The 144,179-nt window shown below is 44.7% G+C and overlaps 1 long non-coding RNA gene and 2 pseudogenes across 1 annotated transcript; 1 reads left to right on the plus strand and 2 right to left on the minus strand.

Moving 5' to 3' along the window:
• Positions 1-12,477: 12,477 nt before the first annotated feature.
• On the minus strand, positions 12,478-114,425 carry LOC134935099 (uncharacterized). The gene is made up of 4 exons (XR_010179900.1): positions 114,349-114,425; positions 60,232-60,431; positions 12,767-12,931; positions 12,478-12,628 (listed from the first exon to the last, which is right to left on the minus strand). It is a non-coding gene; the product is annotated as an uncharacterized LOC134935099 (long non-coding RNA).
• LOC134937243 (5S ribosomal RNA) lies at positions 22,580-22,698 on the minus strand (annotated as a pseudogene).
• On the plus strand, positions 35,382-35,500 carry LOC134937490 (5S ribosomal RNA; annotated as a pseudogene).
• Positions 114,426-144,179: the final 29,754 nt, after the last annotated feature.

The raw sequence follows: 144,179 nt of genomic DNA on the forward strand, positions 1-144,179 counted from the left end.
GGGCTCCTGGACAGGGCTTGTGCAGTAGGTGCAATATCCAGACAGGAATATAATTTTTTATTTAATCCCTATCCTGTAATACCCACGTATTATCATTTGCCCAAAATTCACAAATCCCTCACTTCACCTCCCGGGCGTCCAATTATCTCTGGTATTGGGTCCCTCACCACTAATTTATCTTCATTTATTGATTCTTTTTTACAGTCACATGTGACCACACTCAGGTCGTACATCAGAGATTCAATGCACTTTTTGAACCTATTATCTGCTGTGAGATGGCGAAATGATTATATTTTTATCACTTGTGATATAGAATCACTATATACAAATATTCCACACCTAGGAGGAGTACAGGCTATTAGAAGCTTTTTACTCCAAGATGACGATCTGAGTGAGGCCAGATTGGAGTTTGTTTTGGATGCTATCACCTTCACTCTTACTCACAATTATTTCACTTTTAATACACAATATTATTTACAGATTCTGGGTACCGCCATGGGCACCAAGTTCGCCCCAAGTTTCGCCAATTTATATATGGGCCGATTTGAGGAAGATCTCATCTGGTCTGGTTTATATGGGGCGAACTTGGTGCTCTATGGCAGGTACATTGATGATATGTTTTTCATTTGGGAGGGGGATTTGAGTTCGGCTTTATCTTTTGTGGAAAGTTTAAACACAAATAATTTTGGACTAAGACTCACTAGCACGATACACGATACAAAGATTTCCTTTCTGGATATTGCCATAGAAATTAAAGATGGCAACATAACAACTTCGACCTTTAAGAAAGAGGTCGATAGTAATAAGTTCTTAAATTATTCTAGTTGTCATCATCAACCATGGCTAAGAAACATACCAAGAATCCAATATATGAGGCATAGACGAAACTGCTCAGATATTGCGGACTATGATCAGCAAGCTTATGACCTCACAACTGCACTCCTTGAACAGGAGTACCCTGTGGACATTTTAGATAAAGCAAGAGAACAGGCTAGAAGTGCCGATAGAAATGTTCTTCTTTCCCCTAAAAAAAGTAGTAACTCTAAAGAGAGTACTGAACTTAGGTTCATTACAAAATTTAATTCAAGCTCAAAAGAAATCAAACAGTTGTTAAGGAAGAATATGTCCTTATTGAAAGTGGACAAAATATTAGCACCAATGTTGGAAGTAGAGCCTCAGATAGTATTCAAAAGGGCACGGAATTTGCAGAGCTTCTTGACACCTAGTCATTATGTGGGTTCCATTCCAGTAGAAAAGTCAGGGCAAATGTGGCTTAATTCGGCCCCCACAAAAAAAAAAGGTTGCTTTAGATGTGGACGGGCGGGTTGTATGACCTGTAAGCATCTAGAGCACAAGAGTACCTGTTTTCACTCGACTACTTATAATACTGATTTCGAGATAAAAAGTCATATTGATTGTAATGCCACATATGTAGTTTATTTGATAACCTGCATATGTGGCATGCAATATGTAGGAAGAACTACTCGAAAGCTCAATATAAGATTTTTAGAACATAGGCGAAATATAGTGAAAGGAGTGAAAACACATAGTCTATCTAGGCACTTTCAACAAAAGCATATGGGCAAAATAGATGGTTTGAAGCTACAGGGCATTGAACATATACCCATTACAGCCAGAGGTGGTGATAGATTTAATCGCCTCTGTAAGAGAGAGGCCTTCTGGATATTTTCATTGGGTTCATTATCCCCTGCAGGGCTTAATGATAATATAGAAATGAATAACATATGAATTCGGTCGGTAGTAACTCGGCTGGTCATATTAATATTACAAATAAAGTTTCCTCTTTCTTATTTCTCATTTATAATAAGAGTTTTTATTCTCTCCCTCTTTTTAGTACGTATTCTCTCCCCCCCCTTTTTTCCTTACATATGTCCTCTAATCTGCTCTGGATATAGCTATACCCAGTCGATGTACGAAACCATTGGTGAATGTTATACGGAGCAGAAGTATCTAATTTATCTAAATGGGTACTAATCTTATGAGGGACATAAGAATTAGATGTAAAATCTTAATGTAAGATAGATAAAGTATAAGTGGACAATTTAGAATAAAATATAAATTTATAAAAATAAAAACTGTGTTAAAGACAGAGTGGGACTTGAACCCAGGTCGACTGGTTGTAGGTCGGAGACTCTCACCACCAGGCTAAGTCCTGGGTGGATAATGAGGAGAGAACTTTAGATCCACTTATCCTTTATATTGATTGAATAAGATTATTTATATAAGATCTCACGTGTTGTCATTATTAAATTAATAATATTCCTTTAAAGAAAGTTTTATGTGATTGATTGTACAAAGTCTATTAATTGTTTGATATGAAGATATAAGATAGAATATTTATTATCTGTTGAATGTAATATACTTAACTAGTCATAAAGAAACGTTTATGCATATACACCTGGAGTACACCTGTTCCTTATAATGAATAGGAACACGCGATTGGAGGAGACTCTGTTTAAATAAGGGTGTCCTATACAGGTGGTTATCTTCTGAGGAAACCGTTAGAATATCACAACGGAGAAACGCGTTAAGAGTGGCTTACTCTTGTGCTTTTTAAAAATCCACATTGGAATCTGATATGGACCACACCGTTGCAGGAATTGTTGATTTGTGAGGTCTGGCAGCCATCCATCTGTTTGCCTGCAGTCCGGAGGTGTGGCAGCCATCCATCTGGTTACCTGCAGTCCGGAGGTGAGAAGTGCTACGGCCCCAGCAGGTTAAAAGTCCAGCGGTACGTTTATCTACCTCCCCCTACCAACTACACTATCACGATCTCCGGCAGAGAGAAGTTGGACGCATACTGAAAAAAGGGGAGTGTGAGTGAGACGTAACCGTGGCTGGGAGCTCTCATCGCGGTCTGCCTCATCTGACTTCAGCGGACGGAACAACACAGGAAGAGTAAAGCTAACAGCGGTGGCTTGCTACGGCTCCGAGTGGCACATAACCAACGGGGAAAGTTTTAACCCGGTCCGCAGTGAGGTGAGAAACATTGCCCGAGACAAACAACAAATTTATTTCTGCAATTCTGATGCAACACTTGGCTAAGTGAATCTATTCACATTAAAAATAAATAGCACATGTGAAATATCCAGATAAGTGGCCCTTCAGAGTAAAATATAATTTATGCTGCAGCATGTATTCATTCTAAAATACCACGGTTCAAACTTACGAGTGATTTTCTCGTGTGCGGGACATAACTACAAAGTATCAATTTAAATAAAAACAAAAGTGACTTTGGAACCCGAGTTTGATACTGAGTGGCAGCTGTCACCAAGTACAAATATATGGACTAAGTGGATTTAATATAGATGGATGACTAATGATTTACATGTATTAGCAGTGTAATTAATACATATTGAGTGGTTTAATTAGCACTTTAGTAATATATGCATGTATTAACATTATAAAGAATTTTTTATGATTTTTTAAATTATAATAAAACTATATAAAACTTTATGCGCTCTCTTCCTTTATATGTATTAGTTATGTTTAATTTTTGGTAATACTTCAGATTACCAAGTGGGAGCTGCTTGTAGTTTTATATTTTTTATGTTTTTTTGACTAGTATAATATATTAGAAAAGCACTTTGCGCCTGAATTAATATATACACACAGTAGTGTTAAAAATCTTTAGACTGTGTTCTACGCCTGTGTGTTTATATATAATTAGTAACTTTCTCTTCACCCAGACAGTTTTTTATCCCCTGAAGAAGTCCACTTAGGACGAAACGCGTAGGATTCATCGATCATTGTACACTATCTTCTTGCTTCAAGTGTCCTCCTAGAGCTCACACCATATAGGTGAGGGGGCCATTCTTGGTTTAACATCTCAGCAATTCGATGTGTGTCCAATTGGTCGGAATGTTTTTATAAAATTAATTGATTACATTGTATGAAACTTTGTATTAAAAAAACATTTTAACAAAAGTTCTGTCATTAATTTGTTGTTTTCTGTTGGGTGAATATTTCTGGTGAGTGGGTTTCTCTATAGGCCCCAACTGGGAAGACTCTGAGAGGAGTAGACCTCAAGAGAACCTACTCTTATGTGGATGAATTGATTATCTCTCAAACATCGCATTCTACTAGTGCACTCTGTTTGTTCTGTGTTTCTATGTTTAAGTTCCATTAGCAGCGGGACTTTCAGTTGTGCTGCTTAACTATAAGCGCAGGAAAGGTATTGAATTTTTTGATATATAGATATATAGATATATATATATATCCTTGCAGCAACAGTCGGCACTCACAAGCTCTCAACCACAACGTGCTCCGTGCCAGTTCCAATAAGTAACATGCAGCTCCCAAAGACGAACGGCACTGGAGTCAAATATTTGCAAAAGAGTTGTATTAAAGTGGCTACAGCTGTTTCTGGGCAACAGCCCCTTCCTCAGGCCAAATACAAATGTACACAAACGAACATGGACAAACTTACCCCTCTAAATACCCTGGAGCGTGTCTGCTACCGTGTCTCCTCCACGCCAGTCCTGCTTCCGGGTTCTGAGCCGCCGCGTCACTTCCGCCTCCTACGTCACCGTTGCCATGACCACCCGGCGGACGCAAGGCAGTCGTTGTCATGACTACCCCGCACACGCCAGTCAGCCCGGCCCGGCCGCTGTAAACGTAAGCTCACAGGCTACTCACCCCATCACCAGGTGCCGGGTTGACACGTAGTCAGAGTCTGCTCCCTAAACATACAAGTGAAAATAGTTATAGTGCAATTCAAAAACATACAACATACAACATAAAATATACAATATAAAAAGAGAAAGACAACAGTATCAAACCTCACATAGAGCGAAGCAGCATGTGACTACTCTATACAGAAGAAACACCCTATACAGAAGAAACATTGTTTCTAAAAAATCATTGTTCCTGAAAAACAGTACCCCCATAGTAAGCACCACTACTACTAGTAGTGCTGAAGAGAATTTTTGGTTTATAATTTAGTTTTAATTTTAATTTTCTAAATGGCTTAATCCTCAACTGTGAGCAACTCCAGGACCAGTTACATATATTCAAAGTGCAGTAACCATTATTAGAATATGGGTGTATCACACCCACAGCTCTAAACGAAAACATTCCAGTTGACCTTTTCATTAAGGCCCCGGGGCCAGAATGTGTCAAGTCTCAAAATCCACCGAGTTTCTTTCTCCAACAAAATTTTAGCCCTGTCTCCACCCCTCAATGTCGGCGGAACATGCTCTATCCCAAAGTATTTTAATGAATTGATAGTGTGATTAGCTAATTGAAAATGTCGGGCCACCGGTTGATCCACCGGTTTGCCCTCCAGAATCAATTTAATAGCGGAACGGTGAGCCGCCATCCTTTCACTAAATTTCCGTGTGGTCTGCCCAATGTAGAACAGGCCACACGGACAGACTATTGCATAGACAACATAGGAAGTGCTGCATGTGATCACCTGTCTGATGGTATATGTCACATTACGGTTCGGGTGTTTGAAATCCTTACAGGCAATCATATGTCTACACGTAGCGCATTTAGGACAACGGTAACACCCAGGAGGTTTTTTGTGGATGATGACATTATCCAACTCCTTCATCCCTGAGATGTCCGTTTTAACAATAAGGTCACGCAGGTTAGCACCTCTCCTAAAGGCTGTGATGGGTTGCAACCCTCTAAAAGATGTCAAATCTGGATCTGATGCTACGATTGGCCAAAGGGCTTGTGAAGCCCTGCGGACAATAGGGCTGGAGGTAGAAAAATCACACGGCCATGGAAGGATATTTTTACTTTCCCTCCGAGGCGGGTGTAACAGATCACTCCTAGACATTTGCAGTACTCTATTTTTTTGTTTCTGTAATATAGACCAGTCATATCCCCTAACAAGAAATTTATGAATCATATTATCTAACAACCCAGGGACTTTGTCTCGGTCACTCGTGATGCGTGCCACCCGCATCATTTGCGACAGGGGAAGTCCCCTCTTAAGGGGTTCTGGGTGATGACTGGATGCCATTAATAATGTGTTCCGGTCTGTGGGTTTTGAGAAGATTTCCGTGGAAATCACACCATCATGTACCATGATTTTAACATCTAGGAACGTCACTTCCTTCTCATCACACATATAGGTAAATTTGATGGGAGAGGACAAAGCATTGATTTCTGACATCAACTCCACGAAAGCATCCCTGCCTCCGCCCCACAGCAGGAACACATCATCAATGTATCTTGTATACATTAAGATGTTATCAGCCACCCCCCGATCCAGGAAGAACATTCTATGCTCTTCTGAGAACATGAATACATTAGCATACGAGGGTGCGACCGATGATCCCATCGCGCACCCCCGTAGCTGTAGATAGAACTCACTATCAAACAGAAAGTAATTCCTGTACAGAGTGAGCTCTAATAAGGTCAAAAACAACTCATGATTGAATGCAGTCGTAGACAAATGTTTCTCAAGAAAATTCCGCATAGCTCTCATCCCATCCTGGTGGGGGATAGATGTGTAGAGGCTGCAAACGTCAAGACAGCACATTAAGGTGCCTGGGGCCACATTCCGTATTTCTTGCAGTTTTAAAATAAAAGAATTAGTGTCCTTTAGGAAAGTGCTCTGTGCCGGCAATAGTGGCTGGAGGATGGAATCTAGAAGCTGTGACACTGGTTGATATAACGAATCTCTTGCCGAGATTATAGGTCTCCCCGGAGGGCTGACTTGATTTTTATGTAACTTGGGTATCGTATATAGCAATGGGCTTCTAGGGTGGGTAACACATAGAACCTTGTGCACCTTGCTGGGTAAATATCCATCGTCACGAGCTTTATCCAAAATTGAAAAAAGCTCCTGCTGATATTGAACAACAGGATTACCCTGTAGCTTACAATACACCCCTTCCTCCCCCAGTTGTGACAGAGCTTCTTGACGATAGTACTCAATATCCAAAATGACTATGGCCCCACCCTTATCGGCGGGCCGGATGACTATGTCATTATAAGATCGCAATTGAATGAGTGCTTCTCTCTCCTCAGCCGATAAATTCCTCTTTATTTTAGCAGGAGCTGCCACATATTTATTAATGGACTCATCCATTAATCTGCCAAACGTCTTGATCGACGGGTTCAATGACACTGGATCAAAGTTCGACCTAGACTTTTTTTGTAAAAAAGGATCAAAAATGGAGACAGTATTATGTTCATGTGATGTATTCTGAAAGAACTCTTTTAATCTGAGTTTTCTAGTAAACTTGTGGAGATCCCTGGACCAGGCAAATGGATCGTGTATGTTGGTGGGCACAAAGCTGAGTCCTTTGCTCAGGACATCAATTTCATGTGATGTTAATACCCTTTTGGACAAATTGAAGACTAATTGTAGGTCTTCCCTTGGGCCGCCCTTCTGACCCCTTTTGTTCTGGCCACCCCGGCGGGTGGCAGTGCATCGGCTTGTGGCTGGCCATGTTGTGAACCCCGTCCTAAAGGGGTACCTCCAGACGTCTCATCTGTGTCAGAGACCATAAAGTCACTATCACTGCTTGACTTTGTGCTTTTGTTGCCCTGTTTCTGCCTCTGCCACGGGCGTCGTCTCTGTTGCTGCCTGGATCTTTCCTGGGTTTCCATGCCAGCCAACCAACGATACACCTTGTTATCCTCATAATCTTGGTCGACCGTGATTTTTTTGTTTCGTTTGAATTTTAATAATTCACGACGATATTGGTCACATTGGGTTTTTATTTTACCCATCCAGTCCTGTGATTCATCCTGTTGAAGGACCTTTAAGTTGTCTTTTTCAAAGGCTATGATCTTCTGTCTAGTAACTTCCAATTCTCTATTAGCTTCCTCAATAACGAGGATCATGAGATCAAAGGCACACCGATTCAGTATACCTATCCACTTTCTTACAAAGTCGGGATTGTGTCGACCAATCGTGGGCACGTTGCGAACGCGGAACCCACGTGGGATCTTATGTTCTTTGTAGTACTCTGTCAGAGATATTCCATGTAATAAAAAGTCTATTTCCCGACGTTTGTATTTCATCAGCTGAAACAAACAATCTTCCGCTCTCATGGCGGTATCTGTGACCGGTATACTTTCTTTAGACAAAATTCTGTCAATTTGCTCCTGTGTGAAGCCAAAAGTCTCACCCGGGGCCATAGTACTCATGATGTGATACCCTGGGATATCAGGTTGTAGAGACATAGTGCTGGCTTTGCACCTATGTGATGTCAAAGGTTGTCTCCCAAATATTGTAAACAGAGTATTTTCAAATTCTGAGGTTCAGTAAAATTGCAGCAGACGGTGCCATACAACAGGTGTTACAAGAACACTACGATATCCTTGCAGCAACAGTCGGCACTCACAAGCTCTCAACCACAACGTGCTCCGTGCCAGTTCCAATAAGTAACATGCAGCTCCCAAAGACGAACGGCACTGGAGTCAAATATTTGCAAAAGAGTTGTATTAAAGTGGCTACAGCTGTTTCTGGGCAACAGCCCCTTCCTCAGGCCAAATACAAATGTACACAAACGAACATGGACAAACTTACCCCTCTAAATACCCTGGAGCGTGTCTGCTACCGTGTCTCCTCCACGCCAGTCCTGCTTCCGGGTTCTGAGCCGCCGCGTCACTTCCGCCTCCTACGTCACCGTTGCCATGACCACCCGGCGGACGCAAGGCAGTCGTTGTCATGACTACCCCGCACACGCCAGTCAGCCCGGCCCGGCCGCTGTAAACGTAAGCTCACAGGCTACTCACCCCATCACCAGGTGCCGGGTTGACACGTAGTCAGAGTCTGCTCCCTAAACATACAAGTGAACATACAAGTGAAAATAGTTATAGTGCAATTCAAAAACATACAACATACAACATAAAATATACAATATAAAAAGAGAAAGACAACAGTATCAAACCTCACATAGAGCGAAGCAGCATGTGACTACTCTATACAGAAGAAACACCCTATACAGAAGAAACATTGTTTCTAAAAAATCATTGTTCCTGAAAAACAGTACCCCCATAGTAAGCACCACTACTACTAGTAGTGCTGAAGAGAATTTTTGGTTTATAATTTAGTTTATATTAGAGATGTGCACCGGAAATTTTTCAGGTTTTGTGTTTTGGCTTTGGAATCGATTCCGCTGCCGTGTTTTGGATTCGGATGCGTTTTGGCAAAACCTCCCTTAAAATTTTTTGTCGGATTCGTGTATGTTTTGGATTCTGGTTTTTTTTTTTCAAAAAACCCTCAAAAACAGCTTAAATCATAGAATTTGGGGGTCATTTTGATCCTATAGTATTATTAACCTCAATAACCATACTTTACACTCATTTTCTGTCTATTCTGAACACCTCACACCTCACAATATTATTTTTAGTCCTAAAATTTGCACCGAGGTCGCTGGATGACTAAGCTAAGCGACCCAAGTGGGCGGCACAAACACCTGGCCCATCTAGGAGTGGCACTGCAGTGTCAGACAGGATGGCACTTAAAAAAATTTGCCCCAAACAGCACATGATGCAAAGAAAAGAGAAAAAGAGGTGCACTGTGGCTGCTGGATGGCTAAGCTAAGCGACACAAACACCTCAATATCACAGGAATTATTCGTTCTAATCAATGGTATTATTGGTCCAAATCACTGGAAGAAAATGACAAAATCACAGGAATTATTCGTTCTAATCAATGGTATTGGTCCAAATCACTGGAATATAATGACAAAATCACAGGAATTATTCGTTCTAATCAATGGTATTATTGGTCCAAATCACTGGAAGAAAATGACAAAATCACAGGAATTATTCGTTCTAATCCATTGTATTATTGGTCCAAATCACTGGAAGAAAATGACAAAATCACTGGAGTTATTTGGCAAGATCACTGTAATTAATAATTCTAAATCACTGATATTAATTGGTAAAATCTCGCTATCACCTGCCTAGTGAAATGTAGTCTGGATGGGATTTTGTACTGGGGACACGATGACTTTATCAATTGTCTAAATTCCAATGCACTAATGGCGGAAAACGGGTGCACGTCTAACAGCGCACTGATTATACTGAGAACTGATTATACTACGGAGAACTGACACTGAGCAGCAAGAACAGCACTGGACTATTGTACTGTAGTATACTGGTCCCCACAATGCAGCAAAGATATTGAGCATTGATCTGGAGAATAGAACTGAATCTGACACGGAGCTACAAGATACAGCAATGGCTTACTGTACTGTACTACTATATACTGGTGGTCACCACAATGCTGCACTGTACTACTATATACTGGTCACAACAATGCAGCACAGATATGGATACTAAAAGTGACACAGAGCAGCAAGAAACAGCAATAGCCTACTGTACTGTACTACTATGTACTGGTGGTCACCACAATGCTGCACTGTACTACTATATATACTGCTCACAACAATGCAGCACAGATATGGGTACTTGCAGTGACACAGAGCTGCAAGATACAGCAATGGCCTACTGTACTGTACAACTATATACTGTTGGTCACCAAAATGCTGCACTGTACTACTATATATACTGCTCACAACAATGCAGCACAGATATGGGTACTTGCAGTGACACGGAGCTGCAAGATACAGCAATGGCCTACTGTACTGTACAACTATATACTGTTGGTCACCAAAATGCTGCACTGTACTACTATATATACTGCTCACAACAATGCAGCACAGATATGGATACTTGAAGTGACACGGAGCTGCAAGATACAGCAATGGCCTACTGTACTGTACAACTATATACTGTTGGTCACCAAAATGCTGCATTGTACTACTAAATATACTGTTCACAACAATGCAGCACAGATATGGACACTTGCAGTGACACAGAGCTGCAAGATACAGCAATGGCCTACTGTACTGTACAACTATATACTGTTGATCACCAAAATGCTGCACTGTACTACTATATATACTGCTCACAACAATGCAGCACAGATATCGATACTTGCAGTGACATGGAGCTGCAAGATACAGCACTGGACTACTGTACTGTACAACTATATACTGTTGGTCACCAAAATGCTGCACTGTACTACTAATATCCTGCTCACAACAATGCAGCACAGATATGGATGCTTGAAGTGACACAGAGCTGCAAGATACAGCAGTGGACTACTGTACTGTACTACTATACTGGTGGTCACCAAAATGCTGCACTGTACTACTATATATAATACATATATAGTATATACTGGTCACACAACAATGCAGCAGATATTGAGCACTGATGATCAGGATACTGTCTAGAACTGAGTCTGACACAGAGCTGCAAGATACAGCAATGGCCTACTGTACAGTACTACTATAATTATATACTGGTGGTTCCCACAATGCAGCACACTGAGCACAGATATTTGCAGCACACTGAGCACAGATATGGAGCTTTTCAGGCAGAGAACGTAGATATTTGCAGCACACTGAGCACAGATATGGAGCTCTTCAGGCAGAGAATGTAGATATTTGCAGCACACTGAGCACAGATATTTGCAGCACACTGAGCACAGATACGGAGCTTTTCAGGGAGAGAACGTAGCCACGTCCTCTCAGTTCAATCTCCAATGCATGAGTGAAAATGGCGGCGAAGCGCGGCTCTTTATATGGAATACGAATCTCGCGAGAATCTGACAGCGGGATGATGACGTTCGGCCTCGTTCGGGTTAACCGAGCAAGGCGGGAAGATCCGAGGCTGCCTCGGACCCGTGTAAAATAGGTGAAGTTCGGGGGGGGGGTTTCGGATCTCAACGAATCGAACCCGCTCATCTCTAATATATATATATATATATATATATATATAAATTCTATAAGGTTTTTTACTGTGAGACCTATTTTGAAAGAACAGCGGAGCGTTTATTTTGAAATGGTTCAGGTATGAAAATAAAGATCTTACTATGTAGATCTGCCAAGTTCCCATGTAAAGTCTGCGTGAGAAGCGTGCGTGAGCAAGTTTATATTTGTTGCTTGATATGAGTTTATTCTTTTAATTTTTTTTTTTTTAAATGGCAATTTCAATGGGTTTCCATTAATATCTATAGAAAAATCATAACAATTAGCAATCACTTTATATCCTTCTCCACTTACACTCCTCACAAACCCACAAAAGTGAAAGCAGCCGGCTGTCTGTTTCTGTGATGTCAGACGAAAGCTGTTTCTGTAAAAGCACCATTAAATGAATGTGAACAGAATAGCTCACAATCCACTCTGGTCTGTTTCTATGATATCAAGTGAATGCTGCTTTTTATAACAGAGTAACACAAGTAAATAAATATTAATAGAATAGCTTCTATTTGTGGTCTGTTTCTGTTATGTTAAGTGAATGCTGCTTCTGTAAAAGCACCATTAAATGAATATTAATAGAATAGCTTCTAATCTGCAGTGGTTTTAATAGAAACCACTGCCAAAGAGAACACGGCACAGCGGATTGTCATTTAGAAACTGCCAGGGATCTCCGGCGGATTTATTTTAGACTGTGTCAGTGTCTGTCATCATCATCATCATCATCATCATCATCATCATCATCGAAGGGCTGTGGGCTGTAGTGTAAGGGCTGTGGGCTACTGTGTTAATGTTGTCGTCATCATCATCATCATCATCATCATCATCATCATCATCATCACATACCTCACAACTTCTGTAGTCTGTAAAGAGGGACAATTTCACCTGAAATTAGGAGGCATGGCTTATTGGTAAGTGCTCTGTGCCCCCATTTTCCATTATGGTGGGGGCTTGCCCAGTGCTTCGGAAGCTGCTGGATAGTCCCCAGCCTCTCTCCATACCTCTCTCCTAGTCGGCACTGTATGTGGAGACAGTTGCATGTGCCCGTCATCCATTCTCTGTTGCTCTGCAGCAGTATCCAAGTGTCTCCCAATTATCCCCCAACTCGCGTGACATTGCGGCCCATGCGTGTGACAGTGGGACAGTCCTAGAAAAACGAGACTGTCCTGTTGAAATCGGGACAGTTGAGAGGTATATCATCATCATCATCATCATCATCATCATCATCATCATCATCATCATCAGTGAAGTATGACTACAGCACTGTCTGTGACTGTGTCAGACTCAGTGTCAACAATGAAGGGATGTGAGCTACAGTGTTAGGGCTGTAGGCTACTGTGTCAGTTTCATCAGTGAAGGGCTGTGACTGTGTCAATGTAAGGAAAATCATCATTAGAAAAATATAAACCGTGTGTTCAGGAGAGGTTCAAGTACTGTACTTAAAAAAGTAACGTTCAGTACAGATGCTACCATTACTTCCTGCGGTGTTAAAAAAACAGTTCTGTGTGTTGTTGTTCAGGCACTATACGGAAAAAATAACGTTCACTACAGGAGCCACTGTTACTGCAGTTTAAAAAAACTAAATGCGTGTGTTGTTCAGTCACTGTACTGAAAAACTAACATTCAGTAGGTGCCACCATCACTAATAGCACTGTGAGTGAATATGGGTCAGTCGATAGAAGAGCATGAGCAGCAACCCAGGTACTATTGCTGTGGTTGCTGCCAATCATGTTAGTACTTAACATCTATTAAAGGTGGTCCAGGGGACAGAAAGTTTAAGGGTTCCTGAAATCTAAATATTTCACAATGAAAGAAAAGAGGTTGAAGTCTTACCTTTAAAACAGATCAGTTCCCCAAAAAAGAGGAACCCTATGGCTGAAGAACAAATTGTGTTTACAAATCTCTGAGGAAAGTCTAGGGGTGTCCACAAACATTATGTGTGAGTCTAACATTTCTGACATTGAGCTCATAGAGAAGTCTATTTCCACCATTTCTGCAAATGTGGGGATGAGTAGTACAAGTAAGGATGGTGACATAACAGAAATTAAGGATGCCAGAGTGGATGTGCAACATGAAGAGGGGATAGTGGCAGCAGGTCTTGCTCGTGATAAAAGGAAAGCCATTGTCATGCCTGGGCATAAGACTGAAAAGCCATCTCTTGAGTGTAAAATTATTTTTACCCAAATCCTGATAACATAACAGGGATGGGTTGTTAACATTGCTCTTCAACCCTTGTCAGGAATCCTTGGCTATTAAAATTGCTCTTCAACCTTAAGCGCTTTGAGTACTGTTGGAGAAAGAGCACTATATAAATAACATTATTATTATCATCATCATCATCATCATCATCATCATCAGGAATGCTTGGCTATTAACATTGTATTTTAAACCGAGTCAGGAATGCTTGGCTATTGTTATGCGTGCAGCAGCTGCAAATCTGTCAGTTTTGCTTTCAGCCTTAATAAGCACCTGGAAGCTGCTGCTACCTTCTGTTGTTCATGCTGTTTCCTAGCAACTGATCATCTGGACCTCATTACCTTTAATCCAGCTTGATTTTTCTGTTATTGGTCAGCCATCCAATAAGGCTTATGTCTGGGTAGTCCACCTTGCCAGTGATAGAGTTTCAGTACCAGAGAGAGTCAGAACCAGTGTGAGCCTGTTCCTGTGAGTTCAGCATGTGGCCATTAGTTCCCAGTCTCCTTTGTCTTGGTAACTGGTTCCAGTGTTCCTGCCAGTCCTGTACCCAATTCATCTTGAACCTGTATCTGCAATCCTTGTGTCCTTCTGCCTTGGAATCCCTGCTTCAAGTCATCAGTACACCATTTCAGCCAGTCTTGCACCTTGCCTCAGTCATCCAGCCCTTGTCCAGTATTGCAAACGGCAGTCTAATCGCACAGACCTTTCTGCAAGTTAATTTCCATTCAGTGCCTGCAACTTTGTATCCAGCCTCCAAACAAACTCTTGTGAATCTTGCCAAATTCCAGCTCTGATATCCAGAATATACAGCCTGCAAGTTTAAGTTTCCCTCTGTAATCTAGCTCAACTCTCATCAAACCTGCCTGCCATTAGCCCTGCTGTGTCAGTCACTCTGCAATTAACTCCTGCCTTACCAGCTGCATTTCTCCAGGTAAATTATTCTGTTAATACCTTGTGGACTCCTGTGCAGATACCAGGTGACCCAGGCAGGGGGCCACGACCTGCACATCGGGGCAGTGAAGCCCAAATCTCCTTATGGGGTTCCCTGGTGAACACCCCCCAGTGTGTTAGACTCCGCACCCCTGTTCTGGGTTGCGCCAACCACCTGGTGTCTTCTTCTAGAATACAGGTGTTTCCTAACAGCTATTGACTTTGCTCTTCAACCCTTGACAGGAATCCTTGGCTATTAACATTGCTCTTCAACCCTTGTCAGAAATCCTTAGCTATTGTATTCCCATTGCACTTCAACCTTTATCAGGAATACTTGGCTATTGTATTAACATTGTATTATTTTCTGGGTAAAAATATATTTAAAATTAGTAATGTATTAGAGCAATAACCAATTAAAATGTTTATCTATTCATAAAAGGCCGTTCCCAATGCCCTCCCAAAATTCAGCTCTTTATGAAAAGAAAAGAGGTGCAAAATGAAAATGTCCTTGGTTCCTCCAACCCAAACATATGTTGTATATTAAAAGGACATTCACAGTTTAAAAAACCAAACACTTCAGCAACAGGGACAGTGTCTTTTGCGTCTGAAGTGGTTGGTTTAGGCCCCCACAAAACAAAGTTTTAGAGGAACTACCTCTGATCATTAACGAGGAAGTTGAGGATGAGGGTGGCAGTTGAGATTGCATGGGCTGCCCACCATGCACAGGGGCCATTTCTAGTGGAGGAGAAAATCAGACAAGGGGAAAATCTTTGAGAGAATTATTTTGTTTTAAATAAGATCTGAGATATATGATAGGGTGTTGTTGCGGACTTTGCAGGTAAGAATGAGTAATACGAATTAGATTCTGGAAGCCATAGTAATCTATTTTAGGAAATGGCCAATAGGTGCAGCATCATTTAAGATGGATGTAAGGGATAGATGAGTAAGGGGAATGCTGTTAAAACTGAAGAGTCTTCCTTTAGTTTAATCTGAGAACTCTGAGGATCTTCTGGCAGTGACTCCTGACCTCCCCCCAGGGTTGAGTCCCATAGAACATGCCAGCAAGTCTTCTAGCCTATAAGAGCCGCTTTCCCATAAGGCTTTATGTGCCTACCGTTACTGAGATGCCCCCCAGGACTTACGCCACTGATGGTAGTATGAGTTCAACCCCAGAGTGTCCTGAATCAATGCCAGAGAGAGGAGTACAAAAGCAACAGAGTAGTTGGGAAGAGTGAGGCAAAGGGAAGGCAAACAATGGAGGCAGGGCTAAAACCCCCGAACTGGAGAGCTGCCTCCGGACTTGGAGGAGCAGTAACTTCTGCTGGACACCAGTGCACAAATGTACAGCAGGATTTAGCCTAGAGCATAATGTAAGAAATGCAGCAATTATTAACAGACTCTGGCACTGAATTGGGACTGGGCACAGGAACACTGTCTGGAGATGAGTGCTGACAGGCAGGAGGCGAAATCCACAGACTGAGACTTGACCCAAGTGTCAAGGGCTTTTGCTTCAACTAGGAACTATAACCAGCAAGGAGTGATAAGCAGGCAGTGAATATAAAAGGTGCCTGAGCCAATAGGAACTGCATTACAGCTAAGCCTTCCTAATTAATGATCCTCTACAGCCGCGCTATTGCACGTCCACAAACTTCTTGAGACTGACAGCAGAACCCGGCATCCTTGCTGCTTGGCAACCCCTTCCGCAACAACAGCTCAGCGTCCCGGTTGCCATGGAGCCGGCGGTTGGGGAGCAGAAGTTTGAAGAGCACTCCAGTCGCCTAGCGATGACTGTATGCTGGGAGCTGCACACCGCGCCTGTAACATATGCCCAATAGGAGGAGTTTGCATTAGTCAAGATGAGAGATGATGAGGGGAAAGCATAAGAGTTTTTAATTGTATACATTATTATGACCACCAGCTAATAGCCAGAGTAACAGCCGCATGCAGCACGGACAGCAGCTAGATGGGCTGGGAGTGATTTAAAAAGGTGCTGGTAGGTTGGCACAGGTAAGTTTTGATGGTGAGCTGCTATGCTGTTGCATGTCAGTCTGCCCTCACGCACCTTCATAGCCGACATTCACCTCTCACATCAATGGCACGTGGTGCTCCGCAGTTTCCACGTCGGTTATTCACAGTGGTGCCATTTGTTCAGTCACGATACACCTTCACCACAGCAGCACGTGGATAGTTCACAAACTGCGCTGCTTTAGAAATACTGCCACCCTTGGCCCGAAAGCTGATAAACATCCCTTTTGCAACTCGGATAACTCACCCCTTTTACTCATTACAGCAACAAGTGATATGTGTGCAGATGGTCTATCTTACACCGTATATACCCACCAAGCCAGTTCATGACACATGATATACTTCATGGACTATGCACTTCCTAAGTCAAATGTAGGAGGTGATCATAATAATTTGACTCGGCTGTATATAAACATTTCTGCATCAGTGGTCATAACACTGAAATTAGCATCAGGGTGGCAGAAACCAAAGGTTGGTTGTAGGAGTATGGAGTAGATCATAGAAGGAAAATCACATGAGGGGAGAAGGGTTCTGCTCATGAGAGCTTACATTCTAAAGGTTGAGGGACAGATAGACAGGGGTGACACAGATGGGGGGTGCATTGAAAAGTGAGCTAGGATGAGAGATGGCTGGGTTTGATGAATAAGTGGGTTTTGAGAGCCCATTTGAAGTTTTGTAGAGAGGTGAAAAGTCTGATAGGGAGAGGTAGAGAAAATTCCAGAGATAGAGAGCAGCACATACAAAATCTTGGAGGTGGGAGTGGGAAGAGGTAATCAGGAGGCAGGAGAGGTCACAAGCATTTGTGGAGTAAAGAGGACGTGCGGGAGTGCAAGGGGAGACAATGTCAGAAATGTAAATGGGAGAGGAATGGGGGAGGGCTTTGTAAGTGAGTGCGAGAAGCTTAAATTGGATCTGAAGGGGAAGGCAGAAGTAATACGTTTGGACTGAGGACAGATTGGCGTAATGAGAAGTGGTAGTCAGTGAGGCCAGTATTTCGTCATGTCATCATTTTCGTTATTAAGAATCTCCTGTTATCGTTATAATTTAGTCATGAAAAAAACCTTTGTCAACTAATAGTTTTAGTCTAAATTTTCGTCTACGTAATTAACACTGCAGGGAGGAAAAAAGTCCCCCCCCATTCTGTTTGCTGTGACCCCTCCCCTTTTCTAACGCCTGATAATTATCTCCAAAGTGATTGAACTGCTACCACTGTTTGTTTGCTTTGGGATGTATTTGTTGCCACTTTAGTAGACAGTGAGTAAACCCACACAGTTATTTAGGTAATAAGCTTCCGAAATATCCATTGGAATGATATCAGGTCAATATAAAAGAGGTCATCTGAGCTATCTCATCTGAGTTGTAGGGAAGGAATCACTTGTTTCTGTCTTACCTTGGCAGAGCCAATCTAATTAAAATGTTTACTTTCCCACACTCGTATTTACTGTAATCTTTGCCTTTATTATTTAAAAAAAAGCAGATATGGCCAAAATGAATTCTTTGTTATATGGAAAGGTAAAAGACATACCACTACTGAAGTTGCAACAGACAAAGTTAAATGGAGGTATCAACTTCCCTCAAATTCAGGCCTATAACAACGCGGCTTTGTGCGATTGGCTTTCTGGTAGCGATATACATGTAAAAATTTCTGCCAGATGGCAATTTAATATCTTTTCTCCATAGATTTGATGCTGAGATTGTTTAGGTGATTAAGGATAATGTACTACTATGGTTATTATGTAAATTATGGCATACTGTAATGAGGCGTGCTAGGAATCTGAAGGCTCATAAGACCTTATTTTTTACTTTCCTGGATAATGGTGAGTACCAGCATGGGGAAGCAGCCTTTCCTTTTGTGTAATTTTGGCAGGAGGGACTTTTTCAGGAGGAGATTTTGGTTGTATAACTGACTTTACCTCCCAAAAAAAACCTTATTATTTCCCGATACTTCAACGGTATTGGCATATTTCCAGATGCAGCACTATGCTGGTTCAGTGATTGCAGTGTTTTCAGAAGTAGATTGGTCCAATGACCTAGATTGTTTGTTGAGATCTCCACCTGCTACGAGGAAAGCAATAGCTATACACTCTAGATCAGGGGTGGGGAACCTCAGGCCCGAGGGCCGTATAAGGCCCGCAGAGCCACTTGATCCGGCCAGGCTCACCTAGCCGAGCGCCCACTGAGATTTTGTTACTAGTGGGCGCCTGGCTTCTTACCCTCTGTAGCAGCTGGAGGCAGGAGCTCACTCCTAAGCTCCGGCTTCTGGCAGTGTGCGTGTGCTGCTGTGCGGTATTATGGGAGAGATGTCATGACTTCTCTCCCATAGTTCTGAGGAGCAAGCGGCCAGTCGGAGAGCAATGGTCCAAAAGCAGGAGCAGGACTGGTGAGTATTGTGGGTTTTTTTTTTCTGTTAATGTGTGTGTGTAAGCGTCGCTACTAGGGGGCATATCTAATGGGGCATAACAAGTGACGGGGCATATCTAATTGGGCATAACAAGTGACTGGGGACATATCTACTGGGGCATAACAACTGCCTGGAGGTATATTTACTGGGGGCATAATTACTGACTGGGGGCATATCTACTGGGGGCAGGCTCATTTTTAAGTTGATAATTTTTGTATGGCCCCCGAAGGAGTTTATAAATATCCAAATGGCCCTTGGTAGAAAAAAGGTTCCCCACCCCTGCTCTACACTCTCCAATGCCGGACTGAAAATGGCGGGGACGCGCGGCTCCTTATATGGAATCCAAACCCCGCGAGAATCCAACAGTCGGAGGGCAACGGTCCGAAAGCAGGAGCAGGACTGGTGAGTATTGTGTTTTTTTTTTCTGTTAATGTGTGTGTGTAAGCGTCGCTACTAGGGGGCTTATCTAATGGGGCATAACAAGTGACGGGGCATATCTAATGGGGCATAACAAATGACTGGGGGCATATCTACTGGGGCATAACAACTGACTGGGGTTATATTTACTGGGGGCATAACTACTGACTGGGGGCATATCTACTGGGGGCAGGCTCATTTTTAAGTTGATAATTTTTGTATGGCCCCCGAAGGATTTTATAAATATCCAAATGGCCCTTGGTAGAAAAAAGGTTCCCCACCCCTGCTCTAGATGGTTGAGGTTGTCCATAGACCACTCAATCGTTCAGTCGTGTATGAGCAGGGCTGTAACTAGGGTGGTGATGATGGTGCTTGTTAGCTCATGTAACTCCTGCTCAGTAACCTCCCTGTCCAGGATATCTTTCTGCTCTTCAGTCAACTTAGGCAAAGCTGCCTCATTCAATACATTAGTATGTAAAGTATCCTATGGAGGGATAGGGCTATAAAGAATAGAATAAAACTTACATCAGCATACGCAGCAGTATGCTCACTGTGCTGTGCTGCTTGTGTGTCAGTGGGTCTGCACTCCCTGCACCTGGATCAGCTGCAGGCCAGAAGGATGGCTGGGAGGATAAAGGGTCAATTAGAATAGCTTTCCAGACTCTAGTCCCACACCGTAATGGTGCGACTGTTGGCTCCGCCCCCACCTCCCATGCTGCATCTCTCAGTCTCTGTCACTCTCTCCTCTTCAGCCACGACTTGTTAAACTGCTTAGGGACCTGAGGCCTGGATATTAAGCAGTGGACTGTCCTGAGTGATTTAAGGTATGAACTTGAAGTGCATTAAAATAAAGAAGACATAAATGATATTACTATCTGCACAGGGGACAAGTAATAAACTCAAGTGATGATTTATTTAAGCTGCGGTTTCCCTTATCTGTTTGGTGCCCTTAAACATTTTCTTTCACTCTCTAAAAAAAAATCTGGTCATCCAGGGATGTTAAATACTGTTACAAAACAAAATAACTGCCGTTCCAGTTCAACACTTAAGGCCCATACACACTTGCCGATAAAATGAGTGACGTAACTAATTTTCCCCCTCCCTGAGCGACGTCGCTCATTTTATCGGCAAGTGTGTATGCCGCCAGCGACGACCGATGCGCGGCACAGCGGGTCGGCAACGATCGTCTCTGTCGGCAGTGCATGCATGCAGGATCAGGACTGTCGTCCACGACCTTCATGAAGGGCTGGCGGAGGCGTGACGTCACTGAGCGATATGAGCAAATTCACCATTAACAGTAGTTACCCCCCTGGACAAAGAACAGTGTCGAACTGGGGCATGAATAGTTTCTCTAGAGATATCTATCTATCTATCTATCTATCTATCTATCTATCTATCTATCTATCTATCTATCTATCTATAAAGACAAGGATTGATACTGCGCCACATGTGATTTAATACAGATATGTTTCTTTTAAAAAATGGCAATATATTGTAACACTCCCCTAAGGAATTGACGGGGCGTCAGCTGGATCCCTCAGTATAAACGGGGGTGGTAATTCCCTGAGACAGGTAAAATGGAAAAGGGGGGGATGAGGGATGTAAAGCGACCAATGGTGTCAATTAGGAAAAATTGCCAATGATAAATACAATAAAATTATTTATTTGATGCAAGAATAAGAATAAATTAAAAAGACATATATATAAAATGGGACAACAATACAATCACAACTGGACTAAAACACTAAAAAAGGGTACTATAAAACTACAATAAAATCAGAATAAGCAGATTCTCCTTATCTGTGGTATGAGGTAGGTATAGGTCTCAGAATGTGTTTCGTCACTTGGACTTCATCACAGGGCTGGGGTAGAGTGGGACAAGCTGGCTATATATAGTGGTATCAATCAGTGAACAGTTATGACATCACTTCCTGTTTAGGAATTGACTGTCATTAACTGTGCTTAATAACCAAGATAAAAAGTGCTGGGGAGTAACTCAGAGTATAAGTGGACCAGTGCTCAAAGTCAGTATATAGAAACGATTGCTCCTTAGAGCAATAAACACCATCTTTTCATTGTTTTTCGGTACTTCCGCCCTTCTTCCTGTGTCCGGACGCGTCCGCGACTTCCGCCCCACTTCCGGTATGATACCGCGCATGCGCCTGCCCCGGGCTACAGGAGCAGACGTGTTTTCTTGTAGTCCTTGAATCGCGGTGGCCATTTTTCTGTGGGTATTTCCATTGATTCATAATGCGGCGGCCATCTTCCGGAGGAGCATTACAGGGGACATTTTATGTTTTTCTTTCCAACGTTCCCATATAAGAAAATAAAGAAAGATGTGTAAGGCACGGCTGACATCAAAATAGACTTTACAGTCGTATAAAAAGGAGGCAAGCTACTAGGGTTCATATATTGACATTCTGGAGGAATAATGAGATATATAACAAATGGATAAAGTGCATGTATTTAGAAATGAATAAAGTGCATGTGCTTATTGATTCTAATCCGCATATTATAACAGATGACACAAAGTGCATATATCTATACAGTGTGCTAGGAGGTGCTATTTGCATGAAGTGCATTATATTAATATAAGTACATCTATAACCAGTGGATATTTAATGAATCCATATATCTATACAGTGCACTTTAAAAGTGCTAGTGCTGATTATTTAAGGTGTGTGTATTTATCAAGTGCACATATAAAAGTGCTAGTGCCGGTTAATCTATTTTAGAGGACTACCCACTATATTAGTACTACAGTGTTTTTAGTCCTCTATTAAACAGGGCTATTATTCCGTAGACCTGGAGTATCTACCTTGCTCAGGCAACTATTTATCATTGTATTATAAAGTACCTGATCTTCCCTGGTGGTCCCCCACACTGGTACTGGTCAGGCCCAGCACTGCTTAGCTTCCAAGATCCGACGTATTTGGGCATTTCCAGCGTGGTATGACTGTATCGACATTGTACCTTCTTGTTGTCCCATTTTATATATATGTCTTTTTAATTTATTCTTGTATCAAATAAATAATTTTATTGTATTTATCATTGGCTATTTTTCCTAATTGACACCATTGGTCGCTATACATCCCTCATCCCCCCCTTTTCCATTTTACCTGTCTCAGGGAATTACCACCCCTGTTTATACTGAGGGATCCAGCTGACGCCCCGTCAATTCCTTAGGGGAGTGTTACAATATATTGCCATTTTTTAAAAGAAACATCTGTATTAAATCACATGTGGCGCAGTATCAATCCTTGTCTTTATACTTACTTCTGGTAATAATTTTTTACTGCGGCCTGGTGAAGGGATATACCCGACAGAATGTTGAGAAACACAGATCGTACCAGTAAAAGAAATGTGTGGTGTCAATTTTTTTTTAATGAGAGCATTAACACAAATGAACCACCCCAACCATGTGACCTTGATAATTTATTCTGGGGAATAGAGAGACTTCTCACCAAAGAGGTCAAAACGTGGTGGGACATAAAGGGCCTAGAGCACTATATTTCAATGAATAGGGTACCAAGAGGCCTTAGACTACTTAAACAACCCACATTTGGTAATCAGGAAGAGGCATTTATAGAAAAATGGGACAAAATACTACACACCTGCTCTATTGACTTAATGAGACTCCTTATTGATGAAAAGAAAAAATCCCTCTCATCCATAGAGACTGAAATTAAAACTAAGGAGCGAGAACTAGAACCTTTCAAAGATAAGGAGGACTACAAGATTAACGAAAAAGTGTTGAATAAAAAAATGGAACACATTGAGGAGGAGGTTATTAAAGGGAAGGAAAATAAATTTTTAAGAGACAAGAATGACTATGATCAAGGGAGAGTGAAAAATTGGAGCAGGTTCAGGTCCAACGGACAATCTAACCAGAGGACCGATGGAGGAAATTGGAGGTCCATACCTGTAAGAAGTAGCACTACGCAGAACAAGGCTATGGGCACTCCAACCACCAGCCTAAGGACATTCAACAGATTCGCGACACTACAGAGACATGGCTCAAACACTGACCAGGATTTTTTATCCCAAAGAACAGGCACAAGACAAAAGCACCCGATAAGAAATACAGTGAAGGAAGACATACGTCACGCATCACCCCTCAAAAGGAGGTACGTAGAAGAAGAGGATCCCGAGGAGGCAGGAGGGAGGGAACACAACACCAACAAAAAAAGAACATTATAACAACCGACCCGAGAAACAAAGGAATATTCAATTTATCCCAACACACCCTGACAGAACCTGAAATATCCCTCTTAGATAAAGGACTTACTTTTGCACCGACAGGAGGTCTTAACAAATTCGAGACCTTTATAGTAGAGATGAGCGGGTTCGGTTTCTCTGAATCCGAACCCGCCAGAACTTCATGTTTTTTTTCACGGGTCCGAGCGACTCGGATCTTCCCGCCTTGCTCGGTTAACCCGAGCGCGCCCGAACGTCATCATGACGCTGTCGGATTCTCGCGAGGCTCGGATTCTATCGCGAGACTCGGATTCTATATAAGGAGCCGCGCGTCGCCGCCATTTTCACACGTGCATTGAGATTGATAGGGAGAGGACGTGGCTGGCGTCCTCTCCGTTTCGAATTAGAATAGATTAGAGAGACACTTGATTTACTAATTTTGGGGAGCATTAGGAGTACTCAGTAGTGTACAGTGCAGAGTTTTGCTGATAGTGACCAGTGACCACCACTTTTATTTATAATCCGTTCTCTGCCTGAAAAAAGCGATACACAGCACACAGTGACTCAGTCACATACCATATCTGTGTGCACTGCTCAGGCTCAGGCCAGTGTGCTGCATCATCTATTATCTATATATAATATTATATATATCTGTCTGACTGCTCAGCTCACACAGCTTATAATTGTGGGGGAGACTGGGGAGCACTACTGCAGTGCCAGTTATAGGTTATAGCAGGAGCCAGGAGTACATAATATAATCCGTTCTCTGCCTGAAAAAAGCGATACACAGCACACAGTGACTCAGTCACATACCATATCTGTGTGCACTGCTCAGGCCAGTGTGCTGCATCATCTATTATCTATATATAATATTATATATATCTGTCTGACTGCTCAGCTCACACAGCTTATAATTGTGGGGGAGACTGGGGAGCACTACTGCAGTGCCAGTTATAGGTTATAGCAGGAGCCAGGAGTACATAATATATTATATAGTGAGTGACCACCAGACACACAGTGCAGTTTATTTAATATATCCGTTCTCTGCCTGAAAAAAGCGATACACACAGTGACTCAGTCAGTCACATACCATATCTGTGTGCACTGCTCAGGCTCAGGCCAGTGTGCTGCATCATCTATATATATTATATATCTGTCTGACTGCTCAGCTCACACAGCTTATAATTGTGGGGGAGACTGGGGAGCACTACTGCAGTGCCAGTTATAGGTTATAGCAGGAGCCAGGAGTACATAATATTATATTAAAATTAAACAGTGCACACTTTTGCTGCAGGAGTGCCACTGCCAGTGTGACTAGTGACCAGTGACCTGACCACCAGTATATAATATTAGTAGTATACTATCTCTTTATCAACCAGTCTATATATTAGCAGCAGACACAGTACAGTGCGGTAGTTCACGGCTGTGGCTACCTCTGTGTCGGCACTCGGCAGCCCGTCCATAATTGTATATACCACCTAACCGTGGTTTTTTTTTCTTTCTTTATACATACATACTAGTTACGAGTATACTATCTCTTTATCAACCAGTCTATATATTAGCAGCAGACACAGTACAGTGTGGTAGTTCACGGCTGTGGCTACCTCTGTGTCGGCACTCGGCAGCCCGTCCATAATTGTATATACCACCTAACCGTGGTTTTTTTTTTCTTTCTTTATACATACATACTAGTTACGAGTATACTATCTCTTTATCAACCAGTCTATATATTAGCAGCAGACACAGTACAGTGCGGTAGTTCACGGCTGTGGCTACCTCTGTGTCGGCACTCGGCAGCCCGTCCATAATTGTATATACCACCTAACCGTGGTTTTTTTTTCATTCTTTATACATACATACTAGTTACGAGTATACTATCTCTTTATCAACCAGTCTATATTAGCAGCAGACACAGTACAGTGCGGTAGTTCACGGCTGTGGCTACCTCTGTGTCGGCACTCGGCAGCCCGTCCATAATTGTATATACCACCTAACCGTGGTTTTTTTTTCTTTCTTTATACATACATACTAGTTACGAGTATACTATCTCTTTATCAACCAGTCTATATATTAGCAGCAGACACAGTACAGTGCGGTAGTTCACGGCTGTGGCTACCTCTGTGTCGGCACTCGGCAGCCCGTCCATAATTGTATATACCACCTAACCGTGGTTTTTTTTTCTTTCTTTATACATACATACTAGTTACGAGTATACTATCTCTTTATCAACCAGTCTATATATTAGCAGCAGACACAGTACAGTGCGGTAGTTCACGGCTGTGGCTACCTCTGTGTCGGCACTCGGCAGCCCGTTCATAATTGTATATACCACCTAACCGTGGTTTTTTTTTCTTTCTTTATACATACATACTAGTTACGAGTATACTATCTCTTTATCAACCAGTCTATATATTAGCAGCAGACACAGTACAGTGCGGTAGTTCACGGCTGTGGCTACCTCTGTATCGGCACTCGGCAGCCCGTCCATAATTGTATATACCACCTAACCGTGGTTTTTTTTTCATTCTTTATACATACATACTAGTTACGAGTATACTATCTCTTTATCAACCAGTCTATATTAGCAGCAGACACAGTACAGTGCGGTAGTTCACGGCTGTGGCTACCTCTGTGTCGGCACTCGGCAGCCCGTCCATAATTGTATATACCACCTAACCGTGGTTTTTTTTTCTTTCTTTATACATACATACTAGTTACGAGTATACTATCTCTTTATCAACCAGTCTATATATTAGCAGCAGACACAGTACAGTGCGGTAGTTCACGGCTGTGGCTACCTCTGTGTCGGCACTCGGCAGCCCGTCCATAATTGTATATACCACCTAACCGTGGTTTTTTTTTCTTTCTTTATACATACATACTAGTTACGAGTATACTATCTCTTTATCAACCAGTCTATATATTAGCAGCAGACACAGTACAGTGCGGTAGTTCACGGCTGTGGCTACCTCTGTGTCGGCACTCGGCAGCCCGTCCATAATTGTATATACCACCTAACCGTGGTTTTTTTTTCTTTCTTTATACATACATACTAGTTACGAGTATACTATCTCTTTATCAACCAGTCTATATATTAGCAGCAGACACAGTACAGTGCGGTAGTTCACGGCTGTGGCTACCTCTGTGTCGGCACTCGGCAGCCCGTACATAATTGTATATACCACCTAACCGTGGTTTTTTTTTCTTTCTTTATACATACATACTAGTTACGAGTATACTATCTCTTTATCAACCAGTCTATATATTAGCAGCAGACACAGTACAGTGCGGTAGTTCACGGCTGTGGCTACCTCTGTGTCGGCACTCGGCAGCCCGTCCATAATTGTATATACCACCTAACCGTGGTTTTTTTTTCATTCTTTATACATACATACTAGTTACGAGTATACTATCTCTTTATCAACCAGTCTATATTAGCAGCAGACACAGTACAGTGCGGTAGTTCACGGCTGTGGCTACCTCTGTGTCGGCACTCGGCAGCCCGTCCATAATTGTATATACCACCTAACCGTGTTTTTTTTTTCTTTCTTTATACATACATACTAGTTACGAGTATACTATCTCTTTATCAACCAGTCTATATATTAGCAGCAGACACAGTACAGTGCGGTAGTTCACGGCTGTGGCTACCTCTGTGTCGGCACTCGGCAGCCCGTCCATAATTGTATATACCACCTAACCGTGGTTTTTTTTTCTTTCTTTATACATACATACTAGTTACGAGTATACTATCTCTTTATCAACCAGTCTATATATTAGCAGCAGACACAGTACAGTGCGGTAGTTCACGGCTGTGGCTACCTCTGTGTCGGCACTCGGCAGCCCGTCCATAATTGTATATACCACCTAACCGTGGTTTTTTTTTTCTTTCTTTATACATACATACTAGTTACGAGTATACTATCTCTTTATCAACCAGTCTATATATTAGCAGCAGACACAGTACAGTGCGGTAGTTCACGGCTGTGGCTACCTCTGTGTCGGCACTCGGCAGCCCGTCCATAATTGTATATACCACCTAACCGTGGTTTTTTTTTCTTTCTTTATACATACATACTAGTTACGAGTATACTATCTCTTTATCAACCAGTCTATATATTAGCAGCAGACACAGTACAGTGCGGTAGTTCATGGCTGTGGCTACCTCTGTGTCGGCACTCGGCAGCCCGTCCATAATTGTATACTAGTATCCAATCCATCCATCTCCATTGTTTACCTCAGGTGCCTTTTAGTTGTGCCTATTAAAATATGGAGAACAAAAATGTTGAGGTTCCAAAATTAGGGAAAGATCAAGATCCACTTCCACCTCGTGCTGAAGCTGCTGCCACTAGTCATGGCCGAGACGATGAAATGCCAGCAACGTCGTCTGCCAAGGCCGATGCCCAATGGCATAGTACAGAGCATGTCAAAACCAAAACACCAAATATCAGTAAAAAAAGGACTCCAAAACCTAAAATAAAATTGTCGGAGGAGAAGCGTAAACTTGCCAATATGCCATTTACCACACGGAGTGGCAAGGAACGGCTGAGGCCCTGGCCTATGTTCATGGCTAGTGGTTCAGCTTCACATGAGGATGGAAGCACTCAGCCTCTCGCTAGAAAACTGAAAAGACTCAAGCTGGCAAAAGCACCGCAAAGAACTGTGCGTTCTTTGAAATCCCAAATCCACAAGGAGAGTCCAATTGTGTCGGTTGCGATGCCTGACCTTCCCAACACTGGACGTGAAGAGCATGCGCCTTCCACCATTTGCACGCCCCCTGCAAGTGCTGGAAGGAGCACCCGCAGTCCAGTTCCTGATAGTCAGATTGAAGATGTCAGTGTTGAAGTACACCAGGATGAGGAGGATATGGGTGTTGCTGGCGCTGGGGAGGAAATTGACCAGGAGGATTCTGATGGTGAGGTGGTTTGTTTAAGTCAGGCACCCGGGGAGACACCTGTTGTCCGTGGGAGGAATATGGCCGTTGACATGCCAGGTGAAAATACCAAAAAAATCAGCTCTTCGGTGTGGAGGTATTTCACCAGAAATGCGGACAACAGGTGTCAAGCCGTGTGTTCCCTTTGTCAAGCTGTAATAAGTAGGGGTAAGGACGTTAACCACCTCGGAACATCCTCCCTTATACGTCACCTGCAGCGCATTCATAATAAGTCAGTGACAAGTTCAAAAACTTTGGGTGACAGCGGAAGCAGTCCACTGACCAGTAAATCCCTTCCTCTTGTAACCAAGCTCACGCAAACCACCCCACCAACTCCCTCAGTGTCAATTTCCTCCTTCCCCAGGAATGCCAATAGTCCTGCAGGCCATGTCACTGGCAATTCTGACGAGTCCTCTCCTGCCTGGGATTCCTCCGATGCATCCTTGCGTGTAACGCCTACTGCTGCTGGCGCTGCTGTTGTTGCCGCTGGGAGTCGATGGTCATCCCAGAGGGGAAGTCGTAAGCCCACTTGTACTACTTCCAGTAAGCAATTGACTGTTCAACAGTCCTTTGCGAGGAAGATGAAATATCACAGCAGTCATCCTACTGCAAAGCGGATAACTGAGTCCTTGACAACTATGTTGGTGTTAGACATGCGTCCGGTATCCGCCGTTAGTTCACAGGGAACTAGACAATTTATTGAGGCAGTGTGCCCCCGTTACCAAATACCATCTAGGTTCCACTTCTCTAGGCAGGCGATACCGAGAATGTACACGGACGTCAGAAAAAGACTCACCAGTGTCCTAAAAAATGCAGTTGTACCCAATGTCCACTTAACCACGGACATGTGGACAAGTGGAGCAGGGCAGGGTCAGGACTATATGACTGTGACAGCCCACTGGGTAGATGTCTGGACTCCCGCCGCAAGAACAGCAGCGGCGGCACCAGTAGCAGCATCTCGCAAACGCCAACTCTTTCCTAGGCAGGCTACGCTTTGTATCACCGCTTTCCAGAATACGCACACAGCTGAAAACCTCTTACGGCAACTGAGGAAGATCATCGCGGAATGGCTTACCCCAATTGGACTCTCCTGTGGATTTGTGGCATCGGACAACGCCAGCAATATTGTGTGTGCATTAAATATGGGCAAATTCCAGCACGTCCCATGTTTTGCACATACCTTGAATTTGGTGGTGCAGAATTTTTTAAAAAACGACAGGGGCGTGCAAGAGATGCTGTCGGTGGCCAGAAAAATTGCGGGACACTTTCGGCGTACAGGCACCACGTACAGAAGACTGGAGCACCACCAAAAACTACTGAACCTGCCCTGCCATCATCTGAAGCAAGAAGTGGTAACGAGGTGGAATTCAACCCTCTATATGCTTCAGAGGTTGGAGGAGCAGCAAAAGGCCATTCAAGCCTATACAATTGAGCACGATATAGTAGGTGGAATGCACCTGTCTCAAGTGCAGTGGAGAATGATTTCAACGTTGTGCAAGGTTCTGATGCCCTTTGAACTTGCCACACGTGAAGTCAGTTCAGACACTGCCAGCCTGAGTCAGGTCATTCCCCTCATCAGGCTTTTGCAGAAGAAGCTGGAGGCATTGAAGAAGGAGCTAAAAGGGAGCGATTCCGCTAGGCATGTGGGACTTGTGGATGCAGCCCTTAATTCGCTTAACAAGGATTCACGGGTGGTCAATCTGTTGAAATCAGAGCACTACATTTTGGCCACCGTGCTCGATCCTAGATTTAAAGCCTACCTTGGATCTCTCTTTCCGGCAGACACAGGTCTGCTGGGGTTGAAAGACCTGCTGGTGACAAAATTGTCAAGTCAAGCGGAACGCGACCTGTCAACATCTCCTCCTTCACATTCTCCCGCAACTGGGGGTGCGAGGAAAAGGCTCAGAATTCCGAGCCCACCCGCTGGCGGTGATGCAGGGCAGTCTGGAGCGACTGCTGATGCTGACATCTGGTCCGGACTGAAGGACCTGACAACGATTACGGACATGTCGTCTACTGTCACTGCATATGATTCTCTCAACATTGATAGAATGGTGGAGGATTATATGAGTGACCGCATCCAAGTAGGCACGTCACACAGTCCGTACTTATACTGGCAGGAAAAAGAGGCAATTTGGAGGCCCTTGCACAAACTGGCTTTATTCTACCTAAGTTGCCCTCCCACAAGTGTGTACTCCGAAAGAGTGTTTAGTGCCGCCGCTCACCTTGTCAGCAATCGGCGTACGAGGTTACATCCAGAAAATGTGGAGAAGATGATGTTCATTAAAATGAATTATAATCAATTCCTCCGCGGAGACATTGACCAGCAGCAATTGCCTCCACAAAGTACACAGGGAGCTGAGATGGTGGATTCCAGTGGGGACGAATTGATAATCTGTGAGGAGGGGGATGTACACGGTGATATATCGGAGGGTGAAGATGAGGTGGACATCTTGCCTCTGTAGAGCCAGTTTGTGCAAGGAGAGATTAATTGCTTCTTTTTTGGGGGGGGTCCAAACCAACCCGTCATATCAGTCACAGTCGTGTGGCAGACCCTGTCACTGAAATGATGGGTTGGTTAAAGTGTGCATGTCCTGTTTTGTTTATACAACATAAGGGTGGGTGGGAGGGCCCAAGGATAATTCCATCTTGCACCTCTTTTTTCTTTTCTTTTTCTTTGCATCATGTGCTGATTGGGGAGGGTTTTTTGGAAGGGACATCCTGCGTGACACTGCAGTGCCACTCCTAGATGGGCCCGGTGTTTGTGTCGGCCACTAGGGTCGCTAATCTTACTCACACAGTCAGCTACCTCATTGCGCCTCTTTTTTTCTTTGCGTCATGTGCTGTTTGGGGAGGGTTTTTTGGAAGGGACATCCTGCGTGACACTGCAGTGCCACTCCTAGATGGGCCCGGTGTTTGTGTCGGCCACTAGGGTCGCTAATCTTACTCACACAGTCAGCTACCTCATTGCGCCTCTTTTTTTCTTTGCGTCATGTGCTGTTTGGGGAGGGTTTTTTGGAAGGGACATCCTGCGTGACACTGCAGTGCCACTCCTAGATGGGCCCGGTGTTTGTGTCGGCCACTAGGGTCGCTAATCTTACTCACACAGCTACCTCATTGCGCCTCTTTTTTTCTTTGCGTCATGTGCTGTTTGGGGAGGGTTTTTTGGAAGGGACATCCTGCGTGACACTGCAGTGACACTCCTAGATGGGCCCGGTGTTTGTGTCGGCCACTAGGGTCGCTAATCTTACTCACACAGTCAGCTACCTCATTGCGCCTCTTTTTTTCTTTGCGTCATGTGCTGTTTGGGGAGGGTTTTTTGGAAGGGCCATCCTGCGTGACACTGCAGTGCCACTCCTAGATGGGCCCGGTGTTTGTGTCGGCCACTAGGGTCGCTAATCTTACTCACACAGCTACCTCATTGCGCCTCTTTTTTTCTTTGCGTCATGTGCTGTTTGGGGAGGGTTTTTTGGAAGGGCCATCCTGCGTGACACTGCAGTGCCACTCCTAGATGGGCCCGGTGTTTGTGTCGGCCACTAGGGTCGCTAATCTTACTCACACAGCTACCTCATTGCGCCTCTTTTTTTCTTTGCGTCATGTGCTGTTTGGGGAGGGTTTTTTGGAAGGGACATCCTGCGTGACACTGCAGTGCCACTCCTAGATGGGCCCGGTGTTTGTGTCGGCCACTAGGGTCGCTTATCTTACTCACACAGCGACCTCGGTGCAAATTTTAGGACTAAAAATAATATTGTGAGGTGTGAGGTATTCAGAATAGACTGAAAATGAGTGTAAATTATGGTTTTTGAGGTTAATAATACTTTGGGATCAAAATGACCCCCAAATTCTATGATTTAAGCTGTTTTTTAGTGTTTTTGGAAAAAAACACCCGAATCCAAAACACACCCGAATCCGACAAAAAAAATTCGGTGAGGTTTTGCCAAAACGCGTTCGAACCCAAAACACGGCCGCGGAACCGAACCCAAAACCAAAACACAAAACCCGAAAAATTTCAGGCGCTCATCTCTACTTTATAGACCTTAATAAGTTCGTCAGGAAATTGACGTTAAAAAGACATTTCCTAAAGAAAGAAGATGCAGTCATAGCCAATTACGAAAGCTGCTCCAAATCAGGTCTAAAACCTACCTCCAAATACTACCCTTTAGAGTCCAAAGGGAGTAACATTAGTATGTTTTATGAACTGGTGAGGAAGGACCTGTGTGACATGGACCAGGAAAAAATTAAAGAGAAGAATATCAATAACAGAGAAAGTGAAGCCCTCAAAAACTTACAAAAGAACAAAGGAATTATTATAAAACAAGCTGACAAGGGGGGGGGAGCTGGTCATCATGGATCGTGCCAAGTACATCACAGAGGCTGAAAGACTCCTATCAGACAGAGAGTCATACAAGAAACTGGCAGGAGATCCAAAGGATGCCCACATTGAGGAATTAAGGATATTACTTTTACAAGGTCTTAGAACTGGAATTATCACCAAAGAAGAATACCAATTCCTCATGAGATCAGACCCCACTACCCCCATTTTTTATTTCCTACCAAAAATTCATAAGAACTTGGAAAACCCGCCCGGGAGACCAATCGTGGTGGGTATAGATTCACTTACCTCGAACTTATCTGAATATGCTGATGTCTTTTTAAAACCATTTGTAAAGGACCTCCCATCATACCTTAAAGATACCACGTCAGTATTGAGCCTCTTAGAGACATTGAGTGGAAGGACTCATATATGTGGGTCACAGTAGATGTCCAATCGCTGTACACATGCATCGAGCATGAGAAAGGAGTGATGGCCTGCAAAGAATTTTTGGACAAAGATACCACGCTGACATCCAATAACAAAGATTTTATCTGCGACATCATGTATTTTATTCTTCATCATAATTATTTTAAATTCTTGGACCAGTTTTACTTACAACAGTGCGGCACCGCGATGGGTACTATTTTCGCACCCAGCTTCGCAAATCTTTTTATGGGTTGTTGGGAAAAGGTTTTTATCTATGATCATCATGATTTTAACCGCAACATCATCTTTTATCGTAGATACATAGATGACATTTTAATAATTTGGGATGGAGATATGGAATGTTTCAATCAATTTTTTAAACATATCAGCACCAATGAAATTAATCTGGTGTTTACATCCAACACAAGCAGGGAGTCTATTGAATTCTTGGATTTGATTCTAACAGGAGAGGATGGAAGAATTACCACAAAAAACTTTGTAAAACATGTGGATACAAACAGCTATCTCCACTACAAAAGCAATCACCCCAAAAATTGGAAGAATAACATCCCATTCTCCCAATTCAGTAGAATCAAAAGAAACTGCAGCAAACCGGAGGATTGCCAATTACAACTAGAGATGTATAAGAACAGATTTAAGCAAAAGGAGTATCCAGATAATATTTTAGAAGAAGCCATCACCAGAACTAATGAAATTGAAAGATCAAAGCTGCTAGAATATAAAACAAGAGAGAAAACAAAGGACTCCACAGCCCTCATAACGACCTTTAATCGACATGAGAAATTCATCCGCGAAACATTTAGGAACCACTGGAAAATACTGCTTATGGACCCCATCCTCAAAGAAATCCTCCCTCCCCGTCCGGAAATAATATTCAAGAATTCTCGGAATCTTAAGGATATACTAGCACCCAGCATGTTGACCTCCGATCAGGAGAAAGACCACACATGGCCCAAGTGTGTGGGTTCCTTTAAATGTGGGCGATGCAACGTATGTAGATTTTTACACCCAAATAGGAAAACCTTCACAGATGTGGGAAAGAACAAGGAGTACAAAATTAAAGACTACATGAACTGCAACACCCAGTCAGTCATTTACCTCTTGGAATGTGACTGTGGTAAGCAATACGTCGGGAAGACAAAAAGACCTCTTAAGCTACGCATACAAGAGCATGTGAGGAACATCAAAAACAAAGTGGAAAGCCATGCTGTCTCCAAACACTTCACGATGATACACAACTCCAACCCAGAGGCACTAACGTTTAAATCCATCGAACTGGTGAAATTGGGAGACAGAGGAGGTGACCTTGCTAACAAGCTGTCGCGCCGAGAGATGTATTGGATTTTCCAGCTACAGACATTACAGCCAAATGGATTTAACGACAACTACGAGATCGCCCCCTTCCTATGAAGAATGGAAGTACCCTCTTTAGCTACATGACTGCATACCTATCACCCAACTCCCATCCCGCATTCCCTTCCGCAACCCCTCCGCCCCACCGCCAAACCCCCCCCCTCCCTCCTCCATGTTCCTCTTCCTTCCACCCCCTCCCTCCCCCCTCCCCCCCTATTCCCCTCCTGTCTCCCTTCCACAATCCCCCCCCCTTCCCCCATTGCCCTCCCATCTCCCTTCCACAACCCCCCCTCCTCTATCCTGCCCATATCTTGTTCACTAATATATACCACTTCCATGCACTCTAGTAGATTCACGTAGTATACAGTGGTTATTGGAGTTTCAACCAAGAAGGTACAATGTCGATACAGTCATACCACGCTGGAAATGCCCAAATATGTCTGATCTTGGAAGCTAAGCAGTGCTGGGCCTCATCAGTACCAGTGTGGGGGACCACCAGGGAAGATCAGGTACTGTATAATACAATGATAAATAGTTGCCTGAGCAAGGTAGATACTCCAGGTCTACGGAATAATAGCCCTGTTTAATAGAGGACTAAAAACACTGTAGTACTAATATAGTGGGTAGTCCTCTAAAATAGATTAACCGGCACTAGCACTTTTATATGTGCACTTGATAAATACACACACCTTAAATAATCAGCACTAGCACTTTTAAAGTGCACTGTATAGATATATGGATTCATTAAATATCCACTGGTTATAGATGTACTTATATTAATATAATGCACTTCATGCAAATAGCACCTCCTAGCACACTGTATAGATATATGCACTTTGTGTCATCTGTTATAATATGCGGATTAGAATCAATAAGCACATGCACTTTGGCCCTCATTCCGAGTTGATCGCTCGCAAGGCGAATTTAGCAGAGTTGCTCAGGCTAAGCCTACGCCTACTGGGAGTGTATCTTAGCTTCTTAAAATTGCGACCGATGTATTCGCAATATTGCGATTACAAACTACTCAGCAGTTTCAGAGTAGCTTCAGACTTACTCGGCATCTGCGATCAGTTCAGTGCTTGTCGTTCCTGGTTTGACGTCATAAACACACCCAGCGTTCACCCAGACACTCCCCCGTTTCTCCGGCCACTCCTGCGTTTTTTCCGGAAACGGTAGCGTTTTTATCCACACGCCCCGAAAACGCCGTGTTTCCGCCCAGTAACACCCATTTCCTGTCACACTACGATCGCCGGAGCGAAGAAAAAGCCGTGAGTAAAAATATTATCTTCATTGTAAAATTACTTGGCGCAGTCGCAGTGCGATTATTGCGCATGCGTACTAAGCGGAATTTCACTGCGATGCGATGAAAATTACCGAGCGAACGACTCGGAATGAGGGCCATTATTCATTTCTAAATACATGCACTTTATCCATTTGTTATATATCTCATTATTCCTCCAGAATGTCAATATATGAACCATAGTAGCTTGCCTCCTTTTTATACGACTATAAAGTCTATTTTGATGTCAGCCGTGCCTTACACATCTTTCTTTATTTTCTTATATGGGAACGTTGGAAAGAAAAACATAAAATGTCCCCTGTAATGCTCCTCCGGAAGATGGCCGCCGCATTATGAATCAATGGAAATACCAACAGAAAGATGGCCACCGCGATTCAAGGACTACAAGAAAACACGTCTGCTCCTGTAGCCCGGGGCGGGCGCATGCGCGGTATCATACCGGAAGTGGGGCGGAAGTTGCGGACGCGCCCGGACACAGGAAGAAGGGTGGAAGTACCGCAAAACAATGAAAAGATGGTGTTTATTGCTCTAAGAAGCAATCGTTTTTATATACTGACTTTGGGCACTGGTCCACTTATACTCTGAGTTACTCCCCAGCACTTTTTATCTTGGTTATTAAGCACAGTTAATGACAGTCCATTTCTAAACAGGAAGTGATGTCATAACTGTTCACTGATTGATACCACTATATATAGCCAGCTTGTCCCACTCTACCCCAGCCCTGTGATGAAGTCCAAGTGACGAAACGCGTTGGAAGACCTATGCCTACCTCATACCACAGATAAGGAAAATCTGCTTATTCTGATTTTATTGTAGTTTTATAATACCTTTTTTAAGTGTTTTAGTCCAGTTGTGATTGTATTGTTGTCCCATTTATATATATGTCTTTTTAATTTATTCTTATTCTTGCATCAAATAAATAATGTTATTGTATTTATCATTGGCAATTTTTCCTAATTGACACTGTTGGTCGCTATACATCCCTCATCCCCCCCTTTTCCATATATATCTATCTATATATCTATATATATATATATATATATACTGTATATATATATATATATATATATATACAGAAACAATGTCTTTAACCTTGCGCTCAAGTTACCAGCAGCAATTTGGAGAAAGCTCCTGTTAGTGGACTCCCAGGAGATAACAGATACAAAACAAAAACCAAATGCGCTTAGTATAGCCTTCTGAAACACTCAGATTTTAATATTTCCAATGGATATTCTTCCACAGTGTGGGTTCTTCCAACCGGTGTCACCTGCAAGTATACCCTCACACCAAATATCACCCGAGACAAAATGGCATAATACCAATTCACTTTTATTTAAAATGCATAATAAAATTCCATAAATTCATATAAACATTTTTAAAAAAATACATCCAGATATAGTCTTTGAATTTTCTGTCAGTTTTAGCCTTTGAAGAATCACCCTCACCTTTACAGATATGTGCTCTATAGGGTGTAATGGCAAACTTGGCAAGAGACCGTAACTGATTAGACCCAACGCGTTTCATCAAAACGACTTAATCAGGGGTTCAATATATGGTATCACTATAAAATAAGGTAGGTGATTAGATAGTCTCTTAAGACTTCTTGGAGGTTTTCATAGAGGAGGAAAAAGAATACATACCAAGGAAAAAGGAATATAACCTTCATATGTATAGACATTCATAATTCATATATAAAGCAAACTTTCTGTTGGAATAGTTGAAATTAATGATTCACCCAAAATGACCGTAGGGTAATTGGACCTATAAATATCATTAATTAATTAGAAGTCCATAATAATATTAATATTAGGACACATTTTACTGGAAGCTATCAAATACAGTATCTCATTGAATAATGAAATACATACCAAACACAGAAAAAGGCGTCTCTATGGACATTCAGCTTTATACTGAACCTGATTGTGAGTTCTGTATTCCGATTTTAGACAGGGTCTGTATAATGAGCCCTAAAGGGTATTTAACAATATTTCAGCTACATATAATCAGAAAATTATGTTGCAAAACATTATTTTTATACACTCAATGAAAAAGATAACAGTGTTCGATATCTCAAATTAACATATAGCATCATATATGACTAAATCTCATGACGTCTATTCTCATCACCATAGTCAATGGTTTAATACAGAAAAAAAGTGCTCATTTAATTCACAGTGCCAGTAGTTGCAAGCGTGGCATATTTGGATGGATTACAAGTGTTACAAATATTACATATTAAACAAGTTACAAATGTTACATATTAAACAGATACAATTTTGCACCATACATTCAAAATACTTAATGCTGCCACCAGGAGAGAGACACATGCAGCAGGAGGGGCGGATCCAGAATAAAATGACAGGGGGGGCACCACAATACGGGAAGGTGCATGGGGGTCTTTGGCGCGTGCGCTTCTGGTGCAATGGGCTCATAACGTGGGGCATGGCCCTCACAGAAAATGCCATACCCACGAGCCATGCCCATGGTTTTAATCATGCTGGGGTCCCTGGCAGGGAAAAAACAAAACAAAAAAAACAACAACAACACACATTCGTGACCACGGAACAAATTAAAGTACACACATTGGCCTACAAAAAAACAACAAAAAAACACATATTGTCCCCCACAGTTAAAAAAAACAAACCACATTGTTCCTCACAGGAAAAAAATGAAACATTAAATGGGTGAGAGAGCCTGCTGGGGGCATATGTGATGGGTAACAGGATGGTAGAGTCTGCAGGGACAGGTGTGGTGGGTGAGAGAGTCTGCAGGGACAGGTGCAGTGGGTGACAGGGTGAGAGTCTGCAGGGACCGTTGCGGTTGGTGACAGGATGAGTCTACAGGGCCAGGTGTGGTGGGTGACAGGATGAGAGAGTCTGCAGAGACAGGTGCGGTGGGAGACAGGGTGAGCGTATGCAGGGCGTATGTGGTGGATGACAGGGTGAGCGTACGCAGGGCATATGTGGTGGGTGACAGGATGAGCGTATGTAGGGCATATGTGGTGGCTGACAGGATGAGTCTACAGAACCAGGTGCAGTGGGTGACAGGGTGAGAGAGTCTGCAGGGACAGATGTGGTGAGTGACAGGGTGAGAGATTCTGCAGGGAAAGACGGTTTGGGTGACAGGGTGAGAGAGTCTGCAGGGACAGATGTGGTGGGTGACAGGGTGAGAGAGTCTGCAGGGACAGATGTGGTGGGTGACAGGGTGAGGGAGTCTGCAGGGCATATGTGGTGGGTGACAGGGCGAGTGTCTGTGGGGCAGATGTGGTGGGTAACAGGGTGAGCGTATGTGGGGAAGATGTGGTCGGTGACAGGGTGAGCATATGTGGGGAAGATGTGGTGGGTGACAGGGTGAGCGTATGCGGGGAAGATGTGGTGGGTAACAGGGTGAGTGTATGCAGGGCATATGTGGTGGGTGACATGGCGAGCGTCTGTGGGGCAGATGTGGTGGGTGGCAGGGAGAGCGTATGTGGGGCAGATGTGGTGGGTGACAGGGTGAGTGTATGCAGGGCAGATGCGGTGGGTGACAGGGTGAGCGTATGTGGGGCAGATGTGGTGGGTGACAGGGTGAGCGTATGTGGGGCAGATGTGGTGGGTGACAGGGTGACTCTCCCCCCAGCCCCCCTTCAATAAAAACATCAAAGCACACATCACACCCTCCCCCACTCCCCCCCAGCACGAGAAATACCTACTCTCTTAATGCACGTATTCCCTGGCATTCGGCAGCCTTCCCTGAATCTGTCACGATTCAGCATGTGCAGGCGCGGAGCTAGCACTGAGTGGCCTGGCATCCAGGGAGCTTACTTTCTGCCTGCCGCCTCCTGCAGCTGAGCCAGACACGTACGTAGCCATGCCTCTGCTGGGGCGGCTCGGGGTCTTCAAAATTGTAATAGCCCGGGGAGCAGATGACAGGGCAGCCTGCTCCCTGCCTGCCCGCAGCCCGACACTGCATGCAGATTGCGCAAAGCTGGAGGCGGAGCTTGGCTGACATGACTCAGATGCATGGGGAATGGCCACGAGCGGCAGCCTCGTCCTGGTGGCGGTCCGTGCAGCTAAAATAAAAGTAAAAAAATAAAAAGACTCTAAACGACAGAGGAGGTACGTGCCTGGGTGACCTCCCCCTAAATCCGCCACTGGGCATGAGGGATGAGTCTTGAATCCGGGAGTGCATCATATGTGCTCCACCGTCCTTCAGGGTGGAGCGCATTCCGGAACGCAGGACTCACATACAGACATGAAACGTCCAGCATTCCTGGCGCCAGAAGTACATCATATGTGTTCCACCGTCCTTCGCGGTGGAACGCATACCAAAAAAGCACTTCCCACCTTGACTGCACGACACAAATATAAAAGTGGGACACAAATACTAAAAAAAGGGGTGTTCATTTCCGAAAGCCCATTATTGTGTTGCTACGTGTCCTATTGGATGAGGCGCATTCAAATCTTCCCGGGGCGTGTCCTCTACACCGAAAGTATTACAGATGCATTCCACCGCTATCCGGGGTGGAACGCAAATGACAATAATACAGTGGGAGCGATCCAACACTAATTAAGGTTGGAATGCAAAGTGGTATCAAGGGGGCATCTTTTATTTTACTATTAATCATGATAGCATTACTATTCACAAATAGCACCTTTGTGCTCTACTAATGTCTACCACAAGCTGTTCTATACAAAAAAAAGGACAAGCACAGTAAATAGTATTTGAATGCTGAGTCCAGAACTGGTTACATAGTATCAATATTGCTTCTACAATGTATTTTTACATTTCTATAATACAATCTTATTCCTTCTATAATACATTTTGTGGTAATTGTATGAACAGTTTCAAAATCATAATTACTATCACATAATTGTATAATTTTACGTTGACTGATTTCAGGACAACCCCAATGTAAGGGAAGAAGGGAAGGGGAAGAGGGGGGTGCTGCTGGAAAAGTTGAATAGAGGGGGGAAATAAGGATCTCATAAGAAAGAGACTATATCAATATTTGCATTAAGTCCCCCTGGTGTCAAAGTATTCAAATTCTAAATCCAATATGTTTCCCTTTTTGATTACAAAAGGTCCCTATCACCTCCTCTATCTCCCAACCTCACACATTCAAGGATTGTAAATGAAAAACCTTTTAGATCTGAATTGTGACATTCCAAAAAAATGTTTCGGCAAATTGTGACTTACTACTTTGTTCTTAATACTATGGATTAAGGAATGCAGGAAATGTTATAGACACTTACATTACTTACACTACACTATATCTTTTTCTTTTGAATTAAAATATTATTTAAATTAAATGATCACTCAATTTCTCTTTGAGCACAGGATTAAGTTCTCACTAATAGTAATGTTTGTGGGAAAATGTTTAATTAAGGTCACTAATTACAGGAAATGAGACCAGCACTGAGATGAATAAATAGCAGTCTCAGGTTTTTTTCAGTTTACTCTGAACCTGGCTGCTGCATGTGTCTCTCTCCTGGTGGCAGCATTAAGTATTTTGAATGCATGGTACAAAATTGTATCTGTTTAATATGTAACACTTGTAACTTGTTTAATATGTAATATTTGTAACACTTGTAATCCATCCAAATATGCCACGCTTGCAACTACTGGCACTGTGAATTAAATGAGCACTTTTTTTCTGTATTAAATCATTGACTATGGTGATGAGAAGAGACGTCATGAGATTTAGTCATATATGATGCTATATGTTAATTTGAGATATTGAACACTGTTATCTTTTTCATTGAGTGTATAAAAATAATGTTTTGCAACATAATTTTCTGATTTTATGTAGCTGAAATACTGTTAAATACCCTTTAGGGCTCATTATACAGACCCTGTCTAAAATCGGAATACAGAACTCACAATCAGGTTCAGTATACAGCTGAATGTCCATAGAGACACCTTTTTCTGTGTTTGGTATGTATTTCATTATTCAATGAGATACTGTATTTGATGGCTTCCAGTAAAATGTGTCCTAATATTAATATTATTATGGACTTCTAATTAATTAATGATATTTATAGTTCCAATTACCCTACGGTCATTTTGGGTGAAACATCCATTTCAACTATTCCAACAGAAAGTTTGCTTTATATATGGATTATGAATGTCTATACCTATGAAGGTTATATTCCTTTTCCCTTGGTATGTATTCTTCTTCCTCCTCTATGAAAACCTCCAAGAAGTCTTAAGAGACTATCTAATCACCCACCTTATTTTATAGTGATACCATATATTGAACCACTGATTAAGTCGTTTTGACGAAACGCGTTGGGTCTAATCAGTTACGGTCTCTTGTCAAGTTTGCCATTACACCCTATAGAGCACACACCTGTAAAGGTGAGGGTGATTCTTCAAAGGCTAAAACTGACAGAAAATTCAATGACTGTATCTGGATGAATTTTTTTAAAATGTTTATATGAATTTATGGAATTTTATTATGCATTTTAAATAAAAGTGAATTGGTATTATGCCATTTTGTCTCGGGTGATATTTGGTGTGAGGGTATACTTGCAGGTGACACCGGTTGTAAGAACCCACACCGTGGAAGAATTTCCATTGGAAATATTAAAATCTGAGTGTTTCAGTAGGTTATACTAAGCGCATTTGTTTTTTGTTTTATATACATATATATATATATATATATATATATAATGTCCAGTTGTCCGGCACTCCCTTCTGGATAATACAATACTTGCTGCGGTGCCTTCTTAAGCTCCGTAGAGCTACGATATTGTAGGCAAATAAGCGGCACTCACCAGACTTCTTATAAGTAAGTAAAACGGTCCTTTATTTGATCCTACATTTCGGGGATACCCCCGTCGTCAGGGACAGCATAAACACAAATGCACAATGTGATACAACAAACATATATACCCTCCCCCAAATGCAATCCAGCAGTCTTACCTGTGACACCTGGAGGACGCCAGCCTTCAGCATCGCGGGTCTTCCCGCCGCCCACGTATCCACACTCTGTCAGACGGGACCCGTGACATCATCCGGCGGCGCCCCCCGGCGCACACAGCTCACACCGCTTGGTTGCTATGCAACACATAAACAATTCATATCAAGTTAAAAACAAACGTACTACAGCACTTGTCCTTAAGCATCTATACAGTGTATTGATTTAATTATCATCTATTCAAACGTAGTAAACTGCTGACCATCAAGTTAGCTCCCACTATCAGCGGATCTTAGGTGTTAAAGTCATATAAATTACAAGAAACTTTGTAACCCAAGGCTCTCATTTAACCCACGAGGTGCTATTGTATCCAAGGCATAGATCCACCTACATTCTGTTTGCAATAATATTTTGGCACGATTGCCCCCCCGAATTTTCAAGGGGACATGGTCAATAATAATTGATCGCATGCTGGCTATGCTATGTCTTGCTTCGAAACAATGTCTAGCGACAGGCTGGTCACTACTGCCAGACTCCAATGCATGCCTAATTGCTGTCCTATGCTGCGCCATGCGCTCTTTGAATTGGCGCTGTGTTTTGCCGATATATGCCAACCCGCACGGGCAGGTCAGCATATACACGACAAAAGTAGTACTACATGTCACTGGATGTCTTATCTCAAAGCGCTTCCCTGTGTGGGGATGACAAAATGTGTTACCAACTGTTAGAGCTCTACAGGTCACACATCCCAAACATCTATAACAACCATTCCTCCTGCTTAAGAAGTGCGCTGTATGTTTCTTATCCATACCCGTGATATCCAGTTTAACCAATCGGTCCTTCAAGTTCCTACCTCTGGTATGGCTAGGTAATAATCTAGCTTGCTGTAATAAGGGTAAGTCGCCATCAGTATTTACCATAGGCCACCATTTTTTTGCCTTTTTGGTGAGGTTGGGACTCTTGTCCGTATACAGACTCACCCATGGAACTACTTCTGGACCACTGTTAGACCCTATCTGCGGCTGATATTTGAGGGTGTCAGCTCGTGGAATTTTTAACACTCTGTTCTTAGTATTAACCAATAGCTGTCTGTCATATCCTCTTTCTAGGAATTTATCTATCATTTGGTTCAAGGCTGGTTCAACCATGGTGGGGTCTGATGTAATACGTCTAACCCTCAACATCTGTGAATAGGGCAGACTATTGCGCAGAGGCAGGGGATGGAAACTATCGTTCCTTAAGATGGTATTTCTATCAGTACTCTTAACAAATAGTGTAGTGCTCAAGTTGTATTCATCTACTGAGATTTTAACATCCAAATAGTGTACTGACTTCGTACTGATATCATATGACAGTTTAACCACACTATCAGACAGATTATGCTCATCTAATATCTTACGTAGATCTGCAGTTGTACCAGACCAAACAATAAGCAAGTCATCTATGTATCTAACATACAATTGAATATTAGCCAATAATGTGCCCTGTCTCCAAAAAAGTAATTGTTCTACAGCATACATTAATGCATTTGCGTACGATGGGGCCACCGAGGACCCCATCGCACAGCCCGCCCTCTGTAGATAAAATCTACCATCATGTAAGAAAAAATTACGAGTCAACACCATGAAGAGCAACTTAAGAAAAAAATCCACCGGTGGTCCCACGTAGTGGGGATTGTCCACTATGAGTGACCTGACTACCTCCATACCCGCATCGTGAGGTATGCAGGTATAGAGGCTAGCCACATCTACGCTACACAGTACCACCGAATTAGGTGTAACCACCACTTCACTCAATTTATTCAACAGTGCGGTGGTATCCTGTAAATAGGAAGGAATTAGTTTAATACATGGATTTAAGATTGAATCTTGGATATAGAGGGTCAGGAGATGATCAGATCAGCTGGTCGGGCTAACAACCTTAGTAAGGAAGAGATGGCAGCCATTAAATCTCTATCAGAACGGAAAGACATCATTATCCGCCCCGCCGATAAAGGGGGTGCGGTGGTGGTACAGAACTTAGAGGATTACAGATTGGAATGCAATAGACAATTATTGGATGCCACTACCTATGAATTATTACCTAAAGATCCCAGTGGAGTGTTTAAGAAGGAAATAGACACTATACTACTACAGGCAGTCAGAGATGATATTATTAATGACCAACTACGATTGGCATTAACGGTTGACTGTCCGGTTGTGCCTCTATTTTATGTGGTCCCTAAAGTTCACAAAGACCCCAAAAAACCTCCGGGGCGTCCGATCGTATCAGGGAGAGGCTCATTGTATCAACCTATTTCTGTATTCTTGGATTCAATCTTAAATCCATGTATTAAACTAATTCCTTCCTATTTACAGGATACCACCGCACTGTTGAATAAATTGAGTGAAGTGGTGGTTACACCTAATTCGGTGGTACTGTGTAGCGTAGATGTGGCTAGCCTCTATACCTGCATACCTCACGATGCAGGTATGGAGGCAGTCAGGTCACTCATAGTGGACAATCCCCACTACGTGGGACCACCGGTGGATTTTTTTCTTAAATTGCTCTTCATGGTGTTGACTCGTAATTTTTTCTTACATGATGGTAGATTTTATCTACAGAGGGCGGGCTGTGCGATGGGGTCCTCGGTGGCCCCATCGTACGCAAATGCATTCATGTATGCTGTAGAACAATTACTTTTTTGGAGACAGGGCACATTATTGGCTAATATTCAATTGTATGTTAGATACATAGATGACTTGCTTATTATTTGGTCTGGTACAACTGCATTTCTACGTAAGATATTAGATGAGCATAATCTGTCTGATAGTGTGGTTAAACTGTCATATGATATCAGTACGAAGTCAGTACACTATTTGGATGTTAAAATCTCAGTAGATGAATACAACTTGAGCACTACACTATTTGTTAAGAGTACTGATAGAAATACCATCTTAAGGAACGATAGTTTCCATCCCCTGCCTCTGCGCAATAGTCTGCCCTATTCACAGATGTTGAGGGTTAGACGTATTACATCAGACCCCACCATGGTTGAACCAGCCTTGAACCAAATGATAGATAAATTCCTAGAAAGAGGATATGACAGACAGCTATTGGTTAATACTAAGAACAGAGTGTTAAAAATTCCACGAGCTGACACCCTCAAATATCAGCCGCAGATAGGGTCTAACAGTGGTCCAGAAGTAGTTCCATGGGTGAGTCTGTATACGGACAAGAGTCCCAACCTCACCAAAAAGGCAAAAAAATGGTGGCCTATGGTAAATACTGATGGCGACTTACCCTTATTACAGCAAGCTAGATTATTACCTAGCCATACCAGAGGTAGGAACTTGAAGGACCGATTGGTCAAACTGGATATCACGGGTATGGATAAGAAACATACAGCGCACTTCTTAAGCAGGAGGAATGGTTGTTATAGATGTTTAGGATGTGTGACCTGTAGAGCTCTAACAGTTGGTAACACATTTTGTCATCCCCACACAGTGAAGCATTTTGAGATAAGACATCCAGTGACATGTAGTACTACTTTTGTCGTGTATATGCTGACCTGCCCGTGCGGGTTGGCATATATCGGCAAAACACAGCGCCAATTCAAAGAGCGCATGGCGCAGCATAGGACAGCAATTAGGCATGCATTGGAGTCAGGCAGTAGTGACCAGTCTGTCGCTAGACATTGTTTCGAAGCAAGACATAGCATAGCCAGCATGCGATCAATTATTATTGACCATGTCCCCTTGAAAATTCGGGGGGGCAATCGTGCCAAAATATTATTGCAAACAGAATGTAGGTGGATCTATGCCTTGGATACAATAGCACCTCGTGGGTTAAATGAGAGCCTTGGGTTACAATGTTTCTTGTAATTTATATGACTTTAACACCTAAGATCCGCTGATAGTGGGAGCTAACTTGATGGTCAGCAGTTTACTACGTTTGAATAGATGATAATTAAATCAATACACTGTATAGATGCTTAAGGACAAGTGCTGTAGTACGTTTGTTTTTAACTTGATATGAATTGTTTATGTGTTGCATAGCAACCGAGCGGTGTGAGCTGTGTGCGCCGGGGGGCGCCGCCGGATGATGTCACGGGTCCCGTCTGACAGAGTGTGGATACGTGGGCGGCGGGAAGACCCGCGATGCTGAAGGCTGGCGTCCTCCAGGTGTCACAGGTAAGACTGCTGGATTGCATTTGGGGGAGGGTATATATGTTTGTTGTATCACATTGTGCATTTGTGTTTATGCTGTCCCTGACGACGGGGGTATCCCCGAAACATAGGATCAAATAAAGGACCGTTTTACTTACTTACAAGAAGTCTGGTGAGTGTCGCTTATTTGCCTACAATATATATATATATATATATATATATATATATATATATATATAGAAAAGCAGTCAAGCGGCACTACTTCCCAAATTAAACATGCAGTGACAGCCGGTGCCTTCCATAAAGAAACTTGCACAGTTCCCCACACATGTAAAGGAATGATTCGGCGGCACTCACGGCAAAAAAACACAAGACAGCTCCAATAGGCCGACGTTTCAATGTTATTTCATCAACATTTTCATCAGGGCATAATACAATACACATAAATCACATACCTTTATACCTCTACTGATCCGTCCGTGTCTCCCGCTGTCCGCGCGCCACGCTCAATAAAGTGACGTCATCACGGTGCGCCCAGACACCAGCAGTACGGAGGGACCAGAGCACCACAATTATACAAAGTGCAAAGTGCTATATGTCAAAACGAAAAGAGACAAACATTAAAATTACACATATCCAAAAGGTTACAATGTAACGTCCTGTCTGCAACAGTGTAATACTATAGTAGCAATATGAAAGCACACTACCAGAGAGCTTTCAAAAACAGTTACACATTTAAGGTTATATCTAGGACGATGTCCAACAGATACTAATACAGCCAAAGTACATCTCCCTTAACTCTATAGGTGTGACCCTATTGCCCTATAAAAAGCATGATAATCCTAACTGCTCGTTTAAACCACGGGGGGACAATGTATTCAGTAGAAAAATCCACTTGGATTCAGCTTGCAATAAATGAAGACCACGATCACCCCCCCCCCCCTGTTTTAGCGGGGGGATGTGATCGAATATACGATGGCATAAGGTCGCTAGAGAGTGGTGGGCTTCAACAAAGTGTCTGGGGACCGGTAAATCACTTTTCCCTGACAATAAGACGGCCCTTATCGATGAACGGTGATTAGCCATACGTTCTTTAAACGTACTTTCAGTTTTGCCCATGTAGTGGAGACCACATGGGCACCTGAGAAGATAAATGACAAATTTAGTGCTACAAGTGACTCTATGTCAAATATTAAAATTTTTTCCGGTGTAAGGGTGATGGAATGTATCGCCTGCAATCATATGGCTGCACGTAGTGCAGCCAAGGCATTTGAAGCAGCCCTTACGCTGCTGATTCAAAAATGACTTACTTTGTATATCCACTGGAGGTGGAAATTGTATATCCGATTTAACCACATAAGCGCGGATATTTTTACGTCTCTTGTAGGCAGGCATTATTCGTTGATCACATAAACTAGAGAGAGCGGGGTCAGATTGAATGACCGGCCAGAATGCTTTGGTAACCCTGTTGATTCTAGTACTTGCAGTATTGAATTTGTTAACCCAGACAAATTTAGAATGACTTTTCCTAGTTGAAGGAATCAGAGATTCAGATCTGGGAATTTTAAGTACCCGATTCTTGGTACGTGCCAACTCTCTGGGACAGTATCCCCTATTCTTAAACTTATTAAACATGTCATCAAGAGCTTTGTCTAGCTGTGTCTCATCACTGATAATTCTACGAACTCGAAGCATCTGAGAAAATGGAAGGCCTCTCTTCAGAGGTTCTGGATGATGACTGGTAGCTAACAAAATGTTGTTCCTGTCTGTAGGTTTACAAAATAACTGAGTTTGGATCTGATTATCAATGAGACTAATTTTGACATCTAAAAAATTAACACTAGATGTGCTGATGGTATAAGTGAATTTCACTGGCGAATCAGTTTCATTATGTGCATTAATCAAAGACTCCAATTGCTCCTTTGAGCCCGTCCAAAAGAGCAACAAGTCGTCAATGTATCTAAGATACAGTAATATATTCGACTTAACCGCATCTTTTGAAAAAAATAAATCTTCCTCTACGCCAAACATAAAACAATTGGCGAGAGATGGAGACACATTGCTCCCCATGGCGCAGCCCTGGCGCTGTACATAATAAGCACTGTTAAACGTAAAGTAATTGCGTTCCAACGTGAGACGCAGTAACCGAATGAACAATTCAATGCTAGGCCCTTTGTATAGGGGATGGTTGTCAATCACCGATTGTACAGCAGTCAGGCCATCGCCATGAGGAATGCAAGTATAAAGGCTCTTAACATCAATGGTTGCTAGCAAACAACCTGGGGGAACTGTCGTAATTTCGGCCAATCTAGTCAAGAGAGAAGTAGTATCCTTTAAATAAAGATACAAGATACACATTTCTTCTTACAACCATGTGTCCAGACTCATGATCATTATTTAAAGGATACTACTTCTCTCTTGCCTCATCCTTTGCGGTGTCGAGTGGTTACTGAGCTTGGATGGTCCGAAAATCCCGTAATATCTGTACGTACCACCCAATTTTTGATGTTCCTCCCTCGTCGGTAACTTGCCATTGGTTTTTTAGATTTAAACCCACCTAATTCGGTATCGGTGCTGACTATCGGCCACAAGGCTTTAGTGGCCCTTTGTACAATTTTACTACTAGTGGTGTAATTTGTCGCCCAGATAATACGATCATCATGCTTGCTCCTACTGTTAGTGTCTTTAAACAATTGATCACGTGGAATGCATAAAACTTTTTTCTTATGCTGTAAAAGCAAATCCTCAGGATATCCTCTCTGAAGAAATGTGTTCACCATCTCATCTAGTTGTTTTTCTAATAGTGCTCGATTACTATTAATACGTGCCACCGTCAACATCTGAGAATATGGAAGTCCAGATTTAAGGGCCATAGGGTGATGACTGGTGTACCCAAGTAACGTGTTGCGGTCCGTATTTTTACTATAAACAGATGTGACCAATTTCCCATTGATGTTAGCCAAGTGCACATCTAGGTAATCAATCTCACTCAAACTTAATTTGTATGTAAACTGAATGGGTCCTTTCATGTTGTTAATGGACTCCACTAATGTTACAAACACATCTACCGGTCCGGACCAAAAAATAATCAAGTCATCTATATAACGTAAAAATAACTTTGAATGTTCAACAAAAACCGGATTACTGAAAAATAATTGTCGTTCTTGAATATAAATGTAAATATTTGCATATGTCGGAGACATATTAGAACCCATGGAACATCCTGATACCTGCAAATAATACCGTCCATCAAATAAAAAATAATTTCTATGCAATACCAAACGAAGAAGTTGTATAACAAATGCCACATCTGGACCTGTATAGTAGAGAATGTTCCTAATGAATCCTTCAACGGCCCTTAGTCCTTCCTCATGGGGGATAACTGTATATAGACTGTGTACATCTAGTGTACACATCAATAGGTGGAATGGTGCCGACGTAAAGTCCTTTATGCGTGTCAGAAAACTTGTTGTGTCTTTCACATAAGAATTCTCGTGTACAATACAAGGCTGTAATAGAGCATTCAGAAATTGAGTGATAGGTTGGTATAATGACTCCATAGCCGACACTATGGGGCGTCCCGGGGGGGATTTGCCGCATCCTTGCGGACCTTGGGGACAGTATACAGGATAGGGGTAACGGGATGTGCTTGAGTCAGTGCTTGTAATACCCTCTCCAAGATGGTCCCCTTCTGGTATGCCATTTTAAGGATATTATCCAGCTCCTTTTTATACCCGTTCACTGGATCATTGGGTAATTGGGTATACACCGAGACATCGCTGAGCTGTTTGTAAATCTCCTTAAGGTAGTCTGAGATGTCCTGGACTACAATAGCCCCGCCCTTGTCGGCCGGGCGAATCGTGATGTCTGTATAACTCCCTAGGTTCTTAAGTGCCTCACGTTCTCCTTTAGTGAGGTTATATTTTATAAACTTGTTCTCCGTATTATACTTATGCACAGAATCATTGAGTAGTCTTGTGAAGCATTTGAGGGATGGATTAGGGACTGGCGGATCAAAGGAAGATCTAATGTTCTTTCTACAGAACTTTTCAATAGCATCCGGTTGATTTGTAATGACTGCCTAAAGTCATTCGTAGTAACACTCTCTATCAACAGAAAGGGCGAAGGCCCATTGGAGTTTACATATCAACTGTACCTTTTAATTTGTTTAATGTTGTGTTATATGTAGTGTGTCTATATTTCGCCTTTTTAGATTAAGTGAGTGTTTACTTTATAACATTTTAAATATTCTATAATAAAAGTTAAGTTTAAATAGAGTCTTTTCTTCTATTTCTATCTCTCTTCTAATTTTTCTTTCCCTAATATTGATCCAAGGGTACTGTATATATTCAAGACACCAACTGAGTGCCCCAACATAGGAGAGTTCTTGTTTACCCTTTCCGGTAAAATTTTGCTGTAAAAACTGATTCTAACTCTCAGGGAGCACCCCCCATTGCCCTTAATTAATACACAAGCACAGAAGTGCGAGATACTTGGAAACTGGGGTAAGAGTGTCACTCTTTTAGAGACTGTCCTCTGTCCTGGATACCTTTATTTTATTGTTCTCCAGTCTGTGTGGTTAACAACTCCCCTTTTTTCTAGCATATTATCAGCTTTACCTGAAAAAAATTCTTCTTCCAAACTTATGTAAATCCATACCCCAATTATATTCAGCATGATGATTGGTAAGGACAAAAGCTAGCCCCTTGCTCAAGACTGACTTCTCATCTGCGCTAAGTATTCGGTGAGACAAATTGAAGATTAGTTCTGGACCTTTTTCCACGGTGGGCGGCCTACCTCTCTGCGCTTGGCCACCTCTCCTCGTGAAGGACCTCCTGCATTTCGGACCCCAGTGCGGGTGCGTGCCCCTAAAGGGGCCACCTGGGGGTTAGTGATGTCCTCTCCTTCTGAGACCATAAAATCGCTGTCACTCTGCGATGCCGGTGTTTCATTAGATGTTCTATATCCACGATATTCCCTGGCCTGATTGTAAGGTCTTCTATAGTTTTTCTTCGACTCGCCTCCCGTTATCCACCGATAGACGTTGTTCTCCTCATAGGCCCTCATTCCGAGTTGTTCGCTCGCTAGCTGCTTTTAGCAGCATTGCACACGCTAAGCCGCCGCCCTCTGGGAGTGTATCTTAGCTTAGCAGAATTGCGAACGAAAGATTAGCAGAATTACGAATAGAAATTTCTTAGCAGTTTCTGAGTAGCTCGAGACTTATTACTACAGTGCGATCAGTTCAGTCAGTTTCGTTCCTGGTTTGACGTCACAAACACACCCAGTGTTATGATTCCAGTACTTCTGACCAGAGGAGATCTTATGACAAAGGCCAGAGTACTGGAAGGGAATGCTGGTTACGGGAGCAGGAAAGCCTAGTAACCCCTGGCGCCCTAACTCCGTTGTCTCGCCCGTGTTATCAGAAATCCCCTGCGAGACTATGGTTGCTTGAGCCCATGGCAGCCGCGTTTGAAGGGCGGATTATGTCTGCCCAACTCCGATGCCCCCTCAGGTCTTAATGGGAGACAAAGGGAAATCCGAGACAGGGTGATAACAAGGGGCCCTCTGACTAAACAACCAGGCCAGGGGCTACAAGCTAACTAAACTTAAACCAGAAGTATGTGCGGACAAACCGCCAGGGAAAAGGACAACCAAAATCCACTAATCCGTTACTCCTACCCAGCACCGCTGGATACCAGAGTGGATTTGTGGGAGTGGAATCCTCCGCAAAAGCTCCGAGACTCAATATAACAAATAATAAATAGTAAGCGGTCAAGCCGCAACACACGGCTACGCCGCGACTCATGAACACCACAGGATGTTAAAGGTGCTCGGTCAGGACTCCAGGAACAGATGACAACTTCCGAGTACTGGACCACTGAGGACAGGAACGACCGGAAAGAGCAGGACTGGAAACACTCTCTGCAACAGATACAGCAAACAGGAAGCTATTACCGGCGTCTGTGAGAAGTCCTGAGAGTGCCTTTAAATGGAACCCCTCCAATCAGGTGCCAGACAGGGCTAATTACAAACATGCCGTGCAGCTGCCATACTGCACGGCCAGGAAACAAGTGTGGTAATTAACTTTGGACCCAGCAACGGGGAACGCTGGCCGACAGTGGCGTCCCCGTTGCTAGGGTCTGTGCGGCTCCGTGCGCCCGGCGTCTAGCGTTGCCAGGGAGCCGGCGGCTGTCCGCGTACGGCGTCCCTGGTTGCTAGGCGCCGGGCCGCACTGACGAGCGGACCCTCGGCGCCTAACAGTACCCCCCCCCTTGAGGAGGGGTCAAGGAACCCCTAAAGCCAGGTTTCCGAGGAAATTCTCGAAAAAATGCCCTCTTGAGCCTCGGGGCATGGAGATCCTTATCCAGGACCCAAGACCTTTCTTCTGGACCATAACCTCTCCAGTGTACCAGAAAATAAAGCCAACCCCGGGACAACTTGGAATCAAGAACCTTCTCCACCAAGAACTCCTGATGACCCTGTACCTCTACTGGTGATTTCCCCTGAGAGATCTTTCGAGGAAATCTACTGGAAGAAACGTATGGTTTCAACAAGGAGCAATGGAACGTATTTCCGATCCGGAGAGCTCTTGGTAAACGTAACCGGAAAGCAACTGGATTGATTTTTTTAATAATATGAAATGGTCCAATAAATTTGGGACCCAATCTGGCTGAGGTTTGTCGAATTTTAATGTTGCGAGTCGACAACCATACCCTATCTCCTACCTTAAAAGTGCAAGGCCGCCGGAGCCTGTCAGAAAATTTTTTCTCCCGAAATGCCGCTTTTCTGAGAGCAAGGTGCACTTTTCTCCAAATGAGTCTGAGATGAGAGGTTAAGGTTATCGAGGAGACAGAGGAATGTTGAAAAAAGGAATTAGCTCTGGGGTGAAAACCAAAAACTGTAAAGAATGGAGACACATTGGTGGAGGAATGACAGGAATTGTTGTAAGCAAACTCCGCCAAAGGAAGAAACTCAGACCAATCATTTTGGAGTTTGGCTGAGTACAAACGCAAATACTGTTTTAATGATTGATTAACTCGCTCAGTCTGCCCGTTGGATTGGGGATGGTAGCCAGACGTCAAAGACAATTTCATCTTTAATGAGGCACAAAAAGACTTCCAAAATTGTGCAATGAATTGTGAACCCCGATCAGAAACAATATCAGTAGGTAACCCATGGAGTCTGAAAACATGACGGAGGAACAAAACTGCCAATCCCTGGGCAGATGGCAGTCGGGGAAGAGCAATGAAATGGGCCATCTTGCTAAAATGGTCCACTACTACCCATATGACTCGGCATCCGGCTGACAGAGGGAGGTCTACCACAAAATCCATGGAAATATGAGACCATGGCCTGAGAGGAACATTCAAGGGCATAAGTTGCCCGATAGGCAAGGAACGGGGAACTTTATGCTGTGCACAGACCTGACAAGAAAAAACAAACTCCTTAATGTCTTTAGAAAGACCAGGCCACCATACTGAGCGGGAGACTAATTCCAAAGTCTTAGAGATCCCCGGATGCCCGGCAACTTTGCTATCATGAAACTCAGTCAAAACAGTTGCTCTCAAAAACTCAGGGACATAAAGACGACCAGCAGGAGTATTTCCAGGAGCTTGATGTTGAAGCTGCTTTAACTGGGTAAATAAATCTTGTGTGAGGCCTGCCCGAATGACTGAAGACGGAAGTATGGGAGTAACAGGACTGTTATCATGAACTGGAAGAAAACTGCGTGATAGGGCATCCGCCTTGGTATTCTTGGAACCTGGCCTGAAGGTGATAATGAACTTGAAACGAGTAAAAAATAAAGCCCAACGAGCCTGCCGGGCATTCAGCCGTTTAGCTGATTCGATGTACTGAAGATTTTTGTGATCAGTCAAAACTGAAATGGTATGTGTTGCTCCCTCAAGCCAATGCCTCCACTCCTCGAAAGCCCATTTAATAGCCAGTAATTCCCGGTTACCAACATCGTAGTTGGATTCAGCAGATGAGAATTTCCTGGACATAAAGGCACAAGGATGTAATTCTAGAGAGTCCGGATCCTTCTGAGACAGGATAGCCCCTACTCCAACCTCTGAGGCATCAACCTCAACAATGAAAGGCAATTCTGGGTTGGGATGTCTGAGGACTGGGGCTGAGACGAAGGCTTGTTTCAAGGCCTGAAAAGATAACTTCACGAGACCAACTGGTTGGATCCGCTCCCTTCTTAGTAAGTGCCACAATGGGAGCAACCAGGTCGGAAAAAGAATGAATAAATCTTCTATAATAATTCGCAAACCCTAAAAAGCGCTGAATTGCTTTTAAGTTGGTGGGTTGCGCCCAACTAAGGATGGCTTGGAGCTTCTTTGGTTCCATACAGAATCCCCGAGGGGAAATAATGTACCCCAAAAAGGATACCTCCGTGACATGAAATTCACACTTCTCCAGCTTGGCATATAGGTGATTTTCACGTAATTTTTGAAGAACCTGACGCACCTGGGTAACATGTTGTTCAATAGAGTCAGAATAGATCAAGATATCGTCTAAGTAAACGACCACGAATCTTCCAAGAAAATCACGGAGCACGTCGTTAATGAGATCCTGGAAAACTGCAGGAGCGTTAGACAGGCCGAATGGCATAACCAGATACTCGTAGTGACCCGACTGAGTACTGAATGCCGTTTTCCACTCATCTCCTGACTTGATTCGGATGAGGTTATATGCTCCTCTCAGGTCAATCTTAGAAAAAATCACAGCCGAACGTAGCTGATCAAAGAGGACAGAAATCAGCGGCAAAGGGTAAGTATTTTTTACTAAGATCTTATTCAAGGCTCTAAAGTCAATGCAAGGTCTGAGTGATCCATCTTTCTTCTCCACAAAGAAGAAGCCTGCACTTAACGGGGATTTAGATGGCCTGATAAATCCTTTCCCTAGGCTCTCTTTAACATACTCATTCATGGCCACAGTTTCTGGTCCGGACAATGCATATAACCTTCCCTTTGGCAATGTGGCACCAGGAATTAGCTCAATAGCACAATCATAAGGCCGATGGGGAGGCAGAATGTCTGCATTGCCCTTGGAAAATACATCAACAAAATCCTGGTATTCCACAGGAATGGGTTCGGGAATGGCAGCAGCTATTCTGATGGGAAACGTAATACATTCCTTATTACAGATGGTACCCCATTGTGAGATCTCCCCCGACTGCCAATCAATGATGGGATTATGAAAGGCCAGCCAAGGGTGACCCAGAACCACTGGAACTGCAGGGCAATGGGTAAGGAAAAATTCAATCTTTTCGGAATGAAGAGCTCCTACCGAAAGTAGAACAGGGGGTGTACAGAGGGAAATAACCCCATTGGACAAGGGACTCCCATCTAAACCATGCATGGTGATACGCCTACCCAAGGTTAACTGAGGAATACCTAAGGCCTTGGCCCACGTTAAGTCCATAAAGTTCCCTGCAGCTCCACTGTCAACAAAAGCCGACACCGAAGAACAGAGGCTGCCAAAGGAAACTTTAGCTGGGACTAACAGGGAATTATTCGAGGAGATAAGCTGCAGACCAAAGTGAACCCCCTCACAATTCACTTGGTCGAGGCATTTCCCAACTTGTTCGGACAATTACGGGCAAAATGTCCCTTACCCCCACAGTACAAACAAAGACCAGAATTTTGCCTTCTGGTTCTTTCTTCAGTAGACAGCTTGGAGAGACCCATCTGCATGGGCTCCTCTAAGTCCACAGGAATGGAAAAAACACAAGGAGAAGACCCAACAGGTGCTCCTTTTTCAGCCCTCCGCTCTCAGAGACGACGATCAATCTTAATAGAAAGCTCCATGAGTTTATCGAGAGTCTCAGGAGCGGGATACTGAAGGAGACTGTCTTTTATAGACTCAGATAAGCCGAGGCGAAACTGACTGCGCAGGGCGGGGTCATTCCAGCCACAGTCGTTCGACCAACGGCGAAACTCCGTACAATAAATCTCTGCGGGATTCCTACCCTGTCTGAGAGCACGCAACTGACTCTCGGCGGATGCCTCTCTATCAGGGTCATCATACAAAAGCCCTAAAGACCCCAGAAAGGCATCTACAGACAATAATGCCGGATCCTCTGTTCTTAAACCAAAAGCCCAGGTCTGGGGATCCCCCTGAAGTAAAGAAATAATAATTCCGACCCGCTGAGATTCTGTACCTGAGGAGATTGGTCTTAAGCGAAAATAAAGTTTACAAGACTCTTTAAAATTAAAAAACTGCTTCCTATCACCAGAAAAACGGTCAGGCAAATGCATTTTCGGTTCAGGGACGACCCTCGGGGAAGTCCGTAAAAGATCTTCCTGCGACTTCACCCGAAGGGAAAGATCCTGAACCATCTGAGTAAGTTCTTGAATCTGGCTAACTAGAAGCTGGCCAGGATTTGGCCCTAAACCAGTGGGATTCATGAGGCCGACAAATCTTCCAAACTGAAATAAGGGAAAAAATCAAACCTTGTTTAATTTTAAGTTTTGGTGTGGCCGGTAATAATGTTATGATTCCAGTACTTCTGACCAGAGGAGATCTTATGACAAAGGCCAGAGTACTGGAAGGGAATGCTGGTTACGGGAGCAGGAAAGCCTAGTAACCCCTGGCGCCCTAACTCCGTTGTCTCGCCCGTGTTATCAGAAATCCCCTGCGAGACTATGGTTGCTTGAGCCCATGGCAGCCGCGTTTGAAGGGCGGATTATGTCTGCCCAACTCCGATGCCCCCTCAGGTCTTAATGGGAGACAAAGGGAAATCCGAGACAGGGTGATAACAAGGGGCCCTCTGACTAAACAACCAGGCCAGGGGCTACAAGCTAACTAAACTTAAACCAGAAGTATGTGCGGACAAACCGCCAGGGAAAAGGACAACCAAAATCCACTAATCCGTTACTCCTACCCAGCACCGCTGGATACCAGAGTGGATTTGTGGGAGCGGAATCCTCCGCAAAAGCTCCGAGACTCAATATAACAAATAATAAATAGTAAGCGGTCAAGCCGCAACACACGGCTACGCCGCGACTCACGAACACCACAGGATGTTAAAGGTGCTCGGTCAGGACTCCAGGAACAGATGACAACTTCCGAGTACTGGACCACTGAGGACAGGAACGACCGGAAAGAGCAGGACTGGAAACACTCTCTGCAACAGATATAGCAAACAGGAAGCTATTACCGGCGTCTGTGAGAAGTCCTGAGAGTGCCTTTAAATGGAAGCCCTCCAATCAGGTGCCAGACAGGGCTAATTACAAACATGCCGTGCAGCTGCCATACTGCACGGCCAGGAAACAAGTGTGGTAATTAACTTTGGACCCAGCAACGGGGAATGCGGTCTGACAGTGGCGTCCCCGTTGCTAGGGTCTGTGCGGCTCCGTGCGCCCGGCGTCTAGCGTTGCCAGGGAGCCCGCGGCTGTCCGCGTACGGCGTCCCTGGTTGCTAGGCGCCGGGCCGCACTGACGAGCGGACCCTCGGCGCCTAACACCCAGCGTTCGCTCAGACACTCCCCTGTTTCTCCAGCCACTCCCGCGTATTTCCCTGAAACGCCTGCGTTTTTCCGCACACTCCCATAAAACGGCCAGTTTCCGCCCAGAAACACCCACTTCCTGTCAATCACACTACGATCACCAGAACGATGAAAAATCTTCGTTAGGCCGTGAGTAAAATACCAAACTATTGTGCTAATTTACTTGGCGCAGGCGCACTGCGAACATTGTGCATGCGCAGTTTGCGACAAATCGTTCCGTTGCGGAAAAAACTAACGAGCGAACAACTCGGAATGAGGGCCATAGTCTTGTATTACTTTAGCTCGTTTGAGCTTCTTAAATTGAATGAGGTCTGTCCGGTACTTATCACACTGACTCTGCAACTTCATGAGCCAGTCAGTGCTAGAATCCTCCTGTAAAGTGCTGGTGTGCATGGTTTCAAATGTGGCAATCTTAGCTTTCACGCTTTCCAATTCTTTGGCTGCCTCCTCTACTACTAAAATCATTAAATCAAATGAACATTTATTTATAATGGCTATCCACTTACGGCAAAACTCTTGACTATACCGGTCAATGAACTAAACAATTCGATAATGAAATATTATAAGTATATTGTTTATTTGAATGACTCCAGCATAGTGCTTAGTGTCAGGTGTATATAAGTGCATCTTTCTCAGCAGCGTTTACCCTTATGTGTTTTTAAATGTTTTGTTTTGTTTACTTTAGAGCAGTGAAGGAGCGGATCACAGCAGCAAGATCAGCGTGGCAGTAGGGGCCTGAGAGACGCGATGGCGTCCCAGGTTACCATCACACACGCTGCGGTTGCCCTGACGACGGGAGTACGTCATGCGGAGGCACCCCGTTGCTCACAGCGTTGCCGGGACAGCGGAATGACGCCATCGGCAAGCGCCCCCGCACGCCAGGAAGCTGTTGACCCACCCGGAGCTCAGGTGTTTTGGATAAGGGTAAATTCACAGGTATATAGGAGGGTGAGTTTTGGGGATCTGATTTATATGTGTCTCTGTCTGTGTATGCTACATCATATCCTGACGACGGTGCATGCTGGCAACGAAACGTTGATGTTCTGAAAGTGATGTACCACTGAATTTTAATACAAATTATCTGCATTTACAAAAGCCTCTGAGTGCCGTTCCATACCGACTTCTATATATATATATATATATATATATATGTATATATATATACACTGTCCTAAAGCCCGGCACTACCTCCGCTGATTACGTGCCCCGGTGCCCTCAGAATAAATGCTGAATAGAGGATACAAAGGCTGCGGCACTCAGGATCTTAGATTCAAAAAGCTTGTATTGATGCTCAGTTACATAGCGCACCCGCACCCCACCAACGTTTCGGGGAATTCAACCCCTTTGTCAAGGTGTAGGTGAAAGAAGAAGAGAAAGAAATTACTCACCCATTTGAAGACAGTAGCCCGCCAAACACCATGCAGAACAGCTCCCGCGCCTCCGTCCCCGGCGCCGGGCGGTGCAGGAAGATGACGTATGGTGACGCCCTCGGCGCGTCACTGCAGATCCGTTGCTAGGCAACCCGCGACGCTGCCGGCCCGTAGCCTAGCAACTCACTCACCACGTCGTCAGGGCAGTGGCTCAGGAGCTGCGGAAAAAAGGCAGAACACACTATCACCACCACGAAAAATGTGCAGCTACAAAATCCTTGAACATGATACACATGGAATGTAACTCTAATTAACCTTGATGCTAATAGACCCATGCCAATAGAGAAGAACCGACACCATACTAGGAGGGACCTAATATACCACATTGGTCAGGGAAAGATAGATCACCAGAAGATATTAACATTTCTATTGAGCCACCTTCTGACTCCAAGCATGGGTGCAGATAGGGTATACGCCCTGTACTTTTGACTCCCCTTGGGATCATCAAAGCTCTTTCTTCTGGTGATCTATCTTTCCCTGACCAACACAGGACACAGGAGGTGATTCAGACCTGATCGCTGGGCTGCAAACTTTGCTGTCCTGCGTTCAGATAGTCGCCTCCTCCAGGGGGAGTGTGAATTCGCCGTACAAGTGTGTGATTCCATGTGTACCTAAAGCTGCAAAAATCCACTTTATGCAGTCTCTGCGTAGCCCAGGACTCACTCTTCCAGTGCGATGAGAACAGGCTGATCGGGGCCGGAGCTGACGTCAGACACCCTCCCTGAAAACAGTTGTGAACGCCTGCGTTTTTCCGGACACTCCCAGTAAAAGGTCAGTTACCACCCACGAACGGCTTCCTCCTGTCAATCACCTTGCGAACGCCCGTGCAATCAGATTTTTCGCACCATCCCGTCGCTGACCCGCAATGCCCTTTGTTGCTGTCCGATGTGCGTGTGCATTGCGGTGCATACACATGCGCAGTGACTACCTGATCGCCCACTGTGCGAAAACGCACAGCAGTAATCAGGTATGAATCACCCCCACAGTTACAGTCAGCTGGTTGTATGTGTATATTTGCAAGAGATTAGCTAGTGAGTTCTGCAGTGTAGAGCTTGGAGAGATCTTCAAAGGCAAAAGAACCTTTACATATCAAATTGTAAATGTGTTTTTTTAACATTTATTTATATATTGCAGTGCACACATATTACACAGAAAATATATTCACATCAGTTCCTGACCCAGTTGAGCTCGCGATATACTGTATATTTCCTACCAAATGCATACTCTGGACTTAAATAAATAAGAATAAAACAAAACTCAAACACTCTACCCACCACACACATTGATATATAGCTCAATTCTGCAGCAGCAAACGTACTATACATTGGCAGTGGCGACTTCAGAGGAGAGGCTGCAGCACAGTCCAAAATTCAAATAGGGGAGACATACCAACTGCCAAACCAAACCCTCTGGAACTCACTGGCAGTTGGTGTGGCTCATCTAATTGTATTTTGGACTGTGTTGCAGTGCCTAAAGATAAAGTGCCGCCAATCAGTTCCTAACTGCCATGTTACAGGCTGTGTTTGAAAAATGATAGTTAGGAGCTGATACTTTATCTCTCTTTGTCTCTCTTCACTTTATCTATTTTTAATGCTTAGTACACAGGCTTAGTACATAGACCCCATATAGAGAGATAGAGGAGGAAGGAGAAATATGAGAAAGAGATAGCACCAAACCAGAGTATTAGAAAAATGCAATTTTTTTTTTACCTACCAGTGTGTTTTTGGAGTGTAGAAAGAAAAGGTGGAACCTAGAGAAAATCAACACAAGCATCGGCAAGAGTATACAAAGCCCACACAGGTAGGGCCTTGTTTGCAAATTGAACTCTTGATATCAATGCTGTGATGTAGGTATTCTATGCCACCATTCTTCCCACAATTATACAAAATACAAGTTAATATTGAATTATCATCTATATATCTATACACAGCATTAATGAAGAAAGAACTGATAGCGCTTTTACATACAGTATGTAAACAAAAGTGATTGGACACTGGCAGCAAATAGATCAACAAGATTTTATTAGCCTAAGTACTTTGTATGTCCACCACGTACATTGATTACTGCAGACACCATTCTTGAAAAACTTTCCACAAGTTCCTAGACAACAGCAGGTGGTATGTTTTGCCATTCCGCCGTACACTGAAGAAGGTCAAGTCAGCCTAGAATGCACCCGTCTCTCCAATTCGTCCTAGAGGTTCTCAGTGGGGATAAGAACTGGCCAGTCCATCCGGGTTACTGAATCTTCTGTACACCAGTCCAGCATCGCCCTGGAAACATGACATTGTGCAACCTACGATGATCCCCTTTGCAAATTCAATTAGCTCCTAATGGCAAGCAATTCCGTTAGCAAATGATCTAATCAGTGTCCCTCTACCCATTTTATAACTTCCCGAACACGTGTCTGTTGCAGGAGCACACTGTTTCATTTGCATGCCTGTGTGCGTGTGTTGGGGGGGGGGGGGGGGAGGGGGGTTGGTGTCCAATTACTAGAGATGTGGGCGGACCTTTGTTTTAGTCCAGATATGGAACTGATTCTGGATTTCTTGAAAATTGATAATTATAGGTAAAATGATATAATGTGGACCTATAATTGTTCCTACTGTATTACTACCATCAATAATATTCATTTCCAGTCCATTTTGACAGCTCACAATATTGGCTAAATGAAGCGACAGGTCAGCGGCTTAAACACAAAGCAGTTACTTTAAAAGATTATAGCACACCTACTGTATGAAACATTGTGGCACAGCAGTGACAAACAGGATGACAGTTTAATAAACTATACGACCCCATAGAATGTTTTCATTAATCAAGAACTAGATCAGAGGCCTGAGGGCACTACAGTATGTAGTGATAGGCAGGTAAAGCATTGATTGTTTAAAAAAAACAACCAACCATCTAAATGTGAGATTTGATTGCTTAATTCTTATTGATTGATTGATTTATTGATTGATTGATTAATTCTGACTGATTACAATTTAATTTTGATTGATTATTCATTACAATTCAAAAAAGAAAAATAGAATTTAGGAATAAACAATTAGAAAACTAAAAAAAAACAAGTACCTTATTATAAGGTTTGAGATCTATTGAATTGATTGATGATTTTAATTGATTAGTAATTAAAATTTTAAAAAAAGAGAATTTAGGAAAAAATTATTAGAAAAGTGTAAAAAACAACAACCCACAAGCATCCTAATACGAGGTTTGATACTGTATCTATTGAATTGATTGATGATTTTTGATTCCTTATTGATCCAAATAAAAAAATAAATAAAGAGAATTTAGGAAGAATTGATTAGAAAAGTAAAAAAATAAATACCCCCCCAACAAAACAAGCATCCTAATAATAATTCCAGTCTCCAGTCTCCATAGTGTTATAAGGAATTATAATATAATTATATATTGTAATGCAATTGCAAACTGATCCATATAACATATCACAGGCATCAGGAGTCAGGACAATACAAGATCCTGAAATGGCGTTGTGAGAGACAATACTTTTAAAATACAGCCCATAATGAAATGGGAAGTGGCGCTGTCATTGGGCCCTTCCACACATCCTTATGTTGTATGTTATAAATGACATGCACAGTTTAACAAACCAAGGACTTCAGTGACAGAAACTGACACTTTTGTGCCTGATGTGCTTGGTTTGTCGGGGACCCCACCAAATCTTTGTGGTTTGGGTAAACTAATTCCCCTTTCACATCGCAAAAATAACCCGGTATATTGCCGAGTTTTAGCCGTGTCAATCTGGTTTGAGCTGCAGTGTGAAAGCGCCATTATGAACGTACCGGGTCAAACAACCCGGTATTTCAACCCGTGTAAAAAGAAGGATCATACACGGTTCAGAACCGGTTCATTTGGCAGTGTGAAAGCCTCAGACTCTGTATATTACGACACGGCTTCCATTTACACTACAACCCTACCCGGATCATTCCCGTGTCCTACCCAGTTGTTACCCGTGTAGGATTCACAGGTCACTTGATCCGGGTTTTTGCGGGGGGACCCTTTTCCACTAGCAAAAAACATGGGTAAATGTGCGCCCCCGTGCATTTACCCCGTGTTTTTTGATCTAGTGGAAAAGGGGTATAAATAAGCAGATTGTATATATTATACATAAAAATATAACCCTGAGACCACAATGGTGCCCTGATGGTGTGCTAATCAATGCTAATGCCATTTTTTTTTCATAAATAAAAACTGCTCCAGAATCCAGTCCAATCCTGCACCCACTCTCCAGCGTGAAATGTCACCTGGTCACGAGGGATCCGTCTCTGAGGGAAATCCAAAACACAAGAGATCCAACTAAAGAAAAATGACCAGTGCCAGGACTCAGACATACTCGGATCCCCTAAGTTCTGGGGCGTTTGGATTGATTCATGTTTATAAATAAAGCAAAAAAAGCAAGCAACTGGGCAAAACCGTTTTGCACTGCATGTGGGGCAGATGTATGTGCAGAGAGATTTAGATTTGGGTGGTGTGCATTTAATCTGAAATCAAAATTGCAGTGTAAAAATAAAGCTGTCTAACATTTATGGGCTGCATGCAGAAGCAGCCAGTATTTACTCTACACAGAAAAAATATAAATGTATTTGCTCCCCTTGCACATGGGGCCTAATTCAGATCTTATCGTAGATGCGCTGATTAGCACATCTAGGATCAGTTTCTTAGACATGCAGGGGGACGCACAGCACAGGGCTTGTCAACCCCGCATTTCTGGCTCTGCTCCCCCCCCCCGCCGCACTAGTGCAAAAGCATCACACGGTGGCGATACTTTTGCACCCGGAGAGTAGCTCCCTACCTGCGCAGCTCCTGCGTTCTGGCAGGGAGCTACCCACCGCATCCCGGGTCGCAGTGGCTGCATTTGACGTCACGTAGCCGCCACCAACCACCCGCCCGCCGGTCCAGACAACGGGTGGTTGGTCCCTCTCCCGCCCTGCAAACGCCTCTGCCTGTCAATCAGGCAGAAGCAATCGCAGCCCAGAGATGCTTTTAGCATCAAACTGGACTCCCGGGATGCGCCCACTGCGTGAGCGCACTCCACAAAAAATTCAGATTGTGATCACTGGCGCTGCATCACTAATTTGTGAGTGCCCTCCTGCCTCCGCAGCCAAGCTGTAAAGGTAGTCACAGGGTGACCATTTTCCGGGTAGCAACAGCTGCTTGTGATGTCAGACATCCACCCTCATTTCTATCGCCACACCCACCAAATGCTGCATCACCATCACCGCAATGCAGCGATACCACCCACCCAATGCCTGTGGCTGTCAATCATACTGCAGTCGCATCCTTCCGGGATGCGACCACAATATGACAGCCCACACATACGCTTAGCCACTGACGGGTTGGGAGCATGCGAAAGCAACGTATCTCCGACCCGTGCTGAATAAGGCCCTCCTTCTGCGGCAGCTCCGATTACACCTGCAAGGGTCCTGCGGCCGGTTGCGGAGATGGGACAAGACTGTCTCATTCTCTGAAAAAACCCCATTTGGTCTGTAATAGGGCCTAATTCAGACCTGGTCGCTGCAGCGGCAGTGATCGCAGGCTGAAGCCCTGTGCCGTGCGCACGCGCAGCAGTCTCACTGCACATGTGCACATGTGAGATGCGAAGGCATCTCACTGGTGTAATCGCCTTTGACTGATTGACAGACAGAGGCGGTCGCGGGGCGTGTCAGTGGCGTTGTGGTGGCTTTTTCCAGGCATGGTCCGGACAATGCAGGTGTGTCCGGAACATTTGCGGGCGCGGACCACGTTGGCTGCATGACGTCATGGCTTCTGACAAAAACATGAGGGTAGCCGTCTACCTTCGCAGCTGGCTGCGTAGGCAGGGAGCTACTTGGCAAGTGTGAAAGCATCGCCGCTGTGCATCCTCCCGCATGTCAGAGGTTTTGATCGTAGATGTGCGTTTTTTTGCACATCTACGATCAGTTCTGAATTAGGCCCATAGGGGGTAATTCAGACTTGATAGTAGATGTGCACAGGGCTAGTCCGCCCCACATGTCTGGCTCTGCCCCCCCGCACAGGTACAAAAGCATCGCACGGTGGCTTGCGCATGCGCAGTTCAGACCTGATCGCCCGCTGTGCGATAACGCACAGCAGCGATCAAGTCTGAATTAGCCCCATAGTCCGGTTTTGGCTACTCCAAATCTTTCCCTGCATGCACACTGACTATTAACATTATTAAGCCACATATCTACAATATCTGCATACTTCTTCTTTGATTCCTCATAAGACATATACACAGGGCTGGTGCTAGGGTGTTCGGCGCCCCCCTGGAAACTATAAATTTGCGCCCTCCCATATTAAAGGGACAGCATGCTGCAAAAAAAGGGTGTGGTCTCACAAGGAAGGGGCGTGGCAACTAGAGATGAGCGGGTTCGGTTCCTCGGAATCCGAACCCCCCCGAACTTCAGCCTTTTTACACGGGTCCGAGGCAGACTCGGATCTTCCCGCCTTGCTCGGTTAACCCGAGCGCGCCCGAACGTCATCATCCCGCTGTCGGATTCTCGCGAGGCTCGTATTCTATCGCGAGACTCGGATTCTATATAAGGAGCCGCGCGTCGCCGCCATTTTCACACGTGCATTGAGATTGATAGGGAGAGGACGTGGCTGGCGTCCTCTCCGTTAGAATAGATAGAGACACTTGAGTTGATTACTTAGTAATTTTGGGGAGCATTAGGAGTACTCAGAGTGCAGAGTTTTGCTGATAGTTACTAGTGACCACCACCAGTTTTATTTATTATTTAATATAATCCGTTCTCTGCCTGAAAAAAAACGATACACAGTCTGTGCTCAGCCTCAGTGTGCTGCATGATAATATCATCTATATGTATATCTGACTGTGCTGAGTGCTCACTGCTCACACAGCTGAATTGTGGGGGAGACTGGGGTGCAGTTATAGCAGGAGTACAGTGCACACTTTTGCTGCCAGTGTGACTGACCAGTGACCACCAGTATATTGTCTGCCTGAAAAAGTTAAACACTCCTGTGGTGTTTTTTTTTTTATTCTATAAACGCATTCTGCTGACAGTGTCCAGCAGGTCCGTCATTCATTATATTATATAAATATTTACCTGCAGTAGTGTTATATTTTTTTTGTTCATCTCTATCATCTTTATCATCTCTATATTAGCAGACGCAGTACGGTAGTCCACGGCTGTAGCTACCTCTGTGTCGTCAGTGCTCGTCCATAATTGTATACCTACCTGTGGTGGGTTTTTTTTTTCTATCTTCTTCATACTAGTAGTTTAGGAGTCTGCTGACAGTGTCCAGCAGGTCCGTCATTATATTATATATACCTGCAGTAGTGATATATATATATTTTTTATATCATTATCATCTCTATACTAGCAGACGCAGTACGGTAGTCCAAGGCTGTAGCTACCTCTGTGTCGTCAGTGCTCGTCCATAATTGTATACCTACCTGTGGTGGGTTTTTTTTTTCTATCTTCTTCATACTAGTAGTTTAGGAGTCTGCTGACAGTGTCCAGCAGGTCCGTCATTATATTATATATACCTGCAGTAGTGATATATATATATTTTTTATATCATTATCATCTCTATACTAGCAGACGCAGTACGGTAGTCCACGGCTGTAGCTACCTCTGTGTCGTCAGTGCTCATCCATAATTGTATACCTACCTGTGGTGGGGTTTTTTTTTCTATCTTCTTCATACTAGTAGTTTAGGAGTCTGCTGACAGTGTCCAGCAGGTCCGTCATTATATTATATATACCTGCAGTAGTGATATATATATATTTTTTATATCATTATCATCTCTATACTAGCAGACGCAGTACGGTAGTCCACGGCTGTAGCTACCTCTGTGTCGTCAGTCACTCGTCATCCATAAGTATACTAGTATCCATCCATCTCCATTGTTTACCTGAGGTGCCTTTTAGTTGTGCCTATTAAAATATGGAGAACAAAAATGTTGAGGTTCCAAAAATAGGGAAAGATCAAGATCCACTTCCACCTCGTGCTGAAGCTGCTGCCACTAGTCATGGCCGAGACGATGAAATTCCATCAACGTCGTCTGCCAAGGCCGATGCCCAATGTCATAGTACAGAGCATGTAAAATCCAAAACACAAAAGATCAGTAAAAAAAGGACTCAAAAATCTAAAATAAAATCGTCGGAGGAGAAGCGTAAACTTGCCAATATGCCATTTACCACACGGAGTGGCAAGGAACGGCTGAGGCCCTGGCCTATGTTCATGGCTAGTGGTTCAGCTTCACATGAGGATGGAAGCACTCAGCCTCTCGCTAGAAAAATGAAAAGACTTAAGCTGGCAAAAGCACAGCAAAGAACTGTGCGTTCTTCGAAATCACAAATCCACAAGGAGAGTCCAATTGTGTCGGTTGCGATGCCTGACCTTCCCAACACTGGACGTGAAGAGCATGCGCCTTCCACCATTTGCACGCCCCCTGCAAGTGCTGGAAGGAGCACCCGCAGTCCAGTTCCTGATAGTCAGATTGAAGATGTCAGTGTTGAAGTACACCAGGATGAGGAGGATATGGGTGTTGCTGGCGCTGGGGAGGAAATTGACAAGGAGGATTCTGATGGTGAGGTGGTTTGTTTAAGTCAGGCACCCGGGGAGACACCTGTTGTCCGTGGGAGGAATATGGCCATTGACATGCCTGGTGAAAATACCAAAAAAATCAGCTCTTCGGTGTGGAAGTATTTCAACAGAAATGCAGACAACAGGTGTCAAGCCGTGTGTTGCCTTTGTCAAGCTGTAATAAGTAGGGGTAAGGACGTTAACCACCTCGGAACATCCTCCCTTATACGTCACCTGCAGCGTATTCATCATAAATCAGTGACAAGTTCAAAAACTTTGGGCGACAGCGGAAGCAGTCCACTGACCAGTAAATCCCTTCCTCTTGTAACCAAGCTCACGCAAACCACCCCACCAACTCCCTCAGTGTCAATTTCCTCCTTCCCCAGGAATGCCAATAGTCCTGCAGGCCATGTCACTGGCAATTCTGACGAGTCCTCTCCTGCCTGGGATTCCTCCGATGCATCCTTGCGTGTAACGCCTACTGCTGCTGGCGCTGCTGTTGTTGCTGCTGGGAGTCGATGGTCATCCCAGAGGGGAAGTCGTAAGACCACTTTTACTACTTCCACCAAGCAATTGACTGTCCAACAGTCCTTTGCGAGGAAGATGAAATATCACAGCAGTCATCCTGCTGCAAAGCGGATAACTGAGGCCTTGGCATCCTGGGCGGTGAGAAACGTGATTCCGGTATCCATCATTACTGCAGAGCCAACTATAGACTTGTTTGAGGTACTGTGTCCCCAGTACCAAATACCATCTAGGTTCCATTTCTCTAGGCAGGCGATACCGAAAATGTACACAGACCTCAGAAAAAGACTCACCAGTGTCCTAAAAAATGCAGTTGTACCCAATGTCCACTTAACCACGGACATGTGGACAAGTGGAGCAGGGCAGACTCAGGACTATATGACTGTGACAGCCCACTGGGTAGATGTATTGACTCCCGCCGCAAGAACAGCAGCGGCGGCACCAGTAGCAGCATCTCGCAAATGCCAACTCTTTCCTAGGCAGGCTACGCTTTGTATCACCGCTTTCCAGAATACGCACACAGCTGAAAACCTCTTACGGCAACTGAGGAAGATCATCGCAGAATGGCTTACCCCAATTGGACTCTCCTGTGGATTTGTGGCATCGGACAATGCCAGCAATATTGTGTGTGCATTAAATATGGGCAAATTCCAGCACGTCCCATGTTTTGCACATACCTTGAATTTGGTGGTGCAGAATTATTTAAAAAACGAGAGGGGCGTGCAAGAGATGCTGTCGGTGGCCAGAAGAATTGCGGGACACTTTCGGCGTACAGGCACCACGTACAGAAGACTGGAGCACCACCAAAAACGCCTGAACCTGCCCTGCCATCATCTGAAGCAAGAAGTGGTAACGAGGTGGAATTCAACCCTCTATATGCTTCAGAGGTTGGAGGAGCAGCAAAAGGCCATTCAAGCCTATACAACTGAGCACGATATAGGAGGTGGAATGCACCGGTCTCAAGCGCAGTGGAGAATGATTTCAACGTTGTGCAAGGTTCTGCAACCTTTTGAACTTGCCACACGTGAAGTCAGTTCAGACACTGCCAGCCTGAGTCAGGTCATTCCCCTCATCAGGCTTTTGCAGAAGAAGCTGGAGACATTGAAGGAGGAGCTAACACTGAGCGATTCCGCTAGGCATGTGGGACTTGTGGATGGAGCCCTTAATTCGCTTAACAAGGATTCACGGGTGGTCAATCTGTTGAAATCAGAGCACTACATTTTGGCCACCGTGCTCGATCCTAGATTTAAAACCTACGTTGTATCTCTCTTTCCGGCAGACACAAGTCTGCAGGGGTTCAAAGAACTGCTGGTGAGAAAATTGTCAAGTCAAGCGGAACGCGACCTGTCAACATCTCCTCCTTCACATTCTCCCGCAACTGGGGGTGCGAGGAAAAGGCTCAGAATTCCGAGCCCACACGCTGGCGGTGATGCAGGGCAGTATGGAGCGACTGCTGATGCTGACATCTGGTCCGGACTGAAGGACCTGACAACGATTACGGACATGTCGTCTACTGTCACTGCATATGATTCTCTCACCATTGAAAGAATGGTGGAGGATTATATGAGTGACCGCATCCAAGTAGGCACGTCAGACAGTTCGTACGTATACTGGCAGGAAAAAGAGGCAATTTGGAGGCCCTTGCACAAACTGGCTTTATTCTACCTAAGTTGCCCTCCCTCCAGTGTGTACTCCGAAAGAGTGTTTAGTGCCGCCGCTCACCTTGTCAGCAATCGGCGTACGAGGTTACTTCCAGAAAATGTGGAGAAGATGATGTTCATTAAAATGAATTATAATCAATTCCTCCATGGAGACATTCACCAGCAGCAATTGCCTCCACAAAGTACACAGGGAGCTGTGATGGTGGATTCCAGTGGGGACGAATTGATAATCTGTGAGGAGGGGGATGTACACGGTTATGAATTGGAGGATGATGATGAGGTGGACATCTTGCCTCTGTAGAGCCAGTTTGTGCAAGGAGAGATTAATTGCTTCTTTTTTGGTGGGGGTCCAAACCAACCCGTCATTTCAGTCACAGTCGTGTGGCAGACCCTGTCACTGAAATGATGGGTTGGTTAAAGTGTGCATGTCCTGTTTATACAACATAAGGGTGGGTGGGAGGGCCCAAGGACAATTCCATCTTGCACCTCTTTTTTCTTTCATTTTTCTTTGCGTCATGTGCTGTTTGGGGAGTGTTTTTTGGAAGGGCCATCCTGCGTGACACTGCAGTGGCAATCCTAGATGGGCCGGGTGTTTGTGTCGGCCACTAGGGTCGCTTATCTTAGTCACACAGCTACCTCATTGCGCCTCTTTTTTTTCTTCTTTGCGTCATGTGCTGTTTGGGGAGTGTTTTTTGGAAGGGCCATCCTGCGTGACACTGCAGTGCCACTCCTAGATGGGCCAGGTGTTTGTGTCGGCCACTTGGGTCGCTGAGCTTAGTCATCCAGCGACCTCGGTGCAAATTTTAGGACTAAAAATAATATTGTGAGGTGTGAGGTGTTCAGAATAGACTGAAAATGAGTGGAAATTATGGTTATTGAGGTTAATAATACTTTGGGATCAAAATGTCCCCCAAATTCTATGATTTAAGCTGTTTTTCAGGGTTTTTTGAAAAAAACACCCGAATCCAAAACACACCCGAATCCGACAAAAAAAATTCGGTGAGGTTTTGCCAAAACGCGTTCGAACCCAAAACACGGCCACGGAACCGAACCCAAAACCAAAACACAAAACCCGAAAAATTTCCGGTGCACATCTCTAGTGGCAACACAATAGTACCCCCATTTCAATTTACGCCACACAGTAGCACAATCTTGTTCACATTACCTTGAGCATAGTAGTGCTGTTCATACACATAATGTCCCCAGTAGTGGCGCCAGTTATACACATAATAGCCCCTGTAGTGGCGCCAGTGATACACATAATAGCCCCTGTAGTGGCGCCAGTTATACACATAATAGCCCCTGTAGTGGCGCCAGTGATACACATAATAGCCCCTGTAGTGGTGCCAGTTATACACATAATAGCCCCTGTAGTGGCGCCAGTGATACACATAATAGCCCCTGTAGTGGCGCCAGTTATACACATAATAGCCCCTGTAGTAGCGCCGGTTATACGCATAATAGCCCCTGTGGTAGTGCCGGTAATACGCATAATAGCCCCTGTAGTAGCACTAGTTATACGCATAATAGCCCCTGTAGTAGCACTGGTTATACTCATAATAGCCTCTGTAGTAGCACCAATTATATAGAATGCCCTCAGAAGTGCAATTTTATTTTTACAAATTATGCACCCCCTCTCCCACACACACATACACAATAGATACACACACACACACACACACACACACACACACACACACACAGACACACACACACTGTAGATACACATACACATAGATACACACACATACTGTAGATACACACACACACTAACATACACATAGAAAATTAGTGTGACCATATTATCCCTTTTACCTGGGACGCTCATGGATTACACAGGTTCTGTGTCTGGCTGACTTCAAGGCTACGTTTCAGCTAGGATTAATCAGCTACAGAACCTGTGTAATCCATGGGCGTCCCAGGTAAAAGGGATAATATGGTCACTCTAACATAGATACACATACTTACTCACTCTCCTTCAACATTCCATCTGGCTGGCTGGATCTGCAGCAGTATCTGTCCTCCTACTGCAGCCTGGTCCTGTGTAGCTCTGTCCCTCGGCGCCGTGTAGCCCCGCCCCCTTTCTGGCCAGGACACGGACGGACACTGCATGATGGTAGGGGGAAGCTTCAAGCTACCAGCGCCGCTGCCTGTCAAACGGTGTGACAGGCACAGCAGCCGGCAGCAGCAGCAGGGGGCCCAGGTGCAGCACAGGGATGAATAACAGGGAGAGCGCCTCTCCAGCCTGGCACCTACCTGCTTTGCATCCCTTTGCTGAGCGGGTAGCGCCGGGCCTGCATATACATATTTGTATTTCAGACTTGCATCTGGAGTAAATACTGTTGTTTTGGAGTTGGATGCATCTTGAGGAGCGTATGATTCATTAAACATATGCATGTATACACACCTGTCTTACATGTGTCTTTTCCACCATTTCCGAGTGCATATGTCTTCACTTTAAATAAGCCACCTTTTCCAGCAAATCTGTACTATACCATTATAAATCCTGCTTCAGGCACTAGCTGTTAAACCATTACACTTAGCCTTAAGCATAAACTGTGGTGAGTCTTGTCAGGTGGGGGTTAATGAGAGCACTTGGTCTGAATCATCAAAGGGTTTTGGCAGAGCTGACCATCAGCACAGAACTTTACATGCTGTAACAGGAGAGAGAACCGTGATCCGTCACTTGTAATAGGATGTAATGACTTGATGTCCTTGAGTGGAGAGGCTGAGATTTTCTGAATGTTAGGATTCTGACAGCTTCTTTCATATTGTCACTGATCAAAAAAGAATGGAGCAATATTCAGGTGCATGAATACTCAGAAAGAAGTTTTTGCGATTCTCACATGTATTCCCCATGTAATTCAAATTCCTGATGCACCCACATTACCAAGAAACTTGGCCCCGGAAGCTATCGCTACATATACCTATATGGCATTACTTTGTTGTAGCCTATGGGCTACAATCACAATCTGTCTGCTCGCACAAGTGCCAACTGACGTCGGCGCATGCGCACTGGTGCAGCAGCTGGCCAAAATAGAAAGTGAAGTAGAAACAGCAGGAATTAACACTGACATATACATATATGTGCATGGTGCATGAGCAGTCCAATAAAAGTAAATTGGAGTTTAAAATAGAGTATACTGTATGTATGTGTCCTCCGGCAATATGTGCAGCAACATACATGCTGTGTGAATTGGGGTGGTCACCGTTCCCATGAACATCACAAATGTCCCCCTTTCAATAAATGATATAATGGTTGTGGCAAACAAAATCATTGTGCATCCAAGCCTAAGGCTGATGACAGACATCCTTCCACTGCACGTTCCAGCAGCCCACTGCACCAAGGGGGTCATTCCGAGTTGATCGCACATAGCAACTTTTTGCTGCTCATGCGATCAACTAGATGCCGCCTATGGGGGAGTGTATTTTAGCATAGCAGGGCTGTGATCGCCTGTGCATCTCTGCTATGCTAAAAACGTTTTGTGCAGAACAAGACCAGCCCTGCAGTTACTTACCCTGTGCGATGGATCCAGCGATGAAGGTCCTGGAATTAATGTCAGACAACCGCCCTTCAAACGCCTGGACACGCCTGCGTTCGGATCTCCACGCCTGGAAAACGGTGAACGCCTCCCCGCTGTCAATCTTCTTGCGATCACGCTAGCGATCACTTTCTCTTTCTTCTAGTTGTTGCTCTGCGACGACTGTCGCTTGGCAATGACGCGCGTGCGCATTGTGGGCACCGCGCGTGCGCATTGCGGGCACCGCGCATGCGCATTTCTGGTGCGAACGGGTCAGAATGATCCCCATAGTTCACACTGTGCGCGCTGTTCCAGAAAACACCCCAGTCAACTGTCTCAACTGCAAGAATATTGACCTCAAGGCCCAAAAAAGGAGAAATATTTACCACCATAATGGAGATAAAGACAAATAATGGCATCAAAATAAAAATTGTCTATAGATGGGGGAATAGGGCGGGGAGCCTCTTAGCCTCCACGGCAAGACCAAAAAAAAATAATAGGAACCATATAACAGCAATAAAAGATCCAGAAGATGGGTGGCTTATAACAAAAAATACAGAAATTATCAAAGTATTTCATAAATACTATGCCAACTTGTATTTAGCTGAGCCCCAGGAGTAATCCCTGATGGACAGTGGGGGTGATGCAGAGTTGATCGCAGCAGCAAATTTGTTAGCAGTTGGGCAAAACCATGTGCAGTGCAGGGGGGGGGGGGGGGCGCAGATATAACATTTGCAGAGAGATTTAGATTTGGGTGGGTTATTTTGTTTCTGTGCATGGTTAATACTGGCTGCTTTATTTTTACACTGCAATTTATATTTCAGTGTGAACATACCCCACCCAAATCTAACTCTCTCTGCACATATTACATCTGCACCCCCTACAGTGCACATGCATTTGCCCAACTGCAAACAAATTTGCTGCTGCGATCAACTCTGGTTAAGGCTTTGCTCAAACGCGTTTTCGGTCACACTGACCTTCATCAGTGATGAAGGTCATTGTGACCGAAAACGCGTTTGAGCAAAGGGACTTTAACTGCTGGATTCAGTATACGGGGACACGTGGACCATCAGCCGCTGGGGGGATCTAACCTACAGTACCTAGGACTGAGGCACTCCAGGCAACAGCAGGCTACTGGGACTCTGGGCTATCTAACTGGCAGTACCAAACATTTGGTGATACAGTATATGCTTTTATCAATTGTTTTTAATGTGAGTGCAATTGTCTATTAAAAGTCTGTTTTATATAAAGTATTGCACTATATATTTGTTCTTCTGAGCTTCCAGTTCTCCATTAAAGTATTGTTGAAGTGTGGAACAACAATCTATAAGGATGATATGCGCATTATATATGCATCTATGTGAGTGGAACCAATAAAAGGATCTGTAAAGGCCATTTATCATCTGGTGTTGCACTATTTTTATCTGTTTCAATTTTTAGAAAAATATGGGAGATAAATCCATTGTTCAGAAGGGTCTTATTGTATGACCATCGGTGTCTATGTGTGAGCATTCTTTTGCTCATGTAAGAGATCATTTTATGGTAGCGCCAAGTGTTTTCACTTTGTTTTGTCTACTGTTATATGTTACAAACCCGAGATCTTCCCTTTCTCCCCTAATGCAAAAACTTACAGAATTTGGGAAAACCTCTGATTTTACAGTAAATTTAGAGAAATCAGTGGCAATGTATCTCAAACTGGGATGTAGGAAACTGGCCTGGGCAGGAGATTTATATTTTAAATGGGCCACCAAATATATAACCTTTTTGGGGGTAAAACTTCCAAAAGATATGAACATACTATATGATATGAATATAAAATCAGCTATAAAAGAATGTGAGATACAATTAGCGGGTTGGAGGGATCTTCCCACTTCCTTACTCGGTCGTTCAAATCTGTTAAAAATGGTATCGTTTCCAAAACTTCTCTATCCGCAACAGTCCCTACCAGTGGTTGTAACACGCAGTGATGCACGTGAGATTAACTCCTTATTTAGTCGATTAATTTGGGAGGGCAAAAGTGCCAGAATTGGAATTAGAAAGCTACAACAATAGAATTATATAATTATGTAGCGCAACTTCGTTATATTTGTGACTGGTTGTCAGAGATTGATAATTATGCATATACCTCTATGGAGGGTTCTCTCCTCCTTAAAATGGGATTGGGTGCGTTCCTACAGTACATGCTTCAGATCGAGAAATAGACTCTGAAACCTCACAAAATCCACTCCTGATGTCCACAAGGAAAGTATGACTAAAACTGCACCATTAAATTACATCCCTATGTATCAGTCCACCTTCCTTTTCTGAACAATCTAAATTTCCAAAATGGGACAGCAGACTCCTCCTTCTATGAATGGAAGGCGGTAGGACTGAGTAGAGTGAGACAACTCCTGGATGTCCAGAACAGGAAGCCTAAAACTTATACACAAATTTGTACAGAATTTGGCTCAATTATTCCTTTCAATTTGACATTTATCCAGGCACAGCACTATGTGAGCAATGTTAGTAAAGCGCTTGGGGAAAATGACTGGGGGAACAGATTTGATACTGTGTTATCTCAGAGAAATACAAATAGAAAAGCTATATCAACACATTACTCACTGTTAAGAAGTTTGGTGGACTATAACAAACAGTATACAGTGTTGGGGAAACGGAGGGAGAGATTTCCCAGCTTCTCAGTGGAACTATTGTTAAGCGCATTAAAAATCTCAGTAAGAAATCTTCCTGCTCTGATGTACGGGGAAATGTTTCTCAAAATATTCCATAGAGCAGAGGTTCCCAAACTGTGTGCCGTGGCTCCCTGGGGTGCCTCGGGACACTTGCAGGGGTGCCCTGGGTTGGTGGTCCAGGACCAATTCAAATTATTCATGGTCAATATAATAGGCAAAACCAGTGCTGGTGGCTGCCAGTCATAAAATATGTGGCCAAACAGAAGCAAATCTTGTCCCTCACCACACAACTGACCCTAAGGATGACATATAAACGTGATCTACTTAATGTAATATTTCTTTCTAAATTTCTTAATAAGAAATTTTTGGCATAGGGGTGCCGTGAATTTTTTTTTTATATTCTAGGGCGCCGTGATTCAGGGGCATACGAAAGAGCTAATAGGCTCAATCTCTAGTGGACCCTAGCAGTCATGTAGTCAATATGTGGAATATTGTATATGAAACACATTTAAAGTTTGCTGTTTAAAAAGCCATTTTTCTTGTATTACGTATTCTATGTCTGTACAATTGAGCGTGTTTTTATTGATGTTTTGTGCAAATAAAGAAATGTTAAAAAAACAAAAATTGACACCTGCGCCAAGTGTAACGTCATGTCACGTGAATGCCTCCAGTGCTCAAATTCCAAATCACCTATTGACTGCTCTCTCACTGTGAATCTAATTGCTTACATTCGCCAGGTAATCAAGAGTCAAGACCATGAACATGCCATATTGCAATTCACAAATTCCGCACTGTAGTTTCACATAGTGGATAGTAATGTGAAACCACCCCTAGAATTGATGGACAGCATAAAACTTGGGTTGATAACTATAAGTACTGATGTGCATTTCATTCAACAGGATGTTCCAGAGTCAAAAAGCTGTACTGATATGTTCAATTGTAATATCGTTGGGAAACTCCTAGTCATCACATGCACTTAGATGTTTCTCCCAAAGTATGTACTCTCAGACCTGTTCCTCTGGCCATAATGGATAAAGTGATAGAGAGGTTTAATCATGTGACACATTGGGTGTAACTGTTTCACGGGTAAAATTAACTTTTAGGGTTTTGGCTATGTTTGCTGCAGTAAAATAAAACAGATGGTTCGGTAAGCATACGCATTGACCTTGTGTGTCTGAACAAAGTTCCGATGAGACCACATCACCCTCCTCAGAACTGGGGAGCACATAATAGCTGATACGCTAAATGCAAAGATATTTTCCACTCTGGATGCCAAATGTGGATTGTGGCAGGTCACATTGGAGAAGCAATTATCCCTGCTCATCACGTTCATGACACCTGTGGGCAGGTATGCCTTCCTCTAAATGCCCTGAAGTATTCCATTATTTTTAGAGGGATTCCACAGTGAGAACATTGTGGATGACATCCTCGTTTAGGGTTGGACCATGGGAGAACATGACATGTGCCTCCACAAGGTCCTCCAAAGAATCCATGAAATCAACATGTAGTTAAACCCAGACAAGTGTTGTTTCAGAGTAACGGAAGTCCTGTATCTTGGCCATCTCCTAGCTTCAGAGCTTGTTAATTCAATCTTACCAAGACACAGTCTATTCAACACAGGCCTACCCCCACAGGTAAGATGAGTCTGCAGCACTTTTTGAGTATGACCAGCTACAGTATGTTTCAAAATTTCTGCCACACTACAATGAGGTCACAGCCCCGCTCCACCAGCATTTGCACAATAACATTAAATGGTATTGGTTGGACTGAAATGCTGCTGCAATTTCTCGCCTTAAGGCTATACCCACTTCCAGCCCAGTACTCCAATTTTTTAATGTGCATGTTCCTATTGTGATCTCTGCTAATGCTGCTTGCCTGCAGTGTAACAAACCCATCAGACTTGCGTATGCTCATATTAAAAAAACCTGTTGGCTGTAGTCTTGATTGTAAGTTTTTAAATACTTGAAGGTACTGTATGGACACACTGTTCTGCAAGTTTTCATGCTACATACATCATGATATGTTCACTAAAATTGATTATTATATCTATCTATTTTTTTATGTTACATATTCATATGTAATCCAATATATAATAAAAGGCTAAGACTGCTCCTCACATCTGTTATGTGCCCCGGCAGCCACTAGAGGGTGCCCAACGGACTAAATAACTCCTTTGTGTGGTGTAAGATGCCACAGGTGAAAGTGAAACTGCAGGGATATGTTACAGCCTCCTAACCTGCTACTGCTAATATTAATAAGAATGATTTGACTGTTCACACTTGCTGCATACGGAGAGAGGCGGCTAGAGAGAGAGTGTGGGGTATGCGCAGCTAGGGGCTGGGGGAGAAAGAGAGAGGGTTGGAGGGTTGGGGCAGATAGGGACTGGGGAGAGAGAGGAGGTGGGGCAGATAGGGACTGGGGGGAGAGAGAGGGGTTGTGGTAGATAGGAGATAGGGACTGGGGAGAGAGTGGAGTGGTAGGGGTGAATAGGGACAGTGGAGAGATTTTTTCAATCAAGTATTACATATCTATCTATCTATCTATCTATCTATCTATCTATCTAAGGCTAATGCTGCTCCTCAACTCTGTTGTGCCGCTGGCGGCCACTGGAGGGTACTCAACGAAGATCCGTCTGGGACATGGACACACACCCTATGTACACTGCAACCCCACCACATACTGCTTCTATATACACTGCACCCCCACCCTTTCCATATTCTGCACCCCCATCATATACTGCCCTTATATACACACTGCACCGCATACCCCTACATATAGCATGCCCTATATACACAGCACCCCCTCCTCCATATACTACTCCCACCATATTCTGCATACTCTGCACCCCCTCCTCCATATACTATGCTGCAACCCCAGGTTATTTGCCATCCCGGGACTCGGCAACAAGTAGCAGCAGTAACCAGGAAATAGATGCAGAAACCACCAGTGCCGCAGCGCTCAGAGTGGAGGCACAGGGGACATGTGTGGCCACTTACCAGCATGGGGAGAAGGTGAAACAGTCCGGCAGGAAGGGGTGAGACTCTGTGCAGGAGGAGAGGTTGGTTGTTGTGCTACAGATAATGCGGGTGAGGAGGAGGCAGATAACCTGCTCAGCTGCTTTATATATACTGCGCACCAGCAGAAAGGCGAGGTCCTGTGCTCGCCCCTCCCACATCACACACAGGCCATGCCCAGACACCTCCGCCCAGCTGTTCGTGGCTATTGGTGTCCTCTACCCCCACACTGGCCGCAAGCTTTGCGGGGAATGGTGAACTTACAAGTACCAGTACTGGTGTACATAATGCAGCATCATTATAGCCTGCCCATTACAGATAGATAGATAGATATATATATATATATCTAACACTACGCACTCTTTCTCTCTCTCGCACACACACACGCAGTAAGACAAAGGCCTGACTCCCAGCACCAGGAGGTCCAGAAATCTGGCAGCTCCCGTGTGAGTAGCGACCACCCCACCTATGACCCGTTCCTGGTGTCCTTCATTTTTATGGGCTTCTAAATAGTAAATACTGTAATAATTGATAAAGTCCACACAGCTTGAGAATTGGATATTAATATTTGCACTTCATATAGGAAATCATTACTATACAAGTTAATCAATATTGAAAAATAGTGTAATTTCCATGGGTAAAACCTGGTGCTCATTATCTATGTAATGTCTACTGTTGCACCTTATGTATTTTCTCTGACGTCCTAAGTGGATGCTGGGGACTCCGTCAGGACCATGGGGAATAGCGGCTCCGCAGGAGACAGGGCACAAAATTTAAAAGTTTGACCACTAGGTGGTGTGCACTGGCTCCTCCCCCTGTGACCCTCCTCCAAGCCTCAGTTAGGTTTTTGTGCCCGTCCGAGCAGGGTGCAATCTAGGTGGCTCTCCTAAAGAGCTGCTTAGAAAAAGTTTTGTTAGGTTTTTTATTTTCAGTGAGTCCTGCTGGCAACAGGCTCACTGCAACGAGGGACTTAGGGGAGAAGAAGTGAACTCACCTGCGTGCAGGATGGATTGGCTTCTTAGGCTACTGGACACTAGCTCCAGAGGGACGATCACAGGTACAGCCTGGATGGGTCACCGGAGCCGCGCCGCCGACCCCCTTGCAGATGCCGAAAAGAGAAGAGGTCCAGAAACCGGCGGCTGAAGACTTCTCAGTCTTCATGAGGTAGCGCACAGCACTGCAGCTGTGCGCCATTGCTCTCGGCACACTTCACACCAACGGTCACTGAGGGTGCAGGGCGCTGGGGGGGCGCCCTGGGCAGCAATGAAAAGTACCTATTCTGGCTAAAATACATCACATATAACCCCTGGGGCTATATGGATGTATTTAACCCCTGCCAGGTTTTCAGAAAAACCGGGAGAAGAAGCCTGCCGAAAAGGGGGCGGGGCCTATTCTCCTCAGCACACAGCGCCATTTTCCTACACACTTATTTGGCGATATTAATAATATTTAAGCTGCTATAAGGGGAACACACTTATTTAAGGTTGTCCCTATATATTTATAGCGCTTGGGTGTGTGCTGGCAAACTCTCCCTCTGTCTCCCCAAAGGGCTAGTGGGGTCCTGTCTTCTATCAGAGCATTCCCTGTGTGTCTGCTGTGTGTCGGTACGCGTGTGTCGACATGTATGAGGACGATGTTGGCGTGGAGGCGGAGCAATTGCCTGTAATGGTGATGTCACCCCCTAGGGAGTCGACACCGGAATGGATGGCTTTGTTTATGGAATTACGTGATAGTGTCAGCACGATGCAAAAGTCGGTTGACGACATGAGACGGCCGGCAAACCAGTTAGTACCTGTCCAGGCGTCTCAAACACCGTCAGGGGCTGTAAAACGCCCTTTACCTCAGTCGGTCGACACAGACACGGACACCGAATCCAGTGTCGATGGTGAAGAAACAAACGTATTTTCCAGTAGGGCCACACGTTATATGATCACGGCAATGAAGGAGGCTTTGCATATCTCTGATACTGCAAGTACCACAAAAAGGGGTATTATGTGGGGTGTGAAAAAACTACCTGTAGTTTTTCCTGAATCAGAGGAGTTGAATGAAGTGTGTGATGAAGCGTGGGTTACCCCCGATAGAAAACTGCTAATTTCAAAGAAGTTATTGGCATTATACCCTTTCCCGCCAGAGGTTAGGGCGCGCTGGGAAACACCCCCTAGGGTAGATAAGGCGCTCCCACGCTTATCAAAACAAGTGGCGTTACCGTCTCCAGAGACGGCCGCCCTCAAGGATCCAGCTGATAGGAGGCTGGAGAATACACTAAAAAGTATATACACACATACGGGTGTTATACTGCGACCAGCAATCGCCTCAGCCTGGATGTGCAGTGCTGGGGTGGCTTGGTCGGAGTCACTGACTGAAAATATTGATACCCTGGATAGGGACAGTATTTTATTGACTATAGAGCATTTAAAGGATGCATTTCTTTATATGCGAGATGCACAGAGAGATATTTGCACTCTGGCATCAAGAGTAAGTGCGATGTCCATATCTGCCAGAAGAAGTTTATGGACGCGACAGTGGTCAGGTGATGCGGATTCCAAAAGGCATATGGAAGTATTGCCGTATAAGGGGGAGGAATTATTTGGGGTCGGTCTATCGGATTTGGTGGCCACGGCAACAGCCGGGAAATCCACCTTTTTACCTCAGGTCACCTCCCAGCAGAAAAAGACAGTCTTTTCAGCCGCAGTCCTTTCGTTCCTATAAGAACAAGCGGGCAAAAGGACATTCATATTTGCCCCGAGGCAAAGGAAAGGGTAAGAGACTGCAGCAAGCAGCTCCTTCCCAGGAGCAGAAGCCCTCCCCGGCTTCTGCAAAGGCCTCAGCATGACGCTGGGACCTTACAAGCGGACTCAGGGGCGGTGGGGGGTCGCCTCAAGAATTTCAGCGCACTCGAAGGTGGACCCCTGGATCCTGCAGGTAGTATCTCAGGGTTACAGGTTGGAATTCGAGAAGTCTCCCCCTCGCCGGTTCCTAAAGTCTGCTTTGCCAACGTCTCCCTCCGACAGGGCGACGGTATTGGAAGCCATTCACAAGCTGTATTCTCAGCAGGTGATAGTCAAGGTACCCCTTTTACAACAGGGAAAGGGGTATTACTCCACGCTATTTGTGGTACCGAAGCCGGACGGCTCGGTAAGACCTATTCTAAATCTGAAATCTCTGAACCTGTACATACAAAAATTCAAGTTCAAGATGGAGTCACTCAGAGCAGTGATAGCGAATCTGGAAGAAGGGGATTTTATGGTGTCCTTGGACATCAAGGATGCTTACCTTCATGTCCCAATTTGCCCTTCACACCAAGGGTACCTCAGGTTCGTGGTACAAAACTGTCATCAGTTTCAGACGCTGCCGTTTGGATTGTCCACGGCACCCCGGGTCTTTACCAAGGTAATGGCCGAAATGATGATCCTTCTTCGAAGAAAAGGCGTATTAATTATCCCTTACTTGGACGATCTCCTGATAAGGGCAAGGTCCAGAGAACAGCTGGAGGTCGGAGTAGCACTAACCCAAGTAGTGCTCCAACAGCACGGGTGGATTCTGAATTTTCCAAAATCCCAACTGATCCCGACGACACGTCTGCTGTTCCTAGGGATGATTCTGGACACTGTTCAGAAAAAGGTATTTCTTCCGGAGGAGAAAGCCAGGGAGTTATCCGAACTCGTCAGGAACCTCCTAAAACCAGGGAAAGTGTCTGTGCATCAATGCACAAGAGTCCTGGGAAAAATGGTGGCTTCTTACGAAGCGATTCCATTCGGCAGATTCCATGCACGAATTTTTCAGTGGGATCTACTGGACAAATGGTCCGGATCGCATCTGCAGATGCATTAGCGGATAAATTTGTCGACAAGGACAAGGGTGTCTCTGCTATGGTGGTTGCAGAGTGCTCATCTGTTAGAGGGCCGCAGATTCAGCATACAGAACTGGGTCCTAGTGACCACGGATGCCAGCCTGAGAGGCTGGGGAGCGGTCACACAGGGAAGAAACTTCCAGGGCTTGTGGTCAAGCCTGGAAACGTCTCTTCACATAAATATACTGGAACTAAGAGCAATTTACAATGCTCTAAGCCTGGCAAAACTTCTGCTTCAGGGTCAGCCGGTATTGATCCAGTCGGACAACATCACGGCAGTCGCCCACGTAAACAGACAGGGCGGCACAAGAAGCAGGAGGGCAATGGCAGAAGCTGCAAGGATTCTTCGCTGGGCAGAAAATCATGTGATAGCACTGTCAGCAGTGTTCATCCCGGGAGTGGACAACTGGGAAGCAGACTTCCTCAGCAGACACGATCTTCACCCGGGAGAGTGGGGACTTCATCCAGAAGTCTTCCACATGATTGTGGTCCATTGGGAAAGACCAATGGTGGACATGATGGCGTCCCGCCTCAACAAAAAACTGGACAGGTATTGCGCCAGGTCAAGAGACCCTCAGGCAATAGCTGTGGACGCTCTGGTAACACCATGGGTGTACCAGTCAGTGTATGTGTTCCCTCCTCTGCCTCTCATACCCAAGGTACTGAGAATTATACGGCAAAGGGGAGTAAGAACGATACTCGTGGCTCCGGACTGGCCAAGAAGGACTTGGTACCCGGAACTTCAGGAGATGCTCACGGAAGATCCGTGGCCTCTACCTCTAAGAAGGGACCTGCTTCAGCAGGGACCGTGTCTATTCCAAGACTTACCGCGGCTGCGTTTGACGGCATGGCGGTTGAACGCCGGATCCTAAGGGAAAAAGGTATTCCGGAAGAGGTCATCCCTACCCTGGTCAAAGCCAGGAAGGAGGTGACTGCACAACATTATCACCGCATTTGGAGAAAATATGTTGCGTGGTGTGAGGCCAGGAGGGCCCCGACGGAGGAATTTCAACTGGGTCGATTCCTACATTTCCTGCAAACAGGATTGTCTATGGGCCTCAAATTGGGGTCCATTAAGGTTCAAATTTTGGCCCTGTCGATTTTCTTCCAGAAAGAATTGGCTTCAGTTCCTGAAGTCCAGACTTTTGTAAAAGGAGTACTACATATATAGCCCCCGATTGTGCCTCCAGTGGCACCGAGGGATCTCAATGTAGTTTTGGATTTTCTCAAATCCCATTGGTTTGAGCCACTCAAATCGGTGGATTTGAAATATCTTACATGGAAAGTAACCATGCTACTGGCCCTGGCTTCGGCCAGGAGAGTGTCAGAATTGGCGGCTTTATCGTACAAAAGCCCATATCTGATTTTCCATTCGGACAGGGCAGAACTGCGGACGCGTCCTCAGTTTCTCCCTAAGGTGGTATCAGCGTTTCACCTGAACCAACCTATTGTGGTGCCTGCGGCTACTAGCGATTTGGAGGACTCCAAGTTGCTGGACGTTGTCAGAGCATTAAAAATATATATTTCAAGGACGGCTGGAGTCAGGAAGTCTGACTCGCTGTTTATACTGTATGCACCCAACAAGCTGGGTGCTCCTGCGTCTAAGCAGACGATTGCTCGTTGGATTTGTAGCACAATTCAACTTGCACATTCTGTGGCAGGCCTGCCACAGCCTAAATCTGTCAATGCCCACTCCACAAGGAAGGTGGGCTCATCTTGGGCGGCTGCCCGAGGGGTCTCGGCATTACAACTCTGCCGAGCAGCTACGTGGTCAGGGGAGAACACGTTTGTAAAATTCTACAAATTTGATACCCTGGCTAAGGAGGACCTGGAGTTCTCTCATTCGGTGCTGCAGAGTCATCCGCACTCTCCCGCCCGTTTGGGAGCTTTGGTATAATCCCCATGGTCCTGACGGAGTCCCCAGCATCCACTTAGGACGTCAGAGAAAATAAGAATTTACTCACCGGTAATTCTATTTCTCGTAGTCCGTAGTGGATGCTGGGCGCCCATCCCAAGTGCGGATTGTCTGCAATACTTGTACATAGTTATTGTTACAAAAATCGGGTTATTATTGTTGGGAGCCTTCGTTTAAGAGGCTCTTTTCGGTTATCATACTGTTAACTGGGTTCAGATCACAAGTTGTACAGTGTGATTGGTGTGGCTGGTATGAGTCTTACCCGGGATTCAAAATCCTTCCTTATTGTGTACGCTCGTCCGGGCACAGTATCCTAACTGAGGCTTGGAGGAGGGTCATAGGGGGAGGAGCCAGTGCACACCACCTGGTGGTCAAACTTTTAAATTTTGTGCCCTGTCTCCTGCGGAGCCGCTATTCCCCATGGTCCTGACGGAGTCCCCAGCATCCACTACGGACTACGAGAAATAGAATTACCGGTGAGTAAATTCTTATTTTTCCTAGAATATTTTTTTCTACAACAATCTTGTAGCTCTTTTCTGATAAATATAAACTTTACTGTATTCTACCAGACAGAAGTGTTGCATGAGGTTCCTAGGCTATCAGTTAGAATTGTGTTCTCCGCCATCTTCATGTATTTCACTTATGGGATTGTTACAGATTCTCTATTTCACTCAGGTCCAGACTAACAATGGGGCAGATGGGAATAAAGCCCCAGACCTGCATATAACATAGGCCCATCATCGTGATGGCATGATGATGACTAGCTACCCAGATGTCCACATTGTTGGCTGCCCGCTTCTTAAGCCAGAGTGGTACTAAGGCTGGCATAATGATCACATTATTTCTGCGCCCAACCAGACACAGCTAGCTGGAAGTGACACCTCCACACGAATGGCTGCATGTTATTTATTCCCATATAGAGGCAGCAGATGGCCACTATGGGCAGCAGCCTATTAGCAGCGGTACTTTACCGGGGGCTATACCATTAGCCTCGATGCCGGCATTTATAGGGGATTATGCTCCTATGTGTTTTCATGCTATCGTGGGTCCAATTACGCTAAAAACGGCCTCTAATTGGATACTTCGATAATGACCATCGGTCAGTCTTCTGACTTTTTTAACATCCGAAATGGTATTGGGGCTGATAGGATACCACCCTATGTTTGCTTAGGAGCGTCCGGCTACACACTACCTCCCCCCACCCGGACCATCCTGTACACCTCCACCACTGAGCAGATCCTGGACTGCTTTGTCACTGCAAATGTTCATGCTGGAGACAAACTTGGTAAGCAAGTCAGAAATGCCAGAAATGAAGTTCACTGTTGGCCATTGCTGCCATCTGTTGCTTTTCTAGGTTCCCTTTAATTTGGTTAATTAGTATAGAAAATGGATCATGCTGCAGATATTGTTAATAAAATACATTACCCAACTACAGAGTTCTTTTATATATATTATATTTATATCTATTATAAAGCAAGTCTTTTTGTAACATATTTTATCACATTAATTATAGTATTTCAAATGAATTGATTTATTTATGCGAGAAGAACATTTTGTAATTAATGTTACTGTCGTTGCTATTTTTAAAATAGATTTGAGCTAGCATTTCACTTGAAACCTTAGCTTTCTTATGATGTGACAACTGGTGCAATTTCACTCAAATACATGTTTATAGTGATTATTTAGGAAGTTACTACCTGTAGCTTTCATATTTCAGCTGTATCTAAAAAGTTGTAGGGAGGGAGAAAAGTATACCTATGTAATGGATCCATGTGTTCTTGCACGTGGCGTTTGATGTATGAATATGTCCCTTTCCTCTACTTTGTCTGTCTCTAATGTTTTGTGGAGGTCAGAGGTCATATGGGGGAGCTGAGGGCATTTAAACAGCATATGAGGAAAACTGACTTTTAAGGGGCTTGTGTCCTAATGGTGTGTGTGTGTGTGTGTGTGTGTGTGTGTGTGTGTGTGTGTGTGTGTGTGAGGGGGGAGTGTCTGATGGGCATTTGAGAGATATGTGGGAAGGTCTAATGGCATGTGAGGTGGTCTGTTGGGCATTTAAGGAGTATGTGACAAAATCTAAGGTAATATGGGGTGGTCTAAAGGTACTTGATTGGATGTGAGAAAGTATAGGGGCACCGCAGACTGCCTTTATTTGAAGAGAGAATAGTGACACATTCCAACTGACAGGACAGCAGTATTCAAGTCCAGGCAGAGCCGGTCATAGGCATAGGCAAACTAGGCAATTGCCTAGGGCATTTGATATGCCTAGGGGCATCAGCAGCTTCTGCTGATTAAAATGATATGCGGCATGCCTATATTCTGTGTGTAGCATTTCATATGCAGATACAGCCACAGTCTCACACAGTATATAGGCATGCTGCATATCATTTTAATCAGCAGAAGCTGCTTGTGCATCCTAGCCACATACCAATGCAAATAAGATGCATTTTCATAAAAAAGGTGCCAGATGTTAGCATTGAGGCAAGATTTATGAGGACATATCTGTAGCCAAGCAGAGGTCACAGTGTTAATGGCAGTGGGAGTGCTGTGTGCATGTGAGTGGGTTGGTTGTGCAGTAGTGTTCAGAATATGTGTAAGGAGCTTTATGTTTGTCATGTAAAAATGCATTAATAATGTGCAAGGGGCACTATGTGTGTCATTATGTGTATAAGGGCATTAATAATGTGCGGCATATGTGTAAGGGACATTATGTGTAAAAGGGCATTAATAAAGGTTGTCATAATGTGTAAGGTGCATTATGGTTATAAGGCCATTAATAATGTGTCTCATATGTGTAAGGGGCATTACTGTGTGGCATTATGTGTATAAGGTGCTCTACTATGTGGTGTTGCGTATAGAAAGGGCACTACTGTGTCATCTAATGTGAATAAAGAGCAATAGGGTGTGGTGTAATGTGAATAAGGAGCAATTCAGTGTGATGTAATGTGAATAAGGGGCTCTACTGTGAGGAGTAACGTTTATAAGGAAAAGTGATACTACTGTGTGATGTAATGTGAATTATGGACACTATCGCATGATCAAATGTGAATAAAGTTGCAGTACTGTGTGGCGTAATTGGGGTTACTATTGTGTGGCCATGCCCCTTGTCAGCAAAAACACACCCCTTTTTGGGGCTGTGCGCCAAATGTGCGAACTGTTCTTATTTAAAATATAGGGGGCTACAAACACCAAAATAAGGACTGCTATGGGTGAGGGGTGGTGGTGCTGGGAAAGAGGTGCAAGCTCAGTGGCGGAACCAGCGGTGGTGCTAGGGGGCACCAGCCAAAATCTTGCCTAGGGCATCATATTGGTTAGGGCCAGCTCTGAGTCCAGGCATCCATAAACTGTAAGTATTAAAATAGTTTTCTGATTTCCATACAAAATAATGCAATTGTTCTACTTTTATGTAGTCAGGGAGACACGGATAGTGTAGAGGATGTGCACACCTACAACGCACTGGCCACACCCACACATCACTAGCCACACCCACTCTACTTCTCACAATAGGCCCTTCATCTTTTTTAGCCCCAAACCCATGTGGCCCTTAATCTGGCCCTGATTTCACATATTGTTCATTAATTAATTTTCTTGTTTAATACTATTGCAATGTCTCTTAGACATGTTCCATCCTATGTGTTACTTTAGTTATAATATACAGTATGTCTTTGTACATAGTTATGTTTTTGGTTGAACAAGGTATATAGGGGCAGATGTATTAACCTGGAGAAGGCATAAGGAACCAGTGATAAGTGCAAGGTGAAAGACACCAGCCAATCAGCTCCAATATGTAAATTAACAGTTAGGATCTGATTGGCTGGTTCCGTTATCACCTTACACTTATCACTGGTTTATCACTTCCTTATGCCTTCTCCAGGTTAATACATCTGCCCCAAAGATCCCTAATGCAGGAATCTTTATGGAATTATTGTAATTGATTTAACCTCAGATGATACGTTTGTCCTAGGCAGTGGTGCAAGTAGAAAAAAATTCTTAATGGTACTGTGGGTAAAAATATGGGTGTGGCCATGTGTCACAGGGGCGTGGCCAATCAGAATGGGTATGTCAGCATGACACGCCCCATTTCTCATCACTCTGAGAACATTCATTTCCATTCCATATGCACCTTACATATATGGGGGTTTCTCACAATGGGGAACATCTGAAGAAATATGTACTCCCTGGTCAGGCAGCATCTTCAGTCGGTATTCACTATTCATGTACAAAATCACATGGTCAGAGCCGGCCCTAACCAATATGATGCCCTAGGCAAGATTTTGGCTGGTGCCCCCTAGCACCACCGCTGGTTCTGCCTCTGACCTTGCACCTCTTTCCCAGCACCATCACCCCTCACCCATAGCAGTCCTTGTATCCCCTATATTTTAAATAGGAACAGTTCGCACATTTGACGCACAGCCCAAAAAGGGGCATCTTCTTGCTGGGAAGGGGCATGGCCACACCATAGTAACCCCAATTCCAATTACGCCACACAGTGCTGCAACTTTATTCACATTTTATCTTGCGATAGTGTCCATAATTCATATTACATCCCACAGTAGTATCACTTTACCTTATAAACGCTACTTCTCACATTAGAGCCCCTTATTCACATTACATCACACTGAATTGCTCCTTATTCACATTACACCACACCTTATTGCTCTTTATTCACATTAGACGACACAGTAGTGCCCTTTCTATATGCAGCGCCACATAGTAGAGCACCTTATACACATAATGCCACACATAAGTAATGCATTTATACACAATTCCACACAGTAATGCCCCTTACACATATGAGACACATTAATGTCCTTATAAACATAATGCACCTTACACATTATGACAACCTTTATTAATGCCCTTTTACACATAATGTCCCTTACACATATGGCGCACATTATTAATGCCCTTATACACATAATTACACACATCGTGCCACCTACACATTTGCTGCACATTATTAGTGCCCCTATACACATAATGACACACATACAGTAGTACCCTGTTACACATATGCCGCACATTATTAATGCCCTTATACACATAATGACACACATAGTGGCCCTTTACACATATGTTGCACATTATTAAAGCATTTTTACATGACACACATAATGCTCCTTACACATATTCTGAACACTACTGCTCAACCAACCCACTCACATGCACACAGCACTCACACTTCCACTAACACTGTGACCTCTGCTTGGATACAGATGTGTCCTCACAAATCTTGCATCAATGCTAACGTCGGGCACCTTTTTTTAATGAAAATTCATCTTATTTGCATTGCTATGTGGCTAGGATGCACAAGCAGCTTCTGCTGATTAAACTGATATGCAGCATGCCTATATACTGTGTGAGACTGTGGTGGCTGTATCTGCATATGAAATGCTACATACAGAATATAGGCATGCCGCATATCATTTTAATCAGCAGAAGCTGGTGATGCCCCTAGGCATATCAGATGCCCTAGGCAATTGCCTAGTTTGCCTATGCCTATGGCCGGCTCTGCACATGGTCCAGAAGATGCCTGTTTGTTTAGGAATATAACCAATGTCATCGTCATACAACATAGATTCAACCAGATTCATGCCAACCACCTGTGTCACCTTTTACCCCTATGTCTCTTAGCTACACCATTATCTTCACCCCTGCGTCTCCAGTCACTCCATCATCTTCTTCCTGCTGTCTCCCAGCCACACCATCATCTCCCCCCTCCATCTCTCAGCCACACCATCATCTCTCCCCCCGCATCTCTCAGCCACACTGTCTTCTTCATCCTGCTACTCTCAGCCACACTATCATCTTCCCCCTGCATCTCTCAGTCTGCCTCCTTTAAATCTGTGTCTCTTAGCCTGCCCCCTTTAATTCTGTTTTTTTCAGACTGTCCCCCATTCACTCAGCGTCTCTCAGCTTGACCCTTCCCTTCACTGTGTCTCTCAGCCTGCCCCATTTAATTATGTGTCTCTCAGCCTGTGCCAACACTCCTTCACTCTGTGTCTCTCAGCCGTGCGTCCCCCCTCCATCCCTCTGTGTCTCTCAGCCTGCGTCCCCCCTTCTTCACGCTATGTCTCTCAGCCTGTGACCCCCCTTCTTCACTCTATGTCTCTCAGCCTGTGACCCCCTCCTTCACTCGGTGTCTCTCAGCCTGTGACCCCCTCCTTCACTCTGTGTCTCTCAGCCATTGCCAACCCTTCATCACTCTATGTCTATCAGCCTGCGTCCCCCCTCCTTCACTCTGTGTCTCTCAGCCTGCGTCCCCCTTTCTTCACTCTGTGTCTCTCAGCCTGTGCCCTCCCTCCTTCACTCTGTGTCTCTCAGCCTGTGCCCTCCCTCCTTCACTCTGTGTCTCTCAGCCTGTGCTCCCTTACTTCAATCTGTGTCTCTCAGCCTGTGCCAACCCTCCATCACTCTGTATCTCTCAGCCTGTGCCAACCCTCCATCACTCTGTATCTCTCAGCCTGTGCCCTCCCTCCTTAACTCTGTGTCTCTCATCCTGTGCCCTCCCTCCTTAACTCTGTGTCTCTCAGCCTGTGCCCTCCCTCCTTCACTCTGTGTCTCTCAGCCTGTGCTCCCTTCCTTCAATCTGTGTCTCTCAGCCTGTGACCCCCTCCTTCACTCTATGTCTCTCAGCCTGTGACCCCCTCCTTCACTCTGTGTCTCTCAGCCATTGTCAACCCTCCATCACTCTGTGTCTCTCAGCCATTGCCAACCCTCCATCAATCTGTGTCTCTCAGCCATTGCCAACCCTCCATCACTCTGTGTCTCTCAGCCTGTGCCCTCCCTCCTTAACTCTGAGTTTCTCAGCCTGTGCTCCCTTCCTTCAATCTGTGTCTCTCAGCCTATGCTCCCCTCCTTCAATCTGTGTCTCTCAGCTTGCGTCCCCCTCCTCGGCGGCGGCTGTGTTTGGCGGTGGCGGCGGTGCTGGTGCTCGGCGACTATAGTGTGAGCAGGGGGCACGGCTTCCTCTGCAGGCCAAGAAAGGGGGAGGGCCAAGAGAGTGCAGCACATAGGGGATTACTGGAGAGAGCTGCCACTGACTATATGCAGAAACCAGCAGCAGAATACAGAGGAGCAGGAGCTGGAGCGGGAGTAGCAGCCATCAGCGGGAAAATATGCGAGCATTCAGGGTGTACATAGAAGGTGTGTCCACAGGGCAAATGCGCTGTGGGCAATGCACCTTCTGCGCACACCTAATTACGGCCCTGGGCACATCTAGTGTAAAACCACTATGTTGCTGATGATGTGCGCTCCCGCAGGTCGTCAGCGACATCCTCCAACGGCCCTACATGCAGGGCTGATGGGGGATGTCGTTAGCTTCATCACTGTCGCTCCATCGTTGCCCGCATCAGCAAGTGTGTATGTATTAGCCAATGCTAGCTCCCCTGCCAGGTCCCATTGTGCGCAATGTCACTGGTTACACACATCGAGTAGGTTGTACCCAGCTTCACAGTGCTGCAGGCAAGGAGGTATTTACATTATCATATATAGTTTATAACACTATTTTTCTAGAAAAATAGATTCAGGAATTACAGGTCTGGGGGTGGAGCTATTAAGATAGATAGATAGATAGATAGATAGATAGATAGATAGATAGATAGATAGATAGATAGATAGATAGTTAGTTTTAGAAAAGAAGACACTTAAAATAGACATTAAAATAAACTTATCTTTTGGTAAACCAGTTCCTGATTATGTCAGATCTATGAGAGATTCAGGAACTGAGGGTCTAATTCAGGCTGGATCCTTGCAGCGGCAGCGATCGCAGTCTGAAGCCCTTTGTGGAGTGCGCACCCCAGGAGGCCCAGTGAGATGCTAAAAGCATCTCAAGGCTGCGTTCGCCTCTGTCTGATTGACAGGCAGAGGCGGTCGGGTGGCGAGAGGAGGCATGCCAAAGGCGTGCCAACACCTGCATTGTCCGGTACATTGCGGGGGAATGGTGCGGCAGCTCCGTGATATTACAGGCAGCCTCTGCGACCGAGTAGTTTCCTGCCTCTGCGCAGCCTGCACAGGCAGGGAGCTACTCGGTGGGTGCAAAAGCACCCATGAGGAGGGGGGAGGGGCAGGGCCTGACATTCTGGATGCCCACCCACATGTCCGAGTAACTGATCGTAGATGTGCTAAATTTAGCACATCTACGATCAGATCTGAATCACCCCCTGAGTTCCTGCTAGTTCCCGCTGAAAAATAGCCCTGGTTTATAACATGCAATATTAACCCAGTGAGATGGAGAATAGGATTAAGCTACACCCTAGGAATGTGGGTGGAGATATACAAATCACTTCTTTGCCCTTGTAAGTACGCAGCAGATTGCTTATCTGTACTGATAATTCCTGCTTGAGGACTAATGTTCTAACCTTTGGTTCTGCAGAATATTGCGGATATGAAAATGTAAATACATTCTGTTATAGGAAGCCTCTTACTGCTGTTGTTCCCTGTAACTGATAATTATAAACCCCTGTAAATCCAAGGCAACTAAACAGATTTTAAATTATTAAGAAGATTTTAAATGTAGCAGGGATCTCAGAGAGTCCCACACTGAGGCTGCATCGCATCTCACTACAGAAGTTTCCACATTGAGGGCGATGTGCTGACTGATCACATCTTAACAGTTCTGACCTGTCATTTTTCTAACAGCTCCTAATGAGGTCCTGTCAAGTTTTCCAATGACGAGATATTAAAATGCCAATCAGTACACTGCCTGTGCTGTCTGTTATCCTGAATAAATTAATTGCTATCCTTTGTTAACGTTCTTCCATTGCATCCCACTCAGGGAGTCCTTGCATATAACATAGGTTTTTAATTATACACTACATCTGCATGCTGCGGTTGGCAAGGCTGCAGTGCTTTTTTAAATTGGTCTGCAGCTTTTATGAAATTACAAAACAGCCATTACAAGTACTTAGCACAGTCTGTCATTGAGAGAAACACAACTCTCGCCTAAAGACCATTCTATAGCAAAAAGTCCCCTGCAAAAGTTATAGTTATACAGGTCCAATGTTTTTAATTATCTTAAGCCCCATACACATTACCCGCTCCACGCTGATGCCGATATAGGCGTCGTCAGGGACCTGGCGGGGGGGCGGCATTGGCAAGTGCATACATACTTGCCGATGCGGCTGGGACAGACAGCGATGGTGGGGGTGCAGCAAGGGGAAAGACAGCCATGCTGCATCTGCAGCATGGCTGTCCTTAATGAGTACCTCCCTCGTCTGTACATGTTTAGACTAGGGAGGGGGTCATTAACGACATTTAGCAGGTCATTCCGAGTTGATTGCTAGCTGTCGTTGTTCGCAGCGCAGCGATCAGGCTAAAAATCGGCATTTCTGCACATGCATATGCACCGCAATGCACAGGCACATTGTATGGGTACAATGAGCATCGTGGGTTTGCACACAGTCTAATGAAGATTCCAGTCGTACGGCCGAACACAGGAAGATTGACATGAAGTGGGCGTTTCTGGGTGGCAACTGACCGTTTTCAGGGAGTGCTTAGAAAAACGCAGGCGTGTCTGGAAAAACGCAGGCGTGGCTGGCAAACGCTGGGCGGGTGTGTGACGTCAAAAGCTGTCCCTCCGTCGTTAGAATCAACGCACATGAGTAACTACAGGGCTGGTCTTGTTTTGCACAACACGATTTTGCAGGCGCTCTGCTTCACAAGCGTTCGCACTTCTGTAAAGCGAAAATACACTGCCCAGTGGGCGGCGACTATGCGTTTGCACGGCTGCTGAAAGTAGCCAGTGAGCGATCAACTCGGAATGACCCCCTTAGTGTACACACTGGAAGAGATTGTGAAAGATCTTTCACTTTCTCGTCTAGTGTGTATGGGCCTTTTAGTTTAAACATTATTAAACTAGCCCTACGGACGGCCTTCAATCCATAGATTAACCACACAGAAAGACGTTGCACTTAGCTTCATCTATGTACATGGCTGTTTCATCTATTTTATTTTTTCCATATTGCATTTTGTCCATGGACATTCTGATCAGTAATTAATTATGCACAGCAAAGCAAGTGTTGCATTATGTTTTTTCTATGACAAGTATTTAATCTGCCCAGTATTTATAGGCATAGTCTTATCACTTTTGCTAAGCACATACTGATACCATCAGAACATTTTGCATTGGACCTATCCTTGGTGCAAGAGATCCGTCTAACATCTATCGTTCTCTACATATGCTCATGTTTGAGTAACCAGCAATTCTTTCTACACCACTACTACCCACGGAAAAACATCTTATGTGCAAACTCCTCGCTGTACGGTAACACCCACGGAGACACAAGTGGAGATCTGACTGAGGGCATGTTTCAGAGATGTATGCAATGCCATTGTTGTACTCAGTGGAGTAATTATTTGCCACTGCACATGCTCCAAAGTGCACTGTGCATGAATCGTCATTGATTACTGATAGAGCACGCCAGTGGCGGCTCTAGAGGTGAGGCTGCAGCACAGTCCACAATTCAAATGAGAGAGCCACACCAACTGCCACCCTAAACACTACCAAACATCACCGTATCGGACAGACTGGCACTTGGTGAGGCTCCCCAATTCGTATTTTGGACAGTGCTGCAGCCCCAACTCTGTAGCTGCCACTGGTGCATACACAGAGGATTTATAAGCAAAGTGGGTAACAGGTAGTCAGCATTTGTGGTAGGTAATGGGAGGAGTGGGTGGGTAGAAAAACACAGGCATGTCGAGACTTCAGAGCGTGCCAAAGTCAGCCGCTGTGAATTTGATCCCAGCTGGAGAGCCCCTGGCTCTGTCTGATACAGCATAGACTTACTAGTTTGATGGTCGACCGATATGCATCAGATGTTTTCAATGTATCCGCTTTTATAGGTAAGCAGCAGATGTGAGAGGCCGGCAGTGGGCGCCTTTAGGCACAAGACAGTATCTGACTCTAAATCGCCGGTGAGTTGCACAAGCAGACGCCAATGCATGCTGAGTCTGCTCCAAAGTGCAATACAGCACCATGATGTAGAGTCTGCACCAGTTACAATAACAGGGAAACCGATCACTTGTAATGCCTCTAACACTCCATCACTAGAGACTAACAGACTTATCCCCAAAAATGTTGGGGGTTTTCCGGCATCCTTTAGCTGTGGGAGCTAGAGTAATGAAGATTGATGCAGCCCAATGGTCCCAGCATAATGGACCAAAGACCACTGTCCACTATACCAAGATGGTCAAAAAAATCGTAGCAAACTCATAGCTTGCAGTTTATTAGAAAACACTCCAATCCCTCATTGACAACTTTATTAACACATAAAATGTTATTTCTTTGTTTATTTGATCCATTGTAATCCATTGTAATCCAATGGTAAATTCTTCTTCTTTGTAACCCAACAGCCACTGAATGACTGATATGGAGTGACTGAGAATCCCATTAACTGCCAATTACAAGCATTTTCCTATGCTGTCTGCTTGTGGGTGGTTGATGAGCTATTACAGTATGTTGTGTTTTCTCTCACACTGGATTATAAAGTCCAAACATTTAGAATCATATTACAACAAAGATCGAAGAGATAAGATTTAATTTATGATAAAATGGTATTGAGGGTTTTTATGTTATGTTTGGTATTATGGAACTACAGTATATGTTCCAGCATGACTAGTGGGACATGCTTGTTCTTGTGCCTCAACAAACTCCACACCAGTATGCCCTTCCAGCCACTATCTACCATGTGATTCTACAATAGCTGGCAGCAATACTTCAGTTGTTGAGGCAAACATATCCAGATAATCAATGCAAAGTATAAAACTAAATTTTCCTGCTCGCCAAACCATGCACTTCTCACACAAGTTCCTGTGAGCGCCGTTACATTAAATTGGATGAACCATCAAACGCGCGTTATTTACACGTTCATCTTCCTTAGTGCGTATTTCACTTCTATACTGTATTTATTGTGTTCCTTTTATACAAAATGCCCAACAATCAAGTGCATACATTTATTTTGCAATTGCTTCTATGTGACAACACAATATCACATTTTCCTATGCATTTTTTTTTAAATCTTTTTTATGCCTCTCAATAGTCTCAATCCTCCTTCAGTAGACTGGGAGTCAATTTATCAAGTCAAGGTACGGTTTGGTGCTTTGAAAAGCATCTCTGATGATTTTCTCCTCCAAACCTCTGGATTTATTATACGGTGTCGAAAAATAAAGCACAGGTGATGTGTGACGGTTTTAAAAGAACTAAATTGCATGTAGTTTACCCCAAACAGAATGTGGTTTAGTGGAACTTTTAATACAGTAGTAAAAGTGAAATAAACCCTCCTTCCCCTTTATTAATGGTGTGTGCTGTTTTGCAACAGTCCTGGACCTCTAGTCGACATCTGTGGATGCCTAACCTAATGCCAAATAGTGTTGGGCACCTCCTTGTACCTCTGGCTAGTGGCTACCAGGGGTAGATAGTAAATCACATTGTCCCAGTTGATAATAGAGATATAATAGTGCTCTTATTTTAGTAAATAATAGTGCACCAATTATTTTACTATGTAATTGGTTAAAAACAAGCAAAAACATTGAGTGCTCATACAGAGCTCCTGCTGTCAAATGAGTAAATGTCTGAGTGCCGCCTACTTACTGTTGGAAAGCAATGTGCTATTACACTTACCGTGCATACATGACCCAGGGAAGTCTGTCTTCCAATCTGATGTACTGCTGCACCATGTGACTGCCGTCATCTTGCAGTTCTTGAAATGTGAACACAGTGCAGTAATTGAGAAACCTTTGGAATACTGGTCCCCCCCCCCTTCCCCCCAGTGCATACACAGCTAGGCAGCGTATGCAGTCGCACCTACGCCATGATTTTCTTTGCAGCATTTGCAGATGATGTCACCAAACCGCCCATAAAATGCCCATGACACGCCTGTGTTTTCCACACCACTCCCCACCAACGCTGCGTGACTACCCCTAAATGCCCGCCAGCTGACAATCACTATGCGACCGCATCATATCGGGATACAATTACATTGTGAAAGTCTGTGCATGCGTGATGCAGTCGCAACGCATGCACAGATGCCCAATAATTGTCCGATCTGCATTTTAACAATTTTGCGACTAATTCTGAATAAACCCTCCCCCCTCCCAAGTCACTACATGGTGGAGACACAAGTCTCCAAATTAGCTCCAAAGAGAACTGCAATAAAAGGCTATTCCACCATCACTGCACCACTACCTATATGTAGTATACACTCACCAACAAGCTGTATAGATTAGAACCCCAGTACGCTGAAGCTTCTATCCATGAGAACCAGTGTGTATACAACAGTGAGATTATGGCTGTACCTGTTATACTTCAATAAACCAACACTACTGGTTAAGTAACTAAGCTGTTCATAGTTCGAGTCATCCAATGGTGTGTACCTACATATCTCTGCAATATCATCACCTGCATATCCCTATTGCATATCTCTGCAATATCATCACACATCATTCCCTAAATTTACAATGTGGTCAGCTAATCAGGAGCAGTTTCTCATGTGTAAGAGATGAAAGACTGCTACTGGTAGGTTGGCCATTTACTAAGTAAGGGGGCATACAAAATTATGCAAAAAGTTGGCAAAGAGAGTGGAGGAAGGTAGGTCACCTGACAGAATAGGCCAGGACCTAAAGCGCTGACAGTCTGAAGGGTTACTATGTGTCTGGGTAACACCTAGGTCAGCTAAAGGGCAAAAAACCCTGTGGGGGCTCGGCAAGGTGTCAAACAGGTATATCATATGAGTGGCAAAGTAGATGCATAAAAGAAAGCAAAAAGAAAACATACTCTCAGGGAACCTGAGGCAAATGGTACAAGAAAGAAAACAATAGAAGAGTACGAGCGGAGCGAGAAAAGAGAAAAAAAAGGAGGGTGGTAACAAAGGTGGACAGGATATACTTCAGAGGTGAGGGAAAACAGAAAATCACACATAAATGTCATGATATGGGCATAGGATATGGGATACTGGGATATTGAATACTGGGAAATTACATAAACCAATAAAGCAATATTTAAATAAACAAAACTACGGGCTGTTCACATATATCAACATTGGGAGAGATAAGCCTGTGCCCAATGGGAGGTAATAGGCATCTCAAGAAGATCCAGTAACATCAGTGTGAAACAAAGAGTTTCATAAAACAACAATAAGAATATTTAAACATAAATTCAGGGAATTCCCCATGAGAGGAGTATGACCTCCATGGGCTGTCATATCAAAAGAAGACAATTAGTAAGGCAGAAAAACCTGGGAGTGGAAGTTAGGTAACAGGAGGTGGGATCGAAGAGGCCAAAGGCACTGGAACAGTAGTTCATTCCAAGCGAGGTGGTAATGACATCTTCTTCTGTCTCTGTGGGAGTGGGAGAGCAGCAGAGTAGATTTCAGCTTCCATATGAATACCCAACTTGGAGAGTAGAGATTGGGCTTCAGGGAGAGATTTATTTATTTATTATTTATTAACAGTTTCTTATATAGCGCAGCAAATTCCGATGTGCTTTACAATTGGAAATAACAATGATATAACAAAACTGGGTAATAACAAACAGTCATAGAGGTAGGAAGGCCCTGCTCACAAGCTTACAATCTATAGGGAAATAGGCATGTATATACAAGGAAAGGTGCTATCTAGATCGAGCCAAGAGCAACTTTCCCTGATTCCAAATCAAGATACAGAAGAAGAAACCCACCTGTATTTAAAATTTTCTGGCAAAGTAAAGCAGTGATTGCCTTAGAATCTCTACGTATAGCTAATGTGATCGGAGAGAGGTCTTGGAAGATTTTCAAGGTGGAATTATCAAAGGTTACAGTCTGGAGTCGAGGAACCTCTTTCATAATGGCTTCTTTAGCAGTGAAGAAGGAAATATTGCTTTTCAGAGTATAAAGAATGTCTGTGTCATCGCTCCACAAGAAACACTTATTCGTTGTCTATCATTCTACTGTGTGTGTCTTTATACTATGACACAAAATATTAAAAATGTTACACAACCGTATGGGGAAACGCATTTAATTGGTGTCTGGTATGTCATGTCACATTGTGGCATCTTCCTAACATTCTTCCAAGACACAGTGAACAGTGATAATCAGTGGCGTAACTACTGCCCCCGCAGTCCTCGCGGTGGCTTGGGGGCGAGGGGCTGCGGGGGCGCCACTGATTTAGTGCAGACTGACATGCGGACGAGCGTCCGCATGTCAGTCTGCGGTCTCGTTCCCTCCCCTGCTGTTAGGAGGGACACGGAGGCACAGCGCACGCCTCCCTGTGTCCCTCCTGGGTCTCCGGCGGCCGCGGGTCTCATAAAGGAAGTGCCGTTCGTGAGCACTTCCTTTATTAGAGTGACCCGCGGCCGCCGGAGACCCAGGAGGGACACAGGGAGGCGTGCGCTGTGCCTCCGTGTCCCTCCTAACAGCAGGGGAGCGGGGGAGCGGCGGCGGAGGAAGGAGGAGGGGAGGAGGGGGGGGACACGCACTGAGGGGGCATATCTGGCACTGGGGGGGGGATATCTGGCACTGGGGGCAAATTTGGCAGGGAGGGGGGTTGTTAATATCTGGCACTGGGGACATATATGGCACTGGGGGGAATATCTGGCACTGGGACATATGTGACACGGGGGGGGGATATCTGGCACTGGGGCATATGTGGCACTGGGGGGGGGAATATCTGGCACTGGGGGCATATGTGGCACTGGGGGGGAATATCTGGCACTGGGGCATATGTGGCACTGGGTGCATATATAGCACTGGGGGGGGGAATATCTGGCACTGGGGGCATATGTGGCACTGTGGGGGAATATCTGGCACTGGGGGCATATGTGGCACTGTGGGGGAATATCTGGCACTGGGGGCATATGTGGCACTGGGGGGGTATATGTGTACCTGGCACATGGGGGGGGGGGCTATATTTGGCACTGGGGGCATGTGAGTACCTGGCACCGTGGGGGAATATCTGGCACTGGGGACATATGTGGCACTGGGAGCACAGCCCTAGCAACAAGGACTACCTCCTAGCAACGAGCATGACACCCAGTGCATGAAACCCCTGGCAACGAGCATGACACCCAGTGCATGAAACCCCTGGCAACGAGCATGACACCCAGTGCATGAAACCCCTGGCAACGAGCATGACACCCTGAGCATGAAAACCCCTGGCACCGTGCATGGAACCAAGAGCATGAAACCCCTGGCAACGAGCATGACACCCAGTGCATGAAACCCCTGACAACGAGCAGGTAATTGAAAAGTAATTAGAAGCCTTACTGTAGGACTTAATGTGTAATGGGCATTACGGTGTGTGGCATAATGTATCACAGACATTGCGGTGTGTGTCATAATGTGTCACAGGCATTACGGTGTATGGTATACTATATCGCGGGCATTGTGATATGTGGTATAATGTCTCAGGGTCATTGCAGTGTGTGGCATAATGTATCACGGACATTGCGGTGTGTGTCATAATGTGTCAGGCATTACGGTGTGTGGTATACTATATCACGGGCATTGTGGTATGTGGTATAATGTCTCAGGGTCATTGCAGTGTGGCATAATATATAACGGGCATTGCGGTGTGTGGCATAGGGTATAACGGGCATTGCGATATGTGTCACAGGCATTACGGTGTATGGTATACTATATCACGGGCATTGTGGCATAATGTCTCAAGGTCATTGCAGTGTGTGGCATAATGTGTCACAGGCATTGTATGTGCTATAATGTATCGGGCATTGCAGTGTGTGGTATAATGTATCACGGACATTGCAGTGTGTGTCATAATGTGACACAGACATTGTATGTGCTATAATGTATCAGGGGCAGTGCAGTGTGTAGCATAATGTATAACGGGCATTGCGATTCCTGTCATAATGTGTCACAGGCATTATAGTGTGTGGCATAATGTGTCGGGGGCATTATGGTGTGTACATATTGTGTCATGTGCATTATTGTGTGTGGCATAATGTCTAAGGGCCATTGCAGTATGTGGAATAATGTATACTGGGCATTACTATAAGGAGGAAAAATGACAAATAATGTAAGGGGCATGAATCAGGATTATTTTTCTTTCCTGTGGTGGCTAACGTCTGGGCGTGCAGGTTGCAAAACTGGGGTATAAGGTAGTCTTTTCCTGCAATGCCACACCCATCCCAACGAAGCCACGCCCATTCCAACAAAGCCACGCCCCCTTTTTTGCTGCGCGCGCCTTCGACGCGCGCATATTTACCCCTTTATCGCTCCCAATTATGGGGGATGGGGGGGGGGGCGGAGAATATTTTGGCTTGGGGGAGATAAATTTCTAGTTACGCCACTGGTGATAATACATAACGATGGTGCAAGAATTTGTCAACACGTTGCCGGCAGAGAAAGTGCAGAACACGTGGTTTCACCTAGCTTCTTTATAGATAGAAGGGCTCATATGGATACAAATCAGGAAATAAATCCTAATTGGTTGCCCAGTAGGACGAAGGGCTGCTATAAATGTGGTGCAAAATCTTGTATAACCTGTTCATTTATACGCAACAAGGTCCATAGGTTTGTTCCTATGGAAGATCAGGAAAAATTTGAGATCAGATCTTTTATAAATTGTAATTCGACATATGTAATTTACATTCTACAGTGTAGCTGTAATAAAACAACGTAATTTACATTCTACAGTGTAGCTGTAGAACCATAAGAAATCTGAAAGTTAGATTTCTAGAACACAGGAGAAACATTCTTAAAGATACTCAAAGACAGGGAGTTTATAAACATTTTTCAGATTATCATTCCGGGAACACTAATGGTCTTACCATAACAGGAATTGAATGGATCAAACCCACTTATATTGCCTACCAGCAGGATCACGTATGTGCCCAAACAGCAGTATCACACACACGTGAATCCAGTCAAAAGCAGTACAGCGCCGTCTGTATACTGAATAGCTGGCACATCCAACGTCCTATAGCCTTCAATCACTGACACTTAGCTTTTCAAAGGTGACTATGTGGAGAGACTGCTCATAACTAATACTAAGTATCTGGTAAACGCTTCAGTGTGGAGAGTCTGTTTACAACTGATACAAAGTGTCTGTTAACACTTCAGGAAACAGCTGTGATTTTAGGTTTTGTTACAGTTGCAACTCAGTTTAAATTTGTGACACTCTGGAGAGCGTCTATTTTAGCAATATTTGCATTTATAAATATATGGTTATTTTGCTCTTTCTTTTATATGTCTTTTTAAATGTAATTTTGATGATATAAATATAAATTTTTTTTATATTAACCACTGGCAAATCTTATAAGTATTTTTTTTATATATATAGGTATTTGCGCTATACTCTTTATTCTTGTTCTCATATGTTTGCTTGTATTGGAACCTTCAAAGAAAGGTTCTGGAGGACTGCTGCAGTGACTATATTATTTTTTTGAGATTCTAATTTATTATATTATTGCTGGCGCCTTAAGGGTCATTTTATATATTTGTCTATGCAACTCACCCACACAGTGTTCCAGAATTGCAAGTGAACATTCAGAACTATGTCGATTAGAGATGAGCAGTTCTGGTAACTGAGTAAATCTGAGCCCTGGCTCAAGTTTTCTTGCCAGGCTCACATTCCAAATCAAGGCTAAACATCATCATCCCATTGTCAGATTCTTGCAGGTTTTGGATTCTATATAAGGAACCCACAATGATGACTCTGCGCTATTTGACTCCAGTCATGCTGCTGTATGCTGTGCACTGCTATGTCTATCCACAAGTGCTGTGCCCATCCACAAGTCTGTGCTGTGCTTTGCTGTGTTCATCCCCAAGCTGTGCTGTATTCATCCACAAGCTGTGGTCTGTCCAAGTGGCTGTGATGTGTCCTGTCCCCTTAGTCTGTAACACAGTGGTGCTGCAGTGACTCTGCAGGCCATACCCCACTGCATTCACATATAAAGACTGCAGAGTGACTCTGCAGTATCAGTTGCGATTTTTAAAAAAAGTTAATAAAAAGTAAAAAAAAATATTTTTAAAGTTTGTAGAACCTGTGTTTGCTGTATCCCAGTGCGATTTTGTTCACTTATATAGAAAAGTCCTTTGAATCCCCACAGTGTGAGCTAAGCTGCGAACTTAAAAAAATAATCAAAAATATATTGTTCTATTGTTTGTACTGTTCGGTGCACTGTATCCAAGTGTGACTTTGTTCATTTATATATATATATATATATATGTAGGAAATGAAGGTGGCACTCACGCAGATTCTTGCAAAGCCCTGAGGACGGGGAAGTCCCCGAAACATGTCGGTGAATTAAAACTGACTTTTTTTACTTTTGCAAGAATCTGCGTGAGTGCCACCTTCATTTCCTACATATCTGCATGAGGTAACCCCTCTGGGAAGGCACCGCAGTAATTATACTTTGCCAAAAGAGTGCCGGGACTGTCTGTCTATATATATATATATATATATATATATAATGTAAAAGCCTTTTAAATCCCTGCAGTATGAGCTGAGCTGCAAATGTAAAAAATATATATTGTTCTATTGTTTATACTGTTCTGTGCAATGTATCCCAGTGCAAATTTGTTCACGTATATAGAAAAGCCCTTTGAATCTACACCATGTGAGCTGAGCTGCAATTTATTTTAAATAAAAAATAATATTGTTCCATTGTCTGTACTGTTCTGTGTGCTGTACCTAAGTGCGACTTTCTTCACGTATATAGAAAGACCTTTGAATCCCCACAGTGTGAGCTGGGCTGGAATCTTGGCACTGTAGTGTTGTTAGCTTAGCTGCCTTAAGCCAATTGGTAACTTGTTTTGTGGGGGACCAAACAAACCAAGCACTTCAGCACAAAAGTGTCTGTTCCTGTTGCTGAAGTGCTTGGTTTGTTAAACTGTGCATGTCCTTTTTAATATCCAACATAAAGGTGGGTGGAAGGGCCCAAGGACAATTCCATATTGCACCACTTTTCATTTCTGCCACTGCTATGTGGCTATGGGCCGGATTCAGTAGCAGTTGTAAAATTGCGGATATTGCTATTTGCCAATTTCCGCATTTCTGTGCATGCACACATGCCACTACGTGCATGCACGAGTACTTAAACTGCGACCGCATATTTGGAGGTTTCACCACAAGAAAAGATCATTTATGTATCCCACTCTGTTTTTATGTAATAATAATCTTCCCATCCACTCCAAGAATTATACAGGATTCAATTTAAATGACTATCTCCTACAATGCCCTCAACACCACCTCTCTTTCATACATAAAATCATATTACTATAGTCTAACTCATGACTCTGTATTAAGCCTCACTCCCTTGCATCATCGTTCCCTGCCGGTTGCTGCAGAATGCTGTGAATCCTAGATTTTTGCAGTGGAGCAGGGCCAAGCTGAGATGCCCTTGGGACCTTACCCCTTAAAGTTCTCTATCAGGGGAGTGTTATAAAGCTGCCAACTACAATTAAAGTTGGCAAGTATTTATGTGCTATATACAAAACCACTCCATTCAGTATTTACCACACTTGCGGAAAACTTGCATCCCTTGCATCACAGCATGGTGTAAATTATCATCCTTCAGCTGAATCAGGCACAATGAACCTGATTCAGGTCCTGGCACTGTTCAGGCCGCAATTGCGAAATACAAATGTTCAGCACTTTGTGCATGTGTAGTACGGGTCCTGCATCATCAGATGCACAACAGCCGCAGACGTCAAGATGTTGACAGCGAGTGTGGCAGCGATGGCCACCATTTCCCAAATGGAGGCATGTTGCCTCCATTTTGTGCGAGTACCAAGGGCAGGATTTCCTGGCCTCTTGGTAAGAACTGCAGTGGCCAGCTTGTGTGACCCCACGGGTCACTCAGCTGACTGATTGAGTTGCAAGTTATGCATCCTCGGACACAGCACTGGATCACAAATGCATGTAGGAGGCGCCTGCTTATATCAGATGCCTCCTGCTGCATTACCATATCTGTGCATCACTGCGGCTTGCAAGCACGCAGCAGCGATGCACACTCCAACCACTACTGAATCATGCCGATTGTTTTTACCTCTTATGTCACTATTTTATGTTATGCAGGCTTGGTTATCTATTCTCTCTTTGCCTTGCTGTCCTGTGCCGCAGAGCACTGTGGTGTCTTACAAATCAACAACAACAATACAAATAGTAACAGCTATTCCCCACATTTGTGTATTGCTAGATAATATTGTCAAACCTACAGGAGTAGCTAAGAACTTTAACACATTTGCCCTGGTTTGGCTTATTGCCACATGAAAGCTGGTGGAGTGTGATAACTTCAGCTTCTCAAAACTGAAGTTTCTATAACAATGCATCAGATATCTAAATATAAACGGAGAACAGACTTAGTGCTAAGCTCTAGGCACAAAACACAGAGAACACCCAGTTCAGCATTCAGAATGACAAATGCTTGTCAGGTGTGTGTAACCAAGTCATCCATGTTTCCTCAGTGCTTGCCATCATACATATTTATAATTAATTTTTTTTTATTTAATTTAAATAAAGTACTGAAAATAATAACTACTGAAGTTATAGAAGACGTGCAATTGTTTTTTCAAGTTTGACAGTATAGGAAAATACGGACATTTCCATGAATAAAAATTTCAGGGATATATCTCGAACTCCAAAATTGCTAACATTGCTGTTGAACCGGAGGTTACCACCAGGTGGAGCAAGAGAAAGAAAAAAGACCAGCTAGTAAGAGAAATAGTTCTAGAGAGATGCAGAGGTGTAGAGTGAGGTGCTGCAGGTCTGAGTGCAAAGACAAGACAAACAACAGTGCTGACAGAGTGATGGCGACCATAGCAGAAGCACTAACAGTGTGTGTGAGAGATCCGGAGAGACCACGTGGCAGCACTGGGAACCGTAACAGGGTCCATGGAGGCTGTTTCAGTTAAACTGATTAACAGAGACATCCCTACTGTGAGTGAACTGCAGTATCAAGTACTGTAGTTTATAAACGTGCAAAAGACTAACTACAAGTATATATGTGCTGATTGAGCAATAACTGAACCAAGGGGCTGAGTTTACAAAGATATATTATTATTTTTTTCATAAATGATCTAGAAGTAGGTCTAGAGAGTATAATGTCAATTTTTGCAGACAATACCAAATTGTGTAAGGTTATAAATTCAGAGGGGGATGCTAAGTCTCTACAGAACGACTTATTTCAATTGGAATCATGGGCAGTTTGGTAGAAATAACAAAAATACTACCTACATACTAAATGGGGAGAAACTAGGGGATTTTGTATTGGAAAAAGATTTAGGTATTCACATAGATAACAAACTTAGCTGTAGTACCCAAGTAGGAATGCAGCAAAAAAGGCAAACAAGGTATTAGCATGCATAAAGCGGGAAATTGCTGCAAGGGATGAGAGTGTTATACTCCCATTATATAAATCACTAGTGAGGCCACATCTTGAATACTGTGCACAACTATGGGCACCATACTACAAAAAGGATATCCTGGCACTAGAAAAGGTTCAGAGATGGGCGACCAAATTGATTAAGGGGATGGAGACACTAGAATACGAGGAAAGGCATGATAGGCTAGGCATATTTACACTGGAAAAAAGGAGATTAAGACGGCACATGATTAACATTTTAAAATATATAAGGGGTCAATACACAGAGCTAGTGGGGGATTTGTTCTTGGTAAGATCATCACAAAGGACATGTGGACACCCGCTTAGGTTAGAGGAGAGGAGATTTCGCACAGAGAGACAGAAAGGTTTCTTCCCCGCAAGGACAATACGTATATGGAACTCCCTGCCTGAGAGAGTAGTAATGGCAGACTCGTCACTACTTTTAAGAATGGGCTAGATAAATTTCTAATGGATAAGGATATGGTGGGTAAATCATGCAATATAGTAATAGAACAAAATATATAAAAAACAATCCCGAAAAAATCAAGGAGTACTTGAAATAACAGCTAAACACTCGCCCCAGCTAAAATTAGTCTTAAAAATATTACAGTGTAGGAGATCACTAACAGGTTGAACTCAATGAGCAAATGTCTTTTTTCAACCTCACAAACTATGGCCCTCATTCCGAGTTGATCGGTCGCAAGGCGAATTTAGCAGAGTTACACACGCTAAGCCTACGCCTACTGGGAGTGTATCTTAGCTTCTTAATATTGCGATTACAAACTACTTAGCAGTTTCAGAGTAGCTTCAGACTTACTCGGCATCTGCGATCAGTTCAGTGCTTGTCGTTCCTGGTTTGACGTCACAAACACACCCAGCGTTCGCTCAGACACTCCCCCGTTTCTCCAGCCACACCTGCGTTTTTTCCGGAAACGGTAGCGTTTTCATCCACACGCCCATAAAACGCCGTGTTTCCGCCCAGTAACACCCATTTCCTGTCAATCACATTACGATCGCCGGAGCGATGAAAAAGCCGTGAGTAAAAATACTATCTTCATTGTTAAATTACTTGGCGCAGTCGCAGTGCGAATATTGCGCATGCGTACTAAGCGGGTTTTCATTGCGATGCGATGAAAAATACCGAGCGAACGACTCGGAATGAGGGCCTATGTTAGTATGAAAAAGCTCACTAAAAGCACACTTGGAACTAAGATGCAAATACTATTTAGTGCTGAAGATAATTGTGCTGCTAAAATTAACCATACACATTGGGAAGTATCCTATTAGCCATGGTATATCGCAGGGGGCTATCCTATTAGCCGCAGCTTACCAGGGATTTTACCAGGGAACTAAGGGGGTCATTCTGACCCGTTCGCTCACTGCGTTTTAACGCAGCAGAGCGAACAGGTCCCTGCTGCGCATGCGCCGGTGCCGTAGTGCGCCGGTGCATGCCAGACGGCCGAAGACCGTAGCAGGGATGCGATCGCCTCTGCCTGATTGACAGGCAGGGGTGATCGCTGGGCAGGAGGGGGCAAAACGGCAGCGTTTGGCCGCCATTTCGTGGGTTTGGTCCGGCCAACGCAGGCCACTGTCCAGTGCCTTTGTACTTCTGCGGGGGCCCGGACTGACATGCGGGGCGGGATAGCCCTGTGCTGGGCGTCCCCCCGCATGTCAGGGAAGAAGATCGTAGCTGTGCTAAATTTAGCACAGCTACGATCAACTCGGAATGACCCCCTAAATCCCCAGAAACAGCCCCATTTTCAAGCAAAAATTGGGCTTTTTCTCACGAAAACATACATGTTTCACTGTGTGTTTTCAGGAGAAAAGGCATTTCTTTACAGGCATTTTTTTACAGGATAGCCTATAAAAATATCGGTGAAACATCGGGAAAAACTGCAAAAAATAGACTTTTTTGCACCTAATGTTTTACCACAGTTTATAGGATACCATCTATTGTGTCTTATCATTGGTAAGTTACAGCTACAGTATTGTTTTTCTGGAATCAAGAAAGATCAGCATTAGATGCTAATTCTACTAACTTTACCTCTGCTACAGCCTGAGGAGGATAAACTCATTGGGGGTAATTCTGAGTTGATCGCAGCAGCAAATGTGTTAGCAGTTGGGCAAAACCATGGCCCTCATTCCGAGTTGTTCGCTCGCAAGGCGATTTTAGCAGAGTTACACACGCTAAGCCGCCGCCTACTGGGAGTGAATCTTAGCTTCTTAAAATTGCGAACGATGTATTCGCAATATTGCGATTACAAACTACTTAGCAGTTTCAGAGTAGCTTCAGACTTACTCGGCATCTGCGATCAGTTCACTGCTTGTCGTTCCTGGTTTGACGTCACAAACACACCCAGCGTTCGCCCAGACACTCCTCCGTTTCTCCAGCCACTCCCGCGTTTTTTCCGGAAACGGTAGCGTTTTTATCCACACGCCCATAAAACGCCGTGTTTCCGCCCAGTAACACCCATTTCCTGTCAATCACATTACGATCGCCGGAGCGAAGAAAAAGCCGTGAGTAAAAAAACTATCTTCATAGCAAAATTACTTGGCGCAGTCGCAGTGCGAACATTGCGCATGCGTACTAAGCAGAAAAACGCTGCGATGCGAAGAAAATTACCGAGCGAACGACTCGGAATGAGGGCCCATGTGCACTGCAGGGGGGACAGATATAACATGTGCAGAGAGAGTTAGATTTGGGTGGGGTGTATTCAAACTGAAATCTAAATTGCAGTGTAAAAATAAAGCAGCCAGTATTTACCCTGCACAGAAACGAAATAACCCACCCAAATCTAACTCTCTCTGCAAATGTTATATCTGCCCCCCCCCCCTGCAGTGCACATGGTTTTGCCCAATTGCTAACAAACTTGCTGCTGCGATCAACTCAGAATTACCCCCATTGAGTAGTCACCAGACAGAGAGTAAAGGAAGATCCACTGGAGCTGCTGTTTCTACTGCATGGTACCATCTAGACTTAACTTATCTGGGCTCACACCAACACCCTGGATACCATAAATACATATACCAGGTATAGTTGTATGCTATTTCTATGAGCAAATACAATCATTTATGTCTGCCTTTCTTGAGTCTGCTATCATTATTTCAGATGTGTCCATGCTTTCAAAAGCATGTGATTTGACGGGGTGTAGTACGGTATACTGGTGGCTGGGCTCTCGGCGGCCAGTATACCGGTGCTGGAATCCTGACCGCCGGCATACCGACAGCTGGGCGAGCGCAAAAGAGCCCCTTGCGGGCACGGTGGCACACTATGCGCACCACACTATCTATTCTCCCTCCAGGGGGGTCGTGGACCTCCAAGATGGAGAAAAGGTGTCGGCATGCCGGGTGTCGGGATTCCGGTGCTGTTATACTGTGCGCTGGGATACTGACAGCCGGCAAACTGAAGACCACCCGATTTGACCACACCATCAAGTTGTAATGGTGCTGTGTGCTGAACGGTGGGAGAGATGTGTGCTGAGCATTCTGTGATAGATCGCTCAGCACACATCTCCCCGTGTGTATGTATGTACCCCCCTTTATTATCTTTTATTTACAGTATATGGGATCTGCAGCGCCCATTGCAGAGTACATAAACAAATGAGCAAACCAAGAAAATACAGCACATACAGTTTTAGACAATATACAGTAGGACAAGTACAAGGTATATACAGAAGATCAGGGATTAGTTGCCATCAAAGGGACTATAAGATAGTGTAAGTAAGAGAAAGAAAGGGACATAAGGGAAGAAGACCCTGCTCTTGTGAGCTTACAAAATAATATTACACTCATCTCTAAAATTTAAATTAGACAAATAGAAGAGACTTGGGAACCTATTCCAGGCAAATTAAGTATCGTACTCGGTGCAAGTTGCAACAGAAAATACAATTCTACCAGAGCATTTCAGTTTTGTTTCGGTACCAGTACACACTTTGGTTGATAATTAGTAGAGGCAACTTAGTAAATACATGCACACAGCAGGAGGCAGAGGAGGCGGAATGATCAGAAAGGATCCCTCTTTGCAACCATTCCATTCTTGCCATAAGGAGGAGCATGACTGAGCAGGCTAATGCCATTTTTTCCGTTTTTGGAGCTTGAGGAATAGGTATCCCCATATTAGTGTATGCGGATGATGTGCCACTTCTGTCCTGCAAGGGATGCAGGTAAAATCTCCTGCATAACCGCAATGATGATTAGATCCAGTTCTTTATTTTGCAAAAAATATGCAGACACTAAAGTTTCCACATGTATATCAGGGCAAAATACAATAATGAATAAGCGCCTCAGTGTAAATATAATTTGTAGTCCAGAATCTGAAGTAATTGCTTAAAAGTAAAGAACAAATAAATAAACAGATTCCACTATGAAATAATGGTACACCATACCTCCCAACTGTCCCGATTTCAGTGGGACAGTCCCGCTATTCGTACACTGTCCTGCTGTTTCTCCCGCAGGCAGCAGTGTACCGCAGGCGGGAGGGGAGGCAATTGGGGAGGCTTTGATCACCCGCTGCTCTGCAAAGCAGCGAGTGATCTTTGACTAGATGTTGTGTGCACACGCACGGCATCTATTCAGTGCTGGAAGGGGAGCTGGGCATGCCCCCAAAAGGCTGGAAAACGGGTCTGTTTGGTGAGGCCATGTCCACTTGGACGAGGCCACGACCCTCTCGGACGAGGCCACCCCCCCTTTCCCGACTCCCTTCAAGAAAAAGTTGGGAGATATGGTACATGCTCACACTTCTGTCTCCCCAGACAGCCCCTGTCTATCTAGACACCACCCTTCTGTCTCTCCAACCAACCACTGTGTGACACTCAGGGTAATTATCATGTGGAAGGTTACAATTTACAGGCATACTTGCCTACCTGACCCTCTCCATGAGGGAGAAAATGCTCTGTTCCTGGACTTTCCTGGTAATGTATGATTGCCATCACCTGTGGTGAAACACCTTTCTTATCTATTAACTAGCTCACCACAGGTGATGGCAATCATACATTACCAGGAAAGTCCAGGAACAGAGCATTTTCTCCCTCATGGAGAGGGTCAGGTAGGCAAGTATGTTTACAGGTAACTATTAGGGAGTCTGACACTATGGTTGATGGTGTTATTTTCTTTATTTTGGTATTTTTCAACTGAACCTGGTGTTTGTAGCACTTAACAGGGAGTAAGTTTCTCCGGCAATTCACAATAGAGTTCAAATTACAATTACCACAGACATTAATTACACAGTTGCTCCTCAGTAGTTTTTATTTAACACTTCTGGGTAACCTTTTCTCTTTTCTAAAGCTTAGAAGTAGTTATCACAATTTACAATAACACTTTGTGCGTGTGTCAGGAACCCACAAGCGCTGCAGGTTCGCTGACATGGTTCATATAGCACATTGCCACCACCTGCAATATTTCTACAATAAAACCAGGGGAGTTGCGGGTCTCTCCTGCAGACCTTTTACATACTAATTGCACATAAGCAGCTGCTCCCAAGCATCCATGCAGTCTGCTGGCAAGGCTCCTATTTCAGCAATTAGTAACCCTAATTATAGTTCAATTGCACAAGCACAGCCGACCCCATATCAGACAGTTTACATTTCAGCCTCTACTTTACATACAAGGCTTAGCAATATCCTCATCCACGCAGTCTGGGATAATGCTCAAAACTTCAGCAATTCATTAATAATTCCAATTGCACAGGCTCAGCAACACAGACCTCCACGTGTTATGGTTATGTGCCTTCTGTTTCAGCAATTAAAAACACCTTTGTATGACATATGTACACGGGCTCTGCGAACAGACATCTACGCAGTACGTTGTTGCACCCTACTTAGCAATTAATCAGAATTTACAGCATAACAGTCTCTGCAAAGAATTTGGGTTCTGGGAGCATTATATGACAGATTAAAATAAATGAATGTTTATTTTACCAAAAAACAAGTGTACAATGCTTATTTTAGAAAGTTACAAAAAGTAGTGGTCACAAGATAAAATAGGTTAAAAAGAATATAAATATAGGTAAGCAAAGGCTAAATAAAACAGGATTGACTTACAGCCTTAACACGCAGCTAGGTCTATCTGCAGGGTAAAGGTGGGAAATGGGTAGAGACTACAGGTGAAAACCCATCCGTGATGGACACTCAGTTTTCAACCCTGAACTATAGGTAAGCATACCTTTTATTAGTAGAATATCACACCTTTGGTGATGTCATCTGAGGCCCTGCTGATTGGCTGATTCGATTTTGAATCCTAGGACCTCCCATGACTGGCTCATACAACTTCTAACTTAAATTTACATAATTGGACATAACTTACCTGGCAAAATGATAATCTTAGATCTGGGGTGTCCATTCAACCCTTTGCTATTTTAGCAACAATATGTATATAAATATCATGGGCGGGATGTAATGCCACCTGATTTCAGTGGCCATGCGGGATGCCTGCAGAACTTGGTGTTGCTTTGTAAGTAATTGCCCCTTTAACAAAAAAAAATCTGAGTTCGGTTGGCATCCCGCATGGCTGCCAAACACGGGCGGCATTACATCCAGTCCTATGTGTTTGTGACATGGAATAGTGGAAAGGTTTTATATCTTGTAAATGATGCTTCTCAGATATATGAAAAACTCAGTCCACCTCACATACTCTGTACTAGGTCTCTTTATGGGGAAACGTATATGCATTTAGGAAGAATGGAAATGTTAGTTTTACTCCATACAGTATATCATTTGATGTTCCCCTAATCCAGGCATGTACAAACTGCGACCCTCCAGCTGTTGAGAAACTACACATCCCAGCATGCTCTGACACAGCTTTAGCATTCTCTGACAGCAAAACTGTGTCAGGACATGCTGGGATATGTAGTTTCACAACAGCTGGAGGGCCGCAGTTTGGACATGCCTGCCCTAATCTAATGTAGTGTAGTCACCAATACACATGTAGCCTCCTTTGTGAGTGGCAGAGGAGATCACTGATAGCTAAACTAGTGACCTTTGATCAGTGGCGGATCTTGCCACGGGCAAGCGGTACTTTTGCCCGGAGCGCCGCCTTCCGGAGGGCGCCGCACCAGGGCAAGATCCGCTACTGTGCCCCCTGCAGTGCCCCGCTGTGCCCCCCTGCTTTGAAGGGAACCAGTCGCGTAGCGTCTAGTTTCCCTTCATTGAGAGGACCATAGTTGTGCGGTGCGCGATGACGTCATTGCGCACCGCACAGCAAAGGTCCTCTCCATGAAGGGAAACTAGACGATACGGTCTAGTTTCCCTTCATGTAGAGGACCTTTGCTGTGCGGTGCGTGATGACGTCATTGCGCACCGCACAGCATAGTGGCACAGACACTAGGGGTCATAATTGACCTCTAGTGTCTATGCTGTTCTATGGGAGAGACGTAATAACGTCTCTCCCATAGATCGAGGAGAGGAGAGAAGAAGAGCGGCGCCGGCGGAGGAGGTCTGCAGCGGTCTGGATCAGGAACGAGGATGGTAAGTATACTTTTTTTTATTTTATTTTTTCTTTCAGCGTTGCTACAGGGGGCATAAATGGGGGCGTAACTGACCACGCCCCCATTTGAAGCCACTCCCTATACTTTGCCCGGGGCGCCACAAGGCCAAGAACCGGCCCTGGGTACCATTTGGTTAGTACTGTGGCAGTCAGATGTTAATCTGAATCTCAGCTCCTGGCTCATCCTATATCCCAATTAACAATTCTTAAAATTAAGATATGTCTCCTAAGTGTGAAGAGCCTTTTCAAGAATATACAGAGATAGAGAACATATACAAGTCAAATGGTCACCTTGTTCAGGATACACAGCTTATGAATACTAATGACCACACGGACTGACCTCAGCACTTCCTAAGTGTATCAACATGCTAATGATATCGGCCCTCATTCCGAGTTGATCGCTTGCTGCCGATTTTCGCAAAGCAGCGATCAGGTAAAAAAATCGGCAAAACTGCGCATGCGTGCAGGGCGCACGCGCGACGTACTTTCACAAAAAACAGGAAGTGGGTGTTTCTGGGTGGTAACTGACCGTTTTCCGGGAGTGTGCTAAAAAACGCAGGCATGTCAGGTGAAAACGCAGGCGTGCCTGTGGAAATGGGGAAGTGGCTGGACGAACGCAGGGCGTTTTTGTGACGTCAAAGCAGGAACTAAACAGACTGCAGTGATCGCAAGCAAGGAGTAGGTCTGAAGCCACTCTTAAACTGCTTGGAAAAAAATCATCACTTTTCTGCGATCCTTTCGTTCGCACTTCTGCTAAGCTAAGATACACTCCCAGAGGGCGGCGGCTTAGCGTTTGTACTGCTGCTAAAAGCAGCTAGCGAGCGATCAACTCGGAATGAGGGCCATCCTCCTAGTGGCTAACCAAAGTTTCCTTGTGGCTGTTTATTCTATAGCTAACAAAGCCAGCAGCCTAAGTCAATTAGTCAATTGACAAGTGGGAGGTAACTTCATAACTGGGCCCTAAATGAAACATAATTTGCAAGGTCTTAATATTTATAGATAATTGGGCAGCAGATTCATAACCCTGTTTAAATAACAACATTGGCCCTCATTCCGAGTTGTTCGCTCGGTATTTTTCATCGCATCGCAGTGAAAATCCTCTTAGTACGCATGCGCAATGTTCGCACTGCGACTGCGCCAAGTAACTTTACTATGATGAAAGTATTTTTACTCACGGCTTTTTCTTCGCTCCGGCGATCGTAATGTGATTGACAGGAAATGGGTGTTACTGGGCGGAAACACGGCGTTTCAGGGGCGTGTGGCTGAAAACGCTACCGTTTCCGGAAAAAACGCAGGAGTGGCCGGGGAAACGGTGGGAGTGCCTGGGCGAACGCTGGGTGTGTTTGTGACGTCAACCAGGAACGACAAGCACTGAAATGATCGCACAGGCAGAGTAAGTCTGGAGCTACTCTGAAACTGCTAAGTAGTTAGTAATCGCAATATTGCGAATACATCGGTCGCAATTTTAAGAAGCTAAGATTCACTCCCAGTAGGCGGCGGCTTAGCGTGTGTAACTCTGCTAAATTCGCCTTGCGACCGATCAACTCGGAATGAGGGCCATAATTCCAACTACCTAACTATTGAGATTCTGTCCTAATAGCTCTGAACCGCACAGCATGCAACACGGTATCCGGTCTGAAGATCGACAGTGTCTAGGTTGACAATGTTTAGGTCGACCACTATAGGTCGACAGTCACTAGGTCGACATGGATGGAAGGTCGACAGGGTTTCTAGGTCGACATGTGCTAGGTCGACAGGTCTAAAGGTCGACATTAGTTTTTCACATTTTTTTGTTTTTGTGGATTTTTTCATACTTAACGATCCACGTGGACTACGATTGGAATGGTAAAGTGTGCCGAGTGAAGCGGTAGCGGAGCGAAGGCACCATGCCCGAAGCATGGCGAGCGAAGCGAGCCATGCGAGGGGACGCGGTGCACTAATTTGGGATCCCGGTCACTTTACGAAGAAAACGACACAAAAAAAATGATATATCCTCATGTCGACCTTTAGACCTGTCGACCTAGCACATGTCGACCTAGAAACCTGTCGACCTTCCATCCATGTCGACCTAGTGACTGTCGACCTATAGTGGTCGACCTAAACATTGTCGACGTAGATACTGTCGATAAAACGAACAACACCCATGCAACACACCTTACCACAAAACATTACAGAATGTATTATCAACCACAAACAATCTTATCAAACTAATAAAAGCAATTAAAGTAATAAGGTAATAGCACATAAATTGCATTACTAAATGGGCCCCATGTAGTAGTTTATGTCCATTAAATAGTTCACATTGGAGAACTCAGACAGAATAGCTATAGCTCCTTATCCAGTGGCCCCAGTTTTGCAAGTTCACCGTCTTATATAAAGTATGTAAGCTTTGCAGGACTAAGCTGAATGAAATCCAAAGAGCAAAGCCCTATTTTTTTTCCATTGAAATACAGTCTATCACTTTCTGCAGCTCACAGACAGCCTTGCTGCATTTTATCTACCTCCATATAACGTCTGCAACAAAAGTAGCTTGGGTTTCGGTCATTAGGTCGACTACTATTGGTCGACATGCATTATGTCAACATGGTCACTAGGTGGACATGTACTAGGTCGTCATGGAAAAAGGTCAACATGTGTTTTTCACATTTTTTTTCATTTTTTGACCTTTTTCATACTTTACGATCCACTTGGATTACAATTGGGAACAGGAACCTTGCCCGAAGCATGGCAAGTGAAGTGAGTCATGCGAGGGGACACGGTGCACTAATTGGGGTTCCTCGTAATTTTACGAAGAAAACGACACCAAAAAAGTTTAAAAAAACATCATGTCGACCTTTTCCCATGTCGACCTTGTTCATGTCGACATAATGATCATGTTGACCTAGTGACCAACCATGTTGACCTAATGCATGTCGACCAATAGTGATCGACTTAATGACTATTGACTTAATGACCCATACCCCCTTCCTTAGCCGACAGTTTCTCTCTATATCTGTGTAACAGTGATACTATAGTAGAGATCTGAGTACTGTATCACTATGCTCCCTGCAATGCTGACGCTCTTTTAACTGTACCTCAAAAACTGTAGTGGTCAATGAAATCCCTTTTACACCGCCAGCATCTAACACGGGTTATTTCACATGAGCAGGAGCAGTTCTTGGGGCGGGCAAGCAGTGCCTGCCCGGGGTGCTGCAGCCTGGGGGCACGGCCGCAGTCACCCCACAGGCACCGCCGCCTACCCGCACCCCGCTCCCCGGCTGCAGCGGACGCCATGGACTGTGTGGGCGTCTGCTGCAGCCGGCTCCAGTGACAGACACTAGAGGTCATTATTGACCTCTAGTGTCTGTGCGGCGCTGCTATGGGAGAGACGTCATGACGTCTCTCCCATAGAGAGGAGCCGCGGCGGCCAGTTGGAGCAGCAGCAGCGGTCGGGAAGCAGGAGCGGGGCAGTGGTAAGTATTGTTTTTTGATTTTTGTGTTTGTAAGCTGCTACAAAGGGGCACAGCAACAGGGGGCACAGCAAAAGGGGGCACAACTACTGGGGCACAGCGACAGGGCACAAGGGGGCAAAGCAACAGGGGGCACAGCAACAGAGGGCACAACTATTGGGGGCAAAGCAACAGGGGGCACAACTTCTGGGGGCATAGCTACTGGCGGCACAGCAACGGGGCACAACTACTGGGGTCATAACTGTGGCCACGCCCCTCCCCTATGAAGCCACACCCCTATTTTTTGCCGCTCATCACCGGCGCGCACTAACTGTTTTGCGACGTGGGGGCGCCAGTGGAAACTTTCGCACTGGGCGCCACAAGATGTAGAACCGGCCCTGCACATGAGCAGGCATAACCCGTGTTGCTGTGCGATGTAAATGGGCCCTGTTGGAATAATCTGGGTCAAGTGATCCGGTATTCCAACTCGGGTAGTTTGCAGGGTTGAACACGGGTTCAACCTGACAAACTGTACAGTGTAAACGGGACGCCGGGTCGCATTCAAGCTTAGACACAATGGGGTATATTTACTAAGCTCCCGATTTTGACCGAGATGGTGTTTTTTCTTCAAAGTGTCAAAGTGTCATCTCGGGAATTTACTAAACTCTAATCACGGCAGTGATGAGGGCATTCGTATTTTTTTGGAAGTCCTCGAATAAAAATACGAATGATTACACCATCGGGCAAACGCGGCTGTTTAGGCATGGATCACGGTCATTTACTAACCATTCGTATTTGAAATCTCTAACGTGAAAAAGCATTTGCGGCCGTGAAAAAATACAAATCGTAAAAAAGTCCTAAAAAAAAGTAGACCTGCTTTTGATAAGCGTGTTTACATGTGTTTTCAATTATACATTAGTCACACCTGAATTTTTGGCCCTTTAAAAGGGACCCAAGCACATTTTGAGCAACTCTCACTCTGAAATGGCTGCTGCCGTGTGTAGTACAGATTTCTTGTTTGCTGGGGCATACCTGAGACTGCTCCATGAGGCTACAATAAACCAGGGCCAGGTAAGTGAACATGGTCAGCAGGTTGTACAGGTGCCGCGGAGGCTGCGCAGGCCTCGTTTTTTTAGGGGTCGTTTAAACTTGAACGCATTGTCCGATGATAGGGTCATACAGATGTTTCGGCTAAATAGAAACAACATTTTCCGTCTGTATGACCTTGTCAAACTGGACCTAGACCCTGAGACAGCACGCTCTCGCTCTGTCTCAGGCCTGCACAAACTCCTGGCTGTGTTGCACTTTATGGCTACTGGGAGCTTCCAGGCTGTGACTGGCGATGTAATTGGTATCTCCCAGCCCACCTTTTCAAAATATTTAAATCAGGTGAGTTTAAACATACATACACGTCTATGTCTAAGTGTTGCTTCTGTTATGTAATATAACACAGTATTGTATTGCTTACAGATCATGACACTCACCTTATATTTTGTAATGTCCACTCAGGTTTTGGATGTCTTGGAACCCCACATAGATGCCTCTATCTGCTTCCCTACCCAGGAGTCGCAGTGGCATGCAGTCAGGGTAGCTTTCTATGAGCTTGCTGGCATGCCCAATGTGCTGGGTGCCATAGATTGCACACACGTTGAGCTGAGACCACCTAGGGGCAGGCAATATATTTATACAAATAGACATATGGGCAAATCCACTAATGTCCAGGTGGTTTGTGATGCAAATCTCAAAATTATGAGTGTGGTTGCAGGTTACCCTGGCGGCTGCCATGACTCCTTCATCCTCAGTCAGTCATCACTCTTCGATAAGTTTGAGGACGGACAAATGCCTGATGGCTGGCTGCTGGGTATGTTCCAAGTGTGTTGTGTGTATGTGTGGTAACTTCAACCTCCTGATTTTTGTATGTGATTTACCATAATCCACATGTCCTAATGTTGCCTATATCTGTCTTTCAGGTGATGGTGGTTATGGCTGCTACTCTTGGCTCCTTACTCCATTGTCCCAACCTGATTCTCCTGCTGAACACAATTATAATAATGCACATAAGTCTACGCGGAATGTGATAGAAAGATGTTTTGGGGTGCTGAAATCTAGGTTTCGGTGTCTGGATAAGTCTGCTGGGCTTTTGTTGTATAGTCCCTCAAAGGTGACTAGGATTGTGTTCTGCTGCTGTTTTCATCATAACATGTGTTTGCGGCAACATCTGCCACATGTTGGTGATGAAGAAAACAGCCAGCAAGTAGGTGAGTTAGATACATCTGGTGACAGTGTGAGTACAGATGTAGGGAGGCAGGTCAGGCAAGAAGTGATTCTGCGTTATTTTAACGGTAAGTATTATTTATTTTTAAATAACCTTGCCTAACCACTTTTCTAAAATGTATTGTAGGTGTGAATGTTGTTTGTGTTGCGTTAGTGTTTGATATTTATCCTGTTCTTTACAGTTATACTGTAATTTGAATAACTTACACTGTCACTCATTAGCACATTAAACCATACACATATTGCGTGTTTAAAAATGATTTGCTTGAACACAGGCATTTTTGGTGTAACAATTCCCAAAACTTTATTGTTAAACAACGATTTGCTGCATCCTTCATTTTTGTGTGTGTGTGTGTGCTGGGTGCAGAGGATTGGCCTGGTTCGTTGGTCCGTGTTCTGCTGGAGCGTCTAACAGGAGGGGTAACTGGGGTCTGGCTTGGTGTGGTAGTTCCCGAGCTTGAGCTGATTTGTTGGGATGCCAACACATTAATGCTTTGGCTCAGGTTGTGTATGCTTGCAGTCAGTTGTGTATTTGCGGCAGTGTTGTTGGCGATAATTCGGGAGAGGTTTTCGTTTATCAGTTGGTTGTGTTGGATAATTTGTATGAGGGCTTGTTGCTGCCGCTGTTGTTCATCCATGATTCGGAGTAAATTGGCTTGCATTTGACTGTTATCTGCCCTCATCTGCTCCATTGAATTGGCAATTCTGCCAACCTGAACTATCAGTCTGCCTGAGTTCCGACTGAGGCGAGGCAGATGATGGGGCAGACTGGCAAGGTATTGGGTGTGGGTGTTCAGACAGGCATAGTGCTGCGCCTGTTGTGTGGCCCAACTGCTCCAAAACTCTGGGGCCATTTGTTGCTGGGGTGGTGTTGGCCTCAATTGGGGGCTATGGGATGTTTGGGGTGATTGTGTTATGTCCTGCGGCGTGGTTGGCTGGGTAGGATCGATGGGCTGCAGGTGTAGTGTGTAGGTAGGCTGCTGGTCACTTTCCTGCTGGGCGTCCTTGTCCATGATGGGTGGTTCTGTATGGGGTTGATAACAGCCACTATTTAGTTTTTATATTATTTCTTTGCTTTACGTCAACATGCCTTACTTAATAATATTCATGTTGTAAATGATACAGAGATTGTGGCCTAAAATTAACTAGGTAGCTCACCTTTTTGTAGACATATGTGGCTTCTAACTTTCCATACTCAGTTGAAAAATGATTTAGGTAATTGTCGGACTCTGAGCCATAATTAATGTGCAAACACCAAGAACTGTCTCAAATTAAAATTAATGCATTCACAGATTGTGTATGAACCTTCCTTTTGTTAAACACACACAATACATTAAATGTGTTTTGGAAAACACTCATACATTGTTCAAGGCAGTCAGTGTTGTGTGCAAAAATTTATCAAATAAAGTAAAACACAAATTATTCATTATAAATGCATGTAAATGTCTTAAGGTGGCCTATGTTTAGAAATGGTGATGTTGGCCATGGCAAACAATTGGATTATAGATTACATTTATGTTGCTGTTTCTGGCAAATTAAATATAATTCTAAATTGGTTGCTATGGGCAACATCACATCTGAAAATGTAAACACAAAAATAACGTAAAGCCCATGTGCTTGTTGTTTGTGATTATTACCTGGATTCTTAATTAAAACAAATACATTATTTTTTGCTGTACACAAACAGTGGTGCAGATGAAGTAACCTGGAGAAGGCATAAGGAAGTGATAAACCAGTGATATGTGCTCCTGACCGCTGCAGACCTCCGCCGGCGCCGCTCCTCTCCTCGGATCTATGGGAGAGACATCATGACTTCTCTCCCATAGTACAGCATACACTGACACTAGAGGTCAAATATGACCCCTAGCGTCTGTCAGTCCCACAATGCTGTGCGGTGCGCGATGACGTCATTGCGAACCGCACAGCAAAAGTCCTCTCCAGGAAGGGAAACTAGATCCGTAGCGTCTAGTTCCCTTCACTGCGGGGGACACAGCGGGACACAGCGGGGGGCACAGTAGCGGATCTTGCCATGGTGCGGCGCCCTCCGGCTGGCGCCGGCGCCCTCCGGAAGGCGGCGCCCCGGGCAAAAGTCCTGCATGCCCGTGGCAAGATACACTACTGAGTACAAGTATAGAGGGTGATGAGGGCATAATAGAAATTGAGGACTCATGTGTGTAAGTGGGACAGGATAAGGAGGATATGTGTATACTACTACTATTTGATACAAAGGATGTTGATGGTGTTTGTGTAAGTCAGCCGCCAGCGGCTGTAGTTCTTGCCTGTGATAAAAAGAAGCCATTGTGATGCCTGGGCATAAGACCAAAAAAGACACCTCTTGGGTGTGGAATTATTTTTCCACAAATCCTGACAATTATTGTGAAGGAATCTGCTCCAATTGTGAGGCCAAATTTAGTAGAGGTAGAGACATTAGCCATGTAGGTACCTCCTACATGTTATGTCATTTGCTGCGAATTCATGAAATTTATTTTACAATATTATAATGTAATTAACACCATCATCATCAACCTCCTCATTGGTGATCGGCGGTAGTCCTTCCAAAAAATTGTTTTGTGGGGGCCCAAACCCTGCTGCTTTTAGCAGCAGTGCAAACGCTAAGCCACCGCCCTCTGGGAGTGTATCTTAGCTTAGCAGAAGTGCTAACGAAAGGTTCGCAGAATTGCTACTAAAAAAGATTGTGCAGTTTCAGAGTAGCTCCAGACTTACTCCTAGCTAACGATCACTTCAGAGTTCAGACTGTTTAGTTCCTGTTTTGACGTCACAAACATGCCCTGCGTTCGGCCAGCCACTCCCCCGTTTCCCCAGCCGCTCCTGCATTTTTATCGGGCACGCCTGCATTTTTACACACACTCACCGAAAATGGTCAGTTACCACCCAGAAACACCCACTTCCTGTCAATCACTCACAGATCAGCAGTGCGACTGAAAAGCATCGCTAGACCATGTGTGAAACGGCAGTTTTGTGTGAAAGTACGTCGCGCGTGCGCATTGCGCCCCATATGCATGCGCAGAAATGCCGCTTTTTGACCTAATCACCGTGCTGTGACTGAAAGCAGCTAGCGAACAACTCGGAATGACCCCCAAAGCAAGCACTTCAGCCACAAAAGTGTTAGTCTCTGTCACTGAAGTGCTTGGTTTGTTACACTGTGCATGTCCTTTTTAATATCCAACATAAGGATGGGAGGGGAGGGCCCAAGGACAATTCTGTCTTGCACCAGTTTTCACTTGCTGTGGCAGTGTTTCATAGATGTGCTATAAACTGCCATATGTTTGTGCTGCTGCTCAGTTGGTTAGTAAGCCTTTGGCCTGAAAGGGATTAAAACAATATTGTGAGCTGGGAGGTGGTCAAAATTGACTGGAAATGAGTGGAAATTAATGTCATTGAGGTTAATAATACTGTAGGGACAAAAAGAGGCCAACATTCTGTGATTTTAGCTGTTTTGTAGGATTATTTCTACAAAAAAATACAGATCCATAACCAAAACCAACAAGGGCAATTGGGGCAAAACCAATACAGATCCAAAACATGAAGATACAGATTCAAAACCAAAACCCAATTTTGGCCCGGCACACATCTCTACACAGAACACAGCTGTAACTGCTACAGCGCAAGCCGTCTCTCATTCCCTGGGATTCATATGCCTCTTGCTGACTGGTCAGTGTTCACATGCCATACACAGCACTCAGGGCACAATTAACCCTATCCTTGATGCAAGTTTAATATTATACAGCCAGGGATGCATTCAGCAGGGGAACTGGCATAAAACTTACACTACAGTTCATGGCAGCTCCAATGGGGTGCCACATCTGTATCCTCAACCAACCTTCTACTATCTCTTCACACATCCTGTCTCCGTACCCAGCACTTTTCTGTCTCTCCAGACAGCACCCTTCTGTCTCTCCAGCCAGCCTCTGTCTCCCTAGCCAACACTTTTCTCTCTCTCCAGTCAGCCCCTGTATCCTCAATCAACACCCTTCTATCTCTCCAGCTAGCCCATCTCCCTAGCCAAACCTTCTGTCTCTTCAGCCAGGACCTGCATCCAGCCCCCTGCAGCCCATACTCACGTTGTCTTCTGGGCAGCTGCTCCTCTATCAGTGGTATGGCAACAGCTATCTGTGCCCAGTTCCCACAGATAGATCCAGTTATAACCACTGCCTGTACTGCACTAAAGTGCAGGTTGTCAAAGCTGATGATCATTGGTGGCTTTAAAATGACAATAGGAATAAATGCTGTCGTTTTTAACATTTATTTCAACTGCTGTTTTGGCAAACTGCTCCTTAGTAAATCTACCACAGACAGCAGACAGATGTATGGGGGTCATTCCGAGTTGTTCGCTCGGTATTTTTTTCTCGCAACGGAGCGATTAGTCGCTAATGCGCATGCGCAATGTCCGCAGTGCGACTGCGCCAAGTAAATTTGCTATGCAGTTAGGTTTTTTACTCACGGCATTACAAGGTTTTTTCTTCGTTCTGGTGATCGTAATGTGATTGACAGGAAGTGGGTGTTTCTGGGCGGAAACAGGCCGTTTTATGGGTGTGTGCGAAAAAACGCTACCGTTTCTGGGAAAAATGCGGGAGTGGCTGGAGAAACGGAGGAGTGTCTGGGCGAACGCTGGGTGTGTTTGTGACGTCAAACCAGGAACGACAAACACTGAACTGATCGCAGATGCCGAGTAAGTGTGGAGCTACTCAGAAACTGCTAAGAAGTGTCTATTCGCTATTTTGCTAATCTTTCGTTCGCAATTTTGATAAGCTAAGATTCACTCCCAGTAGGCGGCGGCTTAGCGTGTGCAAAGCTGCTAAAAGCAGCTTGCGAGCGAACAACTCGGAATGACCCCCAATATGTAGGAAGTTATACAGGGAAACAAACCACTATAAAATAAAAGCAAGATATCCAGGGAAGCCTAATAAATGTAACATACGGGCGAAGCTTGCCACTTCATGATCAGAACACTTTGTTAGTACTGTACCATGAGCAGTTTTTGTTTGTGTTTCTATACATGACAAGAACGTATGCTGACCGCTGACTTAAAGCGTGCTGATGTTACAGATGACAGCAATTATGGGCTTTGAAGGAAAGGCATATAATTTAAAGTTATTATGGTGGAGCTGCAGCTATTTCTCTGCACCAGACAGAATGGGATGGAAAGTGAAAATATTTGAATCATAAAGGGTATTGCATTGTGTAGGTAAAGTGTAATATACAGGCGTTAGGAGGAGGTGTGCTGAAATTGGCGGACAAGCTCTTAAATTTCAGTGACAGAACGGCTAGAAAAACTAATGAGTGTATTAGTGTATTATTTGAAAAATAAACTAGCACATATAACAAGTTCTGCCTGGTTTTGTTTTTAATATGTGATCATGTTACCTAGTCAATATTAGAAAGTAATACTATGTCCTCAATAAGAAATGATTACTCTAATTCAATGCTCTAATGCTAAAGGTAACAATTTCAAGGCTGATTATCTCGCCTGTTGTAAGGAACGCTCTGTCCAGCTCCTGAATTCATCTCCTAGTGATCAGATAGTTGTATGCCTTTTGTCCAGACAAAGTATTCCAGTTAATAGAAAAGCAGAATCCATTGTACGAAGAAGAAGCAAGTTCCCAGGCACATATACTGTAGGCTATTAAACTCATTCTAGAAAATATATAACATTTAGCAGAACACATAATTATATGTATTTAGAGGCCAAAGCTGTAGAATGCAGGAGTAAGTTGCTTGTCGCAGCTGTTAAAACACATAATCTATTTTTTTAATCTTTTTTATCTTTCAGTTACATTGATCTGTAACCCATCTCTATTACAGTTGAATGTAAATGCTGAGACACCTCTGCACACTGGGCCTTTCAGATGCGGTAGCAACTTTGATGGTGTTGCAACTAAGCGATTAGCAGCAGACTGCCCATGTGTCAAGGCCAACGTGCGCACATGGCAAAATACTGTACCTTCGTGAAGCCGCTAGCAGTGAGGAATCAGTCATAGAGTGATTGACAGGAAGAGGCCATTTGTAGGAGATAATGAGGAGTGTCTACAAGAAACCTTGTGACCGCTTCCAGAGTGCGTCTCGGCATGCGACTGCTCTTTCGTACGCATAAAACCCGCCAGCATCGCTGCTATTCTCGGCCATGGAAGCAGTCTGGAAGTTGATGTTCCTCGCATCTGTGTCGCGGGTACGATGGAGTACGCAGTTGCTGAGCAAGTTGAGATGGCTTCGGTGGGTGTCTCTGTTCACTTTTGGGTGTCTGCTACACTTGTGATGCCTCACTGTTCCGTCACTAATAAAGATCACTGTTGCATCGGCATTGCAACCACATCTGATTCAGGTCCATTTGCACAATTTGCACAATCTTCTCAGTAAGCAGAAGCTGACATGACTTCTATAGGGTGCTACATACAGTAAATACATCTCTCTGCACACTTTAATAAATAATTAGCATTTATTTGCAGATTTACTTATTAAGTAAATTAAGAAATCAACTAATATAATGTATTTATCATTACTTTATAATACCTCCTTTGGCAGGACTTGTCTTTTCTGCTTTGTATTTTGTTTCATGGTGTCTCTCCGCTCGCTCTTTCTATGGACAACCAAATCCCTGGCATGATGGGTATTAGAACTGTTCCTCAGTTTTAAGTGCTACAGCACCCATCTATTTCACAAGTTCTAAAATATGTTCCAAGCCATTGGCGGAAAGTGCGGGGCCCGGTGCAAAAATATGCTTTGGGCCCTTCCTCAATAAAGACAAATAAGGCATCATGCTGTAATGAGTGCCTGTGCACCCTCCACTGCACTATCTCCCCCTATATCATACTTGCCTACTCTCCCGGAATGGCTGGGAGGCTCCTAAAAAACAGGTGGTGCCCCTGGCCCCTCAGAAGAGTGGTCAAGTCTCCCGGCCGAACCCCAGCTGCCAGCAAACCCCCCGCATCCCCTGGCAACCCCCCCCCCCCCCAAAGTGTCCAAAGTGAGTGGCCCGGGGGGTCAGATGATGCAATTTGCGCCATCCTGGGCCCGCCCCCTGCCTTTTAATGCTGATAATCTCTGCATTGCATAGCGTTGTGGGGAGATGATGATGCAATTGTGTGGCCATACCCCCAATCCCGCCCCCTATATGTTATCTGCCATCCTCGCCATGACTCATCACGCCCCCCCCCCCCCCTCTGCTCCGACCTGGCCAGATTGTCAGTAAGTATGCTCTATATGCTGTAATATGTTACAAGATAATTGCACTACATTGCTGCACTTCATCACTACACTACATTGCATCAATGCATTATATCACTATATCCCCTATATGCACTACACTACATTCCCCCCTATGCGCTGCGCTACATCACTACACTACATTCCCTGCAATAACAATAGAACATCCTTGTAACTCCATCCACATGAAGTTACCAAGAGTCACAGGGCCCTCCCGGGGAGGGGGATGGGGGGATACAGGGCCCTCCCAGGGTGGATGCGGTCAGGATCCTAGCAGTCAGAATACTGACAACGAAATCCAGTGCCATAACTAGGTGTGTGCAGAAGGTGCATTGCGCACAGCGCATTTGCCCTGTGGGTGCACCTTCTACATACACCTCGACTCCCCGAGTTGCCGCATATTCCCCCCCAACTGACTGACATTCCACCCGCTTGTATGGCGCCCGCAGTCCGAAGTTCCTGGTCTCCGACTCCGCACCTAACAGGCACAGGGGGGGGGGAGGCAGTCACAGCGCTACAAGAACCACCCGGGACCGCCTCTAAGGGTGGGCTGCGCCTGTCATCAACACAAGGGGGAGGAGCAAGGCCAGCGGGATAGTTCCTCTACTATCCACGCCACCAACTATTACCTTTAGTAATCAGGTGGCGAGTGAGGCGGAGCGGAGCGAGCCACCGAGCCCGAAGCGTGGCGAGCGAAGCGAGCCCGCAAGGGTACTTTTCGGGTACCCTGTTCGCCCGTAGCTCCTCCCCCTGGTGACGTGTCTCCTCCCCTAGATACGTCAGAAGGTCCCTTCTCCCACTCCGAAATAGAATCAACCCTGTCATCACGGACCTTCTCCGCCGCAGCTGCCGCTTCCCCGCTGGATCCGCCTCGTCAGGAGCAGGTAAACACTGGGGCTGGTGGGGAGACACTCGGAGCAGTAACTCGCAGCGCGGCTCCTTCTTTCAACAGGTCACCTCAGCGCTGGCTTTTCTCACCCTGCCACCAATGACTCGAAGCCTGGGACAGCAGTACAAGCTGCATATAATGAATAAATGAAGGTCTCTTTCTGTTTTAACCCCCTCCTCTCTCATCAGGGTAAAAGGGGCTGTTTAGGGGGTAATTATAACTGGTATCACCTGGAGGGAAGGGAGAACGTGCCTACACACTACACTAATCTACATTGTACTACACTACACTTCAATACTCTACACTATCCTACAGTACACTCTACACTACACCCTAAGAGTAAGGAGGGGGGTGTAAGGTGCTCTGCCTGCGTAATGTGTAAAAGGGGACGCTGTCTGCCGTAATGTGTAAAAAAGGGGGACGCTGTCTGCCGTAATGTGTAAAAAGGGGACTCTGGCTGCCGTAATGTGTAAAAAGGGGACTCTGGCTGCCGTAATGTGTAAAACGGTGTAGTGGCGCTGCTGTGCGGTGTAATTTGAATAATGGAGACTACTGTGCAGCGTAATATGAATTGGTAGTATTTTGTGGCCACGCCCCTTCCCCATGAAGCCACGCCCCATATTTTTGGGGCACGCTTAAGGCGTGCACTGGCCCTATTTTAAATAGGGGGGGGGGCGCCGATGCGGTTTCTAGCACACAGCGCTAAAATGTCTAGTTACGGCACTGACGAAATCCCAACAGTAAGTACTAGGGGTAGTGTTAGGCTGTGTGTGTGTGTGTGTGTGTGTGTGTGTGTGTGTGTATGGGGGGCGGGTTAGGTTTAGGATGCGGGAGGATAGGGTTAGGCTGCAGGAGTGGTGGGTAAGGGGTTGGGTTAACATACTTACCAGGATCCCTTTGGGATTTTTACTGCCGGGTTTGCATTCTGATGGTTGGGATGGTGACTGCAGGGTTCACACAATCTTGATTTGGAAATAACTCTGTGCCACATCCAAAGCCACTCTGAACCCCATAGCTGAAGGGGTGGTTCCTCACATTGACTGCAGACTTCTCCCCCTGCAGACTGCTGCTTTCTAATACTTGGGCTGTCTCCACTTACAGGGTTCTCTGACACTACCATCAGGGCTTTTAACTGCACTATTCACTTACATACAGTATCTCATGCAATCTGCTGAGCTTCTCTCTTTTCCCCACCAGCAATTCCCCTTACTGTATGTGGGGTCCTGCTGTGCCCTGTAGTTCTGCTTTCTCCACTCTGGCAACATCTTCCCTTTCCTTCCTCTGCAGCATCATGCCAGTGGGAATCTACAAGCTACAATTGCTTCTTCTGTTTCCTCTCCTACAGTTGCAGGAGGTGGAGATAATAGCAGATAATCTGGCACCACCTTTTGCTTGAAGTCTGCTATAGCGGTCACCATCTTGTCAGAGTCCCGCTCTGGCACCAACATATCCAATATAGCACACTGCGGCAGCAGAACTCTGTTGGCCACAACCCCCTGATGTCTGCTGCCTTCCAATCCTTGCCGGTGGCTGCCTCCAATACTGCCTATGTGGCTTGTGGCTGTTTCTGTCTGTCTGCCTCCCGTCCCCTTCACTCACCAGCCTAAATCATACCATAGGCATGTTCCCCCCACGCCTAGTCTACCTTTGGGAGGTACACCCTACTCTAGTAACTTGCTGCTCAGCTTACTATAATGAGTCACTGAGATTCATCATTAATACTGAAAATGTTGCTGGCTGCAGGCCCTTTTATTGAGGTGGGGCCATGGTGCATTGCACTAGCTGCACTGGATGTAGTTCCGTCACCGTTCCAAGCATTTCAGATAAGAAGTTATCAATGCGGTCTTCCCTTCCTATTCTTCCTTAGGATTCAGTATGGATGACCGCTGTACGGGATGCCGGCGTCAATATCTCGACAGCAGCATCCTGCCTGCCAGAATGCTGGCAGCAGGGCGAGCGCTAAGAGTCCCTTTGCGGGCTCCCTGAGCTTGCCATGCTGCAGGCTTTATACCCACTCTATGGGTGTCGTGGACACCTACGAGTGGGAATAGCCCTGATGTGCCGGGATTCCGGCTGGTGGCATTGTCGGCTGTCAGGATTCCGGCGTCGGTATCCTGACCACCGGGACCCCTAAAGCCGGTAAATTAAATGCATCCGCTTCCTTACATAGCTCTTATTTTACAGAGATTCTTTAATGTATTTGAAAGTACACAACTTTCAATAGTATTTATATGGGAATGCTGTAAGTACTTGATTTTTGAATTTGTGATATATATTGGGAAGTAGTTGTTTGGCCGAAAACTACACTACAACCTCTTTTCCGTTTCGGCTTCATCAGTTGCCATGGTACTGTATTGTACATTAGCTTTTAGAACTTTTTTACAGTTGAGGGGGATTTATTTGTAAATAGTGTGCATAAAATGCAATGTAACATGTAGCCGACAGATTCTATCGACTTACTTGTACAGTTTTATATATTGAAACTGTCTTTATGAAGCAGTCGCTGACTACAAAGCATTGATAAAACGACAGCACAGTATACATTTCTGTAACTGTTACGTGGTTGGAACAATAAAAGGTTATAGAGGTTTGAATAGAAAACAGAATTTTGGCTCCATAGACGATTATAGTCATAACATAAAAAAGTTGTATATTGGATGTGTATTTCATCTTTATAACAGTTCCATTGGGGGCTGCCTAAGTGATTACTGGGCCCATTACACAAAGCCATACAAAAGCATAAACTACTCTTTGTGGGGGTTGGGGACAGATGTAATCTGTACAAAAAAAATCCCAGATTGTAATAGTTAAAAAAAAATAAGAGAATAAGCAGCGTGGATTTTTGCAGCATTGCATGTTGATTTAACAATTATTATAAGATTTTTAAAGAACACAGTGTACGTTCTGAAAATTTGGAGCTGATACAGTTTTAATAATTCCTTACAAGTTGAATGTATGAACTTATATAAAGATGAATTTGACACCATCTGCGATTCTATCCCGTGTCTAAAATGAACTACAGTACTTTAATTTTAAGGCATGTTATAGTTATTTGTCTGATATATTGTACATCACGCCAGTGTTGGACTGGGACATGAAGGGCCCACCGAGGGAATGTAATGGTAGGGGCCCATGTTTAGTGGTATTGCCAGTCTCCAGAAGGGGTATGGCCAGCCACAACAGACATTTGGCTAACCATTAGCGAGTGCCTATATAGCAAATACTGCTAGTCCATGCATGATAATCTGCCAGATGAGTAACAGAAATCCCCTGTAGAAAAAAACACCATAGTCCTGTGCACTATAAGGTATCATATATAATGTACAATATAAGTGCACAGTCTGGAACCTGATGCCTAGCGGTCGATGTGGGGCGCACTGGGGGTTTTCCGGACCATCCCTGTATCACGCTTACATTTGTAGTAGTGAGAATTATTATTCACTTCTACATTTATATCATGAAGTAGAGGGGGGAGTAGTTTTGCGGTGTCGATGTAGTGTTGCTGCAATGTAGGGCATGGGGAGTATTGCTGGTATGTTGGCGTATTGCTGTAATGTGGCGACTATTTCTATTGCTGTAATGTGTGTATGTAAATGTGAATACTTTTGATTGAATGTTGTTGCTGGTTGAGTTGTTTATGAGATGCTCTTTTTCCCATTAGGTGAACAATCTATACTTTTTCAAACAGGGCCCCTAAATTCCTGATCCAGCCAAGCAGCAACTGAGCTTACAACGACAGCAGAAGGCGGTGTGCGCTGCATGAACTAGTAGGAGAGAGTCTCTATGATTAACCAATTGTGGTGGGACTGTTTTGTGCCACCAGGACATACTGCAGGGGGTGATTCAGACCTGATCGTTGGGCTGCAAACTTTGCGTTCAGATAGTCGCCGCCCCCAGGGCGAGTGAAAATTTACTGTGCAAGTGTGCGATCGCATGTGTATGCCGAGCTGCAAAAATCCAGTGTGTGCAATGTGTGCACAGACCAGTACTTACTCCTACAGTGCGATGAGAACAGGCTGATCGGGCTGTAGCTGACATCAGAAACCCTCCCTGAAAACGCTTGGGCACGCCTGTGTTTTTCCGGACACTTCCAATAAACGCTCAGTTTACACCCACAAATGGCCTCTTCCTGTCAATCACCTTGTGAACGCCCGAGCGATCGGATTTTTTGCACCATCCTGTCGCTGACAGGTATCAATGCCATTTTTAGATTTCTCATAAATATTTAAAATGCCCGCTCTAATATATATTGCAGACGCCAGGCACATCTTATTACCATATACGATAAAAGTGCGCTGTACATCGCAAAACACTGTATCCCTTAAGAGAAAACAATACACCCACACATTATCTGCGTTCCAAAGCTCATTGATGTATATATTTGTTATTAAAAAGGATATGCAGGAATGAAAGCTATACCTTACACACACTTAGATACACTTTAAACCTTCGCAGTAATGCAATGCAATAATATTACACTTTAAACCTTATGCAGCAATGCAATGCAATGATATTACACTTTAAACCTTATGCAGCAATGCAGTGTGATGCTATTACACCTTAAACCTTATGCAGCAATGCAGTGTGATGCTATTACACTTTAAACCTTATGCAGCAATGCAGTGTGATGCTATTACACTTTAAACCTTATGCAGCAATGCAGTGTAATGCTATTACACTTTAAACCTTAGCAGGGCAATGAGCACACAACACCAATTGTGATTTTATCGCTGGGTTCCGACACCACAGTGGATTATTTCTGAAATGGGGTTTACAATACAAATTATACACTACAATACAAGACAATATATAACAGAATAATGGCTACAGTCAATGTACATACGTGAGAATATTCGCGTGCGCTTCCTGGTCCAGTCCTCCGTAATCAAATAGATAACGTTGTGAGTCTTGTGTCTGGCCGGGCTGCAGCAGGCTTTATTTATACAAGTCTTCCAAAAGCAATACAATGGATACTGTAATCCCTTTGTCCATTGGACACAGGGATGCACTTTTACAGTACAGGAGAGGTCATGGGTTGATTTGAAAAGGTAGGCGATGTCTTTCTCAACTACTCTGGTGGGTGGTCTCCTCTGGATTCCCGCTGCATACATAATATACAGTAAATACAGTTTATATCTATATTCTGCTTCTGCACATAACTATCCGCAGGAGCATGCGATCTTCCGCAGACCAACACCGGAATGTTACCCTTAAAATACTCTACAGCTGGATACCAAATACCACCTTATAACCTTAGTCTGTCCCCTCTTATCCTGTAAAGGCGAATCCCTTTGTTCTGCAACCATTTAAAAAGCTATAATTTTCTGATGTGGTGCAAGGAGACTATGTGTACATTGTGCACTATTTGGATTAAATATGTAATGTTTTGATAGCTCTCCATGCGTTCACAAACTCAGCCGTAAATACCCATACCACGCGCAGGACCGCGGAAGCGACCATACGCAAATTGCGGATATGTGCACGTACGGCGGAACAAGTGCTCGCGCAGCGGGCATGTGTGTATAGTTTGTAAGCGATGTGTGTTCTGCAATATTTTTTGACTTTGACACCGGCGATGCCCTTTGTTGTCTGACGTGCATGCTCATTGTGGTGCATACGCATGTGCAGTTAGGACCTGATTTCCCGCTGTGTGAAAACGCACATCAGCGATCAGATCTGAATCACCCCCATTATCAGGGAGTATGTTCTTCTTCACAATGCTCAAAGGGGAAGCCACATTCACCAATGATGTGTACAGTGTTGCAAATATGTTTGAATTTGAAAGGGAAGTTACTGGAGGGTGGCCAACTCTCACATGATGCATGGCTGCACCCACATCAGTGCCCCCTCTCCTGTTGATTTGACTCCACCTACTGAACATGTAACCACATCTCCCAATGAACTCACTTTCAAATTATGTACCAGGGCCATTTTGAATTCCTAAATTGCCCTGGCTATAACATTAAGAGCCTTGTCATTCCCAACTAACCCATACTTGCATACATGGACCTGTGCGCGTGTTAGGTGGTGCACACCCAATGTGTGTCATGCTGTCTGTGGGAGAAAAAGGGGCGTACAAATACAGAGGTTAAGGAATGGGGAGGAATCAGTCAGTATGATCTACAGCCACATTGTGTCTGGTCCCTGGTGAGGGGTCAACCGCTAAGAGCCATATACTGACCTGGCCTGGGTCGCTGATCTCCCTGTTGACAGGAGGAGTTTTCTGGGCCTCTGGAAACCCCCCCCCCAGGTGTAGGCCTGCTTCCTAATTTAAAACTAATACATATGGCACAAATGCACATTAAAAATAAAGGCGCCATACTGTGATTGTTATCTTTTCAAAATTTCTTCGGCAGACCTATTGCTGCTGAGTAATTGTATCTAACACCATCATATGCAGCAAACTGCATTTCTAGGGTGAAGCCTTTAAACCAGTGGACTAACCAGGAATCATACTTAATGGCTTACTGGTGTGTGTCTGATCTAAGATGACCTGTCTGTCAATCCCTGTCACAACTGAGGGCCTGAGCTGACGGGAGGCAGCCTCAGTTGTAGGGGCTGAGATGTACCGGAACCTGGGCGGTTGTATCAGACCCCTGGACATGTAAGTAACATGAATAATAACTGCCCGAAGGCGTGACCACGACAACTTAGATAAAAGTCAATTATGTTTATTATGACAACTCCGCATCACAGCAGCAATAAAAGAAAACGTAAAAGTCAGCAAAGAATAAATACAGTTCCTGAGTACTACAGCATGGCAGGAGCCACAGGGCACTGGTAGTGTGAGATAGTTCTTATGATCTTCTAGATGGAAAGTCCTTACCAGGCCCGGCTGTAGCAATGGAGATAACCCAGGATTGTACCAGCTGGTGTTCCAGGAAGAGCTGGGTTGCTGAAGGTAAAACAGCTGCTGTGGATACTGGCTGGAACCAGACTGTTGTTAGCACGGAGTGGATACTGGCTGGAACCAGTTAAATAATAAATGAACTTTGGGAGCGATGAAATGTGAACTGAAATGTAGAACTTGAGAGCGGAGAAATAATAATTCCGGTGGAGAGTGGTAAAGTGTAGAAAGGACACCGGCCCTTTAAGGGAAGCTGTATTCTGCTGGAAGCTGAGGCTGGAAGCAGGTAGTGTTGTAGCTGGAAACAGATGAATCCACAATGGATTGGAGAGTCAGGCTACACCGCAGGTGGAATGCTGGTGCGGGTCTCTATGGTGGAAGTCTTGAGACAGGAGCTGGAACCTGGAAGACAATCATAGAAGAGAGACAAACAGGAACTAGGTTTGACAACCAAAGCACTGACGTCTTCCTTGCTCAGGCACAGCTTACTTATACCTGCAGCAAGGAAGGGGTTGGCTAGGCAATTATGCAAATCAACAATACAAACAGCAGATTGGTGGAAATGATCAGATGACAGAATCCAAGATGGCTGCGCCCATGCAGACACTTGGAGGGAAGTTTGGTTTGTAATCCATGTGGTCTGGGAAACAGTAATGGCGGCGCCGGCCACCGGAGACAGGAGACGCCAGGCTGATAGATGCACATTTAACCACGCGGGCACAGCGGAGGCCGCGGCTGATGAAAACACCACTCTGACACTCTGCATGTGGAAACTCAGGAACAGCGGAATCTGGTCCTGGAACGCTGAGCCCGCCTTAGGAGGCATCTGAAGGGTAAGTAATGGCGTCCAGATACCCGGATCGTGACAGCACCCCCCCCTTTAGGAGTGGCCCCAGGACACTTCTTAGGCTTTAAAGGAAACTTTGCGTGGAAATTTCGGACCAAGGCAGGAGCATGGACGTCAGAGGCATTGGTCCAAGAGCGTTCTTCAGGACCATAGCCCTTCCAGTCAATGAGATACTGAAGTTGACCGTAACGGTGACGTGAGTCCAGGATCTTGGCCACTTCATACTCAACACCTCGTTGAGTTTGGACTTTCGGAGTTGGTGGAAGTGAGGAATGAAACTGATTCAAGATTAGCGGTTTCAACAGGGAAACATGGAATGTCCTGGGTATTTTTAAGAAGGGAGGTAACTGGAGTCTGTAAGCAACAGGATTGATGACTTGATCAATTTTAAAAGGACCGATGTAGCGAGGTGCAAACTTCATACTGGGAACTCTTAACCTCAAATTCTTCGTGGATAACCATACCCGATCACCCACCTTGAGAGCAGGAACTGCTCGACGCTTCTTATCCGCAAACTTCTTGTACCTGAACGATGCCTTGAGCAGAGCTGATCGTACGCTCTTCCAGATATTGGCAAACTGATGCAAGGTGATATCCACTGCGGGAACAGAAGTTGCTGGAAGCGGTTGGAACTCAGGGACTTTAGGGTGGAATCCAAAGTTGGTGAAGAATGGTGTTGAAGAAGATGAAGAATGATACTGGTTGTTATGACAGAACTCGGCCCAGGGAAGTAATTGAACCCAGTCATCTTGAGAGGAGGACACATAGATGCGGAGGAAGGCCTCCAAGTCCTGATTCACCCTCTCAGTTTGACCATTGGTCTGAGGATGGTAAGCCGTGGAAAACTTTAACTTGACTTGGAGGACTTGACATAAACTTCGCCAGAATTTGGCTGTGAATTGAACTCCTCGATCTGAGATAATTTCTTCTGGAAGACCGTGGAGTCGAAAGATCTCTTGTATGAATACTTGAGCCAACTTGGAAGCTGACGGAAGACCGGTGAGAGGAATGAAGTGTGCCATCTTGGTGAACCGGTCAACTACCACCCAGATGGTATTGAACTTGTTGCACATGGGCAAATCTGTAATAAAATCCATCGACAAATGGGTCCATGGTCGACGGGGAACAGATAGTGGAACCAGTTGCCCCGCAGGCGACTGGCGGGATACTTTATGTTGAGCACACTTTGGGCAAGATGCAATAAACTCCAAAACGTCCTTTTTCAGAGTTGGCCACCAATAGGACCTAGAGATAAACTCCAGGGTTTTTTGGATACCTGTATGTCCGGCAAAACGGGAAGCATGGGCCCAATGCATGAGCTTCTTCCTTAGTGTCGGCTTCACAAAACTTTTCCCTGATGGGGGCGTAGAGTCCATCCCTACCGTGGAGAATGCCAACGGATTTATAATAGGATGCTTGTCTGAAGACTCTGACTCATTTTCTTGCTCCCATGAGCGGGAAAGGGCATCGGCCTTGCGATTCTGAGAGCCCGGACAGAACTGGAGTTTAAAGTCGAACCTGGAAAAGAAAAGTGCCCATCTGGCCTGACGAGGGTTGAGACATTGTGCGCCTTTTAGATATAGAAGGTTCTTGTGGTCTGTAAGGATGGTGATTGAATGAGAAGCTCCCTCCAACAGATATCTCCACTCCTCTAGAGCGAGCTTGATGGCTAGCAACTCCTGGTCGCCAATGGCATAGTTGCGCTCCGCTGGGGAGAACTTCCGTGAGAAGAAACTGCAAGGATGTAAATGACCATCTTTAGCCCTCTGAGATAACACCGCTCCTACTCCAACGGAGGAGGCATCCACCTCTAAGATGAAAGGAGAGTCGACGTCAGGCTGTTTCAGGACAGGTGCAGAGATGAACCTCTGTTTTAAAAGATGAAAAGCTTGCATGGCTTCTTCAGACCACTTGGACGGGTTAGCACCCTTCTTGGTGAAAGCAGTAATAGGCGCCACAATGGTGGAAAAGTCTCGTATAAACTTTCGGTAATAATTGGCGAACCCTAAGAACCTCTGGACCCCTTTGAGGGTTAAGGGTACTGGCCAATTCTGGATTGCTTGTAGTTTCTCAGGATCCATCTCTAGTCCGGAACCGGACACAATGTACCCTAGAAACGGAATGGACTTGACTTCAAAGACGCATTTCTCTAATTTGCAGTAGAGATGATTGACACGGAGACGGGACAGAACCTCCTTTACCCAGAAACGATGTTCCTCTAAATTGTTGGCAAAAATGAGGATATCATCTAGATAGACCACGACATGACGGTATAGAATGTCTCTGAAGATCTCATTGACGAAATGCTGGAAGACAGCTGGAGCATTGCTCAATCCGAAGGGCATGACGAGGTACTCATAATGTCCGTCACGGGTGTTAAATGCGGTCTTCCACTCGTCACCCTCACGGATCCGGATGAGATTGTATGCACCTCTCAGGTCCAGCTTTGTAAAGATGGTAGCTCCGCTAACTCTGTCAAAGAGCTCAGTAATCAGGGGTAAAGGATAGCGGTTCTTGATGGTAATGTCGTTCAAACCTCTGTAGTCGATGCACGGCCGCAGACCACCATCTTTCTTCTTTACAAAAAAGAAGCCTGCGCCGGCTGGAGAAGAAGAAGGTCGAATGAACCCCTTTGCTAGGTTCTCTTTTATGTATTCCTCCATAGAATGCGTCTCGGGGAGAGACAACGGATAAGTTCGGCCTCGAGGTGGAACCTTCCCTGGAACGAGATCAATCGGGCAGTCCCATTCTCTATGAGGGGGAAGGATATCAGCAGAAGCTTTACTGAACACATCCGTGAAATCTTGATATGGAGGAGGTGGAACATCAGACGACCTGGGGGAGGAGGAACAGACAGGCAACACTTTAAACAAACATGTCTTAGTACAGGAGGAACCCCATGCCAGGATTTGCGTAGTCGTCCAATCAATTGTAGGATTGTGAAGACGGAGCCATGGAAGGCCCAGGACCACAGGATGTGTGGCTCTTGGAATCACTAAAAGTGAAATAAGTTCGGAATGAAGAACTCCCACTCTCAGACGAACTGGTAGAGTCCTTAGAGAAATAACTGTATCAAAAATTTTACTGCCATCCACAGCAGTTAAGGAAAAGGACGAAGGAAGTCTCTCGGTGGGTAGGGACCACCGTTTAACATAGGCTTCGGTAATAAAGTTCCCAGCTGCTCCGGAATCCAGGAGGGCAATGACGTTCTGATAACGTTGAGCAACTTGAAGCGAGACTGGGAGGTTACAATCTTGAGGAGATGGAGAGGAGATCATTACTCCTAGCCGGCCCTCTCCTTGGCGAGCTAGGATTTGGAGTTTCCCGGACGTTTGGGACAGGCATTAATGGTGTGAGACGGAGCTGCACAGTACAAGCAGAGAAACTCGGAGAGACGTCTTCGGCGCTCAGCAGGAGTTAAACGGGAACGGCCAATTTGCATGGGTTCATCTTTAGTTGGTGACAGTTGGCGAGGAGGAGGAGCAGAAGATTTTGGAGCAGATGATCTTCCACGCTCAGTTGCTCTCTCTCTGAAACGTAAGTCAACTTTCGTACAAAGTGAGATTAACTCATCTAACTTGGAGGGTAAGTCTCTGGTAGCTAACTCATCTTTAATACGCTCGGATAAACCATGCCAGAATGCAGCATACAGGGCCTCGTCGTTCCATGCCAGTTCGGATGCCAGGATCTGGAACTGTATAAGATATTGTCCTACAGTACGTGATCCCTGGCGTAAACGGAGAATCTCAGACGAAGCTGAAGTTACCCGGCCTGGCTCGTCGAAGATGCGCCTGAATGTTGACACGAATGCAGTGTAAGAAGATAGCAGGGTGTCGGACCTCTCCCATAACGGTGATGCCCAATCGAGGGCTGAGCCACTGAGAAGAGAAATAATGTAGGCAATTTTTGTACGGTCACTGGGGAAATTGCCAGGTTGTAGCTCAAACTGAATCTCACACTGGTTGAGAAATCCCCTGCAGAATCTTGGAGATCCGTCAAATTTTGCTGGCGTTGGAAGATGAAGACGTGGAGCAGGAATGGGTAAGGTGGGTGGGGTTATAGCTGGAGTCACTGTGGTTGACGCACCAGACGCGCCTGATCCACGGAGAGTGGTCTGAATCCCATCCAGCCGAGTAGAGAGATCCTGGAGACAGCGGATGATGTGGCCCTGTGCAGCCTCCTGATGTTCTAGTCGGGCTGCCAGTTCTTGCATCGGCCTGGCCGCTTGATCCTGGTCTCCGGCTGGATTCATTAGGTCAGTGCTTACTGTCACAACTGAGGGCCTGAGCTGACGGGAGGCAGCCTCAGTTGTAGGGGCTGAGATGTACCGGAACCTGGGCGGTTGTATCAGACCCCTGGACATGTAAGTAACATGAATAATAACTGCCCGAAGGCGTGACCACGACAACTTAGATAAAAGTCAATGATGTTTATTATGACAACTCCGCATCACAGCAGCAATAAAAGAAAACGTAAAAGTCAGCAAAGAATAAATACAGTTCCTGAGTACTACAGCATGGCAGGAGCCACAGGGCACTGGTAGTGTGAGATAGTTCTTATGATCTTCTAGATGGAAAGTCCTTACCAGGCCCGGCTGTAGCAATGGAGATAACCCAGGATTGTACCAGCTGGTGTTCCAGGAAGAGCTGGGTTGCTGAAGGTAAAACAGCTGCTGTGGATACTGGCTGGAACCAGACTGTTGTTAGCACGGAGTGGATACTGGCTGGAACCAGTTAAATAATAAATGAACTTTGGGAGCGATGAAATGTGAACTGAAATGTAGAACTTGAGAGCGGAGAAATAATAATTCCGGTGGAGAGTGGTAAAGTGTAGAAAGGACACCGGCCCTTTAAGGGAAGCTGTATTCTGCTGGAAGCTGAGGCTGGAAGCAGGTAGTGTTGTAGCTGGAAACAGATGAATCCACAATGGATTGGAGAGTCAGGCTACACCGCAGGTGGAATGCTGGTGCGGGTCTCTATGGTGGAAGTCTTGAGACAGGAGCTGGAACCTGGAAGACAATCATAGAAGAGAGACAAACAGGAACTAGGTTTGACAACCAAAGCACTGACGTCTTCCTTGCTCAGGCACAGCTTACTTATACCTGCAGCAAGGAAGGGGTTGGCTAGGCAATTATGCAAATCAACAATACAAACAGCAGATTGGTGGAAATGATCAGATGACAGAATCCAAGATGGCTGCGCCCATGCAGACACTTGGAGGGAAGTTTGGTTTGTAATCCATGTGGTCTGGGAAACAGTAATGGCGGCGCCGGCCACCGGAGACAGGAGACGCCAGGCTGATAGATGCACATTTAACCACGCGGGCACAGCGGAGGCCGCGGCTGATGAAAACACCACTCTGACACTCTGCATGTGGAAACTCAGGAACAGCGGAATCTGGTCCTGGAACGCTGAGCCCGCCTTAGGAGGCATCTGAAGGGTAAGTAATGGCGTCCAGATACCCGGATCGTGACAATCCCTACTGGACCGGTCATGGTGTCATGTTTCTTGAAATACAGTAAGTTGCATTTCCTGGTCAGATATGAATAGAACTGGCTACTCCCATTAGTGATGAGCGGGTTCGGTTCCTCGGAAACCGAACCCCCCCGAACTTCACCCATTTTACACGGGTTCGAGGCATACTCGGATTCTCCCGTATGGCTCGGTTAACCCGAGCGCGCCCGAACATCATCATCCCGCTGTCGGATTCTCGCGAGATTCGGATTCTATATAAGCAGCCGCACGTCACCGCCATTTTCACTCGTGCATTGGAAATGTTATGGAGAGGACGTGGCTGGCGTCCTCTCCGTTTATTCATTGTTGATGCAAATATTTGTGCTTGCTTATATCTTAATTGTGGGGACTGGGGAGCAGCTGTATATTAATATAGGAGGAGTACACTGCAGAGTTTTGCTGATCAGTGACCACCAGTTTTATCCGTTCTCTGCCTGAAAAAAATGCTCCTTATCTGTGCTCAGTGTGCTGCATATATCTGTGCTCACACTGCTTTATTGTGGGGACTGAGGAGCAGCTGTATTATATAGGAGGAGTACAGTGCAGAGTTTTGCTGACAGTGACCATCAGTATACGTTGTCTGCCTGAAAAACACTCCATATCTGTGCTCAGTGTGCTGCATATATCTGTGCTCACACTGCTTTATTGTGGGGACTGGGGACCACCAGTATAATATTATATAGGAGGAGTACAGTGCAGAGTTTTGCTGACCAGTGACCACCAGTATATAATATATAGCATTACGGTACAGTAGGCCACTGCTGTACCTACCTCTGTGTCGTCATTAAGTATACTATCCATCTAGATTCTATACCTGTGGTGCATTTCAGTTGTGCAGTTTGCTGACACAGTGACCACCAGTATATATAGCAGTACGGTACGGAAGGCCACTGCTGTACCTACCTCTGTGTCGTCATTAAGTATACTATCCATCTACATTCTATACCTGTGGTGCATTTTAGTTTTGCAGTTTGCTGACACAGTGACCACCAGTATACTATATATAGCAGTACGGTACGGAAGGCCACTGCTGTACCTACCTCTGTGTCGTCATTAAGTATACTATCCATCTACATTCTATACCTGTGGTGCATTTTAGTTTTGCAGTTTGCTGACACAGTGACCACCAGTATACTATATATAGCAGTACGGTATGGAAGGCCACTGTTGTACCTACCTCTGTGTCGTCATTAAGTATACTATCCATCTACATTCTATACCTGTGGTGCATTTTAGTTTTGCAGTTTGCTGACACAGTGACCACCAGTATACTATATATAGCAGTATGGTACGGAAGGCCACTGCTCTACCTACCTCTGTGTCGTCAAGTATACTATCCATCCATACCTGTGGTGCATTTCAGTTGTGCGC

The sequence above is a fragment of the Pseudophryne corroboree genome, chromosome 6, assembly GCF_028390025.1.
Source record: "Pseudophryne corroboree isolate aPseCor3 chromosome 6, aPseCor3.hap2, whole genome shotgun sequence".
NCBI lineage: Eukaryota > Metazoa > Chordata > Amphibia > Anura > Myobatrachidae > Pseudophryne > Pseudophryne corroboree.